The sequence below is a fragment of the Oncorhynchus tshawytscha genome, linkage group LG21 (genome assembly GCF_018296145.1).
Source record: "Oncorhynchus tshawytscha isolate Ot180627B linkage group LG21, Otsh_v2.0, whole genome shotgun sequence".
NCBI lineage: Eukaryota > Metazoa > Chordata > Actinopteri > Salmoniformes > Salmonidae > Oncorhynchus > Oncorhynchus tshawytscha.
Window position 1 is genome coordinate 19777316 of NC_056449.1, and position 136097 is coordinate 19913412.

The following is a 136097-nucleotide window of genomic DNA, read 5'->3' on the forward strand; positions in this document are numbered from 1 at the left end:
GGTGTTTTTGTGTATGTATATCTTTTATCATCATTTTAGCTTTCTAGGAAATAAATACTCAACTAAGATTGGTGTGGTACGAACTCATTGGTGAGACCCGGGTCCGTGCAGATCCCCGGATTATGCGACGTTCAGAATGAGACTGTAGAGGTAACTGGTTAATTAGCGGCTGTTGTAAAATCGATATTCTGATATTCTTTGAGTTAATTTGGGAAATAGAAACTCAATAAAACTAATTTTCCCATGGTGCCCCAGGTTAATGAGTTAATAATTGCTTGATTCAGTTAATCACGCAATTAGAAACCTTTAATCATTCGATGAGCAACAGTCGTCACATTAACTAATACAACGTCACGACAACTTATTCTAATTGGAAAAGGAGATTATATACAAAATATTTAAGCAAGAGACATACTCCAAGACACACAGTACTAAATAAACTGTCACATTACAATGCAGGGTGATCCATTCTGGTTGAATGTATACATGCTTTAATAATGTTGAGGCATATTGGATATGATATAATATTGAGGGACAGTAAGAGGACTAGGGCAACATCCACTTTAGACTCTCTTCCCAGGAATGATGGGTCTGTTCTTGAAGTCCTCACTTTCGAGGTAAGCATGCAGATTGGGTCGGGCACACAACCTCCTCGTGTACTTCTGGAAGGAGGGGAAGGCATCAAAGCAGGGGGGGCTGAGGACTTGGTGGTGGATCAGCAGGAGCATGAGGGCTTAGTCGGCTAAGGACATCTTCAAGAAAGAGGAAGAGACCATGAGAACATGAGAAGTCCCAGTCCAAAACAACCCCTAGTCCCTCCCTACCCACTACCACCATGTACAGTCTATCATAAGTCTATGAAATAACCCCTAGTCCCTCCCTACCCACTACCACCATGTACAGTCTATCAGAAGTCTATGAAACAACCCCTAGTCCCTCCCTACCCACTACCACCATGTACAGTCTATCATAAGTCTATGAAATAACCCCTAGTCCCTTCCTACCCACTACCACCATGTACAGTCTATCAGAAGTCTATGAAACAACCCCTAGTCCCTCCCTACCCACTACCACCATGTACAGTCTATCAGAAGTCTATGAAACAACCCTTAGTCCCTCCCTACCCCCTACCACCATGTACAGTCTATCAGAAGTCTATGAAACAACCCTTAGTCCCTCCCTACCCACTACCACCATGTACAGTCTATCAGAAGTCTATGAAACAACCCTTAGTCCCTCCCTACCCACTACCACCATGTACAGTCTATCAGAAGTCTATGAAACAACCCTTAGTCCCTCCCTACCCCCTACCACCATGTACAGTCTATCAGAAGTCTATGAAACAACCCTTAGTCCCTCCCTACCCCCTACCACCATGTACAGTCTATCAGAAGTCTATGAAACAACCCTTAGTCCCTCCCTACCCACTACCACCATGTACAGTCTATCAGAAGTCTATGAAACAACCCTTAGTCCCTCCCTACCCCCTACCACCATGTACAGTCTATGCCAGTTGACGTCTTTGATGATAATTTGATAACAGAAATACATGTATTTTGTTGTCAACCAGAAAGCTTCTTTTATTTCTGGACCGGGTGTTCTCAAAGGGCATGAGATCTGTTGGCAGTGCCTTAAGGTACCCCTCTTTACCGGAGTCCTAGGGAACCAAATATCATTTTTCATCAATTTAGGGCTCAATTCAATCAAATCTGCATTGTGATTACAGTAGGTAAGTAGCTATGTTTCCTATAGTCAATACTTTAGTCCTACTCTACTACTTCTGTACTAGTACTTTAATTCACTATACTATGATACAGATATTGAGCAAGACATATTACACATAATGGGTGAGTCAAGAGGAATCTCATTATGTTGCAAGCAGGCTTTTATGTTATTCCTCCACCTACCAAGTTTCTGTGCGAGATGTCTCCTTACCACATTGATCTGGTACAGAGTGAGGCCACAGTCTTCAAATTTAGGGAGCTGACCAAAGAACTGAAGTCCCAGTGCAGTCAAAATTATGTTTTCCTGTGTTATGTATCATATTATACAACAGCTGATGAAACTAACACTTAAAGTGTGATAATTTTTTATTGGGTTATTTCATGATTGATGCTGGTTGAAAATGCAATCTACAAAGGACTTTCTAATCAGCCTGTTTGCATGGGCGGGAGTTTCAGTTTGCCTGGTGACAACACCAGGTGGTAAATTGGTTAATAGACTAATAACAAAGAGAGTTCCAAACCTCTCTGCCAATAACAGATAGGCTTAAGTTTTCCCCTCCCCACACAGACAAGTCCTAGACAGTCTCAGCAAAATTCTCACTTGAGAAATTGTTTTTTAATAAAAAAGCTATTGATGGAAAACTATTACAGTAAGGTACTTTAAAAATGTTACCCAGAAATGATTTGATATTGATATATGAAAAAACAGCTGCATTGGGCATTTCACTTCTAATCCCAATTCAAAAATCTAAATTGTGATAAGTCACTTCCTCAATCACCTAGCATCTAAAAGTTCAAATTCATGATTCTGAGAACACCTTCTATGAATACATAAGTGCATTCACAACGCCTTATGTGCATGAGCTATGAGACAGTATTTGTTGTAGCTGTATTTTGTATTGATATGTTTGTCAGGATCCGTTTGGCTGATCTTGCATCCATCTTCTTCCCCCTATGGAGCTTGTTAAGGGCTCTCTGCCTCAGTAAGGCCCACATGGGTGTTGTTGCTTAGAAGCCCGGGATGCCAGTGTCATGTTTGCTAAGTTGCTATCTAAACTGCCTTGTTAGGAGGACATTGTCAAGGATGTTTCAGTAAACATTCAGCCAATGCCCGGATCAGGGCCAGTTGAACAAGCCCTCGGGGGTGTTGCAGCATTTTTGCAAGTAGCTTTGCAGAATTTTTACAGTGAGTAGTGAACCCATAGTGCTAATAAAACTCACTGTCAAAATTACTGTTTTCCAATCAAAAAAAATGTTTTTATTATAAGCTGGTCCTAGAGACCTTGTGTAAAACAGCAGCATTCATTTCAATTGATTGATATTAAGAGCACACATCATCAGGATACACATATATAATGCTTGAAGGTTAACCTTTTTCGAAGGTTACTCCCTTCCCAGATAAAACTGCATTAATGAAGACATTTTTGTTTGCATGTACTGTAAAAGTGAGGTGAAATGCAATAACATGACTTGACTAGGGTACACTGGTTACCTTGGTAGTAGTCAGAGACTCACACAGCTGGCTTTGAGAGTGCCCTCCATTCACATCTCCATGGTGACAATGTTCTTGTCAAACTCTGCCCCTTGGTCTTTGAACATCACTCGGATGACCTCAGCATAACCTGTTATTGCTCAGACAAAAAATCTCTACCAAATTAAAACATAATAGGGCCTACTTCCAGCACACCAGGATGTCTAGTTCTTACAACAAGGTTACAAACAGAGTTTAGGGCAATATAAAAGGTTCTGTTTATTTTCTGTTTAGGCACATCAATAATTGTTTCTGTGTTGTTTCAAAGAAAAGGTTAAAAAGTTACTTCAATAGCCAAGTTTGACATGACACTTCCATAAGGAGTTGGCAAGAGAGCAGAAACAGACTGGCAACCAGGTTAAAGGTTGACTACAGTATTTTTTGACTTCAATAGCTGTCCATTTTCATAACTTAAAAGTTCATTAAATTATAGTGGAACATTGATCAGGTCAACATTCCTCGAACCGGAAGATATGTGAGCGTGAAAGACACTAAAAAGAAAACAAAACCCCCCAGTAATTATCAGGAAGAAATATATATGTTTTGAAGTCTCTTCACACTACATATAGTGGACCACAGTACAAAGTCTATTTTCTTTATTGGCAGTGGCCTACAGCATATCCAGCAGCAACTGCAGAAATCTACGCAATGTGTATGTTTTTTACCCTTTATATACAAATCAACAATAATCTATAACTAAACAGGCAAGACCAGTAGATTAAGTGTTTCTGTGCATTCACTTACTCTCTGTATAGTTATGGCGAGATTTTTTTACTTGTTGGTTTGTTATTTTGACATGCACGTTCAGATTGTGAAAATGCTGGAGAGTTGGTTATGTATTACAATAGACGGTGTCATTTTGTGCAGTGCTATGTTCGCTTCAGTTCATAGAGTGCTTTGCTTAGTGCCAGATATGTTTGTGCTGTCTTGCCAAACTGGTTTGACAAGGACCATAGGCATTGTCTTTACAGCACAAACAGATCTGGGACCAGGCTAGGGAGTCCTAATGACTCATGCTTTGCTGTCTGGGGAGTTGCACAAGCAAAAAGGTGACTGGTCCTTGCGTTGGATGCACGTGATGTTGAACTGGATCCTCTGGCCTACGCCTGCCAGAAAGCAACTGCAGTTATAGTCGTCAACTGTATTACTATTTTGGCTGTGTCATTCACAGGTCGGCTAGGGATATCTTGTAACTGATGATATACAGTACCAGTCAAAGGTTTGGACACACCTACTCATTCAAGGGTTTTTCTTTATTTTTACTATTTTCTATGTTGTATAATAATAGTACATCAAAACTATGAAATAACACATATGGAATCATGTAGTAACCAAAAAAGTGTTAAACAAATCAAAATGTATTTTATATTTAAGATTCTTCAAAGTAGCCACTCTTTTCCTTGATGACAGCTTTGCTCACTCTTGGCATTCTCTCAACCAGCTTCACCTGGAATGCTTTTCTGACAGTCTTGAAGGAGTTCCCACATATTCTGAGCACTTGTTGGCTGCTTTTCCTTCACTCTGCGGTCCAACTTATCCCAAACCATCTCAATTGGGCTGAGGTTGGGTGAATGTGGAGGCCAGGTCATCTGATGCAAGACTCCATCACTCTCCTTCTTAGTCAAATAGCCCTCACACATTCTGGAGGTGTGTTGGGTCACTGTCCTGTTGAAAAACAAATGATAGTCCCACTAAGCGCAATCCAGATGGGATGGCGTATCACTGCAGAATGCTGTGGTAGCCATGCTGGTTAAGTGTGCCTTGAATTCTAAATAAATCACACCCACACCATCACACCTCCTCCTCCATGCTTCATGATGGTAACCATACATGCGGAGATCCTCCGTTCACCTACTCTGCGTCTCACAAAGACACGGCGGTTGGAAGCAGAAATCTCAAATTTGGACATCAGACAAAATAACAGATTTCCACCTGTGTAATGTCCATTGCTCTTTTCTCTTGGCCCAAGTAAGTCTCTTCTTCTTATTGGTGTCCTTTAATAGTGGTTTCTTTGCATAAATTGACCATGAAGGCCTGATTCACGCTGTCTCCTCTGAACAGCTGATGTTGAGATGTGTCTGTTACTTGAACTCTTTGGGCTGCAATTTCTGAGGCTGCTAACTCCAATGAACTTATCCTCTGCGTCCGAGTTAACACTGTGCCTTCATTTCCTGTGGCAGTCCTCATGAGAGCCAGTTTCATCATAGCACTTGATGATTTTTGCGACTGCGCTTGAAGAAACTTTAAAAGTTGACATTTTACGGATTGACTGACCTTCATGTCTTAAACTAATGATGGACTGACGTTTGTCTTTGCTTATTTGAACTATTCTTGCCATAATATGGACTTGGTCTTTTACCAAATAGGGATATCTTCTGTATGCCAACCCTACCTTGTCACAACACAACCGATTGGCTCAAACACATTAAGAAGGAAAGAAATTCCACAAATTAACTTTTAACAATGCACACCTGCTAATTGAAATACATTAATTGAATGGCTCCCTCTTGAAGCTGGTTGAGAGAATGCCAAGAGTGTGCAAAGCTGTCATCAAGGCGAAGGGTGGCTACTTTAAAGAATCTCAAAAATAAAATGCATTTTGATTTGTTTAACACTTTTTTGCTTACTACATGATTCCATATTATGTGTTGTTTCACAGTTTATGTCTTCACTATTATTCTACAATGTAGAAAATAGTAAAAATAAAGAAAAACCCTTGAATGAGTAGGTGTGTCCAAAATTTTGACTCGTACTCTATATCATCAGATACAAGATATCCCTAGCCGACCTGTGAATGACTCAGCCAAAATAGTAATACAGATGATGACTATAACTGCAGTTGCTTTCTGGCAGGTGTAGGCCAGAAGATCCAGTTCAACATCACGTGCATCCAATGCAAGGACCAGTCATGTTTTTGTTAGGTGTGTCCAAACTTTTGACTGGTACTGTATGTACAGGTATCTGATGATATTCTGGAATGCAAGTGACATTTACTGACATACAGCTTTTTCAATTACTTTGGTGAAAGGTCACAGTATGTAAAGGTCGTCGTATGAAGAAGGTGTGGACCAAAGCGCAGCGTAGTACGTGTTCATCTTTCTTATTTGAACTGAACACTGAATAACAAAAACAACAAAGAGAACAAACAAAACAGTTCTGTCTGGCGCAGACACAAAAACAGAAAACAACTACCCACAAAACACAGGTGGGAAAAGGCTACCTAAGTATGGTTCTCAATCAGATACAACGATAGACAGCTGCCTCTGATTGAGAACCACACCCGGCCAAACACACAGAAATAGAAAACATAGAAAACATAGAACACAAAAACATAGAATGCCCACCCCAATTCACGCCCTGACCAAACCAAAATAGAGACATAAAAAGGATCTCTAAGGTCAGGGCGTGACACAGTAATACATTGGTTGAGCAATTATGTCAATTACGTACAATAAGCGAGTGTTAGGCCACAATTCAATCAATTGCAAAAACTGCACTGATGTTTCATTCAAAATGTCTACACTTTAATTTCAGGACAGGTGTGTTTTAGAGTTATTATCTTGCAGATTATGTATGCTGTATTGGACGTGTTAACCAAATTAAACTCCTGAAACTGTTTCACTTCTTCTTCCTCTTCTGCCCTTGCAAACATTGTCTTTGGATATTGACTTGAAACTACAACTACAGAGTTTTTAAATCTACACCACGTGTCTGCACCACATACTCCCACTACTGGTGTCCCCCAGGGCTCGGTTCTAGGCCCTCTCCTCTTCTCTCTATACACCAAATCACTTGGCTCTGTCATATCCTCACAATGTCTCCCAGGTGGCGACATGCATCTCTGCGTGCCTGGCAGATATCTCAGCTTGAATGTGGGCCCACCACCTCAAGCTCATTCTCGACAAGACGGAGCTGCTCTTCCTCCCGGGGGAAGGCCACCCTGTTCAGAGACCTCTCCATCACTGTTGACAACTCCAAGGTGTCCCTCTCCCAGAGTGCAAAGAACCTTGGCGTGAACCTTGACAATGCCCTGTCATTCTCTGCAAACATCAAAGCAGTGACTCGCTCCTGCAAATTCATGCTCTACAACATCTGTAGAATACGATGCTACCTCACACAGGAAGCGGCGCAGTTCCTAATCCAGTCTGGACTACTGAAACTCGCTGTTGGCTGGGCTCCCCACCAAACCACTGCAACTTAACCAGAACGCTTCAGCCCGCCTGGTTTTCAACCTTCCCAAGTTCTCCCATGTCGCTCTGCTCCTCCGCACACTCCATTGGCCTCCAGTCGAACCTCGCATCCACTACAAGACCATGGTGCTTACCTACAGAGCATCAAGAGAAACTGTCCTGCTCAAACAATACACACCACCCCGAGCACTCCGTTCTGCCACCTCTGGTCTCTTGGTCTTTCCACCCCTATGGGAGGGCAACTCCCGGTCAGCCCAGTCCAAGTACTTCTCTGTCCTGGCACCCCAATGGTCGAACTAGATTCCCCCTGAAGCTAGGACAGCAGAGTCCCTGCAAGTCCCTGCAAACCTTCCGAAAACATCTGAAACCCTACCTCTTCACAGAGGATCTTAAATAATCCCAAAACCTCCCCCTCGCGATTCCTCCTCACCCCGACCAATTTATTTTGTTTAAAGATTTTGGTGAACAAACACTTGCACTTCACCCCTTCCTAGCTCTGACTTTACTGATAGCTACTTTATTGAGTAAAAATGTACTTACTACAGTATGATTGTGATATGTGGCTGTCCTACCTAGCCATTTTAAGATTAATGCACTAACTGTAAGTCACTCTGGATAAGAGTGTCTGCTAATGACTAAAATGTAAAAACGTAAATATACAAATATCCTGAAAATACAGCCTAAACAGTCAGAGGGAAGCATCAGTGTTGTTTGCTTTATCTGCAATTGTGACCTAATGCTGCGTTCATAACCAAGTGGGAGGTGGGAATTTACCAGTTAAATCATTACTATTATGCATTGACATGCTTTGAACTTGTTAAGAAACGCAGATTGGCTGCGTTAACTAAAACTACAGCTATCATGCTTGTAAAGAAATGATAGTGTTCAAAAACAATATTAATACATAGCTTTTTATAAATGTTTTATAGTTGCATTTAACTGCTGAAAATGCTGTAATCGGGATCATTTCAGCATGTGGGAGAAGTGGGCGCTCAGGACGAGGACGAGTTTCCCATTAGTAATTATCAATTGGAGGGCCGTTCAACTGGATTTTTCCCAGTCCTATGTGGTAATTTCCTACTTCTCACTTGCTGACAAATGCAGCGTTAGTGTCAGAAATCTTCTATAGCGCACCACTGCCCTCTAGCTGAGAAAAACCAGCTGCTCCTGGATCCGACTGGTTGCCAGGAACATACCGTATGTACAGTAAGTGTTTTTACTTTTCTCCTCATGGTGATGCTCTACTACCAGGTATATACTCTATATAATGGCTTTGCTGCCTAATATCTTAGTATTACATTTACTCATGACAAAACATGATCTTAATACAACATGTATTATGTTGGATTTATATTACACAATGTTTATTTTCTCATAATAATTTGCATTATGTGCCCAAAGAGGAGGAGAGAGTATTTTCACTCCCTACGGTTGTCATTTTATATAGTGCTAATGTTCACCAGACTCTCTATGGAGTACTTGTCTGGTCCCAAATCTGGGGTTTGCTACTTAATACCTTGGTCTTACATTTACTCAAAACATGATTGTTATACAACAAAATCAATCCAACTCTGCATTTTTCCAAAGGCATTTTATATAGAAAACAGGTTAAAAATATGCATCACCATATAGTTTCTAGATCATCTCAATGTACAATTATGTAATTATAGCCATCAACATAAAATCATATATATGGGTATATGAAAATACATAGCTTACATGTGAAGAATATCCTATTGTAACAAAAAAATGATGATGTAAGCTTGTCCCCAAGAAATAGTTGGTGCGTCTATCCAAAATTAGTGGAGAGGTCTCTGATAATATTACATATTGTGTTATGAGATATATTGTATGAGGTTTTCCATTGCTTATCTCAAGCCTTTTTTATTACACAGCAGCTATCGATTTTCATATGCATACAAACATTCGCTTTCAACTATTTCTGTTCTACTCAAAAATAGATCATTAAAAAGAGAAAATTCCACCATGACTGAAATGTTAGTTATTGAGCTAGAATAAACTTTATTTACAGTGTCTAAGAACATCCTATGAAATACAATATATAAATCAAATGCATGTTTCTGTTCCCTAGTATAATTACAATATAGATATCAGACGAAAGGAATGGTATATCCTGCATAGATCATTAAGGAAATCTAAAGCTGTTTATTATACCAATAAATGCTTAAGTGTAAACCAAATCTGGTCCCGAAGAGGCAATTTTCCACTTTCTATCCACAATTTCACATCAGGGCTACACAGAGAAAATAGGTTTACCCACACAAGCACCTCTATCAATGAGTTGGCAATGTATTGGACATAGCCTTGTATGGTGCATTTGGCATAAATGCAGTATGTGTCATTTAAAACTAATGATGAGACCCACATAAAAGTATGTGTTATATCATAGAATATAAGAATGTGTTATATAGAATTCATCACATTTGACCTGAGAGGAATGCTTAACCAAGTCCCATCTAGGATGGAATGACAACTACTGTATATCATAACTCTTTGATAACATTACATGGCTGTTACATGATCTTTGATAATGTCAGATTGCTGTTACATGATCTTTGATCATGTTAGAATTACTTTGTTCTTAACAATCTATTACAAATGCTTACATTGAGTTCAGGTACATTGTTGTACTTTTTTGAAAGGGTATGCTCTAATTACACGCCTAAAACAGTACCTAGTAGGGATAGTACACAATGACAACACTGTGGTTGTTGCCATAAGCATTTCTGAATCTTAATGTACAGCTTATGAAAGTGTTGCAGGCTTTATGTTATGTCCAATGACTCCATCTTGGCACTCCCCCACCATTGTAACAAATATTTTGGAAGGTATAGAAATGCATTTATTAATGTCTACATTTGTTTTTGCCACGTTTATTCTTAATGCATGCTTTCAAATGATAATATGTGAGCTAAAAATAAATATACAAATAAAAATAATTTAAAAAAAGTTTTAAATGTTACTGTCCCCACTACAACAAAAGAAGACTTAAATGCATGTAATTTTGTCCTTGAAACACTTATTTGAAATACTGTAGCATTCCATTCATTCCTCTGGAGGACTGCTTCTACTGGGGAGTACCAATATGGCTGAATGGTGGCTTCAAAGTCTCTTATCATCAGCAATCCAGAGTTTATATACTGTGTATTCGGAAAGTTTTGAGACCTCTTGACTTTTTCCTCATTTTGTTACGTTATAGCCTTATTCTAAAATGGATGAAAGTTTTTCCCCCTCATCAATCTACACAATAATGACAAAGCAAAAACATGTTTTTAGAAACTTTAGCAAAAAAACTGAAATATAACATTTACATAAGTATTCAGACCCTTTACTCAGTACTATGTTGAAGCACCTTTGGCAGCGATTACAGCCTCATGCCTTGTTTGGTATGACACTACAAGCTTGGCACACCTATATTTGGGGAGTTTCTCCCATTATCCTCTGGAGATCCTCTCAAGCTCTGTCAGGTTGGATGGGGAGCGTCGCTGAACAGCCGTTTTCAGGTCTCTCTAGAGATGTTAGATCGGGTTCAAGTCCGGGCTCTGGCTGGAAGCCACTCCTGTCCTGAAGCCACTCCTGTGTTGTTTTGGCTGTGTGCTTAGGGTCATTGTCCTGTTGGAAGGTGAACCTTCGCCCCAGTCTGAGATCCTGAGCACTCTGGAGCAGGTTTTCATCAAGGATCTCTCTGTACTTTGCTTCAGCTTTCCTTCGATCCTGACTAGTCTGCCAGTCCCTGCCACTGAAAAACATCCCCACAGCATGATGCTGCCACCAACATGCTTCACCGTAGGGATGGTGCTAGGTTTCCTCCATTAGTGACACTTGGCAGTCAGGCCAAAGTGCTCAATCTTGGTTTCAACAGGCCAGAGAATCTTGTTTCTCATGGTCTGAGAGCCTTTAGGTGCCTTTTGTCAAACACCAAGCAGGCTGTCATGTGCCTTTTACTGAGGAGTGGCTTCCGTCTGGCCACTTTACCTTTAAGGCCTGATTGGTGGAGTGCTGCAGAAATGGTTGTCCTTCTGGAAGGTTATCCCATCTCCACAGAGGAACCCATCGGGTTCTTGGTTACGTCCCTCACCACGGCCCTTCTCCCCCGATTGCTCAGTTTGGCCCGGGAGCCAGCTCTAGGAAGAGCCTTAGTGGTTCCAAACTTCTTTACAGACTATTCCTTCGACCTTCAACCTTTTTGCTCTGACATGCACTGTCAACTGTGGGACCTTATATAGACAGGTGTGTGCCTTTCCAGATCATGAGCAATCAATTGAATTTACCACAGGTGGACTCCAATCAAGTTGTAGAAACATACCATGAATGTTCAATGGAAACAGGATGTACCTGAGCTCAATGTCGAGTCTCATAGCAAAGGGTGTGAATACTTACAGTACCAGTCAAAAGTTTGGACACACCTACTTATTCCAGCATTTTTCTTTATTGTTACTTTTTCTACATTGTAGAATAATGGTGAAGACATCAAAACTATAAAATAACACATATGCAATCATGTAGGTACCAAATACCAAAAAATTGTTAAACAAATATTTTATTCTTCAAAGTAGCCATCCTTTGCCTTGATGACAGCTTTGCACACTCTTGGTATTCTCTCAAACAGCTTCATGATGTAGTCACCTGGAATGCATTTCAATTAACAGATGTACCTTGTAAAAAGTTAATTTATGGAATTTTTTTCTTAATGCATTTGAGCTAATCAGTTGTGTTGTGACAAGATAGGGCTATCTTCTGTATACCACCCCTATTTGGTAAAAGACCAAGTCCTGCTCAAATAAGCGAAGAGAAATGGCAGTCCATCATTACTTTAAGACATGAAGGTAAGTCATTGTGGAAACTTTAAAGAACTTTGAAAGTTTCTTCAAGTGCAGTCGCAAAAACCATCAAGCGCTATGATGAAACTGGCTCTCAAGAGGACCGCCAGGAAAAGAAGACCCAGAGTTACCTCTGCTGCAGAGGACAAATGAATTAGAGTTAACTGCACCTCCGATTGCAGCCCAAATAAATGCTTCACAGAGTTCAAGTAACAGACACATCTCAACAGCTGGTTTGCGCTTAGTGGGACTATCATTTATTTTCAACAACAAACACCTCCAGGCTGTGTAAGGGCTATTTGACCAAGAAGGAGAGTGATGGAGTCTTGCATCAGATGACCTGGCCTCCACATTCACCAGACCTCAACCCATTTGAGATGATTTGGGATGAGTTGGACTGCAGAGTGAAGGAAAAGCAGTCAACAAGTGCTCAGCATATATGGGAACTCCTTCAAGACTGTTGGAAAAGCATTCCAGGTGAAGCTGGTTGAGAGAATGCCAAGAGTGTGCAAAGCTGTCATCAAGGCAAAGGGTGGCTACTTTGAAGAATCTCAAATATAAAATATTTTGGTTACAACATGATTCCATATGTGTCATTTCATAGTTTTGATGTCTTCGCTATTATTCTACAATGTAGAACATAGTCAAAATGAAGAAAAACTCTTGAATGAGCAGGTTTGTCCATACCTTTAACTGGTACTGTATGTAAAAATATATATACCTGTATATGAGTTTTTTTGCAAAAAAATCCAAAAACCTGTTATTACTTTGTCCTTATGTGGTATTGTTTGTAGATTGATGACGGGTTTTGTCTGAAACGATTTCAGCAATCGTCTGAAACGATTTCAGCAATTTTAGTATTAGGCTGTAACGTAAGAAAATGTGTAAAAAGTCAAGGGCTCTGAATACGTTCCAAATGTACTGTAGATCATTGTTTATCCCCCTATACTGTTTACGGTATTCTGATGTACACTCTCCAGGACCACGGCTGGACACAACTTTAAAACACACAATGTAAGAACCCCAAAGTAGCCATAGCACTAGAGCAACAAGAATAGTGTTTACGTAGAAAATAAAAGGGGCTTTGCAACTAGGTGGATTTCAGGAACAAACATGATAATGACATTAATCAATGACTGATTATCTTATGAGAGAATTTATGAGGAAATATTGTCAAATAATCCTACTGCTTGGTTATAAATCTATAACGAGAGAAAGAAACAGATAAAACCAGTACTAAACAACCATTTACTTAAAAGATGTTAATAAGTAATGATATATAAATATCTATAACAGTAACACCATTTATGTCTTAATGTAAAATAGTGGCTCTGGGGTAAAGTTTCATTTGGGTACAGATCTAGGATCAGCTTCCCCTCTCGCAATCCTAATCTTAACCATTAGTGGGGAAATGCTTAACTGACACAAGATCAGTCTTAGGGCAACTTCTCTGTACACCAAAATAGTGAGGCAACAATCCTTTTTGCTGTTGCCTTCACTTGTGCTGTTCTTGTCTGGTAATACTAACTTCATGCATACCTGTTGGTTAAGGGCTTGTAAGTAAGCATTTCACTGTAAGGTTGTATTTGGCGCATGTGACAAATACCCTTTGATTTGATTTGCAAAGAGAAGACTTTTACAAAACAACCTAGTCAGGGGGTGCTGTGGAGTGTGTGGAGAAATGCTTGGATGTTGGCTGCTTGGTTGTACTGTGGGGTGGCGGTGGGTTCACTCGTAGAAGCGTGTTGTAGGGCCTAGCTTCAGTTTCTCACTCAGTTTCTGGATAAGAAAGGACAGCTCCTCTGTAGCCCGAGACTTGTCTTCCAGGAGTTCGTACCGTAGACTGGAGATGTCCTGCTTGATTTCTTTCAGCTCACCTGCAAAGTAACATGTAGAGAAATAATGTCATTTCTGTTCAAGTGGTTTTATTGAAGAATTCCATTTGTGTTCTCAAATGCAATATTCACTGCATGACAATGTTGAACTGATCTACTCTCCATAATCTTTTTAAGTGCACAATGCAGTTAGCATGGTTTATTTTGCTTCAAACGCCAATGAGAACCCTGTGGAATTCGACCAGTTTGCAGACCTCTTCCTACCCTTGAGAATGGTTTATTATTGGCATTGTGTAACAACACTGCAACAGATTCTCAGAGACAATTTCAGATGAGGTACTTCAGAGTAAAAGTTAAGATGCAAGATTACCTTCATTGACCTCGTCGTTTTCTTTGTCCACTTGTGCTTTCAACACATAGCGTTTTATGAGTCTTTTCATGATTTGCTGCAACAAAGAAACAAAAATGTCAAAAATGTAGGCCTATATGCTATTATGTTAATGTGACATTTTGGCTAAACATGATATTTTAGACTGACGGAGAGGTCACCTTACCTGATAGCGAGTGGGTTGATTCAGGATGCTGTTAAAACTGTGGGACTCTGCTATGCGCAGGTTGGACTGGGTGAAGAGATTGAGCTGCAAAACACAGACATGCACAAACACACACACATATTTGGATATTTTATCTGGATACTCAATCAACCATTATGAAAATAATGACCAATGATTAACGTGAGTCTTTTATTGTTTGATCAACTTTATATCTAGTTTTGTCAATTTTATTTTTCAGATGGGGGGGGGTTACAGGTACAAAAACAAAATAAATGCATATAAAGATGACCCATTCCTCACTCAAACCCCATCCACCTGTCTGCAACCTCACTAGCTTTCTAGCCAGCCACCCAGCTAGCTAAGTCTGGCAGGCCAGATACCTAGGTGCAGGCAGCCAGATAGCTAGGTCCAATATATTTGTCCAGGCCTCAATTGTTCCTTGACTAGCACCATTAATTCTCGCTGTTGATAAATCTACTGTTATAACTTATAATAGTAACTGTCACGATCGTTAGAATGAGTGGACCAAGATGCAGCGTGGTATGTTTCCATCCTTTTATTTAGAAGAGAAACTTAAAGCACAAAAACAATAAAGCGAATAAATGAAAAGTGCCGCTACATGCAGTGCAGAAAGCAACTACACACGAACATAGTCAAGATCCCACAAATCACAATGGGGAAAATGGCTACCTAAAAATGATCCCCAATCAGAGACAACGATAAACAGCTGTCTCTGATTGGGAACCATACCAACATAAATCACTAATCACCTAGATGACCCATCCTAGTCACTATCACGCCCCAACCAACATGGAGAATAAACAGCTCTCTATGGTCAGGGCGTGACAAACTGTATCCACTGATTAAATGGGAGAGAGTGAGGTGATTGCCATCTTAGAGATAACATTTTTATTGCAGCAGTACCCGCAAAACACCAGTCTCAACGTCAACAGTGAAGAGGCGACTCTGGGATGCTGGACTTCTAAGTAGATTTTCTCTGTCCAGTGTCTGTGTTCTTTTGCCCATCTTAATCTTTTTATTGGCCAGTCTGAGATTTGGCTTTTTCTTTGCAACTCTGTCTAAAAGGCCAGCATCCCGGAGTCGCCTCTTCACTGTTGACGTTGAGACTGGTGTTTTGCGGGTGCTATTGATTGAAGCTGCCAGTTGAGGACTTGTGAGGACTTTTAAAATGATAAACTTGGATTAGCTAACACAAGGTGCCATTGGAACACAGGAGTGATGGTTGCTGATAATTGGGCCTCTGTACGCCTATGTAGAAATTCCATAAAAAATCTGCCGTTTCCAGCTACAAAAGCCATTTACAACATTAACATTGTCTACACTGTATTTCAGATCAATTGTATGTTATTTTAGTGGACAAAAAAAAGCTTTTCTTTTAAAAACAAGGACATTTCTAAGTGACCCCAAACCTTTGAACGGTAGTGTATATACAGTTGAAGTCGGAAGTGCCCACAAATGTCTTGTTAACAAACTGTAGTTTTGGCAAGTCGGTTAGGACATCTACTTTGTGCATGACACAAGTACATTTTTCCAACAACTGTTTACAGACAGATTTTTTCACTTATAATTCACTGTATCACAATACCAGTGGGTCAGAAGAGCTCATACACTAAGTTGACTGTGCCTTTAATTTAAACAGCTTGGAAAATTCCAGAACATTATGTTTTGGCTTTAGAAGCTTCTGATAGGCTAATTGACATCATTTGAGTCAATTGGTGGAGTAGATGTGGATGTATTTCAAGCCCTACCTTCAATTTCAGTGCCTCTTTGCTTGACATTATGGGAAAATCAAAATAAATCAGCCAAGACCTCAGAAAACAATTGTAGACCTCCACAAGTCTGGTTCATTCTTGGGAGCAATTTCCAAACGCCTGAAGGTACCACGTTCATCTGTATAAACACCATGGGACCACACCGCCGTCATACCGCTCAGGAAGGAGACAGACGCCTTCTTTCTCCTAGAGATGAACGTACTTTGGTGCGAAAAGTGCAAATCAATCCCAGAACAACAGCAAAGGACCTTGTGAAGATACTGGAGAAAACAGGTACAAAAGTATCGATATCCACAGTAAAACAAATCCTATATCAACATAACCTGAAAGGCCGCTCAGCAAGGAAGAAGCCACTGCTCCAAAACCGCTATAAAAAGCTAGACTACGGTTTGCAACTGCATATGGGGACATAGATCGTACTTTTTGGAGAAATGTCCCAAGAAGGGCCTACAGCAGCACCTAGATCTTCTGCACAGATTCTGTCAGACCTGGGCCCTGACAGTAAATCTCAGTAAAACAAAAATAATGGTGTTCCAAAAAAGGTCCAGTTGCCAGGACCACAAATACAAATTCCATATAGACACTGTTGCCCTAGAGCACATTAAAAAAACTATACGTATCTCGGCCTAAACATCAGCGCCACAGGTAACTTCAACAAAGCTGGGAACGATCTGAGATACAAGGAAAGAAGGGCCTTCTACACCATCAAAAGGAACATAAACTTTGACATACCAATTAGGATCTGGCTAAAAATACTTGAATCAGTTATAGAACCCATTGCTCTTTATTGTTGTGAGGTCTGGGGTCTGCTCACCAACCAAGAATTCACAAAAAGCGATAAACACCAAATTGAGACTCTGCATGCAGAATTCTGCCCAAAAAATAACCTCCAGAAAAGAGACGTTAAATTCTACAACCACCTAAAAGGAAGCGATTCCATAACAACCTTCCATAACAAAGCCATCACCTACAGAGATAAAACAGGAGAAGAGTCCCCTAAGCTAGCTGCTCCTGGGACTCTGTTCACAAACACAAACAGAGCCCCAGGACAGCAACACAATTAGACCCAACCAAATCATGAGAAAACCAAAAGTGAATTACTTGACACATTGGAAAAACAGAGCAAACCTGACCACTGTGACTGACCCAAAATTAAGGAAAGCTTTGACAATGTACAGACTCAGTGAACATAGCCTTGCTATTGAAAGAGGCCGCCGTAGGCAGACCTGGCTCTCAAGAGAAGACAGGCTATGTGTACACTGCCCACAAAATGAGGTGGAAACTGAGATGCACTTCCTAACCTCCTGCCAAATGTATGACCATATTAGAGACACATATTTCCCTCCGATTATAACCACAAAGAATTTGAAAACAAATCCAATTTTGATAAACTCCCATATCTATGAGTGAAATACCACAGTGTGACATCACAGCAGCAACATGTGTGACCTGTTGTCACAAGATAAGGGCAACAAGTGAAGAACATTGTAAATACAACCCATATTTATGTTTATTTATTTTCCCTTTTGTACTTGAATTATTTACAGACCCTTACAACACAGTATACAGTATAGCCATAATACGACATTTGAAATGTCTCTATTCCTTTTCTACCTTTGTGAGTGTAATGTTTACTGTTCATTTTTTGTTTATTTCACTTTCATTTATGATCTATTTCACTTGCTTTGGCAATGTAAATATGTTTCCAGGCCAATAGAGCCCATTGAATTGAGAGAGAGAGAGAGAGAGAGAGAGAGAGAGAGAGAGAGAGAAAGAGAGCTTGAGACAGAGAAAGAGAGAGACCCCAGACACATATGAATCATCTTGATACTATTATTGTGTGCCATGGGGGGCCTGCTGATTCAACAGATGATATCCTCCAAGGATTACATTAGAGACAGGCATCAAACCTGTCTTAAAGGGGATTTCAACACTCCATACATATAAATTGGATGTTATTATCTTTTAAGTAGGGCTTGAATAATATTCCATGTTCTCTTACTAGACGAGTACTCCAGACTCCAATGCATACAAGAGCCTTCTCTTTAGGTGGATAGCGTTCATATTTATTTGTAATTTAAATATGGCGAGCCACAGACATAATGCAAAAGCCATTGATCCTCTCCAGGGTCATTAAGAGGTGAGTGCAAATTATGACCACCCAGAGTCAGTACTGAGAAATCATGGAAGAATATACATTACATCATGCACAAATCATAACCCACATAAACAGAGATCTCCGCATAAAATGTTGTCTCCAGCTAGAGCGAACTTGTGTATTTTTATAATCAAAACAATGAGAGAGAGAGAGAGAGAGAAGAGAGAGAGAGAGAGAGAGAGAGAGAGAGAGAGAGAGAGAGAGAGAGAGAGAGAGAGAGAGAGAGAGAGAGAGAGAGAGAGAGAGAGAGAGAGAAATGGATGAATGAATGGACAAATGAATCAATAGATGATTTGATGAATGAATGAATCCATCCATCCATAAATACACCTATCTATCCATACCCTGGACTTCGAACTGTCCATTCCCAGCTCTACGTCCTTCTTCAGGCTTCGTCGGCGGCAATGCAGCATGCCAACTATCCACCTGATGAGGTGGTAAAAGGACTTGGGAGTTGGAACGATGCTGAAGGGAGGAGGCAGCGTCTTGCCATTGTCAAAGTAGGACAGCCACAGTTTGGAGCGCGCAAACTTCCACTCCACGTCCGCGTCATCCTGAGAGATAAGTAGAGTTATTTCATTCTCTGAGTAAACACCCTCTGGAAGTCGAGAGATTGACTTAGTGAGACTAGCTCAGTAACTGTTACAAACACCATTATCCAAAACCTGTTTGAACTAATGATAACCTGTTCACTTCTGTCTCGCTCATAGGATGTTAGAAATTTATTGTAATGTTTTTTAAATTGTATAACTGCCTTAATTTTGCCGGACGCCAGAAAGACTAGCTGCTGGCTGGGGATCCATAATAAATACAAATACTTCATTTGCTGTTGGCCTAATCTATGAGAGACAACACTATTAGCCTAATACTGCCATTGAAAAGTCACAAGCTGTTGTTGTCTCTGATAGGACATTACAGCAGAGGCCTCATGTCACTTCTTGTATCTTGTGTTGCGGATTATCAAAGGAAATTCCCACAATACATAACATGGATCATCTCCAAATAATTGATGAAAGCAATAATACATGAGGGGGTGTGATTCATTGTGGCTTTAGCACGGCTGTACTGCGGTCATATGAGGCAAGTAGGAAATAGCAACAAATATTCCCATAGCACATAACAAGGATAATCTTGAAATGATTGATTTCAGAGCTATTCATAGCAGAGCCCCTGATGTTTCACAATTAGAGACAACAGAGCATAGTTGCTTAGGGCATACTGTGCTACATACAGCATTATATAAAAACCACAGCAACAACAAACAGATTACCCCAAAATACACTATCCCTATAATTATAACCAAATGAAATGACGGGGTGTACAGATGCCACTGATTCATCCCCAGGGTGAAGTTTTCCCCTAGGTATAGATCTAGGATCTGCTTCCCGTCCCCCAATCCTAACCATTATTGGGGGAAATGCTAAACTGACCCAAGATCAGCGTCTAGGCTGGGGTAACTTCACCCTACACGAGTAACTCACCTCGATCTCTTGATAGGAGCTGTTGATCATGGCGATCAGCATGTTGAGCAACACCACCACCATGGTCACGTTGTAGATTCCGTAGAGCACGTAGCCGATGTTCTCAATGAACTTGTGGTTGTATTTGAGCACCACGGAGGACACCTCTGACAGCCCAAATATAGACCAGAACAGAGTCTTGAAGCTCTCCTCCACCCTGTGGTGACAAGGAAGGAAGGGGATTGTCTCAGGACAGGCGGATTAGTTCTAGGGGTTTCTAGTTTGTGGCTGTGCCCTAGTGAGACCACAAACTACATTTGGCTTAGGCCCAAAGTGACAGGCGATAACAAAGTGCTACTTTAAAAAAAAGTGATGCGATTAAGAAGTCACTTCCTGTGTAGCCTAACCTCAAAGGACAGACATGTAGCTATATGATGTATGGGGAATTAACCAAATATCTTAGCATGTCTTGCTTAATACTATCCTGGTATATAGTCCTCTGGTTGTCAAAGTGACTTTAACAAAAATTAACAACAAGATTGAAGGATAGTTTCATGGGAATTGTTGCATTCAAATGATTATTTTTATTTTCAGGTGATGTCCCTGTATTTGATATTTTGTGTTATATGAATTCCACAGATGTCCTTGGTAAGGGCAGAAATGACCATTGGGACTCTTGGCAATGTTACATGAGTGTGTGTGTGTTCCATTTGTAAGTGTGTGATACATTTATGCCATGCCAGCTTGGCTAATAAAATACAATATGGACACCGAGACAATTGAGGAAAACAATAAACCATAACAATGGAAATGATTTCATTTTCTCACTTTGGAAAGAGTAACCTTGGAGGGAATCCAGTCCAGTGTGAAATTAGTTATTTTTTCTGAGCTGCCACAATTCCGGTTTGAGGCACTCTTAGAAAGGGAGACCAAGTTGGGCCATTTTCTACTTCATACTGCACTACACTGACTGAGTCGATAGACTGAATGAGCTAGCGCTTCTTGATTGGACTCAATAGAGGAAGAAAAGAGCTCTCTACATGAATGGAGAGCGCACTTGTCGATGTTTAAATGTTTTATGAAGGTTCATGGCAGTAGATAGGTTCTTACTTGATAAATGTGTATCAATCTTATTATCTAGTCTCATATTTTAGGAGTGTATTCATTTCAGGGCCTTTGGGGACAAAACAGTAAGGTTGAATGTATACAAAGCCTCCCTACTGACTGTGTACGAAGCAGTTCCTGTCACTGACTCCACACCTCATCAATTAACATTCTCTTTACACAAGTTGACCGAGACTGTCCCCATAAGTGTCTCCCCTTACGTCTGTTCAAGTAAGTGTCCTCATAAAGTGGTCACAGTGTCTGCTATAATCACTCACGTGGTGAATGCTGGGTTGACCTTGGCACCCAAGTAGTAAGAATAGAGGATAAACATGCCAATCATGAATGCCAGGAAGACCATGATGAACAGGACCATGAACTTGAAGATGTCTTTGACAGTGCGGCCCAGGGAGATCTGGAGTGGTCCGAAGCTCTCGTTAGCCGGCAGGATGTAAGCGATGCGTGTGAAGCTCAGCACCACGGCGATGGCGTATAGTCCTTCTGAGATCAGCTGGGGGTCTGACGGTAACCATTTGTCCCTTGCTACGTGGAGGAAGGGGTAACAATCAGTTGTTTTCTTATCACTCATAGCAACATGCACAATGTGTTTAATGCATGGCGGAATAGGATTGTTCTACACAATGGTTGGGTTAGACTTTGCTTTACAGACTCACTAGGTCGTTGCAGGCTTTGAAATAACACAGCAAATGGTAATTACATAATAATTCCCCTATAATGTGCATTTTGTTTCTTTGGGATGCATCAACACAAGCTCCAATAAACCTCCTAATTTCTCAGTAAATATCAGGTCAAACTAAATGAAACAGGACTATAAAATAAAGTGCTTGTCACACCCTGATCTGTTTCACCTGTCTTGTGCTTGTCTCCACCCCCACCAGGTGTCTCCCATTTTCTCCTCTGTGTATTTATACCTGGTTCTCTGTTTGTCTGTTGCCAGTTCGTCTTGTCCCGTCAAGTTGTGCCAGTGTCTTTCTCCAGTTATGACCTGTTTTGCCTGTCCTGACCCTGAGCCTGCCCGCCGTCTACTTCTGCTACCAGGATTACGAACCCCTGCCTGTCCTCGACCTGCCTTTGCCTGCCCTTGAGACTTGAACCATCTGCCTTATGTATCTGCATCTGGTTCTCATCCTGAGTCATGTTAGTACAAACTGGCCATGACTGACGCACCAGACTCAGAAAAGCTCTGCAACACTGTTTCCTCACAAGGAGCCACCATTGGAAGACACGAGGAGTTACTACATAACCTTATGGAAGGATTCCACACCTTGATGGAAAACCATGACCATGCCATCAGTGCATTGTTGGAACAATTCAGCGGACTATCTATTAGGCAGCAAGCCACAACGAAAACCTCCCAGACTCTAAGGAACTCCGCTTCCCGGGGTGCATCTCCCCTGGCTTCCCGAGAACCCCACTTACCTCCTTCAGAGCGCTACACTGGGGATCGCAAAACCTACCGGGCGTTTCTCTCCCAGTGCTCCCTCATTTTCGATTTTTCTGCAGCCCTCTTTGTTTCCGTCGTACTGTTCAAAGATATCGTCTCTTATAACGCTGAGATAGCATCTGGAGGATTTCGTGGCGGAAGTAAGGAAGGTGTTGTCAGGTAGAGAGGCAGCTTGGAAGCTCCTTCAGTCTCATAGCCTTGACCATAAGGACAATACATATCCACCTGTCCAGTAAAAAGCCCAGGCTCATCAGTAGGTATGAGTACGCCGGTGGGCCATACAGGGAGTCTCCCATTACTCATACTTCTCTCCATGCTATCCTGTTGTGGGGTGACCGGTCTAAATCTCTCCGGGTGCTCGTGGACTCTGGGGCCGACGAAAGCTTTATGAACACTACCCTGGTGTCGGAGCTGGGTATCTCCACACAACTTCTCTCCGTTCCCATGGACGCCAGAGCATTGGACGGACGCTCTATTGGCAGTGTCACTCACAGTACGATTCCTATCAACCTGTGTCAGGGAATCACAGTGAGTCCATGCCGTTTCTGCTCATTGAATCTCCTCATGCACCCATGGTATTGGGATTGTCATGGCTCCAGAGGCACAACCCCCTGATCGACTGGGCTACAGGTTCATTCCTGGGTTGGAGCCCATTATGCCACGCGCATTGCCTCAAGGCGATGCAGCCCACCCCTGGACGTCCTCCTGTGGGCTTGGGTAAAGCCTCCGAACTCTCCGCCATTCCCGCGGAGTATTAGTACCTTCGGGAGGTTATCAACAAGGCCAGAGCCATATCTCTTCCTCCGCATCGACCCTATGACTGCGCCATTGACCTCCTCTCTGGCACTACACTGCCTCGGGGTGGCTTTACACCAGTTGTTAGTTCCGGATTCTGCCCGGTCCCGGTCCTGGAACGGGTTTCTTTCTCTGCTCTAACCTGCTATCCCGGCTCCAGACGGACCCTGGCCTTCCTCCAGCAATGTTTTTTGGTGGCCCACTATGGTTTCTGATGTCTCCGCATTCGTCGTCGTATGCACGTTGTGTGCTCAGAATAAGACTGTGGCAAGCTCCGGCCGGCCTCCTTCAACCACTCCCGGTACCTCATCGCCCCTGGTCCCATATATCCCTGGACTTTATCACTGGTCTCCTATCCTTACGGTGTTGGTTAGGTTTTCTAAAGCCACCCATTTCATCCCCCTTTCCAAAGTTACCCTCAGCCAAGGAGACGGCCCAACTCATAGTACAGTACATCTTCCGAATTCATGGATTTCCGGTCGACATAGTCTCTGATCGTGGTCTTCGGTTCTCATCCTGATTCTGGAAAGCGATCTCTTGCCCTTCGAGTGCTCCATGAGTGATCAGCCCCCGCTCTTTCCTGAGCAAGAGTAAGAGGTCAACATACCCTTGGCCCAGATGTTCTTCTGCCGCTGTCGGCTTGCCTGGGAGAGAGCCCGGTTCCCCGTACCCCGGCTACCCGCTATCGTCTCGGGCAGAGGATATTGCTGTCTACACGGGATCTGCCCCTCCGGATTGAGTACTAAAACTTTCCCCCCGTTTCATCGGCCCTTTCCCAATCTCTAAAATCCTTGGCCCCTCTGTTGTTCGTCTTCTGTTGCCCTGCACCCCCCGTATCATCCTAAGTTTCATAAGTCCAATATAAAACCTGTGTCTCATTGTCCTTTGTCTTCTGTTTCTGTGTTTTTTCCTTGTTATGGTTTTTGTTCTTGTCTCCCCGGTTACGACCTGAGGCTGCCTGCCATCTACGTCTCCAGACAATTAACAGGATTACGAACCCCTGTCCTCAACCTGCCTTTTTCCTGCTCCTGTCTATTCACTAAATCTTTCAGACTTGCCTCACGTGTCTGTATATATTTTTTTATTTCACCTTTATTTAACCAGGTAGGCTAGTTGAGAACAAGTTCTCATTTACAACTGCGACCTGGCCAAGATAAAGCATAGCAGTGTAAACAGACAACACAGAGTTACAAATGGAGTAAACAATTAACAAGTCAATAACACAGTAGAAGGAAAAAAAAGAGAGTCTATGTACATTGTGTACAAAAGGCATGAGGAGGTAGGCGAATAATTACAATTTTGCAGATTAACACTGGAGTGATAAATGATCAGATGGTCAGGTACAGATAGAGATACTGGTGTGCAAAAGAGCAGAAAAGTAAATAAATATAAACGGTATGGGGATGAGGTAGGTAAAATTGGGTGGGCTATTTACCGATAGACTATGTACAGCTGCAGCGATCGGTTAGCTGCTCAGATAGCAGATGTTTGAAGTTGGTGAGGGAGATAAAAGTCTCCAACTTCAGCGATTTTTGCAATTCGTTCCAGTCACAGGCAGCAGAGAACTGGAATGAAAGGCGGCCAAATGAGGTGTTGGCTTTAGGGATGATCAGTGAGATACACCTGCTGGAGCGCGTGCTACGGGTGGGTGTTGCCATCGTGACCAGTGAACTGAGATAAGGGGGAGCTTTACCTAGCATGGACTTGTAGATGACCTGGAGCCAGTGGGTCTGGCGACGAATATGTAGCGAGGGCCAGCCGACTAGAGCATACAGGTCGCAGTGGTGGGTGGTATAAGGTGCTTTAGTAACAAAACGGATGGCACTGTAATAAACTGCATCCAGTTTGCTGAGTAGAGTATTGGAAGCTATTTTGTAGATGACATCGCCGAAGTCGAGGATCGGTAGGATAGACAGTTTTACTAGGGTAAGTTTGGCGGCGTGAGTGAAGGAGGCTTTGTTGTGGAATAGAAAGCCAACTCTAGATTTGGTTATAGATTGGAGATGTTTGATATGAGTCTGGAAGGAGAGTTTTGTTACGGTTTTCTTCCGTTGAAGGAGAGTTGGACCAAAATGCAGCGTGGTTAATTCGATACATGTTTAATGAAGACAAAACACGATCAATACAAAACAACAAACGGAACGTGAAAACCTATACAGCCTATCTGGTGAAATACAAAACACTGAGACAGGAACAATCACCCACGAAACACTCAAAGAATATGGCTGCCTAAATATGGTTCCCAATCAGAGACAACGAGAATCACCTGCCTCTGATTGAGAACCGCCCCAGGCAACCATAGACTTTGCTAGAACACCCCACTAAGCCACAATCCCAAGACCTAGGAAAAAAACCCATACATAAACACAACACAAAATAAACCCATGTCACACCCTGGCCTGACCAAATAAATATAGAAAACACAAAATACTAAGACCAGGGCGTGACAAGTTTACAGTCTAGCCAGACACCTTGGTACTTATAGATGTCCACATATTCTAGGTTGGAACCATCCAGGGTGGTGATGCTAGACGGGCGAACGGTTGAAAAGCATGCATTTGGTTTTACTAGCGTTTAAGAGCAGTTGGAGGCCACGGAAGGAGTGTTGTATGGCATTGAAGCTCATTTGGAGGTTAGATAGCACAGTGTCCAAGGAAGGGCCGGAAGTATACAGAATGGTGTCGTCTGAGTAGAGATGGATCAGGGAAACGCCCGCAGCAAGAGCAACATCATTGATATATACAGAGAAAAGAGTCGGCCCGAGAATTGAACCCTGTGGCACCCCATAGAGACTGTCAGAGGACCGGACAACATGCCCTCTGATTTGACACACTGAACTCTGTCTGCAAAGTAGTTGGTGAACCAGGCAAGGCAGTCATTAGAAAAACAGAGGCTACTGAGTCTGCCGATAAGAATATGGTGATTGACAGTCGAAAGCCTTGGCCAGGTCGATGAAGACGGCTGCACAGTACTGTCTTTTATCGATGGCGGTTATGATATCGTTTAGTACCTTGAGCGTGGCTGAGGTGCACCCGTGACCGGCTCAGAAACCAGATTGCACAGCGGAGAAGGTACGGTGGGATTCGAGATGGTCAGTGACCTGTTTGTTGACTTGGCTTTCGAAGACCTTAGATAGGCAGGGCAGGATGGATATAGGTCTGTAACAGTTTGGGTCCGGGGTGTCTCCTCCTTTGAAGAGGGGGATGACTGCGGCAGCTTTCCAATCCTGATAAGTATAATCATCGATAACACCTAACATTATAACATCACCGTTTACATGTCTTACAGGGCATGTGGTTAGGTATTATGAGTGTGTGGTGGTATTTGTAGATGTGTGAAAGATGCCTACTTGTCTTAACTGTATCATGGGTGTATTCATTCTAAATCCTGACATGAGGAACAAAATGAATACAGAAGTTCTTCTCTCACCGTAGGTGAAGTATTTGACCTCTGGGGGTAGGGTCACTAGGGAGAGATCGGTAGCGTGGATCTTTTCGTTGACGTACTGCTGGGCTCTGGTGGCCTGGAGGAAGGCGAAGAACCGGGCAGTGAAAGCGGCGATAAAGATTGAGAGCATGCCGAAGTCCAGAACGTTCCACAGCTGCTGGCTGTACTCCCTTGGCCCCTCAGTCCACAGTTCCTTACACTCAGACCACATCATCCCTGTGGAAAGATGTGGATTGTGTTCATTAGGCACCAAACAGATTAAAATGTTCTGAAACTGAGCGAAACATCCCTGCAGAGGAAACAGCAACAAGAGGACATGGGTTGTGTTTGTTAGTTACGAAACTAAAGGTAAAGAGGGACTTGTCCAATAAGAAACACACATTTTTGTTTTCTGTTGCAAAACATTTTGCTATGTCATGCCCTAATGAACATGACCATAGTGTCATTGAATCGGCTGGCAATAGTGAAACTGAAGTGTGTTGATTCAGTAACCATCTAATGTCTACCTAATGAAACCACCTCCAGGGCCCGAAAATTGGTTAGTTTGTTTATTAAATTAACTGTCTGAATCTAGCTGTACGTTTGAAGCCATTTATTGAATCACTACAGATTAAAACCTCTAACATAGCTTTTAAAAATTAATTCAGAAGATGGAACATGGTTCTAGTCTCTACATCGATTCGTTAACTCAATCTGTCAAAGAGGGAGAGAAAAAGGATGAAATGTTCCCTCCTGAGAGACCATTGATCCTGCATTTAGATGATTGGTGAATGAAGGTCAGAGGACCTCTTGAGTCATGTCAAAAGGCCGGTAGTGACTCACTATAATCGCTTCCTGGTTTCTGCCCTATCCGACCAAATGGGATGCATCTGCAATGCCGTCAAACTTGACCAGGCTCGATATGACGGTCGTGTTCATTAGGGCACGCAACGGAAACCAATTTTAAAACATTTTGTAGCAGAAACTTTTCCTCTCAGTTTCAGTTTATTTTGTTCCATTTGATTCCAGGGTTGGGTTCATTTGATGCCAAATGAACTCAACCCTGGAAACCTCCCCATCCTGAGAACAGAATGGAGACTGTTGTGTAGAGGAGGGGAAAGAGAGGGTCCATTTGCAGATGTGTCACCGTAATTGGTATTTCAATCTTGCGGGAGCCACAGCGGGACTGAAGACTGCTACTCACTAAAATCTCATCTGATTTCCCCCTCTCCAGAGAGTTACCCTATTCTCTCTCTCGCAAGTACGCACTGTCAACTGCTCGTTCAAGTTTAGGTCAGTATGGCTGCTAAACATTAAGTAAAACTGACCAGGGAAGCTATGGAAATTGAACTTAAACCTTTCACTTTTCATTAAAAAAAAAAATTACTGTCTGTAACTCTACAATATACTGTACATCAGTGTTCAAAATGTGAAAAGCACAAAATAGTCTCCTGACTATTGTGCCATACAGCTGCTGTGTTTTAAATGCTAGGTTCTTCAGAGCACATTGAAAAGAGATTACTGTTCTAAATAGAGCACAATACACAAAACAACATATGTTTCATTTCATGTGAATCTAACCAGGACAGTCCACTCAGTGACACTTGAATCTAACCAGGACAGTCCACTCAGTGACACTTGAATCTAACCAGGACAGTCCACTCAGTGACACTTGAATCTAACCAGGACGGTCCACTCAGTGACACTTGAATCTAACCAGGATAGTCCACTCAGTGACACTTGAATCTAACCAGGACAGTCCACTCAGTGACACTTGAATCTAACCTGGACAGTCCACTCAGGGACACTTGAATCTAACCCGGACAGTCCACTCAGTGACACTTGAATCTAACCAGGATAGTCCATTCAGTGACACTTGAATCTAAGCAGGACATGAAACATGACTCTGATGTACGCCCTTGCCTCTGAAGCATGTCCACACCTTTCCAAGCCCTTCTGGTGCCGTCAATCCTCCACAGTACCATAACATGTTAATTAAACAAATAAATCCTCTCTCACCTGTGACCCAGACCATGATGAGGATCTCAGTCCAGCTGAATTCAGTGGTCTTGACCCGGTAGATCTGCATGGGGTGGTCAGTGACGGAAACGTTTGGCATGGTGCGGATTCCCTCGAAGCGGTCCGATGCGTTGAACAACAGCAGGCACAGGAAGATGATGAAGGAAGCGGCATGGGCCACAAACTTCATAAAGGGGCTGCGCAAAGCATTGCCCAGCTGCAGAAAATGAGAAGGATCACATTTGCACCTCAGTCATTTAGCAGATGCTCTCATCCATAGTGACTTACAATCAGTGCATTCAACTTAGGTAGGTTAAATAACCACATCATAGCAAGTAAAACCTTCAGGTGAGATCGGTGGGATGCACAGGGAGAGTTCAGTCAATAAGGAGTCTCTGGAGTAACTATGCTGCAACCACCTCAACCTATACTACAAATCAGGATAGTTAGCCAGCTAATTTGCCTACACATCCTAAAATAATGGATCTTTTTTTTTTAAAGATAAGTTTGAAATGGGCTTGGTCTAATTTTCTCAACAACAAAAAACACATATATGTACGTTTAGCTTTCTTAGTGAACCAGACAATCAACAGTTATTTCTGTTTGTTTATTAAAGTTATCTGGCTAACTCCTTGAACCTGCGTTGTAATATACCTGTCAGATGAAATTAGTTGGTTGTGAAGTATGGAGAAAACTATGCTACAGCCACCTCAACCTGCTTGAAATGAGTTTGTTGTGAAGTCTGGAGTAACTTCACAACAAACACCAATCAGTTCAGTTTAGGTGGTCGAATCAATTGATTTAAACTTTCTTTGGTTTCGTTCATGATCTATACAACTGAGAAGCTACTACTAGTCCTAATCCTATCCTATGCCAAAGCATTCCTGAAAAACAAATCGAAGTGTTTTCAAGGTGCCACCTCTAAATAAACATAGCAATAGTAATGATGCCAACAACCCAAATTGGCATCGCGCCATTAACATGCCCAGCTGTTGCTCTGCTTTTCTCCATTCCTCTTATAGCCCTCAATGATTAAAACACACATTGTTAGTCTTGGCTTTATGAGAGGGTAAACAACGTCCCTAAAGATAGAAAATGTAACACTTACATTTAATTGGAGTGTTGTGAGAGACTCTTGTTATACTACTGAAACTTAAGACCTATCCATAAACCACCTGGGTAGGGCAGGGTAAGTGAATATAAACAAACAAGCACACTACACCCTATTTATTTACCCTCACACTTCAAGACTATTTATTTACCCTCACACCCAAGACTATTTATTTACCCTCACACCCCGAGACTATTTATTTACCTTCACACTCCTAGACTATTTATTTACCTTCACACTCCTAAACTATTTATTTACCCTCACACTCCTAGACTATTTATTTACCCTCACACCCGAGACTATTTATTTACCCTCACACTCCAGACTATTTATTTACCCTCACACTCCTAGACTATTTATTTACCCTCACACCCGAGACTATTTATTTACCCTCACACTCCTAGACTATTTATTTACCCTCACACTCCTAGACTATTTATTTACCCTCACTCCTAGACTATTTATTTACCTTCACACTCCTAGACTATTTATTTACCCTCACACTCCTAGACTATTTATTTACCCTCACACCCAAGACTATTTATTTACCCTCACACCCGAGACTATTTATTTACCCTCACACCCCGAGACTATTTATTTACCCTCACACTCCTAGACTATTTATTTACCCTCACACTCCTAGACTATTTATTTACCATCACACCCCGAGACTATTTATTTACCTTCACACTCCTAGACTATTTATTTACCTTCACACTCCTAAACTATTTATTTACCCTCACACCCCGAGACTATTTATTTACCCTCACACTCCTAGACTATTTATTTACCATCACACCCCGAGACTATTTATTTACCCTCACACCCCGAGACTATTTATTTACCTTCACATTCCTAGACTTTTTATTTACCCTCACAACACTAGACTACTTAGCCTCACACTCCTATACTTATTTACTTTAATCACAGGTGGCTGTAAATTTCTGTTTTACTTTTCAATGGGAAGTTTGGGTAATGGACCCATATATATGTAATTCTATGGGCTAGAAACAATACTCTTCATATACTCTGGTTTGAGTTGAGATAAATGAAGGGAACACAATTGGTGAATTTTGTCCCAAAACTGCCTCCGTATTTCACTTTGAACTCTACAGCCTGGTTATGCACCAGTTGATCTACTTGAGAGGTTCTGAGTGGCAGGAATGATGGCGGTGGATGGCCTTGCATGCCAGATTTCTATCTATACTCTCTTGGCAGACATTACATGTCACATTGCAAAACAATCATCAATCAATCAAAATAAAGCTAGCACATTTAATTTCTAAAGCCTTTTTATATCAGCAGTTGTCACAAAGTGCAATACAGATTCCCAGCCTAAAACCCCAAAGAGCACTGTGCAGAGGCACAGTGGCAGTGAAAAACTCCCTAGAAAGGAATGAACCTAGGAAGAAACCTAGAGTGGAACCAGGCTCTGATGGGTGGCCAGTCCTCTCCTGGCTGTGTTCTGTGGAGATTATAGCGGGGAAACTGCCAGGTCCGTTTGCGATATTACAACAAAGACGTTACGTCAAACAACGAACACCTCTGACATCATTGTACATAATTTCACGCAAGATAGAACAGCAGAGCATGTACTGTGAGTTTTTTCTCCACGATGCTGGAGGCGCATTTTCTCAAAATAAAAACAATAACAAATCTGCCAATTTTGGATTCCAACTACAAGGCCAGATCGTTCTTCAAGACGTCCAAACGTTCATAGATGACCAGCAGGGTCAGATAATAACCAGAGTGGTTAAAGAGGGTACAACAGTTCAACATCTCAGCGTGCATGTGCATACGAGCGTTTGTGCAGTTTTGTAAACAAACATACTCCATCAACATTGCTCTGACTACAACAACAAATGGTAAGCGAGAGTCAGCGGTATGTCAGTGGACGTGGTACTCTTACCCGACTGCAAGGGGCGAACCAGTAACCCACAGCCAGCAGGGGCAGACCCAGGGCCACAGCCACCACCACCAGGCACTTTACAGCGATAGTCTGCTCCCTCAGGCCCGACAGGTTCTCATACCAGATCGTCAGCAGCTGCTGCTGGCAGTTGGGGTGTGCCACGAACTGTGGGGGAGAAGAGAGAAAACAGGAAATGAGATGTAATGTTTAAGTTAATGCAATCGGGAAGCAGCCTGGGGAAGCAGGGATGAGCTATATACTGTCTTTATAATAGAGCTAATAAAATGGGAAAGCAGTCTAGGGAAACAAAGAGGCTGAGTGGCAGACCTGGTTCATCCTCTACACTGCCACTCCGTTTAGTCTGGACAATGAGGATGAAAACCCAGTTCTGAATCTATTCTGTAGGCACCAGTCATTGTTTTAAGTCGGCCTATAGTGTGTGTCTATGTGTGTGTGTGTGTGTGGGTGGGTGGGTGGGTGGGTGGGGGAGTCTCATTTAATCACATTAACAGGCTTGATCAAATCTGGGGAAATACATTACGCTCTCGTCAGCGGTGGCTGCTCTGGGAAAATTTGGGTAGGTGGTGTTCCCTGTCTGAGTAATGGAAGTTTTCAATCAAAAGCTACTGAGCCATTAATGAACTGAACAGTTCTCTTTGTGGGTTTTCTTGACACCGTCTGCCAGCCCAGTCAATCCATAACCATTTTATAATAGCAAACGTTTTGTTATTTGCTTTGTAAAGACCTAATACTACAAGATAAGAACATTAACCAGTATCAAGGGGATGTAAAAAGTTTGAGTTCCCATGTTCATTCTAATATGGGTACAAACAGACATGCAATTCCAATGGAGTGGTGGCCATTTCTTCGGATTTAAATGGGATTGACCCTCAAACTGTTGCTCCCAGGTACTTCTAGAAAATCTTTGAGATACAGACAAAATTAATTCTGGGTCAGAGAGAGGTGCATTGCCACCTGTAGCAAGAAACAAGCTCCATCCTCAAGTGTGCAATGTGTTCTGAATGGAACCCACTAGGTTAATGAATAACAAACATCTGTGCCTTTGGCTTTTTAATGTCATGGTTGTGCTACATCGGCTCCCCCTTTTTGCTGCAAGGTTAGCAATGACTGAATTGGAAAATATGGCCAATTAATTATGCTATTGAATGAGGAATCGAGGCAAAGCCAGAACGGCTATGAATAAGGAGCAGTGAGTCTATTATTATTGATTCTTTGGAGAGGGAGAGCCGTGTGGCATTGGGATTTGTCAGTGTACAAAAATCATGGGACAAGAACAAGATGCAGAAGAGTTGAGGTGAACATTAACCTGCCAGTAACAGGATAAGGACATTTTAAAACACTTCATGTGAGAAAACCTGGGCAAAAATCAATAGGTAGAAACTCAATGTCTGTCAGGGGTAGCAAGCTACAATAGATGTTCAAAAGCTCTAATGGTGGTTTGAGTCATCCTGAAAGATGTCACTTTGCCTTACAGTTTTTCAAAAGCTTTTAAAAGTTTTTATCATGATGGAATGGTATTTTATACAATTTTATACAGTGCCAACTAATGATTCAACTTGCTATGCAACTTCCTTATGATTTAATTAATTTTATGCATTATCTAACCTTTCAAATCCCATTTTACAAGCTAACTGTAATGGCATGTTTTTTGTTTCAGTTGTCTGAAGTACCAACTAAAGATTCAACTTGCTGTACAACTCCGTTTTCAGTTAATCCTTTTATTTTTTTATGATTCATTTAACCTTGTGAGTCACACTGACATGCAAATCTGTTTTTCAAGGGCGCCCTGGGCAACAGGCAGCAACATAAACACACGTACAAATAAACTATAATGACAATATAACAGGGTTGGGGAGTAACGGATTACATGTAATCAGTTACATAAGGGATTTTTTTTTAAACAGTTAATGTAATCCGTTACGTTACCAGCAAAAATATTGTAATCAGATTACAGATACTTTTGAAAAACTAGATGATTACTTCGAGGATTACTTTTAAATAGAGAAAGGATGTTTAACATGTCTCTGTTTTCTCAATGACATTCAAATCAGCATTGAAAAACAGCGCAGGTTTAAGGTGGTTCCACTTGAGCGAGTCTGAACACAAGTCAGAGACCAGTATGATGACATACCAAATGTGTTTGATGGATCGTGTGAAAAGAGCAGGAATAGGCTTTTGTAGGCTACAGTCCAACCTATGTCTTCCAATGTTGCAACTACTGTCAGCATTCAAAGATGATCCAATTTGAATAAACGCTAAGGTTTAGGATGACAGCAGTGTCTACGGTGATACGGATATCACTTATTATTGATATCTACCATAGCGCATCACACTGCTGCTCTCTCCCTTAGCTATTTGCGCCTTACAGATTGTGGTTGTTGAGGATGGCTGTTCACAAATCTTAATGTGTATTTGAACACAATAATGGTTGAATTCAAGAAGTTTAAGCTGCCTATCAAACATTGTTTCTGAAACCAGTGGACAGCCAGTGAAAAACACACTCCTGCAACATCTAACTGACACATGCTCAAACTCGCACACTTCTGATAGACTTAAAGGGGCTATCTGTAGTTGCTACATCCATTTTTGGACATAATTTAACCATATTATTATATGTAGTAGAAAGCGATAGGTTAGAAGAAGCCTACATAACCAACCCATAAAGTAAAATGGAACATCCATATATGGCCAGTTATGTAAACTTTAACATTGATTTAACCTGCAATAGATGTCTTCAATTGGTAACATACAATTTTGTCTTCTTCTAATGCCTCTTAAGGTGAAAGTAATCTAAAAGTAACTGCATTTAATCAGATTACATTACCGAGTTTGGGTAATCCAAAAGTTACGTTATGGATTACAATTTTGGACAGATAACTAGTACCTGTAATGGATTACATTTAGAAAGTAACCTACAAGCCTGACAACAAAAACCATAAAACCGCAAGTCACAGTGATGACACCAAACACTCAGCATCATTAACATAGCAAGTGCACACAGAGCCGGATGAAATATTGACTATTTGGAAAAGTTGCAATTAACAAAACTTGGCACTGGTCTTTCCACTTTAACCAATTATATGCATTAACCCTAGAAAATTATTTGTTTGAAGCCACCGCGCAGCCATCTTGGTACTCCTACTCCAGTGTAAAAAAGAATATTTTGGACGATATAGAAATTCATTTATTAATGTCTACATTTGTTTTCCTTATATTCCTTAAAATATATATTTTTAGAGAGAAATAATGTTACTGTAATACATACCATCTTGTCCTTGAAAGATTACATTGAAAGACTGTAGAATTCCATTAATTCCTATGGAGGACTGCTCCTTCTGCGGAGTACCAATATGGCTGACCGGTGGCTTCAAAGCCTTTCACTGGCCAATACATAGCATAAGCAATCCAGGGTTTATACACATCGTTTGATTTTAAATGCGCCCACCAGAGGGCAATGCCGTCCCTATTTCGATATAATTTTTGTTTAGGTTCCACCTCCGAAGAATGATGCAGGCTACATATACATATTCACAAATTGGGGGAGGGAAATAATGTTGTAATGACTTCCACCTCGAGTGATCGAGAAACATCAACAAATAGGCAATTGACAGCTGTCAGTGTAGCTAGGTAGCATGCTAACCTTAGCTAGCCATCTTATTAATCTTATCTAACTAGCTAACGTTATCTGTTGTTGCGGTCTTTTTTCAAACTACTCTGTATTCAAAGGATTAGCCAGCTGGCTAAACTGGTTCTACTGGAGTTTTCATTAGCATAACAGGGAAAACTTCACCACAGATGGAAACCAGTATCTTTGACTTCACAATCTATTGTTATCTCCAAAGTTTTGGCATCTTCCATAAGAGACTGTTTTTCTACATTATAATGGACATGGTGAAACTGGCAGGCTTCAGCTGTGGTACACCAAAGCCAAGTCAGCCGTGCTCATGGTTCTCACAGGGGAAGTGAAATGATAGGCTACAATTACTTTGCTCATGATGCATTTCGCAAATTACATGTAACAACACCCTGACTGCATCAGACACAAAACTCCAATACAAATGTTACAACAGAACAGCAAAAATAGATAAACAAGTTCCTTGAATGTTATTTTGCAGGTGCCTGTTCTTTAAGCAATAAGGCATGGGGGGGGGTGGTATATGGCCAATATACCACAGCTAAGAGGTGTTCTTACGCACAATGCAACACGGAGTGCCTGGACACTGCCCTTAGCCTTGGTATATTGGTTGTATATTGGCCATATACCACAAACCCTGAGGTGCCTTATTGATATTTTATAAACAGGTTATCAACGTAATTAGAGCAGTGAAAATAAATGTTTTTTCAAACCCGTGGTACATGGTTGGATATACCACAGCTGTCAGCCAATCAGCATTCAGGGCTCAAACTAACCAGTTTATAATATAGGATAGATGCTGGCTGCACCAATCAAAGCAATGAAGCATTCATGTTGGGGTGATGGGGGAGCATGGATGCAAAGTGCAATCATACCATTTATGAAATGTATATATTTATATATATTTTAATACAGACTAGCTAAAAAAAAGTAGGTTGAAATGTATAAATGATCCATGTTAAATTTCTGTAAAAAAAAGTAGAGGTGAAAAAAAAAACATACGTTTGCACCCCCTATTTTAATTTGCTCCACGGCTCAGGCGGCCAAGTGTTGGCTACGGCGAAAAGCTGCTTGGTTCAGTTGAGACTTGCAAAGAGGAAGGACTTTGCAGGTGTTTCTGATTCATAAACAGGGCCATGCTGGTGGGTGGTAACATTCAAATAAAACCCAGCCCTGGAAAGAAACGTAGACTGACAAGTATTAGCCATCATATCATATGGGAAACATACGGCATTGCCACAGAAAAAAGTCCCCACTTCAAGCCCAAATATATCATACTCAGTGGTGGAAAAAGTACCCAATTGTCATACTTCAGTCAAAGTAAAGATAACTTAATTGAAAATGACTGAAGTAAAAGTCACCAGTAAAATTCTACTTGAGTAAATGTATTTTTTTTTATATGGTTTTAAATGTACTTAAGTATCAAAAGTAAATGTAATTGCTAAAATATACTTAAGTATCAAAAGTAAAAGTATAAATCATTTCACATTCCTGTCACGTCTACTCCCACTCCCACTCCCTCTCTCCGGCGCTCGACATCGCCGGTCTACTGCACCCTATTCAGTAGATGACTGCGCGAGGAGGTCCTAATGCAATCGACGTGCGGGAAAACAACCTTTCCTTAGACATGCTCATCGCGATAGCCATCCATCTGGACAACCTTCTTCGGGAGCGCCGGCACCTCACTCTCCTCGCCCTCCTCCTTTGTTCGTTCTGAGGCAGATCCTGAACCCTTGGAGGTAGGGGCCACACACCTCTCTGTGGCAGAGCAGCATCACCAGAGACAGCTGGGGCTGTGTCCAGATGGCGGCCAGAAGGGGCACCAGCTTCAGCTGTGTCTGGTGCCTTTCCAACACAGGGTCCACTGGAGCGGAGAGGCGGCCCCGTGATCACCCATCTCCCAAGGTAGGCATGAGTATTCCATCATCATAGTTTTCTGCCAAACCCTTCCTAGGTTCCATGTCAGTTGAGAGTCTTGTAAGTGCCCTCCAACCTATCATTCCGTCCCCCTGTATCATTGGCCCCGTGTTTTGGGATGTATATGTGGACATCCGCCAGGCTCTGGAGAGGGAACCCTTGCCTGCTACCTGCCCTCTTGAGCACATCTACGTCCCCACAGGGGTAAGAGACTGACTGTTGACCTGGGCACACACATCCCTCACCGCTGGACACCCAGGTAACACCTGCACCGTTAAATCCATCTCTGCAAAGTACTGATGGTCCACCTTTGCGCAGGACGTCGCCCGCTTTGTCAACTCCTGCTTCATAGATTCTTTGACTGATCTCCCTCTGTCTGATGGTTTCACCACTATTATGGTTGCTGTGGACAGATTCTCTAAATCCTACCATTTTTATCCCCCTCTCTGGTCTCCCTACCCACCCTACAGGTTGCTGAGGCACACTTCCAGCAGGTCTTCAGGCACTATGGCCTTCCAGAGGACATCGTCTACGACCGTGGCCCCTAATTCACATCGCGGTTATGAAGAGCTTTCATGGAGAAGATGGGGGCCGTGGCCAGCCACACATCCAGGTACCGGCTTCAGTCCAACGGGCAGGTGGAGAGGACCAACCAGAGGAAGGGGAGGTTCCTTAGGAGTCACTGCCAGGACCGGCAGGGGGAGTAGGCCTGGTTCCTTCCCTGGGCTGAGTACGCCCAGAACTCACTTTGTCACTCCTCCACTTGGCAGACTCCCTTCTAGTGCGTCCTGGGATATCAGCCGGCCCTGGCCCCGTGGAGTCCTTTTGGGTGTCAGGGGAAATGAATGGAGTAAAAATAACATTATTTTCCATAGGAATGTAGTGGAGTAAAAGTAAGAGTTGTCAAAAATACAGTGTAAATAGTAAAGTATATTAAAGATACCCCCACCTCCCTGGCCATGACCCTTCTCCCCCGATTGTCCGGGCGGCCAGTTCTAGGAAGAGTCTTGGTGTTTCCAAACTTCTTCCATTTAAGAATGATGAAGGTGGCCACTGTTCTTGGGGACCTTCAATGCTGCAGAAATGTTTTGGTAACCTTCCCCAGATCTGTGCCTCGTCACAATCCTGTCTCGGAGCTCTATGGACAATTCCTTCAACATCATGGCTTAGTTTTTGCTCTGACATGCACTGTCAATTGTGGGACCTTATATAGACAGGCTTTTAACATATGGAGCAAATGGTCATTTGGCAAATAAATAGACTGACTTGTCAAAAAACAGCTTCACCTTAACATCAGTAAGGAGGTGATTGTGGACTATAGGAGAAAGAGAGGAGAATAAGCCCCCATCCACATCGACAGGGTTGTTGTGGAGCGGGTCGAGAGCTTCAAGTTCATTTGCGTCTACATCTCTAAGGACTTAACATGGTCCACACACACCCGCACAGTCGGGAAGAAAGCAGCGTCCCTTCCCTCTCAAAAGGCTGAAAAATTTGTCATGGCCCCTCGGACCCTCAAAATGTTCTACAGCAGCAACTTCGAGAGCATCTCGACTGGCTGCATCACTGCTTGCTATGGAAATTGCACTGCCCTCAACCGCAAAGCACTACAGAGGGTGGTGCGGACGGCCCAGAACATCACTAGGGCCGAGCTCTCTGTCATCCAGGACCTCTATATCAGGCATCAGAGGAAGGCCCAAAAAATTGCCAAAGACTTCAACCACCCAAGCAATAGACTGTTCACTTTGCTACTGTCCAGCAAATGGTATGGCATTGGCTCTCGGACCAACAGGCTCAGAGATAGCTTCTACCTCCAAGCCATAAGACATCTAAATAGTTAAATGAATGGTTACCCGGACTATCGGCATTGACACTATGTTACACTGACTATGCACACTCACAAGACTGTATATACACTCACTCACACACACTACACTGACACAAAAGATTGTTGTAGAACTGTTGTATTCGGTGTGACAAATATGTGACAAATACAAATACAATTTCATTTGATTAAGCCGAAAATCACAGTGGCGGTGCCAAGGCATCTGTCACAGAGATTTGTATTACATCATCTGTAGTCTGCAACAACATTTTGCTGGATAAAATAGATCTTTATGTGTTCAGTCAATCAGGGCATTCTATCTGTGATCCTGGCACAGCTAGGTCACATCTTGACGATGTCAATCATGGCATTCTATCTGTGGTCATGGCACAGCTAAGTCACATTCTGGGGAGCTGGATCCAGATGACTCAATGTTCCTGAGGGGAAACATGGCACACACAATCAGGATTCCCCTCCATGTGTCCATGTGTTAGAGTGTGAAGAGCGCCAGCTCCAGTTTGCATCTCTGCTGCAGATTAGGAAAATGTAATTTGGGGCCTTGCGAAATAGCAAAGTGCTCCCTCAGGCTGGATCCATTGACAATAGGGAGAGAGGATGTTGCTTGCAAATGTATTTCTCAAGTGGGAGCCTGAGGCTGAGAAATGCTGTAAACGCACTACACTGCTTATGGGATTTGGCACTACCTCAAATGTCTCCTTATCATTCTGATGTGGTGTTAAGAATTCCACCTGGTTGCTTAAAGAGATTCTCTGGTACTTCTGCATGCTTTTTAGCCAGTAGTTCTTAAAGTAGCATACTATGTCACATACACTATATACACAAAAGTATGTAGACACCCCTTCAAATTAGTGGATTCGGCTATTACAGCCACACCCGTTGCTGTCATGTGTATAAAATCGAGCACACAGCCATCCAATCTCCACAGACAAAAATTGGCAGTAGAATGGCTTTACTGAAGAGCTCAATAACTTTCAATGTGGCACCGTCATAGGTTGCCACCATTCTAACAAGTCAATTCATCAAATTTATGCACTGCTAGAGCTGCCCCGGTCAACTGTAAGTGCTGTTATTGTGAAGTGGAAACGTCTAGGAGCAACAACGGCACAGTCGTGAAGTTGTAGGCCACACAAGGAGTGCTGATGTGTGTGCCCCGTAAAAATCCTCTGTCCTCAGTTGAAACACTCACTACCAAGTTCCAAACTGCCTCTGGAAGCAACGTCAACACAGAAAGTGTGCGTCGGGAGCTTCATGAAATGGGTTTCCATTGCCGAGCAGCTGCACACAAGTCTAAGACCAACATGTGCAATGCCAAGGATCGGCTGGAGAGGTGTAAAGCTCACCACCATTGGACTCTAGAGCAGTGGAAATGTATTCTCTAGAGTGATGAATCATGCTTCACCAACTAGCAGTCCAATGGACGAATCTGGGTTTGGTGGATCACGGGAGAACCCTACCTGCCCCAATGCATAGTGCCTATAAAGTTAATGTTAAAGTTAAGTTAACCCATAAAGTTAATGGTCTGGGGCTGTTATTCATGGTTCGGGATAGGCCCCTTAGTTCCAGTAAAGAGAAATATTAACGCTCCAGCATAGAATGACATTTTAGACGATTCTGTGCTTCCAACTTTGTGGTAACAGTTGGGAAAGGCCCTTTCCTGTTTCAGCATGACAATGACCCTTGCACAAAGCGAGGTCCATACAGAAATGGTTTGTTGAGATCGGTGTGGAAGAGCTTGACTGGCCTGCAGAGAGCCCTGACCTCGACCCCATCGAACACCTTTGGGATGAATTGGGATGAATTGGAATGCCGACTGCGAGCCAGGCCTAATCACCCAACATCAGTGCTCGACCTCGCTAATTCTGGTGGCTGAATAGATGCAAGTCCCCACAGCAATGTTCCAACATCTAGTGGAAAGCCTTCCCAGAAGAGTGGAGGCTGTTCTAGCAGCAAAGGGGGGATCACCTCCATAGTAATGCCCATGATTTTGGAATGAGATGTTCGACGAGCAGGTGTCTACATACTTTTGGTCATGTAGAGTATGTGCAGATATGTGCACCACGTGATTGCGCTCACTCGCTCGGCTGTGTGTGCATCTTGCTAGCTGTCACTCAAATGGCAAGGGGCTGAAGCTCATTGGCTAGAACTCAAATTGCTACAGGGCTGGCCCACGTGGGGGAAAATGTAGGGAAAATGGCTTAGCACAGCTTCCAGAAAAAGACTCACTTTTAAACTAGGGATTTTGTGGCTAATTTAGGGAAGACATTAATTCTGTGTGAGGTGTAAAAATACTTAGTAGTTGCCAAAGTTCTGGAGCAAGTCTTTAATAAATGGTGCTTTCTTGGCCAGGGCCCTTATGTACCAAGCCTTTCAGAATAGGAGTGCTGATTCACGGTCAGTTTTGAATAAGATTACATGGTGTAACAATGACGCTGTGAAGCAGGTGCAACGTTTAATAAAACAACAAACATGAAATGAGACAGCGTAACAGTGGCGATATAGCATGAACACAGGAATGATACCGACTGAGGAATGAACGTAAGAGAGGGACAGATAAAGGGGAGGTAATGATGAAGGTAATGGAATCCAGGTGTGAATCATAATGATCTGCAGGTGCGCGTAATGATGGATGCCAGGTGTGCGTACTGATGAATCCCAGGACCGGTGGTTAGTACTGTGGCAACGTCAATGCCGGAGGGGAGGAGCAGGAGTAGACGTGACACATGGACAGGGGGGCCTGATCCTAGATCAGCACTCTTACTCTGAGACACTTAAACCATATGGCCCTAGGCTTACTTGAAAGGGAAATGTCAATCTCAATGGGACTTCCCTGGTTTAATAAAGGATACAAAACAATAATATAAAAAATCCCTCAATCATATTAATATGTTATTATCCTTTTCTTCTTCATAAAACAACAGTACAGAGCCAAATCAGATTGAGGCCTCCTCTGAGTTTCATACCATGACATCTGAACCATCACCTGGTGGCAAGGAGACAACATCCTTTAACATGGTGGAGGAGGAGACAACGTCCTTTACCATGGTGGAGGAGGAGACAACGTCCTTTACCATGGTGGAGGAGGAGACAACGTCCTTTACCATGGTGGAGGAGGAGACAACGTCCTTTACCATGGTGGAGGAGGAGACAACGTCCTTTACCATGGTGGAGAAGGAGACAACGTCCTTTACCATGGTGGAGGAGGAGACAACGTCCTTTACCATGGTGGAGAAGGAGACAACGTCCTTTACCATGGTGGAGGAGTAGACAATGCCCTTTACCAAGGTGGAAGAGGAGACAACACCCTTTACCATGGTGGAGGAGGAGACAATGTCCTTTACCATGGTCGAGGAGGAGACAACATCCTTTACCATGGAAGAGGAGACAACACCCTTTACCATTGTGGCCACGGCTGCTAATTAATCAATCACGTTAATGTCGGTTACAATTCCATCATGCATTTATACCTCAATGAACCTCACACATTATGGCAAGAAGAAGGCCTTAGTGAGGTATTAGTTATTGTCAAAATCTAATCTTTTAAAATTGCAGTGTATGATGGCCCCTTTATGCAGGGAGTGCAGCACTTTTATCCATGCCATTTAACTGTTAGCTTGATTAACATCACATCACCGGACGACCTTGAGCGCAGGAAATCCCACAGAGTAGGCAAAGCTCACCCAGTCCTATGATTAATAATACTGTACTAAGACGTTTGCTGGCTGGCTGGCAGCATACATGTGCCTGGCTGCCTCCAATTCATGGTAATTTTGCTGCACTAAAAATCTGACTGTCTGACTGACTGGCTGGCTGGCACATAACATACATGTGACTGGCTCAGCTGACTGGCACGTAACATACATGTGACTGGCTCAGCTGACTGGCACGTAACATACATGTGCCTGGCTGCCTCCAATTCATGGTAATTTTGCTGCACTAAAAATCTGACTGTCTGACTGACTGACTGGCTGGCTGGCTGGCACATAACATACATGTGACTGGCTCAGCTGACTGGCACGTAACATACATGTGACTGGCTCAGCTGACTGGCACGTAACATACATGTGACTGGCTGGCTGACTGACTGGCACATAACACACATGTGACTGGCTGGTTGGCTGACTGGCATATACCATACATGTGACTGGCTGACTGGCTGACTGGCATATACCATACATGTGACTGGCTGACTGGCATATACCATACATGTGACTGGCTGGTTGGCTGACTGGCATATACCATACATGTGACTGGCTGACTGGCATATACCATACATGTGACTGGCTGACTGGCATATACCATACATGTGACTGGCTGACTGGCATATACCATACATGTGACTGGGTGGCTGGCTAACTGGCACATACCATACATGTGACTGGCTGACTGGCATATACCATACATGTGACTGGCTGGTTGGCTGACTGGCATATACCATACATGTGACTGGCTGGCTGGCTAACTGGCACATACCATACATGTGACTGGCTGGTTGGCTGACTGGCATATACCATACATGTAACTGGCTGGTTGGCTGACTGGCATATACCATACATGTGACTGGCTGACTGGCATATACCATACATGTGACTGGGTGACTGGCATATACCATACATGTGACTGGCTGACTGGCATATACCATACATGTTACTGGCTGGCTGGCATATAACATACATGTTACTGGCTGGCTGGCTAACTGGCACATACCATACATGTGACTGGCTGGTTGGCTGACTGGCATATACCATACATGTGACTGGCTGACTGGCATATACCATACATGTGACTGGGTGACTGGCATATACCATACATGTGACTGGCTGACTGGCATATACCATACATGTGACTGGCTGACTGGCATATACCATACATGTGACTGGCTGACTGGCATATACCATACATGTTACTGGGTGGCTGGCTAACTGGCACATACCATACATGTGACTGGCTGACTGGCATATACCATACATGTGACTGGCTGACTGGCATATACCATACATGTGACTGGCTGGCTGGCTAACTGGCACATACCATACATGTGACTGGCTGGTTGGCTGACTGGCATATACCATACATGTGACTGGCTGGTTGGCTGACTGGCATATACCATACATGTGACTGGCTGACTGGCATATACCATACATGTGACTGGGTGACTGGCATATACCATACATGTGACTGGCTAACTGGCATATACCATACATGTTACTGGCTGGCTGGCATATAACATACATGTTACTGGCTGGCTGGCTAACTGGCACATACCATACATGTGACTGGCTGGTTGGCTGACTGGCATATACCATACATGTGACTGGCTGACTGGCATATACCATACATGTGACTGGCTGACTGGCATATACCATACATGTGACTGGCTGACTGGCATATACCATACATGTGACTGGCTGGCTGGCTAACTGGCACATACCATACATGTGACTGGCTGGTTGGCTGACTGGCATATACCATACATGTGACTGGCTGGTTGGCTGACTGGCATATACCATACATGTTACTGGCTGACTGGCATATACCATACATGTTACTGGGTGACTGGCGTATACCATACATGTGACTGGCTGACTGGCATATACCATACATGTGACTGGGTGACTGGCATATACCATACATGTTACTGGGTGACTGGCATATACCATACATGTTACTGGGTGACTGGCATATACCATACATGTTACTGGGTGACTGGCGTATACCATACATGTGACTGGGTGACTGGCGTATACCATACATGTTACTGGGTGACTGGCATATACCATACATGTGACTGGGTGACTGGCATATACCATACATGTTACTGGGTGACTGGCGTATACCATACATGTGACTGGCTGACTGGCATATACCATACATGTGACTGGGTGACTGGCATATACCATACATGTTACTGGGTGACAGGCATATACCATACATGTGACTGGGTGACTGGCGTATACCATACATGTGACTGGCTGACTGGCATATACCATACATGTTACTGGCTGGCTGGCATATAACATACATGTTACTGGCTGGCTGGCCGGCAGACTGGCACATAACACATGTGATTGGCTGGCTGGCTGACTGGCACATAACACACATGTGATTGACTGGCTGGCTGTCTGACTGGGACATAACACACATGTGATTGGCTGGCTGGCTGTCTGACTGGCACATAATACACATGTGATTGGCTGGTTGACTAGCACATAACATATAAGTTACTGGCTTGCTGGTTGGCTAACTGGCACATAACATATATGTGACTGGCTGGCTGGTTGGCTAACTGGCACATAACATACATGTGACTGGCTGGATGGCTGACTGGTTCATACATGTGACTGACTGGCTGGTTGACTGGCACATAACATACATGTGACTGGCTGGCTGGCACATAACATACATGTGACTGGCTGGCTGGCACATAACATATATGTGACTGGCTGGCTGGCACATAACATACATGTGACTGGCTGGCTGGCACATAACATACATGTGACTGGCTGACTGGCATATACCATACATGTGACTGGCTGGCTGGCTAACTGGCACATACCATACATGTGACTGGCTGACTGGCATATACCATACATGTGACTGGCTGGTTGGCTGACTGGCATATACCATACATGTGACTGGCTGGCTGGCTAACTGGCACATACCATACATGTGACTGGCTGGTTGGCTGACTGGCATATACCATACATGTGACTGGCTGGTTGGCTGACTGGCATATACCATACATGTGACTGGCTGACTGGCATATACCATACATGTGACTGGGTGACTGGCATATACCATACATGTGACTGGCTGACTGGCATATACCATACATGTTACTGGCTGGCTGGCATATAACATACATGTTACTGGCTGGCTGGCTAACTGGCACATACCATACATGTGACTGGCTGGTTGGCTGACTGGCATATACCATACATGTGACTGGCTGACTGGCATATACCATACATGTGACTGGGTGACTGGCATATACCATACATGTGACTGGCTGACTGGCATATACCATACATGTGACTGGCTGACTGGCATATACCATACATGTGACTGGCTGACTGGCATATACCATACATGTTACTGGGTGGCTGGCTAACTGGCACATACCATACATGTGACTGGCTGACTGGCATATACCATACATGTGACTGGCTGACTGGCATATACCATACATGTGACTGGCTGGCTGGCTAACTGGCACATACCATACATGTGACTGGCTGGTTGGCTGACTGGCATATACCATACATGTGACTGGCTGGTTGGCTGACTGGCATATACCATACATGTGACTGGCTGACTGGCATATACCATACATGTGACTGGGTGACTGGCATATACCATACATGTGACTGGCTAACTGGCATATACCATACATGTTACTGGCTGGCTGGCATATAACATACATGTTACTGGCTGGCTGGCTAACTGGCACATACCATACATGTGACTGGCTGGTTGGCTGACTGGCATATACCATACATGTGACTGGCTGACTGGCATATACCATACATGTGACTGGCTGACTGGCATATACCATACATGTGACTGGCTGACTGGCATATACCATACATGTGACTGGCTGGCTGGCTAACTGGCACATACCATACATGTGACTGGCTGGTTGGCTGACTGGCATATACCATACATGTGACTGGCTGGTTGGCTGACTGGCATATACCATACATGTTACTGGCTGACTGGCATATACCATACATGTTACTGGGTGACTGGCGTATACCATACATGTGACTGGCTGACTGGCATATACCATACATGTGACTGGGTGACTGGCATATACCATACATGTTACTGGGTGACTGGCATATACCATACATGTTACTGGGTGACTGGCATATACCATACATGTTACTGGGTGACTGGCGTATACCATACATGTGACTGGGTGACTGGCGTATACCATACATGTTACTGGGTGACTGGCATATACCATACATGTGACTGGGTGACTGGCATATACCATACATGTTACTGGGTGACTGGCATATACCATACATGTGACTGGCTGACTGGCGTATACCATACATGTGACTGGCTGACTGGCATATACCATACATGTGACTGGGTGACTGGCATATACCATACATGTGACTGGGTGACTGGCGTATACCATACATGTGACTGGCTGACTGGCATATACCATACATGTTACTGGCTGGCTGGCATATAACATACATGTTACTGGCTGGCTGGCCGGCAGACTGGCACATAACACATGTGATTGGCTGGCTGGCTGACTGGCACATAACACACATGTGATTGACTGGCTGGCTGTCTGACTGGGACATAACACACATGTGATTGGCTGGCTGGCTGTCTGACTGGCACATAATACACATGTGATTGGCTGGTTGACTAGCACATAACATATAAGTTACTGGCTTGCTGGTTGGCTAACTGGCACATAACATATATGTGACTGGCTGGCTGGCTGGCTAACTGGCACATAACATACATGTGACTGGCTGGATGGCTGACTGGTTCATACATGTGACTGACTGGCTGGTTGACTGGCACATAACATACATGTGACTGGCTGGCTGGCACATAACATACATGTGACTGGCTGGCTGGCACATAACATATATGTGACTGGCTGGCTGGCACATAACATACATGTGACTGGCTGGCTGGCACATAACATACATGAGACTGGCTGGCTGGCACATAACATACATGTGACTGGCTGGCTGGCACATAACATACATGTGACTGGCTGGCTGGCACATAACATACATGTGACTGGCTGGCTGGCTGGTGCTTTACTTGTATTTTTTTGTTGGTTCTTTATTACTTCATTTTTATTTTATATTTTGGATAATTGGTGCTGTCATACACTGGATTTACTTGTAACTATAATCATATACATTCAATACCTTGATTTTGACTTGGTTGACATATTGCTGTGTTACTTCTAGACACTCTGAACAGGAAGGTTATGTTTAGTCATTAGTTGAACTTTGAGATACAGCACAGTGGTTTCCACTACAACATAAAGTCGTTCTGGCAAAAAAAAGCTAAAGCAAGCAGCATTGAATCAATGAAAATGTCTGACTGTTGCAAAAAGTGTAGTACCAAAATGTTGATGCTAAATGGATAGATACTGTAGATAGTGTCACAAAAGAAGCCCTGTTGAGAGGAAAGGGGTGATCGCAAGTGAATTTTGTAGGCAGGGCCAGTGAAGAGGGGTAGAAGAGGTATGGATGCAGGTCTGGTACACAGGCAAGTAGCAATGGAGGCACTTTGATGTAAAGTGGCGTGTCCTGTGAATCATTTTGAATGAACTACAGTATATTCTAAATTCTAGAAATAACTTACAAGATCGAGAGATAAGAGAGCGTTGCAGTGCTGTTGTGCAGCTAGAAAATAAGGTGTGATGTGAGTCCAACCAAATGGATAGTTTTTGTTTGCTTCACTTCTACAGGACACACTGGATATGTTCAGCATTCAACCAATAAGAGATCACCGGTCAGAGAGAGTTTACATGGGAAGAGTTAATGCCTGTTGAAGTATTGAGAAGTCAACTACAGGTCTAGACCTGAGGATAGATAAAGGAAACTGTTAGATACTTACCTTTTTCACCTCGTACTTGATGGCCAGTTTGACCCTGCTCAGGAGAGAGCGAAGGCCCTGCCCCGACTCCTTCTCAGCAGTAACATCTCCATTCAAAATCGCTTCCACTTCCTCTGTGTCCCGACAGAGGTCCAGCACTCCCACTACAAAGTCCTTACACTGCATAGACAGCTTGCGATAGTCATTCTGGACAGAGAGAAAAACAGGTTAGAGTCAAGTCAGCTACTGGAGACAGGGAAAGGCAAACTCGTTGGCGTAAATCTCAATTACAAAGGTAACGTGACGCGAACAGAATATAAACTTAGTGATATTTTTCCAGCAAACATTATGTTATAGAAAGATATACAGTAATAGTGAGAGAAAAAAATACTTATGCTTCTCTGAAAACACTTTTAGTATTTCTGAATAAGTAATGGGTCCAATAGTGGTGACACAATGGGGATATCTGTGTGTAATGATCTCGACATTAGCTGAACTCAAGAAAGGGTTGTATATCCACATGACATAGAATTGTATTATTAAGTAGGAGAATCTGAAATGCATTTACATCTTAATACTGTGCAGGATAATAAAATGAATAATAAGGATTACGATAGCTCGGAAATGAATCTCCAAAAATAAAACGTTCATAGAAATGTGGTGTTAATGCTACAATGTGAAATGTATTTTAACCTCTATTTTCACAGGATTACTGTCACTATAGGAGGAGGTAAGGTAATGGAATTGTTATCTGAATGCATCCGCAATTTTATTCTCGTGGAAGCAGTTAAATTGGTAATTTCAGCATTCCTTAAATAGGCCTACATAATACTAGTCTAGTCCTTTGCGAAAAGACATCTCAGTGTTTTGATAAAATGAACGTGCTTGCCAGGTGACAAGATTGACTGTACTCAGCACAGTATTATAAAATGATTTAATATAATTTTCTCCCTATTTATAGAAAGTATACAGTCGATATTGATGATACTGGCCTCAGTATTACTTAGTATCATATTTAAGCTGTTAATTGAACTTCTGGTCAACCATCCCTAGCTTAGATCACTCTACTTGTTGGAAAGCAATCCAACATTAATGTAATAAATACTTTGTCTACAAGGGAGGAAGAGGCCATGCATGTTTCATTGGTATAATTCAAATATCAAGAAGAAGCAGTTTTGCAAATTAGGGGACACAGATGATATGTTTACACAAATGATATGTTTACACAGATGATATGTTTACACAAATGATACATAACCAGTTATGCATATTGGCAATGCATTTGAAATGCATGCAGTCTCATGATGAAACAGTAGTCTGAAATGCTCTTGGTACAGCTGACTTTGTCCTTATAGCACACTGCCAAGCTGTAGCCTGTCCCTTTTACCTATGGTCATACTTCCATAGTGAATCATTCCAGAGTCACCACTTTTACTCACATTGTTGTTTAAACCTTGCTCTAAGAACACAATTAAAGGCGCATTAAGCTAAAGGATTATCTTTTGCTTTTAAATGTGTTGTTTGTCCTTTATACTGAGAGTAATTTAGTCTGGATTTCATTTCCAAGGAACAACTAGACTTTGCTCAGCATGCGTCTGTCACTTTGTTCATGTCTAGTGCTTTATTCTTTCTAATTGTGATGGATTGTCATAAACCATCTGTTCAAAAATACTGTCAAATACTGTGTTTGACAAGCCCAAACACTACATTTTCAGGCACTCAGAACTGAACATTGTGATCCAACTCTCAAGTGAAGTGTTGCACCGTGTGAGCAATTTACTGCCTTTCATTCACTAGAACTTGTTCCGATATACTTCTATCATCTCACTGCATCTCTCAGAGGGAGGCAAAAGGACAATTCAGAGAACAGATTGAAGAAAACAGGTATAAGGACAAAACAAGCCCTGTATGAGGGCCCATATTGAGAGCTATGTGACGTGTTCTCTACGGAAATAGCTTTTCAGTTTCTTCTGTGTTAAGTGTTGTATCAGACAAACCTGAAAATCCCAACAGGAGAAAGTTTTGATTTATGAGACAGGGTCAAACAAGCGTCCTCTTCTAAAATGTTAATTTACAAACACATTCAGTGTAGCTTGTTGCATCATACCAAGCTTGAAATGGTTGTTAATGTGTCATATGTTTAACAGCATGAAGCACTCTAGTAAATGTGGGTAACTTAATAACAAGCTTTTGCGGCAATATAGTTCAGTGAACTCATTTTTACAATCAATTCAAATGAGACAAATAATTCAATAATGTATTCTTAAAGGAGAGGGCAGGTTTGTTTTTTGAAACACCACTGGTTTCTCTCTTTCCCATTAACAGCTCTGGAAATCACATCTGTCACAATGTTTATCTGCAGGCAGTGGCTAAAATGCAACTGTAGTCCCAAGTGGCGCAGCGGTCTAAGGCACTGCATCTCATTGCAAGAGCTGTCACTACAGTCCCTGGTTTGAATCCAGGCTGTATCACAGCCAGCTGTGATTGGGAGTCCCATAGGGCGGTGCACAATTGGCCCAGCGTCGTCCAGGTTTGACTGGGGTAGGTCACCTATGTAAATAAGAATTTGTTCTTAACTGACTTGCCTGGTTAAATAAAAAATCAAAATAATGCACAATCTGACAGGCAGCCAGATATGCTAACAGACAGATTACCCTTGAAGTAACAGCAAGTAATTATCCAGTGTGCAGCTAGGCACATTTTTAATCAATCTCAATGAATTTATGTAGTTAAACATATTTACCAGGGAGAAGCAATTGTGCTGCGTGGTCTCTTTTTTATGGCTCTTTTTATCCTGGTGGCGACATCAGCATAACACACATACAGGTTGAAGATTCATTACATTACACAACATCGGTTTTAAATAAAAACATGAGGCTGAAATTAATGGAGTTGTTAATTAAGCAGAATCAACACATCGCTATTGTACACGACTTTACCTGATAACAATCCTCAATTTAGTTAGTACTATTCCATGTCAGAATTCCAAAGCATTCAAAATGATGACACATTACACCTTCAAGCTAAATAAAGGAAAACAAACATGTCCTTGAAACTAAATGCAGAAAAAACAACAGTCAGCAAGCAGTTAGCTTCTGAGTAGGAGAAGGTCAGCAGAATTCTGTGAAATTTCCCCAAATTCCTAGGATTTCTGTAAAACCTAAGAATTCAGAAATAGATTTCTGAAAAACCTACTCATTTGGGAAAGTTTCAGAAAGTTTGCAACCCTGAGTGCAGTAGTGTCCTACCTTGAACTCCTTCTCGATGTTGGCCAACTTGGTCAGTTCGTTGCTGAGCTCCAATGCGGTGAGCACTGGGTCCTCGCTAGACAGTGACAGGTAAGCCGGGCTGGCCAGGCCCCGGTAGGCATTGATGCGTGAGCGTGAGTGGCTGAAAGCGTCTTTGCCCTGTTTCTCGGCACATTCTACACACTTGCAGAAGTAGTCGTGCGGCCGCTCGATGCGCGCGCCCTTCAGCAGCAGCATGTGCACCACCTCGTACTTCTGGCAGTGCGCAGACAGAATGATGGGGGTGATGTCGGGCGAGAAGCGCGTGCCATCCTCATCGTATGAGTAGAAGTCATCGTCCTGCAGCTCGCACGGACTCCGTGTCAGTCGCTCGCTAGCCTGGAAGGATGGATGGGCCAAGATGGTTTCCACTATCCTGACGTAGCCTTTCGAGATAGCCAAGAGCAGGGCGTCACCGATGCGCGCCAGGTTATCCCTCCGCAGGAGCAGTTCCGTCACCTCCAGGTGCTCGTTGCCCACCGCCAGCTGCAATGCGTTCTGGCCCATGTAGTCCACGCAGTTGACATTGAGCGTGGTAGAGTCCTCCAGCATCTTGCGGACCACAGGGATGTTGCCGTACTCTGCCGAGTCCAGAAAGCGCTCTTCCTCGGCGGTCATGCTTGTGGTGCGGTCGTTGAACATGAAGGCCGGCCCGCGCATCTGTGGTCGACGACCCTTCTCCCGCGCCGCTATCATCCGCCGGTGGGCGGGGAGCTCAAGTTCCGCTGCCGCTTTCCTTGCAGAGATGGAGAAAACGACATTATGGTTACTTCCTCTGTGAAGAGCTCTGACTTTTGCAAACATACTTACCACCAAGTTGTATTGAATACCAGCTATAAAGAACATTACCCATCCAGGATAATAAAGATGACCTACTCTACCAGTCAAAACCAGTCAACTTTAAATGGACTCAACTTCAGTTGTAGACCTGTTTTACAAAGTCTACAAAACCACCCTTCACCATTCAAAGAGACCAGTGCTATAAGAGCAGAGATTGCAAGGCATGCTTGCATTTTGAATTATGTTGCGTTTTGGCATAAGGGTGTATCTAGAGCATCATGTTTGGTGTCTGCACAGTTTGTTGTTCCTTGATCCATAGCCATGTCATCCCACCGCCCCATGCCTTCCTTACGTTCACAACAGAGTGGAGAGCGGCAGCAGTGTATTCATTAGAGCCCAGCACCAAGCCACCCCAGCAGTCTCAGTGAAAAGTGCAGTGACAGAGTGCCCCACAGACTGTGGAAGAAATCCTTCTGGCGTTAATAGCATTTTAATGAAACACAACAGATGCCTGGGTGATACAACTACAGGTTGCACTAACATATCAGGGGTTTCTGTGCCAGGTTTCAAACCAAGCAAGTGCTCCTGCCAGAGATGAGAGCCATAGTCATTAAGCACATGTTGGTATACTTGTTTCTGATAGTGGATTAATAATACCCAGGGTGTTTGGGAAGTATTTGACAACAATTGGTAATTGAGTAATAGTAGTTGGTCCATAAAATTGGAATGAACTTGACATTTATTGTTTAACATTTATCAAATTAAATTAGTAGACGATTAATAGACAATTCCACTAATTCAATTCGGTTCCATTCCCTCTCCCTTTATAGCCGACCAATTCAATTAAACTCAAGTCCAGTTTTGATTTAAAACATCAAACCCAATTTCAAGTCAATTACAGCTGCTATTGCTACTTCTCTATAGATAAGAGCACTGTCATTCCACTGTCCTTGGTTGACGGATGGATAGTGCTAGTCAGTTTGGCACACAAGGTAGGCTCCCTATCTCCCCCTCTCCATACCTCTTCTGAAGGAATAGTACTGAAACTAATTTCCACCATTTCCCCTCTAAACACAGAAAGGAAATGTCAAACATTGTATAAACGATTTCATCTTCATCAGAATCCTCCTCAAGCAGGGCATTTTATTTGAGTGTGGTCTCCACGAGACCTGTTACACTTTTATTTTATTTTCCTTGAAGAAGTGTGTCACCTGAAGGTAAAGTATGTCACCTTATGTCACGCCCTGTCCATTGAGAGCCCTTGTTTCTCTATGTTGTAGTAGGTCAGGGCGTGACTATTCTAGTTTATAATTTCTATGTTGTGTTCTAGTTTATATTTTCAATGTTGGTGTTGTGTATGATTCCCAATTAGAGGCAGCTGGTAATCGTTGTCTCTAATTGGGGATCATATTTAAGTAGCTATTTTTCCCACCTGTGTTTGTGGGATATTGTTTTGTGTTTGTGCATGTGCACCACGTAGTCATGTTTAGTTGTTCGTTTATTGGTATATTTTTGTTTTGCTGATGTTCCTCTTGGAAATAAATATGTGGAACTCAACATCCGCTGCGCCTTGGTCCCGTTCTTATGACAACCGTGACAGAATATCCCTCCAAACAAGGACCAAGCAGCGTGCAACGATGGGAAAAATAAGTTGGATCTGGAAAGAAATCATGGAAGAACAGTAGACCCTTCCTTGGCAGGAGTTGCAGAGGATGCAAGAAGGAGGGCGACGACGCCGGGGACTGCGGCCACAGAAACCCCAAGATTTTTTGGGGGGGGAGGCACATGGAGCTGGCGGCTGAGCAGAGGGAAGTGCCAGAGACCATCTGGGAGGTGATAGAGAGGTGGTCAGTCGACCTAAGGAGAGTACCATAGCCCGCCTGGGAGTCGATGGAACAGTGTGAGGAGGGATACCGGAGAATGGAGTTGGCTAGGAATATGCGGCAAGAGGAGCGTGTCATCCGTCCGGTGGAACCTGTGCCGGCTCCATGCATCTGGCATCCAGTGCGCCTCCCCAGTCCGGTACGTCCTGTGTCTCCTCCTCGCACTCTCCCTGAAGTGCGTGTCCACATATTCATTTCCAAGAGAAACTTCAGCAAAACAAAATTATACCAATAAACGAACAACTAAATGTGACTACGTGGTGCACATGTGGACTGTTGACCGTTGCAGGAGGTTCCAGACTGTGGACCATCGCAGGAGGTTCCAGACTGTGGACCGTCGCAGGAGGTTCCGGACTGTGGACCATCGCAGGAGGTTCCGGACTGTGGACCATCGCAGGAGGTTCCGGACTGTGGACCATCGCAGGAGGTTCCGGACTGTGGACCATCGCAGGAGGTTCCGGACTGTGGACCGTCGCAGGAGGTTCCAGATTGTGGACCGTCGCCGGAAACTCTGGACTGTGAACCATTGCCGGAGGCTCTGGACTGGGGACCGTCGCCGGAAGCTCTGGAATTGGGACCGTGGCCGGAAGCTCTGGACCTCGGACCATCGCCGTCCCTTAACACCCATTGTTTTGCTGTGGGTAAGTAAATACGGTCAAACTGTGGGTTTGCTGACACGCAGGATCTATATCTCGTCCGGCTTGATAATTATCCATGAAAGGAAGTTCATTTGTAATTTGGGTGACTATCCGTTATAATCAAACCGGCATCAAATGAAGTGCCAGCATACTGTACAATACATGGGCAAACAAAGTGTAAATCAATAGAGAGAAACAAGTGATGGGAATTCAGTTAACCTTGCATTGGTGACCTTTGTCAATAGCCTGAAAAAGCAATCAATGCAATGCCTCGCTTCCCATATCAAACCGCACACTCATTTGTTCATATTTGTTTGATGAGTAATGCCAGGCAAGGAAAAGTCATCAAAGGAGAAACATTTTTAGTTGAGTAAATTAAAGAGAAAAATGGACTCAGCTTATGAAATAGGCTACCAATGAGAATGTACTGTGAACAAAAATGTATTCCTTGGTTAACTATTCTATTCCCCAAATAAAATAAAAAGGGTTCATTTAATAACATCACATAGGGACGTCACTCGGAGCAACATTTCTCCTCCCATAATGGTCCTTGAGCAGGAAATTCATTTTACAGGCATGAACAGCTGAAGACCCTTAGGACTTGCTACCCCAATGACTTGCTGGCAGGCTTGAGGGGACACTGCATCCTCCATATATAGCCAAGTGCTTCAGACACCCAAGGGATGACCTAGAATTAACATGACTATTTCCCCTTTGCCTCGATAGAACAACGGCTGCCAGAAATTGATTGGGTTAATAGGCTAACTTGTCATCTTAATTAGAGTAAGAATATGGTTAGATTTTCACTCTGACATTAGATTTCTTCCACATTGGAGAATATTGGAGGATCATGCATTCAAATAATGCCCTGTGATAGACAAGCAGGGTATCCAGGGGTTGTACTTGGGCGGCAGGTAGCCTAGTGGTTAGAGTGTTGGGTCAGTAACCAGAAGGTTGCTAGTTTGAATCCCAGAAGAATCTCTCACTTCTGCCCGTGAGCAAGGCACTTAACTCTAATTGCTCCGAGTCACCGTCAATAATGTCTGATCACCTGGCTGTGACCACACTCTCCACGGGTGTCTCCTGGGATGTGGGATATGCAAAAAACACATTTCCAATTCACACTCACACTTGTACAGATTACCCACATGTACATGCTCCAAGGTGGCATAGCAGTTCAGACGTCTTTTGTCCTCGTCTTGTCGTGTCCTGTATATATATATTTACAACTTTTTTCACATACATTTTATTTTTATTTTCCATCAACTCATCTTCAAAACACTCTCCTGCAACCCGCCTCACCAATTTATATTTATAAAAAAGTATTATTTACCTCAAATCTGTAATCCTCCAAGAAGCTAGCCTGAAACTAGCCAGAAGCTAATCCAGAAGCTAATCAGAAGCTAGTTCAGAAGCTAGTTAGCTTCTTTACTGGCAAATCGTTAGTATTCAGCTAACCACGGTTTGTGGTCATCAGCTATCCTTTAGCTCGAAAATCTATCGCCAGTTCTGTACGGCGCAGCGCGGCTCGGAACGGAACATACCGGACCAATTTTTCTCTCCATGTCCCTGGATTTCGACTGCTCTCTGGACATTCATACCCGGATCTCACAGCTAGCTAGCTGCTATCCGTGTGACTATCGGCCTTCGTCGATTCCGGAGCAAACATCAATTATTCCGGAGCTAGCCAGCTCCGTCAATCACTCCAGAGTTCCATCAATCACTCCTGGGCTGCAATCACCTATCCGGACCCGTTTTACTGCCTACGCGGAGCCCCACCGGGCCTTCACAACTGGACTGCCGACATTATCTACCCGAAGGAGATCCGGCTGGCTCCTCCGTCGCGACGTTACCTGAACGCCCATCTGTGGCCTGCTAACCGTTAGCTGTCTTACCGGCTGCTATCTGAATAGACAATCGGACAATTTATTTATTTTTATTATTATTATGTTTTCTTCTTGGGCCTCTATAACTATATCTATTGTTTTTATTTTTGTTGTTGTTGTGTGATTTGGATTAATCCCCTTAATCCCTCTACCACACGGAACCCCACTAATCTACTGACGGAACGCAAGAGGTGGCTAACAACAGACCTCCATCCTATGCTAGCTTGCTACCGATGGCCTGGCTAGCTGTCTAAATCGCCGTGACCCCCAACCAACCCCTCCACTCACTGGACCCTTTTGATCACTCGACTAAGCATGCCTCTCCTTAATGTCAATATGTCTTGTCCATTGCTGTTCTGGTTAGTGTTTATTGGCTTATTTCACTGTAGAGCCTCTAGTCCTGCTCACTATACCTTATCCAACCTATTAGTTCCACCACCCACACATGCAATGACATCTCCTGGTTTCAATGATGTTTCTAGAGACAATATCTCTCTCTTCATCACTCAATACCCAGGTTTACCTCCACTGTATTCACATACTACCATACCTTTGTCTGTACATTATACCTTGATGCTATTTTACCGCCCCCAGAAACCTCCTTTTACTCTATGTTCCAGACGTTCTAGACGACCAATTCTCATAGCTTTTAGCTGTACCCTTATTCTACTCCTCCTATGTTCCTCTGGCGATGTAGAGGTGAATCCAGGCCCTGCAGTGCCTAGCTCCACTCCTATTCCCCAGGCGCTCTCTTTTGACGACTTCTGTAACCGTAATAGCCTTGGTTTCATGCATGTTAACATTAGAAGCCTCCTCCCTAAGTTTGTTCTATTCACTGCTTTAGCACACTCTGCCAACCCGGATGTTCTAGCTGTGTCTGAATCCTGGCTTAGGAAGACCACCAAAAATGCAGAAATTTTAATTCCAAACTACAACATTTTCAGACAAGATAGAACTGCCAAAGGGGGCGGTGTTGCAATCTACTGCAAAGATAGCCTGCAGAGTTCTGTCCTACTATCCAGGTCTGTACCCAAACAATTTGAACTTCTACTTTTAAAAATCCACCTCTCTAAAAACAAGTCTCTCACCGTTGCCGCCTGCTATAGACCACCCTCTGCCCCAGCTGTGCTCTGGACACCATATGTGAACTGATTGCCCCCCATCTATCTTCAGAGTTCGTGCTGCTAGGCGACCTAAACTGGAACATGCTTAACACCCCAGCCATCCTACAATCTAAACTTGATGCCCTCTATCTCACATAAATTATCAATGAACCTACCAGGTACCTCCCCAAAGCCTTAAACACGGGCACCCTCATAGATATCATCCTAACCAACTTCCCCTCTAAATACACCTCTGCTGTCTTCAACCAAGATCTCAGCGATCACTGCCTCATTGCCTGCATCTGTAATGGCCGGGGTATCCTGGAAGGATATTGATCTCATCCCGTCAGTAGAGGATGCCTGGATATTTTTTTTAAATGCCTTCCTAACCATCTTAAATAAACATGCCCCATTCAAGAAATTTAGAACCAGGAACAGATATAGCCCTTGGTTCTCCCCAGACCTGACTGCCCTTAACCAACACAAAAACATCCTATGGCGTTCTGCATTAGCATCGAACAGCCCCCGTGATATGCAGCTGTTCAGGGAAGCTAGAAACCATTATACACAGGCAGTTAGAAAAGCCAAGGCTAGCTTTTTCAAGCAGAAATTTGCTTCCTGCAACACTAACTCAAAAAGTTCTGGGACACTGTAAAGTCCATGGAGAATAAGAACACCTCCTCCCAGCTGCCCACTGCACTGAAGATAGGAAACACTGTCACCACTGATAAATCCACCATAATTGAGAATTTCAATAAGCATTTTTCTACGGCTGGCCATGCTTTCCACCTGGCTACTCCTACCCCGGTCAACAGCACTGCACCCCCAACAGCAACTCGCCCAAGCCTTCCCCATTTCTCCTTCTCCCAAATCCATTCAGCTGATGTTCTGAAAGAGCTGCAAAATCTGGACCCCTACAAATCAGCCGGGCTAGACAATCTGGACCCTTTCTTTCTAAAATTATCTGCCGAAATTGTTGCCACCCCTATTACTAGCCTGTTCAACCTCTCTTTCGTGTCGTCTGAGATTCCCAAAGATTGGAAAGCAGCTGCGGTCATCCCCCTCTTCAAAGGGGGACACTCTTGACCCAAACTGCTACAGACCTATATCTATCCTACCGTGCCTTTCTAAGGTCTTCGAAAGCCAAGTCAACAAACAGATTACCGACCATTTCGAATCTCACCATACCTTCTCTGCTATGCAATCTGGTTTCAGAGCTGGTCATGGGTGCACCTCAGCCACGCTCAAGGTCCTAAACGATATCTTAACCGCCATCGATAAGAAACATTACTGTGCAGCCGTATTCATTGATCTGGCCAAGGCTTTCGACTCTGTCAATCACCACATCCTCATCGGCAGACTCGACAGCCTTGGTTTCTCAAATGATTGCCTCGCCTGGTTCACCAACTACTTCTCTGATAGAGTTCAGTGTGTCAAATCGGAGGGTCTGCTGTCCGGACCTCTGGCAGTCTCTATGGGGGTGCCACAGGGTTCAATTCTTGGACCGACTCTCTTCTCTGTATACATCAATGAGGTCGCTCTTGCTGCTGGTGAGTCTCTGATCCACCTCTACGCAGACGACACCATTCTGTATACTTCCGGCCCTTCTTTGCACACTGTGTTAACAACCCTCCAGGCAAGCTTCAATGCCATACAACTCTCCTTCCGTGGCCTCCAATTGCTCTTAAATACAAGTAAAACTAAATGCATGCTCTTCAACCGATTGCTACCTGCACCTACCCGCCTGTCCAACATCACTACTCTGGACGGCTCTGACTTAGAATACGTGGACAACTACAAATACTTAGGTGTCTGGTTAGACTGTAAACTCTCCTTCCAGACCCATATCAAACATCTCCAATCCAAAGTTAAATCTAGAATTGGCTTCCTATTTCGCAACAAAGCATCCTTCACTCATGCTGCCAAACATACCCTTGTAAAACTGACCATCCTACCAATCCTCGACTTTGGCGATGTCATTTACAAAATAGCCTCCAATACCCTACTCAACAAATTGGATGCAGTCTATCACAGTGCAATCCGTTTTGTCACCAAAGCCCCATATACTACCCACCATTGCGACCTGTACGCTCTCGTTGGCTGGCCCTCGCTTCATACTCGTCGCCAAACCCACTGGCTCCATGTCATCTACAAGACCCTGCTAGGTAAAGTCCCCCCTTATCTCAGCTCGCTGGTCACCATAGCATCTCCCACCTGTAGCACACACTCCAGCAGGTATATCTCTCTAGTCACCCCCAAAATCAATTCTTTCTTTGGCCGCCTCTCCTTCCAGTTCTCTGCTGCCAATGACTGGAACGAACTACAAAAATCTCTGAAACTGGAAACACTTATCTCCCTCACTAGCTTTAAGCACCAACTGTCAGAGCAGCTCACAGATTACTGCACCTGTACATAGCCCACCTATAATTTAGCCCAAACAACTACCTCTTTCCCAACTGTATTTAATTTTAATTAATTTATTTATTTTGCTCCTTTGCACCCCATTATTTTTATTTCTACTTTGCACATTCTTCCATTGCAAAACTACCATTCCAGTGTTTTACTTGCTATATTGTATTTACTTTGCCACCATGGCCTTTTTTGCCTTTACCTCCCTTCTCACCTCATTTGCTCACATTGTATATAGACTTGTTTATACTGTATTATTGACTGTATGTTTGTTTTACTCCATGTGTAACTCTGTGTCGTTGTATCTGTCGAACTGCTTTGCTTTATCTTGGCCAGGTCGCAATTGTAAATGATAACTTGTTCTCAACTTGCCTACCTGGTTAAATAAAGGTAAAATTTTAAAAAATGCAGTGAAACAGGACAAATATAGGCACCCCTATTTGTCTTGTACATCAAGCTGCCTCATGCTACAGAAAAGGGGGATAGCCAGAATGGCCCACAGGGCAGAAGCCTAGGACAAGGCTGATTTACGCATTCAAATATTATAATAAAGTTATTTACTCCAAAGGGACATCTTTTAAATTTGAATACATTTCCGGAAAATACAACATTAAGGAGAATTGTGTTAAAATTTTACACATAATTACCCTTATGGCTAACTCTTATAAGTATTACCCTTATGGCTAATGCTTATAGACATTATCCTTATGGCTAATTCTTATAAACATTACCCGTATGGCTAACTCTTATAGATATTACCCTTATGGCTAACTCTTATAGATATTACCCTTATGGCTAACTCTTATAGACATTAGCCTCATGGCTAACTCTTATAGACATTAGCCTCATGGCTAACTCTTATAGACATTAGCCTCATGGCTAACTCTTATAGATATTGCCCTTATGGATAACTCTTATAGACATTCCCCTTATGGATAACTCTTATAGACATTCCCCTTATGGATAACTCTTATAGACATTCCCCTTATGGATAACTCTTATAGACATTCCTCTTATGGCTAACTCTTATAGACATTCCTCTTATGGCTAACTCTTATAGATATTACCCTTATGGCTAACTCTTATAGATATTCCCCTTATGGCTCATTGTTATAGACATTACCAAATCAATGTACTGTATTCATGTAGCACACCAGACTTTTGGTTAACAAAATAGAGGAGGAGAAGAATCTAGTAATAGACAGGACATAATAGTGTGGAATGCATTCCCAGTGCATCCATTTGAGGCAAAGGCTAAGTGGCAGCAAAAATTGACTTGAGGGTGTAAGTCCAAAAGTCCTATGCGAATTGGGTCCTAATGGTGGTTATTGGTCCATTAGCAATAATGATGGTGCAATAGTAGACATATGTTCACAACCCTTGACCCGAAATTTGGCAGGCATGCAAGGGCTAAGGCAGTTAGTAGCTCAACCAAGAGGTATATGCCAGTTTGGTCTGATGGTAATGCTATAATGCAAGCAAACGCATTCTCATTTATCCTACTCCAAGCTGTAGTGTGGGTTTGGGGAAGTACTGACCAGCTCTATTCATCACAAGCTAGCGAGAAGCCAGTCAGATGCTATCTAAATGAAATCCATTTTCTCAACACAAAGACTCCTGGCCTGCCTGGTTAGCTGCACAAAATATAGTTTCCAAAATGAATTTCAAGCCCAAACTGGAAAAAATAATGCTTAAAAAGCCCAATTCAGCCATTTTTTTCAATATCAAATCCTTTCTGGGTAATAATTAAGTACCTTACTGTAATAGTTCCATTAAAACTGAATTTGGACTGCAATGGGCCTTAAATAAAATGTCTAATTATCAATAGCCCCTGAGCACCAGTCAATACTCTTCACTCCTCATTTAGCTAGTTACTGAGAACTGCTCAATGTTTAATGTCCTCAGAAAGGAAAGAAGCTAGACACCGAACCTCTTATCCGATTCACTACTTCAAAACATGCCACCGTCTCCATAGAAAGTATCGATTGGACAACGTTACAATCAAAGGTGCTGGAACCCACGCACCGTATCTTCTCAGATACACATGCTAGATTAGAGAGGCCACACAAAACAACCATGAACTGACAGGAACCCCTTTTATCCTGGTTGAATCAATAGACTATCCCAATGTGGAATTGGAACCTCAGTCTAATGATGGATGATACTTCTAAACTCTGTCCTCTTCCTCCCAAACTCTCCGCCCACTCATCCCAGGGCAACACTTTCCCATTCAGCAGGTTAATAACAGGCTATATAAAACAACCACATCTGTGGGCTGTGACTGTGAGTAACCTAAGCTGTTAGGAACAGCACTGTGGGGATAATATAAATACTTCTTCTCCTTCTCATAACCATTCTATACTATAGATGGGCCTGTACACACAAAGAGTCCCATAGTAGGTGAGCTGATCTACTGTAGGATCAGTGTTGCCATTTAGATCTTAATGAATAAGATGATATGGATGGACAGGGAGGACTTCATCCTAGATACAGCACTGATACTCTGAGATGCGTTGTGAATACAGGCCTTGATCTTTATAAGCCACGCATACTCCTCCTCAGCAATATTTATCCTTCCTGCCCTTCCCCGAGCTGACAAGGTAAAAATCTGTCGTTCTGCCCCTGAGCAAGGCAGTTAACCCACTGTTCCCCAGGCGACGAAGATGTGGATGTCGATTAAGGCAGCCCCCCGCACCTCTCTGATTCAGAGGGGTTGGGTTAAATGCGGAAGACACATTTCAATTGAAGGCATTCTCCCCCTTTCCCTTTCTAACTCGCACTGTCTCCTTTTTCCCCTTCACTGTCCTATCTGATTAATAAAACCACAAAAAATACAAAATTCCCACTTATATTAATAGAAACACCATTATGTACCATAGCTGAGCTTCACAAGCTACTCATCCACCACCATACATCATCCTTTTCATCCACCACCACACATCATCCTCCTCTTCCACCACCATGCATCCTTCTCCTCCTCCACCACCATACATCATCCTCATCCACCATCATACATCATCCTCCTCCTCCACCTTAGCCCTAACTCTGGTTGCAGACATTTTTCATGACTTTCCCCCACACTCGGTTACAGGCTGCACTCCAGGTGCAGTTGTTTACCATCAAATCAGAAGCAAACTGCCAGAGCGGTCAGTCACACAGTCAAAAGGTAAAAGTCAGGATTCTACCCATTCCGCTACTGATACTGCCAAGACAACAGGATGGCGGGCCATTTCAACTGATCAAGGACAGCAAGCGAAAGCACCATCCAACAACATGAAAATGTCTTGGCTCCTGCTGGTACAGCAGCCCAAACAGAACAAGTGATCAAGTACATTTGAACCCGAGCCGTACACTGACAGGAAAGAGGAAGAGCATCATACACCATGTTACTTTTGTCAAGTTAGGGATTTGGCCACAGCCGGTGAAGACACTGACTGGGCAGAGCCGGACACACTGCCTTAGAAAGTGCCTGGTCCATAGAGCAGGAGCCTGTCTCCTGATTCTGTAGCGTGAGGCAGCTTAATGTACACGACATGTACACCCCCTGAACAGGACAAAAGTCTACTGCAGGGCTTTATTATTGTACTGATTACTATTGTATGCCTGCCATACACTATTTCCATGCCACTCCAGAGGATGTTGGTACAGGTAAAACAGGTACAAGTGTCATAATAACAATTAACAGTGCAGAGGATATTGTGGTCATCTGCAATTGGACTTCGAGTGACATTCGGTCACATGATCAGGACTCAAGGAACTCATTTCGCTCACGTCTGTTAATTACATTCATTAGCAAATCACTGATGCTGTAGCTTGTCTGACATGCCTTCAAAAGAAAGAGTATGACAGGTCAGAATTTGGACAATTTTGAAAGGAAAGGGCAATGGAACAAACTACCAAAACAATTTGGTTTGACAATACAGTTGCTATGCACCATAATTAGAACCCCAATCCAATGTGTAATATTTGCAGTAGGACATGGTCTTCAGGTCTTGTTTTTGTCTTTCTTAAAGAACATACGATAAAGGTAGCTCTTGGAAGGGAAATAGGACGAATCAGAGGACGAATTTCACTGCCTGGAGGAGTTCATGACCTTTACTTCCTGGGTGGTCGAGGTGGAACAAGACTTTCTTATGCTCTGTCAGTGGGAATCTTTTGCTGAAAATACAGTGCCTCTCCAACTATTCTACACATGCAAGGCACTACTGAGTTGCCATAATGGGTGGACCACTAAAACGATCCCATGGACTGAAGAAATATATATCTATTCTACTCATTTGAATTCTATGGAGTCTCCATAGCCTGAGTGCCAGTCTGTTTGTGCTATCATTCACATTCATTATCATACAAACATGTTTGCTTTGACAATGAGCAATGAAGTTGGAAAGAGCGCAAACAGATCTGGGACCAGTCTAGGGTCTCTACACCTAGGGAGAACATCACATGTCGGCAAGGCATAACATTGGCAAGGCATAAAATGGCATTGGTATTTTAAATGCAAGATATCCACTTTTCTCATATTCACAAACTCAACATACACCTAAGGAATATCTAAGTAAATATTAAAATGGCATCACACAAGACCTGAGCTATTACTTTACCCAACACAGCAGGGAAGTCGTACTGCCTACTGTTTGAAGGGTTAATTTTAAAGTATTTCGACTGACTTTTCAAATGTTAAATATACATCTCAGCTTCGTCTGACAATGTTGTTCCATAGTTAGGATGTTAAACACTGCACCGCTTACCATAAGCCCTGTGCTACATTTGATGTATTAGCCCAAAGCAAGTATCACCAGGATAAGATAGTATAAAGCAGAGCAATCACCCATATCAGCCCACTTTACGTCACCATGTGTGACACATGATAACGTGTTAATTAATGGGTACGATATGGAGAACCTCTGAAGACTGGAGTGGATTTATACACTCAGCAGTGTGTATTAGATTGACATACTCCTGTCTAGATGATCATCTCTGATGTATGGCCATAACAAAATAGAGTTGAGAGCTAGTGCCTGCAAATGAGCGATGCCTGCAAATGAGCGAAACATTGATATCAGCAATGCCTAAGAAATCATGCTGTCTCAGAGTCGTTGTACTTTCTCAAATGTGATCTGTGTGTGTGGAATGGATTAAGTAAATGGGATTTGAAAACAGGAAAGGCACATAATACAACCTGAATCATGTGAGTTATGTAGTAGCCTGCATATGAACATGAGATTAATTAGAACATCTGCTGTTTCAGCATTTTTACATGCTGAGTGAGTCTCAACATGATACAAAAAGTAGGAGACATGTAGGCTACCTGTAGGTTTATGCATTATCCAACCAAAAAGAGTGAACAGTAGCATCATGGTCTCTTGTCTGCACTCTCTCTCTATGACCACGGACTGAATTATCCACAAGGTGGCGCAAGTATAGTCACAAACACTGCCAATGTCCAAAGATGCAGCTACATTTTATATGAATAAAATTCTAATTTTGGTATGGCCCAAAACAACATCATTGCACTAGGCTTCCAGTTGAAGGCTTCGTATTGGATGACTTTATATGACATATCAGTGCAACAGATATGAATAAACGTGATTTTCAAAAAATACATGAGAAAATAAGATTTTATTCGGACCAAAGGCAGAAAGAAAACAGTCCCTTTAAGTGGCAGGTGTCTTAAAATAATGATTCATTCAATATCAACAGTTTTAAGGAAAGTTTTTAACCCACACAAATATTCAGTAGCATATCTAAATTCACCTGCCCACTTTATTTAGCCTTCAATGAGTTCTACAGCTTAAGTGGCGCCGATAATAGGTTTGTCTACTCACATATTATAAGCATAATATCCAGACGAATCCCGGATTGTTTGGACGGATTTTAGGTAATGTACATCCATACAGCCGTTTTCCTCTTTCCAACACTGTTCATCCTCCTCTTCGGAGAACGATACTCTCTCGTGATACTTTCTGCCCTTCGTTGACATATGGCCAGTAGTCACTCTTTCTGCACACTCTTTCTGCTGTCTCCTTTTTTTGCGGCAAAGCTTCGAAGTCAGCACGTCCGTTTGGGTTTAGGAATGGAGCCGGACGCACGCTTGCGTTCTCCGCAGGTAGCCTACCGTTGGCTATTTCCCCGGGCCGGTGTACAACAGTGGGCTAGTTTGCATAAGTGAATTGAAAGGGATGTTGTAGTGGCCCGCCCATTCCCATCAAATGAAAGCTCATCAAGAACTGTCTTCATAATTACCACTGCCACCACTAGACTACATAAGAGAGGAAGTGCTTGCCTTGAGGAAATCACCCAAACCTTGGAACTGAAAGATGTTTGCTTGCTTTCCATTATTGCTTTATTTGGATTATAAATCACAGAGACAGCTGAATGAATACTAGTGCAGCACTCTAACAGCAATCTTATCTGCTTGAATAACATCTAGAGTGGTTTGAATTGCTTATGAAAGTATGAATGCATTTAAACCTACTAGGCTATTGCTAGCTACATACTGTATAATGGCCAATATGTGCTACAACACATCAAAATGTCCATGCAGCTGTGAATACAGAATTCCCAAAAATGAGATGACACCATATATCCCCCAAGGTACCTTTACACAAATTAACCATTTGGCATACTGTACATGAAATATGCACAAAGTAAACACTAGATGTAAGACCCAATTACTGGACACTTTTTTTTTTATCTCTCTCTCTCAACCAGCCCCAACCCGTACTCACATTGATCTCAAGTGTGTGTGTATGTGTGTGTCTATGTGTGCTTGTGCGTATATAGGAGAGGTTTTTTATGTGAATATCAGACCATACCTTTACACCAACGGTATACATTGACTGTACAAAACATTAGAAACACACAGAAACTGTTGAGCGTGAAAAACCCAGCAGTGTTGCAGTTCCTGACTCAAACCGGTGTGCCTGGCACCTACTATCATACCCTATTCAAAGGCACTTAAATCTTTTGTCTTGCCCATTCACCCTCTGAACGGTACACACACACAATCCATGTCTCAATTGTCTCAAGGCCTAAAAATCCTTCTTTAACTAGTCTCCTCCCCTTCATCTATACCGATTGAAGAGGATTTAACAAGTGACATCAATAAGGGATCATAGCTTTCACCTGGATTCACCTGGTCAGTCTATGTCATGGATAGAGCAGGTGATTCTAATGTTATGTACACCCAGTGTATATTAAACAATTAAGGGTGAAAGAAACGTTTTTATATGGCACTGTAAAACTGAACATGACAGGGATGTGTGAAATGATTGGGTTAAATGACAGTGCCGGTCTGTTCAGATCCGGGGACAGCCCCAATAAATGTCAGATGGCCATTTCAGCACCATGGACAGCGAATGCCACATTGGACAATTTAAGAACCCTGGACAGCTCCGCTCACCACATTGGTCAATTCAGAACCCTGGACAGCTTTGTTCACCACATTTCGTCATTTCAGAACATTCTGCCCACCACAGCAGCATGCTCACCAAGGACAGCACTGCAGCATTGCTCACTCAGCACACCTGTACACCTGAGCAGAATTTGTCTGCCCATTCAGACCATATGGTACAAATCGACCATAGCTATTTATTTTACTCCAATTGTACCCCAAGGGGCAACAAGTGTCTGTCTTGGGAAACATCAACTTTTCCAGTTTTGCAGCAGAGTGCAGATGGTATCTCTGCTAAAAGATGTCGGGGATTAAAATCAATGTACTGGGTTTGAATTAATATGCAACCGCATGCCCCATTGATATACCAATGCCAGGTAATCAGTTGGAGAGCTCCAACTCCCAGATCAACCTCTATGTTGTTTCTTCTGATGAGGACAAAGAACTCAACGGGGCACCGGAGGAATCCAGGGAGTTGCATGGCAGGAATAGGAAGATCGACATCCTGTCCTCCATAGCAGAGAGGATTTTTAATTGTTTTATTTATTTATATCACCTTTATTTAACCAGGTAGGCCAGTTGAGAACAAGTTCTCATTTACAACTGCGACCTGGCCAAGATAAAGCAAAGCAGTGCAACAAAAACAACAACACAGAGTTACACAATGATTTAGGGTATTCCTGGCCACACATTTGGCACAATGCCAAGTTGGCATTCTCATTCAAATCTTTCAACCCATGCTGCCAACTGGATTGAAGTTTGTGGACAATATGAATGGATGTATCAGATGGTGCTTTGGTACCGGAAGACTGGAGACTAGCTATAGGTTCAGACAGATGATGATGTTGTACGGTATCAGTTAGCTCACTGCAGTTTGTGGAAAGCATTTTCTTTCTACCCTCAGCTTTCATTTCCTGTGGGGCGGCTGGTAAAAATGCACCAGCAATAATTATCTATCAATCATATGAGCTATAGTAGCCTAAATCAAAATATCACTTCTCACATGTACATGTATGCTCCTTAGGTCTCCAGTGTGTGTGATAACTCAAGGTTTGTCCAGACCATGTGAACACTAAAAAACTGATGTTGCCATCCATCCAATTACCAGGCTGTCCTTTGGGTTTTAGTTACCATTAACATGATTAGCACACATCCCTCTGTGCTCACTCTAGCAATAGGGGCTGTTAGCCAATAAACAGAGAGACCGCCTGCAGCATAACCAGACCTCTATTGAGTGATGACCCGAGGCAATTGAATGGTACAGCTACTCTATCAATACCCATCGCTGTGTGTGGCCCACATGGCACAAGAAGCTCTGTGCATCTGTGCTTGAAGTACGGAAGATGTCTCGGTCAGAAAGAACAATCTGTATTTGGGGCTCCACAATGTGGTGGGAGTGCTTGGTCTTCAACCATTGAAGACTCGTGCTCGATATGACAGAGTTGGTGGAGTTTTGATGGCCTCAAAAGAAGTTCTCATGGAGAACAGGTGAACTGTAGAGAGGGGTGCAAAGCAGGAGCCAAATTTGTAGCAGAAAGTTCAAAGGTGGTGAGTGATATCAAAATGAGCTTGAATGAGATTGACAAATCCTAAATCAACTGCCAACTCCCTCCGTTCAGATGAGTCAATGCAGTGCCTATTTCACCATTGGCTGGAATTGCTTGATGAGATTTTATACTACCAGTGTGACGCACCGGGTTTCTAACCCTGGTCTCCTTTATACCACAAGGCTATGTTAGCGTGCTGAGCTAAAGCCTAAACATTCGTTTGGTTAGCTAATGCAAGTCTTCAGGTCTCAAGCAAGGTCAATCATCAATCAAGCCTGGTTCACTAAAGAAGAAGAAAAACAAGAAGAGGAATACTGTCCATTATCTTGCAGAGAAGGCTCATTTGTATTTTTGCTCACAACCACCTCTGTTACACAGACAGGCGATGCGATCGGTCGATACAACTTGATAATTTCCAAGTCATTATTCACTCTATGGCATGGCCCAGGCAGATTCACGAAAGCCATCTGCTTGCACCTGGCAGCTTCAAACAGGTTAGGACAGCTCTTAATAAGGTCTTCCTAATGGTTTATTGAAAGGACTAAAGGTCTTAAGAAGTTTTAGGCATAACTTTTATTCTTACCCATAAAAGTAGAAATACATTTTCTCAGCGCTCAGCACTTTGAGAGGTGTTACACATACGGGACTGGAGAGAGTGAGGCGTGACCTGACTCTGTAGCTCGAATTAGATTTCTCCAGTTGTCTTGTAGCTAGCTGAGTTTAAAAAATTTGCCCATTGGTGAAAACCTATTGGCTGCATGTGGTGTTGACCTACAGATAACTTCTGAAAAGCTGTTATGATATACACTACCGTTCAAAAGATTGGGGTCACTTAGAAATGTACTTGGTTTTGAAAGAAAAGCATGTTTTTTGTCCATTACAATAATATCAAATTGATCAGAAATACAGTGTAGACATTGTTAATGTTGTAAATGACTATTGTAGCTGGAAACGGCAGATTTTTAATGGAATATCTACATGGGCGTACAGAGGCCCATTATCAGCAACCATCACTCCTGTGTTCCAATGGCACGTTGTGTTAGCTAATCCAAGTTTGTCATTTTAAAAGGCTACTTGATCATTAGAAAACCCTTTTGCAATGTTGTTAGCACAGCAGAAAACTGTTGTTCTGATTAAAGAAGCAATAAAACGGGCCTTCTTTAGACTAGTTGAGTATCCGTGAGGCGTTTGTTTCTCAAGCTAGATACTCGAATGTACTTGTCGTCTTGCTCAGTTGTGCACTGGGGCCTACCACTCCCCTTTCTATTCTGGTTAGGGCCAGTTTGCACTGTTCTGTGAAGGGAGTAGTACACAGCGTTGTACGAGATCTTCAGTTTCTTGGCAATTTCTCTCATGGAATAGCCTTCATTTCTCAGAACAAGAATAGACTGATGAGTTTCAGAAGAAAGTACTTTGTTTCTGGCCATTTTGAGCCTGTAATCGAACCCACAAATGCTGATGCACTAGTCTAAAGAGGGACAGTTGTATAGCTTCTTTAATCAGAACAGTTTTCTGCTGTGCTAACATAATTTTGTGGTCGGAGTCCCCCAAAGGTACAGACTCCGACCGCAAAACCTGAAACAAAAAGGGAGGGTTAGGGGGGGTGTCTAGTGTCGGTGGCAGCTCTGGTGCGGGACGAAGTACTCGCTCATCCTGCGGATCCAGCCATGGACCCAGGTTGAACACTGTGCCTTCACTGGACCTAGGCACAGGGGAAATCTCCCGCCATGGAGCGGGATGCTATGCCTGGACTTGGCACCAATGCCGAAGAAGACTCAGGCCTTGGAGCTGGACTGGACGCCGTGCTTAGACTGGGCATCGGCGCAGGGGGGTTCTGGACCGTTGACCATCGCAGGAGGTTCCGGACCGTGGACTGTCGCAGGAGGTTCCGGACTGGGGATTGTCGCAGGAAGCCTGGTGCGTGGGGCCGGCACTGGTGGTACCGGGCTGGTGACACACACCTCTGGGCGAGCGCGAGGAGCAGGCACAGAACGTACTGGACTGGGGAGGCACACTGGAGGCCTAGTGTGTGGAGCCGGGACAGGTGGCGCCAGACTGGTGACACGCACTTCAGGGCGAGTGCTGGGAGCAGACACAGGACATACCTGACTGGGGACACGCACTTGAGGGAGAGTACGAGGAGCAGGCACAGGACATACTGGGCTGTTAAGGTGCCCTGGAGACCTGGTGTGTATAGCCGGTATCAATTATTCCGGAACGTTAACACACTTCTCAGGACGAGTACGGGGAGCTGACTGTGGCACCAAACTGACAACACATTCCTTAGGGCAAATACCATGCATCCTCCACCAACTCAACAACTCTCCCATTTCTCTCTCCTCCAAACTCTCCCAGACTGGCTCTGGTTCACTCCTCGGCCCCGCCGACTGCTGTATGTGTCCCCCAAAAATGTTTTTCTTGGGGTTTCTGTGACCTTCCTCCCCGACTTTGTCGCTGTCCCTCCTTCGCTGCTTCCGCCTGCTTCCATGGAAGGCTCTTGTCTCCTGCCATTATTTCCTCCCAAGTCCAGAATATTCTCTCCCTGATCTCCTCCAAAGACCAGGATGTCATCTCCTCCCGAGCACGCTGCTTGGTCCCGTTGTGAGGGGATATACGGTCACGTTGTTCGTAATAATGATGATTGGACCAAGGCGCAGCGTATGTTGAGTTCCACATATTTTAATGAAAGTGAAACTAAGCATTGACAAAAACAAATAAACAATAAACTAACAACAAACTGTGACTACAGATATGCTATGTGCCCTAACTCAAACACATACATACAAACAATATCCCATAACCCACAGGTGGACAAAATGTAACTTAAGTATTAATTAGAGACAACGATTACCAGCTGCCTCTAATTGGGAAGCATACACAAACACCAACATAGAAAATAAACCTAGAACCCCACATAGAAATTATAAACTAGACTAAAACCCCTAGTCACATCCTGACCTACTCTACCATAGAAAATATAGGCTTTCTATGGTCAGGCCGTGACACTGACAAGGTAAAAATCTGGCATTCTGCCCTGAACAAGTAAGTTAACCCACTGTTCCTAGGCTGCCATTGAAAACAAGAATTTATTCTTAACTGACTTGCCTAGTGAAATAAAAAATAAAAAATTGTTATCACATGTTGGGGAAAAAGGCAATCGATTGACCTTGTTCAGGGCTGTCTAAATATCTGACATGATCGTTAAGGAAGCAATAGACACAGAAATGCATGGGAATCATATTTTAGCAATATAAGTGTTTAGCATTATAGCATTCAATTTATATCAGTACATTTAATAGCATTTATTTGTATTCTTATGATCGAGACAGGTTTTGACAGTGTTAGAAGAAGACAGCCTCTCTATGGCCTAGCAGCTGTGAGCTCAAGAGATAAATATAGTTCATGCTGACAGTATTGTACACTTGGGTGTCTGAGTGTCTATACCGTTTTATTAACCAGATCTGTCACTCTTCAAGTGGTCGGTCATTCTCCCTTGGGAAAGAGGTCTTCTGACCTCGGTGGGACTACCTACTGTAGTTAAAGGAGCAGTTGCTACATCCATTTTTTTGACTTACAAATTAATTATATGGACCTATTGTTTCCCAAAGAATGCACTTAGTTCAACTGTCATAAACCATCATAAACCAAAATATAAGCTTGTTAAAGTCAAATGTTTAAGTTTAAACAAGCACTATAGCCTCAAAACATGGTTAAAACAAATGTTGATATCATGAATGGTCAGTCCTTGCATCCATATCTCTTTCTATGAATTTGAAAATGGTTACATTTCTCCAGCCCCATCCCTCAGCTTTTTACCGAAACTGGGGTGTGATTGGCTTTGATATTGTTTCAACCGCTGATTGCAGCTTTAAGTAAAAATGACTCTTCCAAGGACAAAAAGAGAATTAGACATTAGAAAGACAAAGATTTTAACTAGAGTAGATTGACAGACAGAGATATTTTTGTTGTTGTTACATGGGCTGCGTCTCATTCCACTGCATCCGCTTATGTCGGCCTTCCGCATCTGAGGTGGAAAGAGGCAGAGCTACAGGGCTGTTTGTCAGACCAGGAGAAATCCCTAAAATCGGTCTTCTCATGGAAACGTCTGTAGCATCCGAATGGTTTAGCCTACAACCCCATAAGCCCCACGGGACTTGTCTGAAGTCGGTACCGTCGATGTGCCAACTTCTGTCTGTAGCATCCGAACTGTCTGGGCTACAAACTAATATGACCCCACTGTGGAAAGGGGAGACTCTCACGAAGCCTAGTCAATGTGTTGAGTGTGGTATAACGGCTGAATAGGTTGTGAGAAATGGGTGGTATTATAAACTGGTAAAATGTTACAGCCATTGACTTTCACCTAAGGTCTTACCCCCCCCGCCCGTCCTTTCAAATTGAAAACCTGTCACTGTACAGTGAGTTATGACAACCATTTATGTTTTCTGTGAACGGAGGGAGTGAAAAATGGGTGGAGCTATTAACTGGTACATGTTTATGGTATTGACTTTTCAAGGTCCCCCCCCCCATATGGCCTAATCTCTAGGTCCAATAACTATGCCCATGGCATTTGTTACTGTCAGAAAGTGTCAGTGTAACTGCTTGTGGGCATTTTACATTGTCCACACACACACAGACGAACGCACACTCACACTACTTCCCCATAGGGGTCTGGTCAAAAGTAATGCACTATAAAGGGGAAAGGGGTGACATTTGGTACGCAGGCAGAGCCTCAGAACGCAGCTGTAGATTATACCACGTGGGCTGTGTTATTCATGTAAATAGGTTTATTAATGGCTTGGCCTCTGTCTGTTGCAGTCCTGTCTTCTAAGGCTCTGGGAGCAATACTCTATGCTTAGTGCTTATATTATACTATGATAGCAAGGTGGTCAGCGAAGCAACACATTGGCTCTGACGTGACTAAGCTTAACACCATGGTCAATTCCTTTTTTGAATTTGGAGGGGATCAACTAACGAACCGCTATGCAAATAGTGCAGACAGGCAACTAAACATAGACAAGATCCCACAACTAACAATGGGGAAATGGCTACCTAAGTATGATCCCCAATCAGAGACAATGATAAACAGCTGTCTCTGATTGGGAACCATATCAGGTCAACATAGACATACAAAAACCCTAGATGACAAAAACTCTAGACATACAACAACTAGAGTACCCACCCTAGTCACACCCTGACCTAACCAAAATATATAGAAAAACAGAGAATCTAAGGTCAGGGCGTGACAGTTGGTTATCTACCGGTATGACTAGCATTTAGCCTAGTCAATTTTAAAGTATTTGTGTTACTGAGCTACACTCTATGGTAAATATAGATAGTTTGTGGTGAGTTTCGAAATAACGTTCTATTATAAAAAAAATTCACAGGACTTCCGTGAAAGCTTATTCCAAATTAAACCAACACCCTCCAATTTAACCATTCTCCTATTTGTAATGCAATTTTGTCCTGCTACAGTGGTACATAGGAAAATAGAAGCTTATTCCAAATTAAACCATCACCCCCACTTCTCTGTCATTGTTCAAACCAGTGACAGTTGGTTCAGGTTGTTTCAACCACATTCATCTCTATACTACGCCTGTGGGTCCAGCCAGCCTCACAGTTTCCCACGCCGCTGAGCTCGAGACAGACGCAGCTGTAGGCTATTTCCATCAAGTATTTCAGCCCCCTTTCAGGTTTCCTGACTTTTCAATTTACAAAAATGGCCAATTTGTCAGCAAGACACATCAATTAATTCAGGCGACAAGAGTGTAAACCTAATGACAATCGCCAAATGTTTTGTAACAGATGTCTCTTTTCCTTCATCAAATGTCAGGTGCACAGTGCACTGTTTGGATGCTGGAATTATTGGAGTGGACGAAAGTGTGCAGGTAGACTACTTTTGACTGGTTGTGTTCACGCCACATTAAAATACATGACTTTACTATTAGGCCCAATAAAACAAAGTAGGACCATTAAAAAATAGGTCGTCCCGTGAAAAAAATAGAGATCCCCTGAATGTCATGGTAAAATTCACGCACTGGGGGTAGTGATGAGAGCACAGGGCTGGATAGTTAATCATCATGCATAGTCCATATGCACAGAACAGAACAGAGATATCCAGCTAACCAGTTCTGGAGACACACACACAAGACCTCATACACACACACACAGCTCCAGTGAACTCTTTCTGGACACGCAAATAGGTTCTCCAGACTTCCATTTGCCTGGGTAATGGTAATATTACTTTCAGATAATGATATCCCTGGGTCTAGTTCCATACTATATGTTCTCTGATTGGTTAGAGTGTGTGTTGTCAAGTTTGATAAGTCAGATCCCTCTATCTGGCGGAATCAGAGCTGATAGTTAGAGAGGGAGATGGGCAGTCTCAGATGTTTGAAGCCCTGTATATTTGAATGTGCGTCTGTGTGTGTGCGGCTACCTCATTACAGATGCAAAGACACGCAGTCACATATTTAATAAGCCTGAAAGCTAAGGGGTGGTTCTCAATTCAATTATGCAAACTGTCCAACGCAAGACCTTTGATATCATAATGTAGTAATACCATTAACATGTTAAGTTCTTGAGAGGGAATTCTACCACTGCATGCAGGTAACTGCCAAAATAAAGGAAACACCAACATAAATTGTCTTAATAGGGCGTTGGGCACCACGAGCCAGAACAACTTCAATGCACTGTGGCATAGATTCTACAAGTGTCTTGAACTCTATTGGAGGGATGTGACACCATTCTTCCACGATAAATTCCATCATTTGGTGTTTTGTTGATGGTGGTGGCAAACGGCGTATCAGGTGCCGCTCCAGAATATCCCATTAGTGTTCAAATGGGTTGAAATATGGTGGCAGACAGCCATGGCATTTGGTTTACATATTTTTCATGCTCATCAAACCATTAAATGACCACTGTGGATGGGGGTTTAGTCATCCTATGTGGGAAAAGCCATGATAGCTCAAATAATGGCCTGCCCAGCATTTTTATGCATGATCCTAAGCATGATGGGATGTTTATTGCTTAATTAACTCAGGAACCACACTTGAGTGGATGCATCTGCTTTCAATATACTTTGTATCCCTCATTTACTCAAGTGTTTCCTTTATTTGGGCAGTTACCTGTACATGCACTTATCTAGTCCATCATGTATGATGCATGTAATGACAAAATGTTGCTTATGCTACCTAAAGGCTAGCTAAAAAGATTGCAAACTCCATTATTGGTTTATATGAAGAAATCTAAATCTGACAGAATAACCCTCATTCAGCCACTGTATATCAGACATCGACCCTTGAAGGTACAATCTGTGTCACGCCCTGACCTTGGAGATCCTTTTTATGTCTCTATTTGGTTTGGTCAGGGTGTGATTTGGGGTGGGTATTCTATGTTCTATTATTTGTATTTCTATGTTTGGCCGGGTAGGGTTCTCAATCAGGGACAGCTGTCTATCGTTGTCTCTGAGAACCATACTTAGGTAGCCCTTTTCCCTACCTGTCTTTATGGGAAGTTGTCTTTGTTTGTTGGCACTATAGCCTTTAGCTTCACAGTTGTTTTGGATTGCTTTTGTCGGTGTCATATGAAATAAAGGAATATGTACGCTCACCACGGTGCACCTTGGTCCAGTTCTTTCAACGGCCGTGACAATCTGATATTAACAGCTATTTTTTGTCATTTAAAAATAATGTATTGATTCTTGAGGAAAATCACTTCTACAATGCTTCATTAGCTCAATGCTACTGTCTTATCTACAGTACATAACCCAAGCTATAGAATAAGGATGTTTCACACCAGTATTAGTAAACAACGTCTTTGTAATCAAACTATGTATAGATAGCTTCAACATACAGGTACAAAACATGAAGAACACCTCCCTAATATTGAGTTTAACCCCCCCATTTTGCCCTCAGAACAGCCTCAATTCTTTAGGGCATGGACTCTACAAGGTGTCGAAAGCTTTCCACAGGGATGCTGGCTCATGTTGAATCCAATGTTTCCCACAGTTTTCAAGTTGGCTGGAGTTCTTGACACACACTTGATACACAAACTGAGTGTGAAAACTCTGTAGTGTTGCAGTTCTTGAGACAAACCGGTGCACCTACTACCATATCCTGTTCAAAAGCACTTAAATATGTATGTCTTGCCCATTCACCCTCTGTGGCACACACACACAATCCATGTCTCAATTGTCTCAAGGCTTAAAAATTCTTCTTTAGCCTCTCTCCTACCCTTCATCTACACTGATTGAAGTGGATTTAACATCAATAAGGGATAATAGCTTTCACCTGGTCAGTATGTCATGGAAAGAGCAGGTGTTCCTAATATTTTGTACACTCAGTGTATAATCAAACCATGTGTTACTAAACTATACAGTTTCTCCATCTATGATTGAAGAGTGGTAACAATTCTCCTGCACCATCCTTTAGCTTTATAGCAAACCGTGTAATGGGGCTGCCATTTAGCTGAAAAACATATTAAGGATTGTGGCATTAAGGTCCTCGGTCTGAAATGAACCAATCAAGCTGCAAGGTTAAATTATCTGGCCCCCTCTAGTGGGCTCATTCAGTAATGATGGAATCTTAAACCCAGTAGTGTGTACAGTTAAATTACAGGTAAAACTAAGTGCATGCTCTTCAACCGATCGCTGCCTGCACCTGCCCGCCCGTCCAGCATCACTATTCTGGATGGTTCTGTCACGACTTCCGCCGAAGTTGGCTCTCCTGGGTCGTCGTCACCGGCCTACTAGCCGCCACCGATACCTTTTTCGTTTGTCTGTTTGTTTTGTCTTATTATTTTCACCTGTGTCCTGTTGTATGTGCTTAATGAGCTTCCTTATTTAAAGTACGTGTATGCGCCCTTGTTTTGTGTGGTATTGTCTTTGTGTTACGTGTGTGCGTTTAGGTAGAGGTGTATCATTTTCTGGACTTGGTACCCTGTGTTTTGGGTAGTCACATTTACGGTCCGTGCCCTGTGTTGTTGGACTTGTCTATTAAAGAGCACTTTTTCCCAGTGGAACTCTCTGTGCCTGATTACTTCCTCACCCACCTAGTCCCGCGTGACAGGTTCTGACTTAGAATATGTGGACAATAACAAATACCTAGGTGTCTGGTTAGACTCTAAACTCTCCTTCCAGACTCACATCAAACATTTCCAATCCAAAGTTAAATCTAGAATTTGCTTCCTATTTCGCAACAAAGCATCCTTCACTCATGCTACCAAACATACCCTCGTAAAACTGACCATCCTACCGATCCTCGACTTCGGCGATGTCATTTACAAAATAGCCTCCAATACCCTACTCAATAAATTGGATGCAGTCTATCACAGTGCCATCCGTTTTGTCACCAAAGCCCCATATACTACCCACCACGACGACCTGTATGCTCTCGTTGGCTGGCCCTCGCTTCATACTCGTCGCCAAACCCACTGGCTCCAGGTCATCTACAAGACCCTGCTAGGTAAAGTCCCCCCTTACTGGTCACCATAGCAGCACCCACCTATAGCACGCGCTCCAGCAGGAATATCTCTCTGGTCACCCCCAAAACCAATTCTTCCTTTGGCCGCCTCTCCTTCCAATTCTCTGCTGCCAATGACTGGAACGAACTACAAAAATCTCTGAAACTGGAAACACCTATCTCCCTCACTACCTTTAAGCACCAGCTGTCAGAGCAGCTCACAGATTACTGCACCTGTACATAGCCCATCTATAATTTAGCCCAAACAACTACCTCTCCCCCTACTGTATTTATTTATTTTTCTCCTTTGCACCCCATTATTTATATTTCTACATTGCACATTCTTCCACTGCAAATCTACCATTCCAGTGTTTTACTTGCTATATCGTATTTACTTCGCCACCATGGCCTTTTTTTTTGCCTTTACCTCCCTTATCTCACCTCATTTACTCAGATCGTATATAGACTTATTTTTCTACTGTATTATTGACTGTATGTTTGTTTTACTCCATGTGTAACTCTGTGTTGTTGTATGTGTCGATCTGCTTTGCTTTATCTTGGCCAGGTCGCAATTGTAAATGAGAACTTGTTCTCAATTTGCCTACCTGGTTAAATAAAGGTGAAATAAAACATTTATAGTAGTGTACAGTGTTTGACAGTGTGTGTCTGTCAGTGAGGAGCGAGTGAAAGTTCTGCTTCTCCTTTGATGGCCGTATGTTTGACAGAGTACCCCCCCAAGTAGCCTTGGTAGAAACAAGGAGACCACACATAGCCTTGGTAGAAACAAGGAGCCCATACATAGCCTTGGTAGAAACAAGGAGCCCACACATAGCCTTGGTAGAACAAGGAGCCCACACATAGCCTTGGTAGAACAAGGAGCCCACACATAGCCTTGGTAGAACAAGGAGCCCATACATAGCCTTGGTAGAAACAAGAGGTTTAGAGGTGCCATTCATGACAACAACGCAAAATAGCTTTGTCAAAGAGTCAAAGCTACAATGACTAGTGCACCTCTCTTATGAGGTATCATATTGTTTTCCACTCAACAGGGAGGTCTCATTACAGCCCTTTGTTGGTAGACAACACCACCACGATAATGATACATGAATTCAAGTACAGGGAGAGTTAGTAGAAACTGTCAAGGATGTAGTGGGGCTTTAACAAACAAACTTTTCAGTATTCCCACCCCAGTGAGTATAAGGCTTATTAGGGGTTACTGTACACAGTTATGTAAGAACAGTTTGGGAATCACTGCTAGGCCCCTATAGCTGAGTCAAAAGTGCTGAATTGTGATTGTCGACATGTGGAGAGCTTATGTGCCTGACTGGCTGCCTCGTGCCTTGACGGTCTTATCGCACATCAGCCCTGGCAGCCCCGGCTGGTTGGGTGTACAATCAGTCTTGGCTCTTTGTCAGCCTTGACAGACGCTACTCTGATGCAGATAGATGCAGGAGATGAGAGGAAACCAGCAGAGCACCACTTACTACAGAGCAAGGTGGAGGAGACAGACATCTTTCTCAAGGACTGGGGTGGAAGATAAGGCTGATTACTATTATATTGCTTTGTCTATATGAGGTGTTCAGCCAATTACAATTTATGATTGTATTTAATGATCTATACAACCTGCAGTTCTCTACACTTCCAGAGTAAAATATAAAATATAAATATATAAATATTCACAATATGAATACAAACAAAAATATCTTTATTGCTTAAAGATGGAATCTGCATTCGGGGGAAACGGCACCACTGGCCACCTCACCATCATTGTTATAGTTTTTGCTGCTGAGCAAATATACATTTGGGTGTATACATTCATACAAATATACATTTGGGTGTATACATTTATACAAATATACATTTGGGTGTATACATTTATACAAATATACATTTGGGTGTACACATTTATACAAATATACATTTGGGTGTATACATTTATACAAATAAACATTTGCTAAGTTAGTACAAGTCAATTAGTAAGTCACTCAATAACCTGAATGGACACCATGTACAATAATAATGGTTCACAAGATTTCTAAATAAATACTTCTGTCGCTGCGTGGCCCTTCAATAAACATTCCTATTCTGAGTCTGAGCCTGCCAGGCTAGAACCAGCACTGTAAGTGGGTTTATGTTTCAAGGCTGTCAAACTGACCTTTAAATCAACATTGTGCTGTGTTCTTTAGGGATAGCAACAGCAGAGCACTGAATCACCTGCCCCTAGAAACAAGTCTGTTGTGCTGTGCTAATAAGAACATGTGAAGCTAGAGGTTCCTTTTTTGTGGCTTTAACATAAATGCTGCGAGGACATACACTATTAATGGTCTTACACTAATAATTCAATATTTCATGATATTTCAGGCAGCGCTAGTATTGTCCCACATGAAACAGAACTTTGTCCGGACCATAACTGGAAAATCAAAAGCTATCGAGCTAAAATCTAATTGGTTGAAGAATCGTTCTGACTTCAAAAGCATTTGAACACGGGGTGTCGTGAAAAGACCTTTTGAGGGGCATGTGCTCACGCTGAAAAAGGATATTTCAGGCAGCGCTAGTATTGTCCCACATGAAACATTTGTCTAGACCATAATGAGAAATTCCTCCTAGAATGATATAAACCAAACAAAGAAACAAAAGGAGAACAGCTAGTTAATCTACATCTGCCCCACATCTCCAACAGTTTGTTCCTCACTGTCTATGACTCATGCATTTTCAAATCTGGAACAGCATCCCAAATGGTACCCTATTCCCTATATAGTGTATTACTTTTGACCAGAGCCCTATGGGTTCTGTACAGTGTACAACATTGTGTATAGCATTGCATACATAGGCTGCTGCTAATCTCAAAATAGTAATGCACAGTGTCAGAGTTCAGGCAGTGGCCTGAATGCAAAATGGATTGTTTGGTTAGGACATACATTTATATTCCCACAAAGCTTTGGAACGTTTCGCGACACACAAAGCTGTTGCCTTGTCCTATTGTCCTATGGTGCCTTGAAATGCTCCTCGGAAGTAGGAAATACAAGGTTCCGACAAAATAACCAGTTGAACAACCCCACCAGGTCAGATTTGGAGATGATACCACAGTTTCTGAATTGTGATGTTTCATCACTGACCGTTCACCTTTTCAAGTAAAAGATGATTAAGCAAAATCAATGTTGACATCGTCAAATGTATCAATGCGGATAATGTAGCTAGTTTGGCCATATTGTCAATGTTGAACAAGCTCGCTAACTTTATTATTAGCAAGCAACGTTTTAGCTATCTAGCTAGCTAAAATCTAATTGGTTGAAGAATCGTTCTGACTTCAAAAGCACTTTGAACACAGGTCCGTCCACAGGCTTTTTGAGAGGTAGGTGCTCAAACTGAAAAAGGGACAGCCCCCCACCCCCCACCTCTCAAAAGAAAAGGCCACTTTAGAAACTGGAAGGGCAAAGGGGCATGTGTTCTGCACAGGTAGAGCCTTATCTGTGCACGTGCCTGCTTGAACACAATCATGTTGGACGACTTCACAACTGAAACATTTCCCAGTTCCGATGAGCAAGTGAAGGCAGCATAGTTTGAGATAATTCTCTGTAATCTGAATTGAGTCAGGTACAGGATTCCTCTGTCACTCACAAGATACATGCCAAAATTATGGTTAGTTTAGATAGCAATATTGCTATATGCCAGAGGTACAGTATATAACACCATAAATATTATTTGATGGTCTTCATACACACACTACCGTTCTGAATTTGTATTCATCCTGCCAAAGAAAAGGTTATTTTAATGAAGGCCAGTTAAATTGCTGTGGAAATCCTCTCGACACCATTCTGCTAGGGAATGGCTAAATGGATCGTTACTCCTGGCTGATCGGTCTAACACTGCTTTAGCCACATGTATGAAATGTACCTGTCCAGAGTCCGAGACGGTAACATGATAGGTTGATAGGTAAGGTCAATATGATAGGTTGATTGTAATGTTGGCTTCCAACTCACACTCTCAAACACATAGATCCCCTGAACGCAGCTCACTCTCCAGATCCCAATCACCTGAATTCTGATCAACTGTTCGCTCACCTGTACGTCATTTAGACACACTATTTAGTTCAGTTCTTTGCACCCCATCATTGTGAGGTATTGTTTGTTTCGATACATGGTCTAGTTGGAGTGCTGGTTATGTCCATATTAGTCCTCCTGTATCATGGTGTTTGGCCATCCTCACCAACGACGTCTTTTTGCCTATTCCATGCCTGTACTTTTGCTTATCAGATTTCATGTCATCAACCACTTGCCTGATCTCCTAGACTACGTTATTAGCCTTTTCCCAGCCTGTACTGTTACATTTTTGGAGTCCCTGTGTATGACCTTCTGCCTGTCCCTGAACCCAGCTACCTGCCTCCTCCTGTGGTCCTTTACTAATAAACACCTGCTATGCCCTGCACTTGAAACCAGCACACTGTTTCCCATTGTACTCATTATATTGATAGGTAAAGTCAAGGTGGAGGCTCATTTGGTGGAGCTCTAGAATCATCATGCACATTAGAAGGATCACATCGATGAATACTAGTTTCCATTGCTTTAATGTGTCATCCTCTACGGAGCTATGCACTTTTAAATAGTTAACTGTACAAATTGTTAACACAAAAATCAATCAAAAAAACACTGTACTTATACAGTACAGTGTATCACCCAAACTACTGTAACCTAATTGGCAGTCATGTTCAGATTTGAAATGAGAATGTCAGAGTGTTGCGCATTGTTTCGAGACAACATGTTGGTTCGTTTGTTTGTAGTGGCTCAACACATTTAGCAATCTGAAAGAGTCCATCATGATGAAATAGATATAACCATTAGCATAAATTATCATGCTGTCAGTGTGGGCTAAAGGGAAGATGTTGTACTGGCGTGCCCTCGATAAAAGCTCTCAACCTGTCTTGCCTTAGTGAAATCCACCAATATGCCGAGTCAGCTCAACAGCATGAAGTCTCCTTCATGGAACCTCTAAGATTGAATTAGGAAGCATAATTAACATTAGCAACACCTTTTACTTTTTAAGTCCCCAGTCAGGAAAGCTGTTTTTCTAATGAGCTTGAGTGAGTAGCTCTTACCATACTCTGGGAGAAAGATAGCCCAGGTAAATGCGTTATCGACTACATCTTGAGGAGGCCATTTTGGAGAGCAAGTTGTTTGTTTACTGTATGCTGAATTGTGCTCATATCAACTGGAGAGAAAACTCTGTGGTATGTTCGCTGCTGTTTGGTGAGCAAGGCAGGGTGAAGATTTGGGTTCAAATACTATTTGAAATCTTTCAACTGCATTGAGAGTTTGCTCCGGCCTGCCTGGAGTGCCAGATAGGCGGGTTTGAGGTTGTGGGACTATTGTATTGGTACATTAAGACAAGCAAGCTCAATTAATCACAGATAATGTACTTCAAATGTGCATTTTTTATAATAGTATTTGAACCCAGGTCTGGCAGTGTGTGACCTGAAACTGTGTGTGGCGAATATCTCTCAAAATTCCTGAAACAGCACACTATACACCAGAGGTATCAAACTCATTCCATGGAGGGCCTAGTGTCTGCAAGTTTTTGGTTCTTTGTAGACAACCAGGTGTGGGGAGTTGTAAAGTGTTGGTCCCATGTTTCATGAGGTGTAATAACAGATCTGGTAAACAAATTTGTGCACACAATTGGAGAGAAATAAGCTTTTTGTGTGCATGGAAAATTTGGGGGGATATTTTATTTCAGTATGGTTTGGGTTGGCAAAATATTGTGAAAAGGGTTCAACAAAGATGCCGCCATGCATATTCTCAGGTCTCTGGAGAATGACCAATATCTATGATCGAAATCAGGAGCAGATATCATTGCATGCAGAGGTCACCAGACTGTGTGCGGCTCAGCTTATACTCCCTTCTTTAGCGTAAAGCACCTTCTGTAAAGCAAAATGTGTACAGTACAATGGATGAGTGACCTCTGAACTGAACTGGTGGATTACTGTGGAGAACTGTGAAGGGTTTATCAGTGAAGTTGGGAGTTTGTAAAGCATGCGCCGGGGCTCTGTCTCAAAACACAAAACCCTGGATCACACTCCGGGTCTCTCTCCAGTGAATAAGGTGAATGCAGCATCCGCGGGAGAATACTGATGTTCGTTTCTCAGCTTTAAAGCAGCTTTGTACTAGCTTCTTGTTCCTGGTCTCATCAAAAGGCTGGCTACAAAGTTAATTGTTAATGCTATCCTTACCTAGCAACACAGTCTGCGAGGGAAAAGAGCCACTGTGAGGAAACACTGGCAGTAAATGATGGTGATAATGATGAAGGTATCCCAAAGGGACGATATCTTGTTTTTCTTTTAATTGAACAGACACAGTGGAGAGTGACAAGAAAGGAGGTGTACATCTGCGTTGCGGTGGATGGTGGGGACAGACCTGGCAGACAGGTGTGCTAGAGGCACCAGGCCAGCCCAGACCAGCCCAGACCATCCCAGACCAGCCCAGGCCACCAAAGGGACCATAGTCATAGTTGTCAATCAAATGTATTATGTGTGTTGTTTTCAGTTATTTTAAACAGGCAGCTGGTGTCTGTTTATATCATAGTAAGTTAACTAAATCAAGAAAAACTGTTTTCACTCGTTATCTCAGAGCCTAGGATTTTGAATGAACTAAGGAATTTTTGTTCAGTGATCGACAAAATCTACTCCTAGCTTATGCAGAAGATATCTTGTTTGGGTCTGTGGGTTTCAAAAGGTTGGATATGGTTGGATCTGGTTCTCTAGAGGTTGGTTCTGGTTTTCTAGAGGTTGGGTCTGGTTCTCTAAAGGTTGGGTCTGGTTCTATAAAGGCTGGGTCTGGTTCTCTAAAGATTGGGTATGGTTCTCTAGAGGTTGGGTCTGGTTCTCTAAAGGTTGGGTCTGGTTCTCTAAAGGTTGGGTCTGGTTCTCTAGAGGTTGGGTCTGGTTCTCTAGAGGTTGAGTCTGGTTCTCTAAAGGTTGGGTTTGGTTCTCTAAGGTTGGGTTTGGTTCTCTAAGGGTTGGGTCTGGTTCTCTAGAGGTTGGGGTGTTCACAACATCTCTTCTTTTCGTAAACACCAGCATACGACTGGGAAAATCCACTTGAACGCCCCTCCAACTGGTAATTACTAGTGGGAAATTCCTCTACCATCCTGTCAACAAAACAGACAGCAAGCATGGTGGCATCTTCAGCAGTTGTTTATGGTAAGAAGTAAATCCAAATTGTTGATCCAAAATGTAATCTGTTCATCTTTCTTTTGATTTAGAAAGTGAAAGCAGATCTGGATATACTTTTAATGGGCAAAAAATAACAAGACAATCATAAGCCTTCTAATAACCTCCATGTTGGATGGTATTTCCCAGTTGAATGTACCCAATTCGTTTTTACGACTTCACAACTGGTAATTTTCACCTTCCCACTTGGTTATAAACACAGCATATATCTCTGTCCATTGAACCCTAAATAAGTGTATTATGAACTTAGTTCGTGACATGTAGTGTCACTTAGTTCGTAACTCGTGACATGTAGTGAGTGACATGCTACAAATGATTTGCTGCCGTTGGCAATCATTACTTTTCTGTGTCCACCCTTCACTGATACAATCTGACAAGCCTTTACAGATGCAATCCATTACTATAATGCCTATCTCTGAAACTCAAGGGAACTGGCGTTCAAAAAAATATGAATGTTGAGGTTTTGAGAGAAATGTGGAGAGCAAGAGTGTAGCGGTCTGACACTGTTGCAAAAGTACTTTGACAAAGGAGCTTGCTCTGAAACGTGTCAGCAATAAATGATGATTAAGCTACCGTCCTGAACCGTCTTTTACTTAAGGTGAAATAGATGTTGAGAGTTTCTACACAGTTAGTCATAGTCAGGTGGCCAGGAAGCAGGAAGGAATAAAAGGGAGGGGAGATGTTGACCAGGAAACAGAGTGGGGTAGGACTGAGGGGAGATGTTGATCATAATATCATTCAGCTTCTGTCATCGCCACCGGAAAACACCCAGAGGCCACAGGAGACACAAGCTGCGATGGCACACAGAGACGTTCTGTCTGTAACTCACAATTCACTTACCAGCCACCATCCTGCCTTGAATTACCTTGGTAACTTTAGACTGCTGCCTATTCATAGGTTGCACTTCCGTCACTTGGTCGTCATGCCATTGTTATGAACGTTCTCAAGCCGCCCTCTACCGGCGGCGCCATAGTGGCACCCTACTGTTTCACCTAAATTATACTATTGTGCCTGGAAATACGATGACATTGCTAAAGTAGTCAAATATATAGTAGGAAACAACTTTGCTAGTATTCCCCAAAGCCCTTCTACGAGACACCTAATCATGTCGTCAAATGTATTTTAGACAGATGGCAATGTTGCCATTAGCTAGCAAAGTTTGTCAAAGATAGCTAGCAATGCTAACATTCGCTAGCTAGCTAAAAATGATAGTGCTTGGGTTGGTCTTAAAACAGACTTGGGAGCAAGCCCCCTACCATCTATGTAAAGTGTCTTGATTTAAAATGTGATCTTCAGAGGATGCTCTTATAAACCTGTAGCTACCTCTAAGCTCTGTGAATCCATACTTGGTGATACTATCACAATACCTCCTTGTTCACCTGTCCATTTGTATCTGTTTTTACTGACCCATTGTTTTGCCAGGGAATCAAAGCAGTCTGGCTTCAATAAAAGCCCCCTCACTCTCTTCTGATCTTCAGAAGCTGCCGGCGTCATACTTCAAAGCCAAAACAGACGCAGAAGTGCTGGCCATAATCATATTAGCATAGCATGTGATACAAGACAGACATTGTGGATGAAATGTTTGTTTTGTCTCTGAGGTGTGGGGGGTTCTTATTCAGAGAAGGGCAAAAACGACTACAAATCTTCCAAATCATGAAGATGATAGGTCAAAACATGAGCCAAGAGAAAGAAATCATAAGAATATACAAAAAGGCGAGCATATCTCTTGCTTAAAGAATTTTATCAAGGCATCACCCTGTCGCTTGGTTTTGGCTAATAACTAAGACATGTTGTTCTTCAAAGAGTCTAATGCTGCAGGATAGAAAGATCTGGTGCTGCTGTATGTTTACATGTAATATCTTCAAATGACTTTAAATTATGCCCATCGCTCCTGAGGAAGCATAAACAGAGATCAGTAAGCCAGAGTAGTGGGGCAAAGGTACAGGACAACAGGCAAGCTCAGGGTCAGGTCAGGCAGAGATCAGTAAGCCAGAGTAGTGGGGAAAAGGCTCAGGGTGGGGAGAAAGGAAACCAGGAACAATGACGCGCCAGGACCAGAGGGAAAACCGCTGGTAGGCTTGATGAAACAAAACTAACTGGCAACAGACAAACAGAGAACACATGTATAAATACACATGGGATAATGGGGAAGATGGGTGACACCTGGAGGGAGGTGGAGACAAGCACAAAGACAGGTGAAACAGATCAGGGCATGACAAGCACAACATGGTGCATGTAAAATGTTATTTATCATTTGCTACCACATTTCTTATTACTTGTGTTCATTCACATAAGTCTTAATTGCAAACAATAAAATCACAATAATTAATGAGTTGATTAGCTGATCTTGTGTGTCAGTTAAGTTTAATATTAAACAAAGGGAACTTCCCTGTTCTTTATTAACCTTCCCAATAACCCATTAGATTTAGAAACAACCAAATCATACTGAAAATGAATTAAAAATAAGTATGATGTCTATTAATTCAGAAGGGGGACTGAGGAATTTCTCCAAATCAGTATGCTCTTTAATTATGTTAATATAGCAGTAAAGTACATTTAATCCAACTGCGTTTTATTTTTTCTCTTTCTTCACTGAGACATCCGATTTGACCTACAACCGCTAATCCCTCGATAGACCTCACAACCTCTGAAATCCAGGGACTCAGGGAACCAGGGACCCAGTTCTGAGTTGCTCCCTGGAAAACAAGCATTAGTCTCCCAACGTGCTTGCTTGCTTGAGTTAGTCCTAAAATGATCGATTAGTCCTTTGTTCCTCCCTACCGTGTGAATATTGTATGGACTCTCCTTTGTCATATCTCCTCCTTTTGAAAGAGACTCCCTTTCCCCTCCCCTCTCTCATCTGTATATGAATGACGAGTGAAGCGATGGGTCTGGCCTGCTGTGTGTGTGTTCATCTCCAGTGCTTCATAACGGCAGTAAATTGGAGAGTTTTGTGGGATGAGGGTGAGTGGAGGGGAGGTGGGATATAAAAGGCTAAGAGAATTTAAAGCTTTGGCAAGCTTTGTGCTAGGTAGTCAGTGTCTGTGTGAGTGCATGAGTGTGTTTGTTTTAGAGTTAATGAATACAATACATCGACAGTGCACTCACTGATTATTATGTCCTGTTAGGAAACCGATTAGCAACCCCATCTAAAATCCCACTCTGGCTCAATCTATGGAAGCGAGGATAAGCTTAAGCCTGTAACTTCTCAGAGTGTGAATTTAATGTGAAAAGTCAGGTAAGGGAATGGGGTGTTGTATGTATATGGCCAAGCAGACAACTAGAATACCCAACAGGGCCCAGGACTAGCTACATGTAGCCTGAGACACTGTAGTCACCCATACAAGCAGTTCAGCAGGTCACTCCAAAAAAGACAAAAAGCCAAACTAAAAGGATTCGAAGAAACACCAGGAACACTATGCTGAGTAGGAAACACCAGGAACACTATGCTGAGTAGGAAACACCAGGAACACTGTGCTGAGTAGGAAACACCAGGAACACTGTGCTGAGAAGGAAACACCAGGAACACTACATCTATACCTAATCTACACCTAATTCCCCAGAATGACAAAGTGAAAATGTTTCGACATTTTTGGAAATGTATTGAAAAGGAATTACAGAAATATGTCACACACCTGGCCATTTAGGCTCTTTGTGGATGGGATGTGTATAGTGTCTTACAACTAAAATATCTCTATACCTACCACTGTAGGCTATATTGAATGAGGTCTAATCTTTGATTGATGACAAAGCCCATCACCTGTCACACGACACCTGCTCCAATGGTTTCCCTTCTCTATTTTATCAGAATGGCTTGATAGATGGCTGTGAGCATTTAATCACTATAATCTTACCTTAATTAGATCCATCTTTAGCAGCCAGTGAAGGAGTTTGCTGACTGTAGACAGTGAGGTCTCTGATCTTCTACATTTACATGTATATTTTAGTAATTTAGCAGACGCTCTTATCCAGAGTGACTTACTGGAGGAATTAGGATAATGAGTCATCGAGAATTAAGACACCTGAATGCTAATGAAGAGAAGTGCTTCTCCTAGCACCAAAAAATGACCTTCCATGTCCAGGATATCTCTAGGATGTAGATTCAATTCTCTCATGTTTTTTATTTTACTCCTGATGACATTTATTAAAGATTGAAATATTTTCTGTTTCCCCCTGTTTCAATTCATGATTGTTTACTGAATGTGTTCAAGGGTCTTGTCCTCCATGGCACCTGCAGTGTGTTTAGTGTCAGTATGTTAGTACTCATCTGATGGGGTGTTCCGTATCTCCTATTTGAGAAGTCTCAGCTCCTGGATCTCTGGTTTAAAAACATTTGTGTGAGCCTTCAGCCAGCTTCCCCAAAGTATTATTCAATGTTTTTACCTGGGCTCATAAAATGCATTTTCAATTTGGGTCCCCACTCTGATGCTAAGATGACAGATGCTTCAATATCCTGAGAGGGTTGCAAACAAGGCTGAATGTAGCTCGAGGTCACACAACAGCATCACATTCACAACAGATATAGATAACCATCATTATAGGACAGTGTGTGTGTGTGTGTGTGTGTGTGTGTGTGTGTGTGTGTGTGTGTGTGTGTGTGTGTGTGTGTGTGTGTGTGTGTGTGTGTGTGTGTGTGTGTGTGTGTGTGTCTGTGTCAGTGTCTGTGTCTGTGTCTGTGTTTCTCTCTCTGCGTCACATCATTTATGCTGCGGCCTGACACAATGATACCTGAATAGCAAGCAGCGTCCTTTATGTCTGAGTTGTGGAGGGAAACATGTCATTAAGATCAAGGCATCTTGTCAAGCCTCTTAGCGTGTCTCAGATATTTTCCATAAAGCACCAGCCAGGTGTGTGTTATACAGTGTGTCTGACATTGTTTCTGACATTCTGTACTTCTGTACATTGGAGTTCTGTACTTTGGATGATGAGCCTCCTCTTTCCTTGAGTTATCGTAGTCTCCCGAGTGTAGAAAGGGCTCGAGAAATTGAGAAAGAGTTGTTGAACGTTTATGGCTATGATATCTAGCTTTTGAAAGTATTATTCACACATCAAGGGTGGAAGTGGGTGACTTACTGTAATTAGTCGGGTGTCCAGGGTGTCCACAATGGCTTCTTATGGGAGTAGAGGGTGTCCACCATGGCTCCTCTTGGGAGTACAGGGTGTCCACCATGGCTCCTCTTGGGAGTACAGGGTGTCCACCATGGCACCTCTGGGAGTAGAGGGTGTCCATGGCTCTCCACCTCACCCTCTTCCATGAGAGGACTTTTGCCTCTAGCCAGGAAATCCCCAAAGTTTTGTATTTTGGTATTTTTATTTCACCTTTATTTAACCAGGTAGGCCAGTTGAGAACAAGTTCTCATTTACAACTGCGACCTGGCCAAGATAAAGCAAAGCAGTGAGGCATAAATACAACACAGGGTTACACATGGAATAAACAAAAGTACAGTCAATAACACAATAGAAAAAGTCTATATACAGTGTGTGCAAATGAGGTAAGATTAGGGAGGCAAGGCAATAAATAGGCCGTAGTGGCGAAGTAATTACAATTTAGCAATTAAACACTGGAGTAATAGATGTGCAGAAGATGAATGTGCAAGTAGAGATACTGAGGTGCAAAGGAGCAAAAAAACAATAATAACAATATGGGGATGAGGTAGTTGGATGGGCTATTTACAGGTGGGCTATGTACAGGTGCAATGATCTGTATGCTGCTCTGACAGCTGATGGTTAGTGAGGGAGATATGAGTCTCCAACTTCAGTGATTTTTGCAATTCCTTCCAGTCATTGGCAGCAGAGAACTGGAAGGAAAGATGGCCAAAAGAGGAATTGACTTTGGGGGTGACCAGTGAAATATACCTGCTGGAGCTCGTGCTAGGAGTGGGTGCTGATATGGTGACCAGTGAGCTGAGATAAAGTGGGGCTTTACCTAGCAAATACTTATAGATGACCTAGAGCCAGTGGGTTTGGCGACGAATATGAAGCGAGGGCCAGTCAACGAGAGCATACAGGTCACAGTGGTGGGTGGTATATGGGGCTTTGTTGACAAAACAGATGGCACTGTGATAGACTGCATCCAATTTGCTGAGTAGTGTTGGAGGCTATTTTGTAAATGACATCGCCATAGTCAAGGCTCGGTAGGATGGTAAATTTTACGAGGGTATGTTTGGCAGCATGAGTGAAGGATGCTTTGTTTTGCGAAATAGGAAGCCAATTCTAGATTTAATTTTGGATTGGAGATGCTTAATGTGAGTCTGGAAGGAGAGTTTACAGTCTAACCAGACACCTAGGTATTTGTAGTTGTCCACACATTCTAAGTCAGAACCGTCCAGAGTAGTGATGCTAGACAGGCGGGCAGGTGCAGGAAGCAATCGGTTGAAGAGCATGCATTTAGTTTTACTTGCATTTAAGAGCAGTCAGGCGAGGCAGTCATTTGAGAAACCAATGCTGTTGAGTCTGCCGATAAGCATGTGGTGATTGACAGAGTTGAAAGCCTTGGCCAGGTCGATGAATACGGCTGCACAGTATTGTCTTTTATCGATGGCGGTTATGATATCGTTTAGGGCCTTGAGCGTGGCTGAAGTGTACCCACGACCAGCTCGGAAACCAGATTGCATAGCGGAGAAGGTACGGTGTGATTCGAAATGGTCGGTGATCTGTTCGTTAACTTGGCTGTCGAAGACCTTAGAAAGGCAGGGTAGGATGGATATAGGTCTGTAACAGTTTGGGTCCAGGGTGTCTCCCCCTTTGAAGAGGGGGATGATCGCGGCAGCTTTCCAATCTTTGGGGATCTCAGACGATACAAAAGAGAGGTTGAACAGGCTAGTAATAAGGGTTGCAACAATGGCGACAGATAATTTTAGAAAGAGAGATTCCAGATTGTCTAGCCCAGCTGATTTGTTGGGGTCCAGATTTTGCAGCTCTTTCAGAACATCAGCTATCTGGATTTGGGTGAAGGAGAAATGGGGGAGGATTGGGCAAGTTGCTGTGGGGATGCAGAGCTGTTGACCAGGGTAGGGGTAGTCAGGTGGAAAGCACGGCCAGCCGTAGAAAAATGCTTCTTGAAATTCTCAATTATCGTGGATTTATCGGTGGTGACTGTGTTTCCTATCCTCAGTGCAGTGGACAGCTGCGAGGTGGTGCTCTTATTCTCCATGGACTTTACAATGTCCCAGAACTTTTTGGAGTTTGTGCTACAGGAAACAAATTTCTGTTTGAAAAAGCTAGCCTTTGCTTTCCTAACTGCCTGTGTATATTGGTTCCTAACTTCCCTGAAAAATGAACCAAGGGCTATATCTGTTCCTGGTTCTACATTTTTTGAATGGGGCATGCTTGTTTAAGATTGTGAGGAAAGCACTTTTAAAGAATAACCGCGCATCCTCTACTGATGGAATGAGATCAATGTCCTTCCAGGATACCCGGGCCAGGCTGATTAGAAAGGCCTGCTCACTGAAGTATTTTAGGGGGCATTTGACAGTGATGAGGGGTGGTCGTTTGACCGCAGACCCATTACGGATGCAGGCAATGAGGTAGTGATTGCTGAGATCCTGGTTGAAGACAGCAGAGGTGTATTTAGAAGGCAGGTTGGTCAGGATGATATCTTTGAGGGTGCCTGTGTTTACGGATTTGGGGTTGTACCTGCTGGGTTCATTGATAATTTGTATTAGATTGAGGGCATCTAGCTTAGATTGTAGGACGGCCAGGGTGTTAAGCATGTCCCAGTTTAGGTCACCTAACAGTACGAGTCCTGGAGATAGATGGGGGTAAATAAATTCACATATGGTATCCAGGGCACAGCTGGGGGCTGAAGGTGGTCTTTTACAAGCAGCAACAGTGAGAGACTTGGAAAGAGAGACTCACGGTGGATTTTTAAAAAGTAGTAGAAGCTTGAATTCTTTGGGCACAGACCTGGATAGTATGACAGAACTCTGCAGGCTATCTCTGCAGTAGATTGCAACTCCGCCCCCTTTGGCAGTTCTATCTTTTCGGAAAATGTTATAGATAGGGATGGAACTTTCAGTATTTTTGGTGGCCTTCCTAAGCCAGGATTCAGACACAGCTAGGACATCTGGGTTGGCAGAGTGTGCTAAAGCAGTGAATAAAACAAACTTAGGGAGGAGGCTTCTAATGTTAACATGCATGAAACCAATGCTTTTACGGTTACAGAAGTCGAGAAATGAGAGCGCCTGGGGAATGGGAATGGAGCTAGGTGCTACAGGGCCCGGATTAACCTCTACATCACCAGAGGAACAGGGGAGGAGTAGGATAAGGGCACGGCTAAAGGCTATAAGAACTGATCGTCTTGTGCGTTCGGAACAGAGAGTAAAAGGAGCAGGTTTCTGGGCGCGGAAGAATAGAGTCAAGGCATAATGTACAAACAAGGGCATGGTAAGATGTGAATACAGTGGAGGTAAACCTAGGTATTGAGTGACGATGAGAGAGGTTTTGTCTCTAGAGACACCATTGAAACCAGGTTAGGTCACCGCATGTGTGGGAGGTGGAACAAAAGGGCTAGCTGAGGCATATTGAGCAGGGCTGGAGGCTCTACAGTGAAATAAGACAATAATCACTGACCAAAACAGCCATGGACAAGGCATATTGACAATAGGGAGAGGCATGCGTAGCCGAGTGATCATAGGGTCCAGTGATAGCCAGGCGAGCTGGAGACACGCCGATTCAGACAGCTAGCGGGCCGGGGCTAACAGGCTAGCAGAAGGGCATTAGTGGACGTCGCGGCGGAAGAGTCTGTTGAAGCCCCCTCGGACGGTTTCTTCGGCAGACCAGCCGCGATGGATCGGTAGGGCTCTGTGTAGGCAGTAAAAGGGTCCAGGCCAATTTGCAAAATTGGTATTGTAGCCCAAGAAATTAGCTGATGGACCTCTTCAGCTAGCCGGAAGGTGGGCCTAGCTCAGGGCTAGCTCCAGGCTAACTGGTGCTTGCTTCGGGACAGAGACTTTAGCCAGGAGTTGCCACTCGGATAGGAGCTAGCTAGCTGCGATGATCCGGTGTAAAGGTTCAGAGCTTGCGATAGGAATCCGAAGATGTGGGGATGTGGTAGAGAAGAAAAAAACAGTCTGATATGCTCTAGAGGGGGACATCGCAACGGAGGAGCCTGTTGAAAGCCCTTCGGGCTGTTTACGTCGGTAGACCAGTCGTGATGGAACGGCGGGGCTCCGTGTTGGCAGTAAAAGGGGTCCAGGCCAATTGGCAAAATAGGTATTGTATCCCAAGAAGTGGCTGATGGAACTCTTCAGCTAGCTGGGAGATGGGCCTAGCACGAGGCTAGCTCCAGGCTAACTGGTGCTTGCTTCGGGACAGAGACGTTAGCCAGGAGTAGCCACTCGGATAGCAGCTAGCTAGCTGTGATGATCCAGGTGAAAAGGTTCAGAGCTTGCGGTAGGAATCTGGAGTTGTGGTAGAGAAAAAGCAATCCGATATGCTCTGGGTTGAATCTCGCTGTGCATACTGGCCGGAGTTGTCCAGGCTGAGGTTAGCTGATGACCGCTAGCAGTGGCTAACTGACTACTAGCTAGTAGCTAGTTAGCTGGCTAGCTTCTTTTGGGGGTTCCGGTTCTAAAATATAGAAAATAGCAGATCCATACCATGTTGGGTGAGGCGGGTTGCAGGAGAGAGAGTATGTTGAAATTGAAGTTAAAAATAATAAAAATAGATACAAAATATATACGAAGAAAAATATATATATATACAGTACATGGGTCACCACAAGACAAAGACAAAGACGTCTGACTGCTACGCCATCTTGGAAGTATAAGGAGTGAAAGAAAGTGGAGTCTGGTTGTTTTTTGGCCTTCCCTGCTTTATTTTCCCTTGTGGGTTTTAGTCCAGTGCTTGTCTTGTTTGATGTCTTTCCTGAGTGTGTCCCATCCATTACGCTGCTGATGGCCTCCCATTGTATTTTCTTCCACAGGCCATGATTTAGTTTTGTCACCAAGTCCTCAGAATGTAATATGTGGAGTTGTTGATGAAGACTTGTAGTTTATTGATTAGGGGTTGTGTGGATTTCCATGTTTTGCAGATACTGTATAAAGAACTGATTTTACATTTGTGTTGAAGTTGTGAAAGTGGCTAAATATTATCAGGAAATCTTTTATAACATATTTATGTAAGAAGTGAGACAGGATTTCCCTTAAAAAACACAATTTAGAATGAAACAAGATAACCATCATGTAGAAATATGACCTCGTAGAGAATGTCACTGTATGTTAGGACTTTACAAACGTCATTTGTTTTCCGTGTCATACCTCATAAGAATTTTTGGTTCATAGGTCTTATCAAATTCTCAAATTGGTAGTGATAGTTCTAGACAATGATTAATCTCTCTGTGTGTGTGTGTGTGTGTGTGTGTGTCTCTCAGTATGGCACAGGCCAGGGGCTCTGAACACACGTCCCTTCTCTCTTTCCCTCACAGCCTTGTCAGCGATGTCATGGCTGCCAATCCAAATGCCTCTCTCCTGCATCAGAGCGGTGGGATATCACTCATCAGCGTCAATGTGTGTTGGCAGACAGACTGCTTGCAAGAGACCCTGGTCACAGCAGGAAAAAGGGAGGAGGAGTGGAGAGAGGCGATGGATTGGTGGAGCAGAAAAGAGCTAAAATGAAGGGATGAAGTGGTGAAGAGGTGGAGGAGAGGGATGGAGGAGTGGAGGGAGGGAGGGATGGAGGAGTGGAGAGATGGAGGGTAGAGGGATGAGGAGTGGGGAGGTGGAGTAGAGGGATGGAGGGAAGGGATGGATGGAGGGTAGAGGGATGAGGAGTGGAGAGGTGGAGTAGAGGGATGTAGAGGTGGAGGGGTGAAGGAAAGGGAGGAGGGGTAGAGGGATGGAGGAGTGGAGAGGTGGAATAGAGAGGTGGAGGAAAGGGATGGAGGGGTGGAGGGGTGGAGTGGTAGAGGGTTGAGGAGTAGGGAGGTGGAGTAGAGAGGTGGAGGAAAGGGATGGAGGGGTGGAGTGGTAGCGGGATGGAGGAGTGGAGAGGTGGAGTAGAAGGATGGAGGGGTGGAGAGGTGGAGTGGTAGAGTGATGGAGGAGTGGAGAGGTGGAAGAAAGTGTTGGAGGAGTGGAGAGATAGAGGAAAGGGTGGGAAGGGTAGAGGGATCGAGGAGTGGAGAGGTGGAGTAGAGAGGTGGAGGAAAGGGATGAGGGGTAGAGGGATGGAGGAGAGGAGTGATGGAGGGGTAGAGAGGCTAATGGACTCCTGACAGGGCAGGATTATTGGAAAGTGGAGGTGGGTGACGACCTTCCACTAGGTGGGAGATCTATAGCCACGTGACCTCTTCATCTCCAGTCTTTAATTAAGCATGATTTAATCTACAGTACATGTATGTGGTCCATTTTAGCTATATGCATGAATATGCCAACTTAAAATAATTATGTAAAGCCTATTCCTAGTACATACATTAGGCTACACAATTAGAGTGAGCTACTCATAAAAGTAAACTGTTTTGACCAACAGTTTAGTAACAATGGTAATTGTATTTCCTAGAATGTCAACCCTTCAAGAGGAATGGTTATGGTTATCGGTTAGTAAAAGCCATGTCCCATACTACTCATTCACTGAGTATAAATATTCTACAACATGTAAAGTGTTGGTCCCATGTTTCATAAGCTGAAGTAAAAATCCCAGAAATGTTCCATATGCATAAAAAGCTTATTTCTCCCCTTTAGTGAGCATTTCTCCTTTGCCAAGATAATCCATCCACTGGTTGGTCGGGCCAATTTAGGTAGTATGTACATGAATGTATAGTTAAAGTGACTATGCATATAAGATAAACAAAGAGTAGCAGCAGCATAAAAGAGGGGTTGGGGGCGGCACACAATGCAAATAGTCCGGGTAGCCATTTGGTTACCTGTTCAGGATGGCTTGGGGGTAAAAACTGTTGAGAAGCCTTTTTGTCCTAGACTTGGTACTCCGGTACCGCTTGCCATGCGGTAGTAGAGAGAACAGTCCATGACTGGGGTGGCTGGGGTCTTTGACAATTTTTAGGGCCTTCCTCTGACACCGCCTGGTGTAGAGGTCCTGGATGGCAGGCAGCTTAGCCCCAGTGATGTACTGGGCCGTACGCACTACCCTCTGTAGTGCCTTGCGGTCGGAGGCCGAGCAATTGCCATACAGGGCAGTGATGGAACCAGTCAGGATGCTCTCGATGTTGCAGCTGTCCTTTTGAGGATCTCAGGACCCATGCCAAATCTTTTTAGTTTCCTGAGGGGGAATAGGCTTTGTCGTGCCATCTTCATGACTGTCTTGGTGTGTTTGGACCAATCTAGTTTGTTGTTGATGTGGACACCAAGGAATTTGAAGCTCTCAACCTGCTCCACTACAGCCCAGTCGATGAGAATGGGGACGTGCTCGGTGCTCCTTTTCCTGTAGTCCACAATCATCTCCTTAGTCTTGGTTACGTTGAGGGACAGGTTGTTATTCTGGCACCACCCGGCCAGATCTCGGACCTCCTCCCTATAGGCTGTCTCGCCGTTGTCGGTCATCAGGCCGACCACTGTTGTGTCATCAGCAAACTTAATGATGGTGTTGGAGTCGTGCCTGGCCATGCAGTCGTGGGGGAACAGGGAGTACAGGAGGGGACTGAGCACGCACCCCTGGGGAGCTCCAGTGTTGAGGATCAGCAAGGCAGATGTGTTGCTATCTACACCCACCACCTGTCGGGAAGCCTGTCAGGAAGTCCAGGATCCAGTTGCAGAGGGAAGTGTTTAGTCCCAGGATCCTTAGCTTGGTGATGAGCTTTGAGGGTTCTATGGTGTTGAACGCTGAGCTGTAGTCAATGAACAGCATTCTCACATAGGTATTCCTTTTGTCCAGGTGGGAAAGGGCAGTGTGGAGTGCAATAGAGATTGCATCATCTGTGGATCTGTTTGGGTGGTATGCAAATTGGAGTTGGTCTAGGGTTTCTGGGATAATGGTGTTGATGTGAGTCATTACCAGCCTTTCAAAGCACTTCATGGCTACGGACGTGACTGCTACGGGTCTGTAGTCACTTAGGCAGGTTGCCTTTGTGTTCTTGGGCACAGGGACTATGGTGGTCTGCTTGAAGCATGTTGGTATTACAGACTCAATCAGGGACATATTGAAAATCTCAGTGAAGACACCTGCCAGTTGGTCAGCACATGCCCAGAGCACATGTCCTGGTAATCCGTCTGGCCCCGCAGCCTTGTGTATGTTGACCGGTTTAAAGGTCTTACTCACGTCGGCTACGGAGACCGTGATCACACAGTCGTCCGGAACAGCTGATGCTCTCATGCATGCCTCTCATGCATGTACGCGTCTCTGTGTGTGGAGTACAGGTGATCTAGCATTAAAGTCTCCAGCCACTAGGAGCGCCGCCTCTGGGTGAGTGGTTTCCTGTTTTCTTATTTCCTTATACAGCTGACTGAGTGCGGTCTTAGTGCCAGCATCTGTCTGTGGTGGTAAATAAACAGCCACGAAAAGTATAGCTGAGAACTCTCTAGGCAAGTAGTGTGGCCTGCAGTTCAACACAATATACTCTACTTCAGGCGAGCAAAATCTAGAGACTTCCTTAGATTTTGTGCACCAGCTGTTGTTTACAAATATGCACAGACCGCTCCCCCTCGTCTTACCGGAGTGTGCTGTTGTATCCTGCCAGTGCAGCGTGCATCCCGTTGATGTCCCGTTGGTAGGATATTCGTGATCGTACCTCGTCTAGTTTATTGTCCAATGATTGCATGTTGGCGAGTAATATTGACGGTAACGGCAGCTTTCCCTGTTGCCTGCTGTGGGTCCGGATGAGGCATCCGGCTCTTTGTCCTCTGAGTCGCTTCCTTTTGCGAACAATTGGGATGTCTGCCCTGTGGGGTCTTTGGAGAATATCGTGTGAGTCCTGCTTGTTGTTGTTGTTGTTGTTGAAGAAATCTTCATCTAATCCGAGGTGAGTGACTGCTGTCCTGATATCCAGAAGCTCTTTTCTTCCGTAAGATACAGTTGCAGAAACATTATGTACAAAATCATTTACAAATATCGCGCAAAAAAATAACACATAATAGCACAATTGGTTAGGAGACCGTAAAACGGCGGCCATCTCCTCCGGTGTCATTTGGTATGGGCAAGCTTTTAAGCTACAGACAACAAACACAACTACATTAAATCGATGGGAATTTGAATGAACAGATACCGTAACGGGATCCTGAGGCCGACTGTCGGGCTATTCATCCATCGCTGTCACTTTGTGTTTCAGCACCATGTTGCAAGGATCTGTACACACTTCCTGGAAACTGAAAATATCCCTGTTCTTCCATGGCCTGCATACTCACCACACATGTCAACCATTGAGCATGTTTGGGATGCTCTGGATCAACATATACAACAGCATGTTCCAGTTCCAGCCACTACCTAGCAATTTCGCACACCCCATCTACAGACCACAATCAACCAGCCCGATGCAAAGGAAATGTGTCACGCTGCATGAGGCAAATGGTGGTCACACTAGATACTGACTGGTTTTCTAATCCACTCCACTACCTTTTTTTGTTAAGGTATCTGTGACCAACAGATGCATATCTGTATTCCCAGTCAAGTGAAATCCATAGATTAGGGCCTAATGAAAGTAAATTGACTGATTTCCTCATGAGAACCGTAACTAAGTAAAATCTTTGAAATTGTTGCATGTTGCATTTATATTTTTGTTCAGTATATATATATATATATATATATATATATATATATATATACACTGTCGCTGCAGTTTGTGTTCATCTGTTTCACACCATCTGTTCCTTCCTGCCTTTATTGCAGGTCATTGAGGGATACCATTGAATTTGAACTCGATTTTTATCCACTGTGACCTAACTGCGATCTCGGCACACTGACTCAGTCATAATAAACATTCTAAAACATGGTTGTCAAACATGGCTGTTTGTTGAACGCGGTTATTAGAGTGGACAGGACTAGGCTATACAACTTTGCTGCACTGATCCAACAGGCTGCATCGCAAATGGCACCCTATTCCCTATGGCCCATGGTCAACCAAGGTATCATCATGCTGTATGGTTGTGTGCAAGGACACACTGGGTGATTTAAAATGCTTATAGCTGCGATCCAGAAACAGCAAACCATTCATCAGCTACATCAGCATTTCTCATGCTGTTTTTACATTGGGTAATTACACTATCGATCGCCTGATAACATCAGGCTGTACATTATTTCCATAAAACCTCATCAACTATAGATGGTCTTTAAATTAAATTCATTATGAGGTGATGGGAGAGACTATTTAGTGCTGGTAGTCTTTATGATTTTTAACTCGTTGTGCTCTTTTCTTAATGAAAGTTATTTTTCCAAGCTTGTGTCTGAGTTTGTGAGGCACCTTCTTGTGTGTGGAAGCACAGGCTTGCATTCATCAGGTGAGCAGTATCAGGGATGCTTTCATTAGCCACCAAACGGACGAAAACTGACTGAAAAAAATGGAGGGACTACCTGGACTTTCCAATAAGAAACGGTCATTTTCGTTTTCCGTGGCAAAATATTTTGCTACAGTGTTCCCTAATGAACATGACCCAGATGTGCCTCTGCATAACATAAAGAGAGTGCAGAGGGAGTAGACACAAGCCTGTCATCTAAAATTGACAGGACAATCACACACATTGACAAGACAATTGGAAAAATATGACTGAAGAACTAAAGCAATGGACAGGGTATGAGGCTATTAACGGCATAAGCCACAGAGATGATGCTTGTCTGTTGCTCTCACCTCTTTGCCATAAGGATACAAAAGGAGTGTCAAGAGACATCTAGTGGCCAACGTGAAGCGTGTTTCCAGAATTCATTGCACTAATGCCAGAGGTGTATTAGGATGAGGAAAGGCCCTTTGCATTGTCAATACATACAATCAAATATTACTTATGTTCTCCTACTACTACTTTGGGATCTTGAGCTGATGACTATCAACAGAGATGTTAAAAAACACTGTCTGAAGATAGTGAGTTCTGCGGACAAGAGACAAACAGGGGAGAGCAGTACGATCGGGTTCAAGTTCACTTTTGCATGAATAGACTGTTCTCTCTGCTTCCGCACGGCAATCGGTGCCGGTGCATCAAGTCTGACAACAACAGGCACCTGAACAGCTTCTATTCCCAAGCCATAAGACTGCTAAATTGCTAACCGAATGGCTACACAGACAGTGTAGCCTTGTATTTAATTTTTGCGCTGTCTATATGCACACTCACAGGACTCTACACAAACACGTACACTGACACTCCATCACACACAAATATTTATACTGACTCTACATACAAGTATACACTCACACTATCATCATTTATGCTGCTGCTACTGTGTTGTATTTCCTAGTCACCTTACCGCTATACATATCTACCTCCGTCACTCCAGTAACCCTGCCCATTTTAAATATGATAGTGACCATGTATATAGCTTCTGACTTACCTATGTTTAAAAAAAAGATTTTTTTTTTGCTGTTCTAACTTGTATTATTGTTAGTACTACATCGATATAACGGCATTGTTGGGTCTGGAGCTGGAAATAAAGGCATTTCACTGTACTTGTGCACGTGACATTTAAACTTGAAACTTGAATTAATGATAGATTACTCATTCATGTATTAATCTTTCCATGGATCAATGATCCAAAGAGCCATGTGCCCATTAATCAACATAATTTTTTGTCCACTGTCAGTAAACAGATATGTACAGAAAAAGCATAGCCGCGTTTGTTGCAATATATTTTTCAGAGTGATCTGTTGTTTTCTTTCATTTGGTCATTAGTAGACTCCAGGGAGAGCTGTAGCAGTAGACACTAGGGAGGGCTGTAGCAGTAGACACTAGGGAGGGCTGTAGCAGTAGACTCCAGGGAGGGCTGTAGCATTAGACTCCAGGGAGAGCTGTAGCAGTAGACTCCAGGGATGGCTGTAGCATTAGACTCCAGGGAGGACTGTAGCATTAGACTCCAGGGAGGTCTGTAGCAGTAGACTCCAGGGAGGACTGTAGCAGTAGACTCCAGGGAGGACTGTAGCATTAGACTCCAGGGAGGACTGTAGCATTAGACTCCATGGAGGTCTGTAGCAGTAGACTCCAGGGAGGACTGTAGCAGTAGACTCCAGGGAGGACTGTAGCAGTAGACACCAGGGAGGACTGTAGCATTAGACTCCAGGGAGGTCTGTAGCAGTAGACTCCAGGGAGGACTGTAGCATTAGACTCCAGGGAGGGCTGTAGCAGTAGACTCCAGAGAGGGCTGTAGCATTAGACTCCAGGGAGGGCTGTAGCAGTAGACTCCAGGGAGGTCTGTAGCAGTAGACTCCAGGGAGGACTGTAGCATTAGACTCCAGGGAGGACTGTAGCATTAGACTCCAGGGAGGACTGTAGCATTAGACTCCATGGAGGGCTGTAGCATTAGACTCCAGGGAGGACTGTAGCATTAGACTCCAGGGAGGACTGTAGCATTAGACTCCAGGGAGGACTGTAGCAGTAGACTCCAGGGAGGACTGTAGCAGTAGACTCCAGGGAGGACTGTAGCATTAGACTCCAGGGAGGTCTGTAGCAGTAGACTCCAGGGAGGACTGTAGCATTAGACTCCAGGGAGGGCTGTAGCAGTTGAGTCCAGGGAGGTCTGTAGCAGTAGACTCCAGGGAGGACTGTAGCATTAGACTCCAGAGAGGGCTGTAGCAGTAGACTCCAGGGAGGTCTGTAGCAGTAGACTCCAGGGAGGACTGTAGCATTAGACTCCAGGGAGGGCTGTAGCATTAGACTCCAGGGAGGACTGTAGCATTAGACTCCAGGGAGGACTGTAGCAGTAGACTCCAGGGAGGACTGTAGCATTAGACTCCAGGGAGGGCTGTAGCAGTGAACTCCAGTGAGGGTTGTAGCATTAGACTCCAGGGAGGGCTGTAGCATTAGACTCCAGGGAGGGCTGTAGCATTAGACTCCAGGGAGGACTGTAGCGGTAGACTCCAGGGAGGGCTGTAGCATTAGACTCCAGGGAGGGCTGTAGCAGTAGACTCCAGGGAGGACTGTAGCGGTAGACTCCAGGGAGGGCTGTAGCATTAGACTCCAGGGAGGACTGTAGCGGTAGACTCCAGGGAGGACTGTAGCATTAGACTCCAGGGAGGGCTGTAGCAGTAGACTCCAGAGAGGGCTGTAGCATTAGACTCCAGGGAGGGCTGTAGCAGTAGACTCCAGAGAGGGCTGTAGCAGTAGACTCCAGGGAGGTCTGTAGCAGTAGACTCCAGGGAGGACTGTAGCATTAGACTCCAGGGAGGACTGTAGCATTAGACTCCAGGGAGGACTGTAGCATTAGACTCCATGGAGGGCTGTAGCAGTAGACTCCAGGGAGGACTGTAGCATTAGACTCCAGGGAGGGCTGTAGCAGTGAACTCCAGTGAGGGTTGTAGCATTAGACTCCAGGGAGGGCTGTAGCATTAGACTCCAGGGAGGGCTGTAGCATTAGACTCCAGGGAGGACTGTAGCGGTAGACTCCAGGGAGGGCTGTAGCAGTAAACTCCAGTGAGGGTTGTAGCATTAGACTCCAGGGAGGGCTGTAGCATTAGACTCCAGGGAGGGCTGTAGCATTAGACTCCAGGGAGGACTGTAGCGGTAGACTCCAGGAAGGGCTGTAGCAGTAGACTCCAGGGAGGGCTGTAGCATTAGACTCCAGGGAGGGCTGTAGCAGTAAACGCCATGGAGGGCTGTAGGAGTAGACTCCAGGGAGGGCTGTAGCATTAGACTCCAGGGAGGGCTGTAGCAGTAAACGCCATGGAGGGCTGTAGCAGTAGACTCCAGGGAGGGCTGTAGCATTAGACTCCAGGGAGGGCTGTAGCAGTAGACTCCATGGAGGGCTGTAGCAGTAGACTCCAGGGAGGGCTGTAGCAGTAGACTCCATGGAGGGCTGTAGGAGTAGACTCCAGGGAGGGCTGTAGCAGTAGACTCCAGGGAGGGCTGTAGCATTAGACTCCAGGGAGGGCTGTAGCAGTAAACGCCATGGAGGGCTGTAGGAGTAGACTCCAGGGAGGGCTGTAGCATTAGACTCCAGGGAGGGCTGTAGCAGTAAACGCCATGGAGGGCTGTAGCAGTAGACTCCAGGGAGGGCTGTAGCATTAGACTCCAGGGAGGGCTGTAGCAGTAGACTCCATGGAGGGCTGTAGCAGTAGACTCCAGGGAGGGCTGTAGCAGTAGACTCCATGGAGGGCTGTAGGAGTAGACTCCAGGGAGGGCTGTAGCAGTAGACTCCATGGAGGGCTGTAGCAGTAGACTCCAGGGAGGGCTGTAGGAGTAGACTCCAGGAGGGCTCTAGCAGTAGACTCCATGCAGGGCTGTAGCAGTAGACTCCAGGGAGGGCTGTAGCAGTAGACTCCATGGAGGGCTGTAGGAGTAGACTCCAGGGAGGGCTGTAGCAGTAGACTCCAGGGAGGGCTGTAGCAGTAGACTCCATGGAGGGCTGTAGCAGTAGACTCCAGGGAGGGCTCTAGCAGTAGACTCCATGCAGGGCTGTAGCAGTAGACTCCAGGGAGGGCTGTAGCAGTAGACTCCGTGGAGGGCTGTAGGAGTAGACTCCAGGGAGGGCTGTAGCAGTAGACTCCAGGGAGGGCTGTAGCATTAGACTCCAGGGAGGGCTGTAGCAGTAGACTCCATGGAGGGCTGTAGCAGTAGACTCCAGGGAGGGCTGTAGCAGTAGACTCCAGGGAGGACTGTAGCATTAGAGTCCATGGAGGGCTGTAGCAGTAGACTCCAAGGAGGGCTGTAGCAGTAGACTCCATGGAGGGCTGTAGCATTAGACTCCAGGGAGGGCTGTAGCAGTAAACGCCATGGAGGGCTGTAGGAGTAGACTCCAGGGAGGGCTGTAGCATTAGACTCCAGGGAGGACTGTAGCAGTAGACTCCATGGAGGGCTGTAGCAGTAGACTCCAGGGAGGGCTCTAGCAGTAGACTCCATGCAGGGCTGTAGCAGTAGACTCCAGGGAGGGCTGTAGCAGTAGACTCCGTGGAGGGCTGTAGGAGTAGACTCCAGGGAGGGCTGTAGCAGTAGACTCCAGGGAGGGCTGTAGCATTAGACTCCAGGGAGGGCTGTAGCAGTAGACTCCATGGAGGGCTGTAGCAGTAGACTCCAGGGAGGGCTGTAGCAGTAGACTCCAGGGAGGACTGTAGCATTAGAGTCCATGGAGGGCTGTAGCAGTAGACTCCAAGGAGGGCTGTAGCAGTAGACTCCATGGAGGGCTGTAGCATTAGACTCCAGGGAGGGCTGTAGCAGTAAACGCCATGGAGGGCTGTAGGAGTAGACTCAGGGAGGGCTGTAGCATTAGACTCCAGGGAGGACTGTAGCAGTAGACTCCAGGGAGGACTGAAGCATTAGACTCCAGGGAGGACTGTAGCGGTAGACTCCAGGGAGGGCTGTAGCAGTAGACTCCAGGGAGGGCTGTAGCATTAGACTCCAGGGAGGGCTGTAGCAGTAAACGCCATGGAGGGCTGTAGGAGTAGACTCCAGGGAGGGCTGTAGCATTAGACTCCAGGGAGGGCTGTAGCAGTAAACGCCATGGAGGGCTGTAGCAGTAGACTCCAGGGAGGGCTGTAGCATTAGACTCCAGGGAGGGCTGTAGCAGTAGACTCCATGGAGGGCTGTAGCAGTAGACTCCAGGGAGGTCTGTAGCAGTAGACTCCAGGGAGGACTGTAGCATTAGACTCCAGGGAGGACTGTAGCATTAGACTCCAGGGAGGACTGTAGCATTAGACTCCATGGAGGGCTGTAGCAGTAGACTCCAGGGAGGACTGTAGCATTAGACTCCAGGGAGGGCTGTAGCAGTGAACTCCAGTGAGGGTTGTAGCATTAGACTCCAGGGAGGGCTGTAGCATTAGACTCCAGGGAGGGCTGTAGCATTAGACTCCAGGGAGGACTGTAGCGGTAGACTCCAGGGAGGGCTGTAGCAGTAAACTCCAGTGAGGGTTGTAGCATTAGACTCCAGGGAGGGCTGTAGCATTAGACTCCAGGGAGGGCTGTAGCATTAGACTCCAGGGAGGACTGTAGCGGTAGACTCCAGGGAGGGCTGTAGCAGTAGACTCCAGGGAGGGCTGTAGCATTAGACTCCAGGGAGGGCTGTAGCAGTAAACGCCATGGAGGGCTGTAGGAGTAGACTCCAGGGAGGGCTGTAGCATTAGACTCCAGGGAGGGCTGTAGCAGTAAACGCCATGGAGGGCTGTAGCAGTAGACTCCAGGGAGGGCTGTAGCATTAGACTCCAGGGAGGGCTGTAGCAGTAGACTCCATGGAGGGCTGTAGCAGTAGACTCCAGGGAGGGCTGTAGCAGTAGACTCCATGGAGGGCTGTAGGAGTAGACTCCAGGGAGGGCTGTAGCAGTAGACTCCAGGGAGGGCTGTAGCATTAGACTCCAGGGAGGGCTGTAGCAGTAAACGCCATGGAGGGCTGTAGGAGTAGACTCCAGGGAGGGCTGTAGCATTAGACTCCAGGGAGGGCTGTAGCAGTAAACGCCATGGAGGGCTGTAGCAGTAGACTCCAGGGAGGGCTGTAGCATTAGACTCCAGGGAGGGCTGTAGCAGTAGACTCCATGGAGGGCTGTAGCAGTAGACTCCAGGGAGGGCTGTAGCAGTAGACTCCATGGAGGGCTGTAGGAGTAGACTCCAGGGAGGGCTGTAGCAGTAGACTCCATGGAGGGCTGTAGCAGTAGACTCCAGGGAGGGCTGTAGGAGTAGACTCCAGGGAGGGCTCTAGCAGTAGACTCCATGCAGGGCTGTAGCAGTAGACTCCAGGGAGGGCTGTAGCAGTAGACTCCATGGAGGGCTGTAGGAGTAGACTCCAGGGAGGGCTGTAGCAGTAGACTCCAGGGAGGGCTGTAGCAGTAGACTCCATGGAGGGCTGTAGCAGTAGACTCCAGGGAGGGCTCTAGCAGTAGACTCCATGCAGGGCTGTAGCAGTAGACTCCAGGGAGGGCTGTAGCAGTAGACTCCGTGGAGGGCTGTAGGAGTAGACTCCAGGGAGGGCTGTAGCAGAAGACTCCAGGGAGGGCTGTAGCATTAGACTCCAGGGAGGGCTGTAGCAGTAGACTCCATGGAGGGCTGTAGCAGTAGACTCCAGGGAGGGCTGTAGCAGTAGACTCCAGGGAGGACTGTAGCATTAGAGTCCATGGAGGGCTGTAGCAGTAGACTCCAAGGAGGGCTGTAGCAGTAGACTCCATGGAGGGCTGTAGCATTAGACTCCAGGGAGGGCTGTAGCAGTAAACGCCATGGAGGGCTGTAGGAGTAGACTCCAGGCAGGGCTGTAGCATTAGACTCCAGGGAGGACTGTAGCAGTAGACTCCATGGAGGGCTGTAGCAGTAGACTCCAGGGAGGGCTCTAGCAGTAGACTCCATGCAGGGCTGTAGCAGTAGACTCCAGGGAGGGCTGTAGCAGTAGACTCCGTGGAGGGCTGTAGGAGTAGACTCCAGGGAGGGCTGTAGCAGTAGACTCCAGGGAGGGCTGTAGCATTAGACTCCAGGGAGGGCTGTAGCAGTAGACTCCATGGAGGGCTGTAGCAGTAGACTCCAGGGAGGGCTGTAGCAGTAGACTCCAGGGAGGACTGTAGCATTAGAGTCCATGGAGGGCTGTAGCAGTAGACTCCAAGGAGGGCTGTAGCAGTAGACTCCATGGAGGGCTGTAGCATTAGACTCCAGGGAGGGCTGTAGCAGTAAACGCCATGGAGGGCTGTAGGAGTAGACTCCAGGGAGGGCTGTAGCATTAGACTCCAGGGAGGACTGTAGCAGTAGACTCCAGGGAGGACTGAAGCATTAGACTCCAGGGAGGACTGTAGCGGTAGACTCCAGGGAGGGCTGTAGCAGTAGACTCCAGGGAGGGCTGTAGCATTAGACTCCAGGGAGGGCTGTAGCAGTAAACGCCATGGAGGGCTGTAGGAGTAGACTCCAGGGAGGGCTGTAGCATTAGACTCCAGGGAGGGCTGTAGCAGTAAACGCCATGGAGGGCTGTAGCAGTAGACTCCAGGGAGGGCTGTAGCATTAGACTCCAGGGAGGGCTGTAGCAGTAGACTCCATGGAGGGCTGTAGCAGTAGACTCCAGGGAGGGCTGTAGCAGTAGACTCCATGGAGGGCTGTAGCAGTAGACTCCAGGGAGGGCTGTAGCAGTAGACTCCATGGAGGGCTGTAGCAGTAGACTCCAGGGAGGGCTGTAGGAGTAGACTCCAGGGAGGGCTCTAGCAGTAGACTCCATGCAGGGCTGTAGCAGTAGACTCCAGGGAGGGCTGTAGCAGTAGACTCCATGGAGGGCTGTAGGAGTAGACTCCAGGGAGGGCTGTAGCAGTAGACTCCAGGGAGGGCTGTAGCAGTAGACTCCATGGAGGGCTGTAGGAGTAGACTCCAGGGAGGGCTGTAGCAGTAGACTCCATGGAGGGCTGTAGCAGTAGACTCCAGGGAGGGCTCTAGCAGTAGACTCCATGCAGGGCTGTAGCAGTAGACTCCAGGGAGGGCTGTAGCAGTAGACTCCGTGGAGGGCTTTAGGAGTAGACTCCAGGGAGGGCTGTAGCAGTAGACTCCAGGGAGGGCTGTAGCATTAGACTCCAGGGAGGGCTGTAGCAGTAGACTCCATGGAGGGCTGTAGCAGTAGACTCCAGGGAGGGCTGTAGCAGTAGACTCCAGGGAGGACTGTAGCATTAGAGTCCATGGAGGGCTGTAGCAGTAGACTCCAAGGAGGGCTGTAGCAGTAGACTCCATGGAGGGCTGTAGCATTAGACTCCAGGGAGGGCTGTAGCAGTAAACGCCATGGAGGGCTGTAGGAGTAGACTCCAGGGAGGGCTGTAGCATTAGACTCCAGGGAGGACTGTAGCAGTAGACTCCAGGGAGGACTGTAGCATTAGACTCCATGGAGGGCTATAGCAGTAGACTCCAGGGAGGACTGTAGCATTAGACTCCAGGGAGGGCTGTAGCAGTAGACTCCAGGGAGGGCTGTAGCAGTAGACTCCATGGAGGGCTGTAGGAGTAGACTCCAGGGAGGGCTGTAGCAGTAGACTCCAGGGAGGGCTGTAGCAGTAGACTCCATGGAGGGCTGTAGGAGTAGACTCCATGGAGGGCTGTAGCAGTAGACTCCAGGGAGGGCTGTAGCAGTAGACTCCATGGAGGGCTGTAGCAGTAGACTCCAGGGAGGACTGCAGGAGTAGACTCCAGGGAGGGCTGTAGCAGTAGACTCCAGGGAGGGCTGTAGGAGTAGACTCCAGGGAGGGCTGTAGCAGTAGACTCCAGGGAGGGCTGTAGGAGTAGACTCCAGGGAGGACTGTAGCATTAGACTCCAGGGAGGGCTGTAGCAGTAGACTCCAGGGAGGACTGTATCATTAGACTCCAGGGAGGGCTGTAGCAGTAGACTCCAGGGAGGGCTGTAGCATTAGAATCCAGGGAGGACTGTAGCAGTAGACTCCAGGGAGGGCTGTAGCAGTAGACTCCAGGGAGGGCTGTAGCATTAGACTCCAGGGACGGCTGTAGCAGTAGACTCCATGGAGGGCTGTAGCAGTAGACTCCAGGGAGGGCTGTAGCAGTAGACTCCATGGAGGGCTGTAGGAGTAGACTCCAGGGAGGGCTGTAGCATTAGACTCCAGGGAGGGCTGTAGGAGTACACAACAGGGAGGGCTGTAGCATTAGACTCCATGGAGGGCTGTAGCAGTAGACTCCAGGGAGGGCTGTAGCAGTAGACTCCATGGAGGGCTGTAGCATTCGACTCCATGGAGGGCTGTAGCAGTAGACTCCATGGAGGGCTGTAGCATTAGACTCCAGGGACGGCTGTAGCATTAGACTCCAGGGAGGACTGTAGCAGTAGACTCCATGGAGGGCTGTAGCATTAGACTCCAGGGAGGGCTGTAGCAGTAAACACCATGGAGGGCTGTAGGAGTAGACTCCAGGGAGGGCTGTAGCATTAGACTCCAGGGAGGACTGTAGCATTAGACTCCAGGGAGGGCTGTAGCAGTAGACTCCATGGAGGGCTGTAGGAGTCGACTCCAGGGAGGGCTGTAGCAGTAGACTCCAGGGAGGGCTGTAGCAGTAGACTCCAGGGAGGGCTGTAGCAGTAGACCCCAGGGAGGGCTGTAGCATTAGACTCCAGGGAGGGCTGTAGCAGTAGACTCCATGGAGGGCTGTAGCAGTAGACTCCAGGGAGGGCTGTAGGAGTAGACTCCAGGGAGGGCTGTAGCAGTAGACTCCATGGAGGGCTGTAGCAGTAGACTCCAGGGAGGGCTGTAGCAGTAGACTCCATGGAGGGCTGTAGGAGTAGACTCCAGGGAGGGCTGTAGCAGTAGACTCCAGGGAGGGCTGTAGGAGTAGACTCCAGGGAGGGCTGTAGCAGTAGCCTCCAGGGAGGCCTGTAGGAGTAGACTCCAGGGAGGGCTGTACTAGTAGACTCCAGGGAGGGCTGTTGCAGTAGACTCCAGGGAGGGCTGTAAGCAGTAGACTCCATGGAGGGCTGTAGCAGTAGACTCCATGGAGGGCTGTAGCAGTAAACTCCAGGGAGGGCTGTAGCAGTAGACTCCAGGGAGGGCTGTTGCATTAGACTCCAGGGAGGGCTGTAGTAGTAGACTCCAGGGAGGGCTGTAGCAGTAGACTCCAGGGAGGACTGTCGCATTAGACTCCAGGGAGGACTGTAGCAGTAGACTCCAGGGAGGGCTGTAGGAGTAGACTCCAGGGAGGGCTGTAGCAGTAGACTCCAGGGAGGCCTGTAGGAGTAGACTCCAGGGAGGGCTGTACTAGTAGACTCCAGGGAGGGCTGTTGCAGTAGACTCCTGGGAGGGCTGTAAGCAGTAGACTCCATGGAGGGCTGCAGCAGTAGACTCCAAGGAGGGCTGTAGCAGTAAACTCCAGGAATGCCTGTAGGAGTAGACTCCAGGGAGGGCTGTACTAGTAGACTCCAGGGAGGGCTGTTGCAGTAGACTCCAGGGAGGGCTGTAAGCAGTAGACTCCATGGAGGGCTGTAGCAGTAGACTCCAGGGAGGACTGTAGCAGTAGACTCCAGGGAGGGCTGTTGCATTAGACTCCAGGGAGGGCTGTAGCAGTAGACTCCAGGGAGGGCTGTAGCAGTAGACTCCAGGGAGGACTGTAGCATTAGACTCCAGGGAGGACTGTAGCAGTAAACTCCAGGGAGGGCTGTAGCAGTAGACTCCATGGAGGGCTGTAGGAGTAGACTCCAGGGAGGGCTGTAGCAGTAGACTCCAGGGAGGACTGTAGCATTCGTCTCCAGGGAGGGCTGTAGCAGTAGACTCCATGGAGGGCTGTAGGAGTAGACTCCAGGGAGGGCTCTAGCAGTAGACTCCATGCAGGGCTGTAGCAGTAGACTCCATGGAGGGCTGTAGGAGTCGACTCCAGGGAGGGCTGTAGCAGTAGACTCCAGGGAGGGCTGTAGCAGTAGACTCCAGGGAGGGCTGTAGCAGTAGACCCCAGGGAGGGCTGTAGCATTAGACTCCAGGGAGGGCTGTAGCAGTAGACTCCATGGAGGGCTGTAGCAGTAGACTCCAGGGAGGGCTGTAGGAGTAGACTCCAGGGAGGGCTGTAGCAGTAGACTCCATGGAGGGCTGTAGCAGTAGACTCCAGGGAGGGCTGTAGCAGTAGACTCCATGGAGGGCTGTAGGAGTAGACTCCAGGGAGGGCTGTAGCAGTAGACTCCAGGGAGGGCTGTAGGAGTAGACTCCAGGGAGGGCTGTAGCAGTAGCCTCCAGGGAGGCCTGTAGGAGTAGACTCCAGGGAGGGCTGTACTAGTAGACTCCAGGGAGGGCTGTTGCAGTAGACTCCAGGGAGGGCTGTAAGCAGTAGACTCCATGGAGCGCTGTAGCAGTAGACTCCATGGAGGGCTGTAGCAGTAAACTCCAGGGAGGGCTGTAGCAGTAGACTCCAGGGAGGGCTGTTGCATTAGACTCCAGGGAGGGCTGTAGCAGTAGACTCCAGGGAGGGCTGTAGCAGTAGACTCCAGGGAGGACTGTAGCATTAGACTCCAGGGAGGACTGTAGCAGTAGACTCCAGGGAGGGCTGTAGGAGTAGACTCCAGGGAGGGCTGTAGCAGTAGACTCCAGGGAGGCCTGTAGGAGTAGACTCCAGGGAGGGCTGTACTAGTAGACTCCAGGGAGGGCTGTTGCAGTAGACTCCTGGGAGGGCTGTAAGCAGTAGACTCCATGGAGGGCTGTAGCAGTAGACTCCAAGGAGGGCTGTAGCAGTAAACTCCAGGAAGGGCTGTAGCAGTAGACTCCAGGGAGGACTGTAGCATTAGACTCCATGCAGGGCTGTAGCATTAGACTCCAGGGAGGGCTGTAGCATTAGACTCCAGGGAGGGCTGTAGCAGTAGACTCCAGGGAGGACTGTAGCAGTAGACTCCAGGGAGGGCTGTTGCATTAGACTCCAGGGAGGGCTGTAGCAGTAGACTCCAGGGAGGGCTGTAGCAGTAGACTCCAGGGAGGACTGTAGCATTAGACTCCAGGGAGGACTGTAGCAGTAAACTCCAGGGAGGGCTGTAGCAGTAGACTGCATGGAGGGCTGTAGGAGTAGACTCCAGGGAGGGCTGTAGCAGTAGACTCCAGGGAGGACTGTAGCATTCGTCTCCAGGGAGGGCTGTAGCAGTAGACTCCATGGAGGGCTGTAGGAGTAGACTCCAGGGAGGGCTCTAGCAGTAGACTCCATGCAGGGCTGTAGCAGTAGACTCCAGGGAGGGCTGTAGCAGTAGACTCCATGGAGGGCTGTAGGAGTAGACTCCAGGGAGGGCTGTAGCAGTAGACTCCAGGGAGGGCTGTAGCATTAGACTCCAGGGAGGGCTGTAGCAGTAGACTCCATGGAGGGCTGTAGCAGTAGACTCCAGGGAGGGCTGTAGCAGTAGACTCCAGGGAGGCCTGTAGGAGTAGACTCCAGGGAGGGCTGTACTAGTAGACTCCAGGGAGGGCTGTTGCAGTAGACTCCAGGGAGGGCTGTTGCAGTAGACTCCAGGGAGGGCTGTAGCATTAGACTCCAGGGAGGGCTGTAGCAGTAGACTCCATGGAGGGCTGTAGCAGTAGACTCCAGGGAGGGCTGTAGGAGTAGACTCCAGGGAGGGCTGTAGCAGTAGACTCCATGGAGGGCTGTAGCAGTAGACTCCAGGGAGGGCTGTAGCAGTAGACTCCATGGAGGGCTGTAGGAGTAGACTCCAGGGAGGGCTGTAGCAGTAGACTCCAGGGAGGGCTGTAGGAGTAGACTCCAGGGAGGGCTGTAGCAGTAGCCTCCAGGGAGGCCTGTAGGAGTAGACTCCAGGGAGGGCTGTACTAGTAGACTCCAGGGAGGGCTGTTGCAGTAGACTCCAGGGAGGGCTGTAAGCAGTAGACTCCATGGAGCGCTGTAGCAGTAGACTCCATGGAGGGCTGTAGCAGTAAACTCCAGGGAGGGCTGTAGCAGTAGACTCCAGGGAGGGCTGTTGCATTAGACTCCAGGGAGGGCTGTAGCAGTAGACTCCAGGGAGGGCTGTAGCAGTAGACTCCAGGGAGGACTGTAGCATTAGACTCCAGGGAGGACTGTAGCAGTAGACTCCAGGGAGGGCTGTAGGAGTAGACTCCAGGGAGGGCTGTAGCAGTAGACTCCAGGGAGGCCTGTAGGAGTAGACTCCAGGGAGGGCTGTACTAGTAGACTCCAGGGAGGGCTGTTGCAGTAGACTCCTGGGAGGGCTGTAAGCAGTAGACTCCATGGAGGGCTGTAGCAGTAGACTCCAAGGAGGGCTGTAGCAGTAAACTCCAGGAAGGGCTGTAGCAGTAGACTCCAGGGAGGACTGTAGCATTAGACTCCATGCAGGGCTGTAGCATTAGACTCCAGGGAGGGCTGTAGCATTAGACTCCAGGGAGGGCTGTAGCAGTAGACTCCAGGGAGGACTGTAGCAGTAGACTCCAGGGAGGGCTGTTGCATTAGACTCCAGGGAGGGCTGTAGCAGTAGACTCCAGGGAGGGCTGTAGCAGTAGACTCCAGGGAGGACTGTAGCATTAGACTCCAGGGAGGACTGTAGCAGTAAACTCCAGGGAGGGCTGTAGCAGTAGACTGCATGGAGGGCTGTAGGAGTAGACTCCAGGGAGGGCTGTAGCAGTAGACTCCAGGGAGGACTGTAGCATTCGTCTCCAGGGAGGGCTGTAGCAGTAGACTCCATGGAGGGCTGTAGGAGTAGACTCCAGGGAGGGCTCTAGCAGTAGACTCCATGCAGGGCTGTAGCAGTAGACTCCAGGGAGGGCTGTAGCAGTAGACTCCATGGAGGGCTGTAGGAGTAGACTCCAGGGAGGGCTGTAGCAGTAGACTCCAGGGAGGGCTGTAGCATTAGACTCCAGGGAGGGCTGTAGCAGTAGACTCCATGGAGGGCTGTAGCAGTAGACTCCAGGGAGGGCTGTAGCAGTAGACTCCAGGGAGGCCTGTAGGAGTAGACTCCAGGGAGGGCTGTACTAGTAGACTCCAGGGAGGGCTGTTGCAGTAGACTCCAGGGAGGGCTGTAAGCAGTAGACTCCATGGAGGGCTGTAGCAGTAGACTCCATGGAGGGCTGTAGCAGTAAACTCCAGGGAGGGCTGTAGCAGTAGACTCCAGGGAGGACTGTAGCATTAGACTCCATGCAGGGCTGTAGCATTAGACTCCATGGAGGGGTGTAGCATTAGACTCGAGGGAGGGCTGTAGCAGTAGACTCCAGGGAGGACTGTAGCAGTAGACTCCAGGGAGGGCTGTTGCATTAGACTCCAGGGAGGGCTGTAGCAGTAGACTCCAGGGAGGGCTGTAGCAGTAGACTCCAGGGAGGACTGTAGCATTAGACTCCAGGGAGGACTGTAGCAGTAGACTCCAGGGAGGGCTGTAGGAGTAGACTCCAGGGAGGGCTGTAGCAGTAGACTCCAGGGAGGCCTGTAGGAGTAGACTCCAGGGAGGGCTGTACTAGTAGACTCCAGGGAGGGCTGTTGCAGTAGACTCCAGGGAGGGCTGTAAGCAGTAGACTCCATGGAGGGCTGTAGCAGTAGACTCCATGGAGGGCTGTAGCAGTAAACTCCAGGAAGGGCTGTAACAGTAGACTCCAGGGAGGACTGTAGCATTAGACTCCATGAAGGGCTGTAGCATTAGACTCCAGGGAGGGCTGTAGCATTAGACTCCAGGGAGGGCTGTAGCAGTAGACTCGAGGGAGGACTGTAGCAGTAGACTCCAGGGAGTGCTGTTGCATTAGACTCCAGGGAGGGCTGTAGCAGTAGACTCCAGGGAGGGCTGTAGCAGTAGACTCCAGGGAGGACTGTAGCATTAGACTCCAGGGAGGACTGTAGCAGTAAACTCCAGGGAGGGCTGTAGCAGTAGACTCCATGGAGGGCTGTAGGAGTAGCCTCCAGGGAGGGCTGTAGCAGTAGACTCCAGGGAGGACTGTAGCATTCGTCTCCAGGGAGGGCTGTAGCAGTAGACTCCATGGAGGGCTGTAGCAGTAGACTCCAGGGAGGGCTGTAGGAGTAGACTCCAGGGAGGGCTCTAGCAGTAGACTCCATGCAGGGCTGTAGCAGTAGACTCCAGGGAGGGCTGTAAGTAGTAGACTCCATGGAGGGCTGTAGCAGTAGACTCCATGGAGGGCTGTAGCAGTAAACTCCAGGGAGGGCTGTAGCAGTAGACTCCAGGGAGGACTGTAGCATTAGACTCCATGCAGGGCTGTAGCATTAGACTCCATGGAGGGCTGTAGCATTAGACTCCAGGGAGGGCTGTAGCAGTAGACTCCAGGGAGGACTGTAGCAGTAGACTCCAGGGAGGGCTGTTGCATTAGACTCCAGGGAGGGCTGTAGCAGTAGACTCCAGGGAGGGCTGTAGCAGTAGACTCCAGGGAGGACTGTAGCATTAGACTCCAGCGAGGACTGTAGCAGTAGACTCCAGGGAGGGCTGTAGGAGTAGACTCCAGGGAGGGCTGTAGCAGTAGACTCCAGGGAGGCCTGTAGGAGTAGACTCCAGGGAGGGCTGTACTAGCAGACTCCAGGGAGGGCTGTTGCAGTAGACTCCTGGGAGGGCTGTAAGCAGTAGACTCCAGGGAGGGCTGTAGCAGTAGACTCCAGGGAGGACTGTAGCATTAGACTCCAGGGAGGACTGTAGCAGTAAACTCCAGGGAGGGCTGTTGCATTAGACTCCAGGGAGGGCTGTAGCAGTAGACTCCAGGGAGGGCTGTAGCAGTAGACTCCAGGGAGGACTGTAGCATTAGACTCCAGGGAGGACTGTAGCAGTAAACTCCAGGGAGGGCTGTAGCAGTAGACTCCATGGAGGGCTGTAGGAGTAGACTCCAGGGAGGGCTGTAGCAGTAGACTCCAGGGAGGACTGTAGCATTCGTCTCCAGGGAGGGCTGTAGCAGTAGACTCCATGGAGGGCTGTAGCAGTAGACTCCAGGGAGGGCTGTAGCAGTAGACTCCATGGAGGGCTGTAGGAGTAGACTCCAGGGAGGGCTCTAGCAGTAGACTCCATGAGGGCTGTAGCAGTAGACTCCAGGGAGGGCTGTAGCAGTAGACTCCATGGAGGGCTGTAGAAGTAGACTCCAGGGAGGGCTGTAGCATTAGACTCCAGGGAGGGCTGTAGCATTAGACTCCAGGGACGGCTGTAGCATTATACTCCAGGGAGGACTGTAGCAGTAGACTCCAGGGAGGGCTGTAGCATTAGACTCCAGGGAGGACTGTAGTATTCGACTCCAGGGAGGGCTGTAGCAGTAGACTCCATGGAGGGCTGTAGCAGTAGACTCCAGGGAGGGCTGTAGGAGTAGACTCCAGGGAGGGCTGTAGCAGTAGCCTCCATGGAGGGCTGTAGCAGTAGACTCCAGGGAGGGCTGTAGGAGTAGACTCCAGGGAGGGCTGTAGGAGTAGACTCCAGGGAGGGCTGTAGCAGTAGACTCCATGGAGGACTGTCGCAGTAGACTCCAGGGAGGGCTGTAACAGTAGACTCCATGGAGGGCTGTAGGAGTAGACTCCAGGGAGGGCTGTAGCAGTAGACTCCAGGGAGGGCTGTAGCAGTAGACTCCAGGGAGGGCTGTAGCATTAGACTCCAGGGAGGACTGTAGCATTAGACTCCAGGGAGGACTGTAGCAGTAGACTCCAGGGAGGGCTGTAGGAGTAGACTCCAGGGAGGGCTGTAGCAGTAGACTCCAGGGAGGCCTGTAGGAGTAGACTCCAGGGAGGGCTGTACTAGTAGACTCCAGGGAGGGCTGTTGCAGTAGACTCCAGGGAGGGCTGTAAGCAGTAGACTCCATGGAGGGCTGTAGCAGTAGACTCCATGGAGGGCTGTAGCAGTAAACTCCAGGAAGGGCAGTAACAGTAGACTCCAGGGAGGACTGTAGCATTAGACTCCATGAAGGGCTGTAGCATTAGACTCCAGGGAGGGCTGTAGCATTAGACTCCAGGGAGGGCTGTAGCAGTAGACTCGAGGGAGGACTGTAGCAGTAGACTCCAGGGAGTGCTGTTGCATTAGACTCCAGGGATGGCTGTAGCAGTAGACTCCAGGGAGGACTGTAGCATTAGACTCCAGGGAGGACTGTAGCAGTAAACTCCAGGGAGGGCTGTAGCAGTAGACTCCATGGAGGGCTGTAGCAGTAGACTCCATGGAGGGCTGTAGGAGTAGACTCCAGGGAGGGCTGTAGCAGTAGACTCCAGGGAGGACTGTAGCATTCGTCTCCAGGGAGGGCTGTAGCAGTAGACTCCATGGAGGGCTGTAGCAGTAGACTCCAGGGATGGCTGTAGGAGTAGACTCCAGGGAGGTCTCTAGCAGTAGACTCCATGCAGGGCTGTAGCAGTAGACTCCAGGGAGGGCTGTAGCAGTAGACTCCATGGAGGGCTGTAGGAGTAGACTCCAGGGAGGGCTGTAGCAGTAGACTCCAGGGAGGGCTGTAGCATTAGACTCCAGGGAGGGCTGTAGCAGTAGACTCCATGGAGGGCTGTAGCAGTAGACTCCAGGGAGGGCTGTAGCAGTAGACTCCAGGGAGGCCTGTAGGAGTAGACTCCAGGGAGGGCTGTACTAGTAGACTCCAGGGAGGGCTGTTGCAGTAGACTCCAGGGAGGGCTGTAAGCAGTAGACTCCATGGAGGGCTGTAGCAGTAGACTCCATGGAGGGCTGTAGCAGTAAACTCCAGGGAGGGCTGTAGCAGTAGACTCCAGGGAGGACTGTAGCATTAGACTCCATGCAGGGCTGTAGCATTAGACTCCATGGAGGGGTGTAGCATTAGACTCCAGGGAGGGCTGTAGCAGTAGACTCCAGGGAGGACTGTAGCAGTAGACTCCAGGGAGGGCTGTTGCATTAGACTCCAGGGAGGGCTGTAGCAGTAGACTCCAGGGAGGGCTGTAGCAGTAGACTCCAGGGAGGACTGTAGCATTAGACTCCAGGGAGGACTGTAGCAGTAGACTCCAGGGAGGGCTGTAGGAGTAGACTCCAGGGAGGGCTGTAGCAGTAGACTCCAGGGAGGCCTGTAGGAGTAGACTCCAGGGAGGGCTGTACTAGTAGACTCCAGGGAGGGCTGTTGCAGTAGACTCCAGGGAGGGCTGTAAGCAGTAGACTCCATGGAGGGCTGTAGCAGTAGACTCCATGGAGGGCTGTAGCAGTAAACTCCAGGAAGGGCTGTAACAGTAGACTCCAGGGAGGACTGTAGCATTAGACTCCATGAAGGGCTGTAGCATTAGACTCCAGGGAGGGCTGTAGCATTAGACTCCAGGGAGGGCTGTAGCAGTAGACTCGAGGGAGGACTGTAGCAGTAGACTCCAGGGAGTGCTGTTGCATTAGACTCCAGGGAGGGCTGTAGCAGTAGACTCCAGGGAGGGCTGTAGCAGTAGACTCCAGGGAGGACTGTAGCATTAGACTCCAGGGAGGACTGTAGCAGTAAACTCCAGGGAGGGCTGTAGCAGTAGACTCCATGGAGGGCTGTAGGAGTAGACTCCAGGGAGGGCTGTAGCAGTAGACTCCAGGGAGGACTGTAGCATTCGTCTCCAGGGAGGGCTGTAGCAGTAGACTCCATGGAGGGCTGTAGCAGTAGACTCCAGGGAGGGCTGTAGGAGTAGACTCCAGGGAGGGCTCTAGCAGTAGACTCCATGCAGGGCTGTAGCAGTAGACTCCAGGGAGGGCTGTAAGCAGTAGACTCCATGGAGGGCTGTAGCAGTAGACTCCATGGAGGGCTGTAGCAGTAAACTCCAGGGAGGGCTGTAGCAGTAGACTCCAGGGAGGACTGTAGCATTAGACTCCATGCAGGGCTGTAGCATTAGACTCCATGGAGGGCTGTAGCATTAGACTCCAGGGAGGGCTGTAGCAGTAGACTCCAGGGAGGACTGTAGCAGTAGACTCCAGGGAGGGCTGTTGCAGTAGACTCCAGGGAGGGCTGTAAGCAGTAGACTCCAGGGAGGGCTGTAGCAGTAGACTCCAGGGAGGACTGTAGCATTAGACTCCAGGGAGGACTGTAGCAGTAGACTCCAGGGAGGGCTGTAGGAGTAGACTCCAGGGAGGGCTGTAGCAGTAGACTCCAGGGAGGCCTGTAGGAGTAGACTCCAGGGAGGGCTGTACTAGCAGACTCCAGGGAGGGCTGTTGCAGTAGACTCCTGGGAGGGCTGTAAGCAGTAGACTCCAGGGAGGGCTGTAGCAGTAGACTCCAGGGAGGACTGTAGCATTAGACTCCAGGGAGGACTGTAGCAGTAAACTCCAGGGAGGGCTGTTGCATTAGACTCCAGGGAGGGCTGTAGCAGTAGACTCCAGGGAGGGCTGTAGCAGTAGACTCCAGGGAGGACTGTAGCATTAGACTCCAGGGAGGACTGTAGCAGTAAACTCCAGGGAGGGCTGTAGCAGTAGACTCCATGGAGGGCTGTAGGAGTAGACTCCAGGAGGGCTGTAGCAGTAGACTCCAGGGAGGACTGTAGCATTCGTCTCCAGGGAGGGCTGTAGCAGTAGACTCCATGGAGGGCTGTAGCAGTAGACTCCAGGGAGGGCTCTAGCAGTAGACTCCATGAGGGCTGTAGCAGTAGACTCCAGGGAGGGCTGTAGCAGTAGACTCCAGGGAGGGCTGTAGAAGTAGACTCCAGGGAGGGCTGTAGCATTAGACTCCAGGGAGGGCTGTAGCATTAGACTCCAGGGACGGCTGTAGCATTAGACTCCAGGGAGGACTGTAGCAGTAGACTCCAGGGAGGGCTGTAGCATTAGACTCCAGGGAGGACTGTAGTATTCGACTCCAGGGAGGGCTGTAGCAGTAGACTCCATGGAGGGCTGTAGCAGTAGACTCCAGGGAGGGCTGTAGGAGTAGACTCCAGGGAGGGCTGTAGCAGTAGACTCCATGGAGGGCTGTAGCAGTAGACTCCAGGGAGGGCTGTAGGAGTAGACTCCAGGGAGGGCTGTAGGAGTAGACTCCAGGGAGGGCTGTAGCAGTAGACTCCATGGAGGACTGTCGCAGTAGACTCCAGGGAGGGCTGTAACAGTAGACTCCATGGAGGGCTGTAGGAGTAGACTCCAGGGAGGGCTGTAGCAGTAGACTCCAGGGAGGGCTGTAGCAGTAGACTCCAGGGAGGGCTGTAGCATTAGACTCCAGGGAGGACTGTAGCATTAGACTCCAGGGAGGACTGTAGCAGTAGACTCCAGGGAGGGCTGTAGGAGTAGACTCCAGGGAGGGCTGTAGCAGTAGACTCCAGGGAGGCCTGTAGGAGTAGACTCCAGGGAGGGCTGTACAAGTAGACTCCAGGGAGGGCTGTTGCAGTAGACTCCAGGGAGGGCTGTAAGCAGTAGACTCCATGGAGGGCTGTAGCAGTAGACTCCATGGAGGGCTGTAGCAGTAAACTCCAGGAAGGGCTGTAACAGTAGACTCCAGGGAGGACTGTAGCATTAGACTCCATGAAGGGCTGTAGCATTAGACTCCAGGGAGGGCTGTAGCATTAGACTCCAGGGAGGGCTGTAGCAGTAGACTCGAGGGAGGACTGTAGCAGTAGACTCCAGGGAGTGCTGTTGCATTAGACTCCAGGGAGGGCTGTAGCAGTAGACTCCAGGGAGGGCTGTAGCAGTAGACTCCAGGGAGGACTGTAGCATTAGACTCCAGGGAGGACTGTAGCAGTAAACTCCAGGGAGGGCTGTAGCAGTAGACTCCATGGAGGGCTGTAGGAGTAGACTCCAGGGAGGGCTGTAGCAGTAAACTGCAGGGAGGACTGTAGCATTCGTCTCCAGGGAGGGCTGTAGCAGTAGACTCCATGGAGGGCTGTAGCAGTAGACTCCAGGGAGGGCTGTAGGAGTAGACTCCAGGGAGGGCTCTAGCAGTAGACTCCATGCAGGGCTGTAGCAGTAGACTCCAGGGAGGGCTGTAGCAGTAGACTCCATGGAGGGCTGTAGGAGTAGACTCCAGGGAGGGCTGTAGCAGTAGACTCCAGGGAGGGCTGTAGCATTAGACTCCAGGGAGGGCTGTAGCAGTAGACTCCAGGGAGGGCTGTAGCATTAGACTCCAGGGAGGGCGGTAGCATTAGAGTCCATGGAGGGCTGTAGCAGTAGACTCCAAGGAGGGCTGTAGCATTAGCCTCCATGGAGGGCTGTTGCAGTAGACTCCAGGGAGGGCTGTAGCAGTAGACTCCAGGGAGGGCTGTAGCAGTAGACTCCAGGGAGGACTGTAGCATTAGACTCCATGGAGGGCTGTAGCAGTAGACTCCCGGGAGGGCTGTAGCAGTAGACCCCATGGAGGGCTGTAGCATTCGACTCCATGGAGGGCTGTAGCAGTAGACTCCATGGAGGGCTGTAGCATTAGACTCCAGGGATGGCTGTAGCATTAGACTCCAGGGAGGACTGTAGCAGTAGACTCCATGGAGGGCTGTAGCATTAGACTCCAGGGAGGGCTGTAGCAGTAAACTCCAGTGAGGGTTGTAGCATTAGACTCCAGGGAGGGCTGTAGCAGTAGACTCCAGGGAGGACTTTAGCGGTAGATTCCAGGGAGGGCTGTAGCAGTAGACTCCAGGGAGGGCTGTAGCATTAGACTCCAGAGACGGCTGTAGCATTAGACTCCAGGGAGGACTGTAGCAGTAGACTCCATGGAGGGCTGTAGCATTAGACTCCAGGGAGGACTGTAGCATTAGACTCCAGGGAGGACTGTAGCATTAGACTCCAGGGAGGGCTGTAGCAGTAGACTCCATGGAGGGCTGTAGCAGTAGACTCCAGGGAGGGCTGTAGCAGTAGACTCCATGGAGGGCTGTAGGAGTAGACTCCATGGAGGGCTGTAGCAGTAGACTCCATGGAGGGCTGTAGCAGTAGACTCCATGGAGGGCTGTAGGAGTAGACTCCAGGGAGGGCTGTAGCAGTAGACTCCAGGGAGGGCTGTAGCAGTAGACTCCATGGAGGGCTGTAGCAGTAGACTCCAGGGAGGGCTGTAGCAGTAGACTCCAGGGAGGGCTGTAGCAGTAGACTCCATGGAGGGCTGTAGCAGTAGACTCCAGGGAGGGCTGTAGGAGTAGACTCCAGGGAGGGCTGTAGGAGTAGACTCCAGGGAGGGCTGTAGCAGTAGACTCCATGGAGGACTGTAGCAGTAGACTCCAGGGAGGGCTGTAGCAGTAGACTCCAGGGAGGGCTGTAGCAGTAGACTCCAGGGACGGCTGTAGCAGTAGACTCCAGGGAGGGCTGTAGCAGTAGACTCCATGGAGGGCTGTAGGAGTAGACTCCAGGGAGGGCTGTAGCAGTAGACTCCAGGGAGGGCTGTAGCAGTAGACTCCAGGGAGGGCTGTAGCAGTAGATTCCATGGAGGGCTGTAGCAGTAGACTCTAGGGAGGGCTGTAGGAGTAGACTCCATGGAGGGCTGTAGCAGTAGACTCCAGGGAGGGCTGTAGCAGTAGACTCCAGGGAGGGCTGTAGCATTTGACTCCAGGGAGGACTGTAGCAGTAGACTCCAGGGAGGGCTGTAGCAGTAGACTCCATGGAGGGCTGTAGGAGTAGACTCCAGGGAGGGCTGTAGCAGTAGACTCCAGGGAGGGCTGTAGCAGTAGACTCCATGGAGGGCTGTAGGAGTAGACTCCATGGAGGGCTGTAGCAGTAGACTCCATGGAGGGCTGTAGCAGTAGACTCCAGGGAGGACTGCAGGAGTAGACTCCAGGGAGGGCTTTAGCAGTAGACTCCATGGAGGGCTGAAGCAGTAGACTCCAGGGAGGGCTGTAGCAGTAGACTCCAGGGAGGGCTGTAGAAGTAGACTCCAGGGAGGGCTGTAGCATTAGACTCCAGGGAGGGCTGTAGCATTAGACTCCAGGGAGGACTGTAGCAGTAGACTCCAGGGAGGGCTGTAGCATTAGACTCCAGGGAGGACTGTAGTATTCGACTCCAGGGAGGGCTGTAGCAGTAGACTCCATGGAGGGCTGTAGCAGTAGACTCCAGGGAGGGCTGTAGGAGTAGACTCCAGGGAGGGCTGTAGCAGTAGACTCCATGGAGGGCTGTAGCAGTAGACTCCAGGGAGGGCTGTAGGAGTAGACTCCAGGGAGGGCTGTAGGAGTAGACTCCAGGGAGGGCTGTAGCAGTAGACTCCATGGAGGACTGTCGCAGTAGACTCCAGGGAGGGCTGTAACAGTAGACTCCAGGGAGGGCTGTAGCAGTAGACTCCAGGGAGGACTGTAGCATTAGACTCCATGGAGGGCTGTAGCAGTAGACTCCCGGGAGGGCTGTAGCAGTAGACCCCATGGAGGGCTGTAGCATTCGACTCCATGGAGGGCTGTAGCAGTAGACTCCATGGAGGGCTGTAGCATTAGACTCCAGGGATGGCTGTAGCATTAGACTCCAGGGAGGACTGTAGCAGTAGACTCCATGGAGGGCTGTAGCATTAGACTCCAGGGAGGGCTGTAGCAGTAAACTCCAGTGAGGGTTGTAGCATTAGACTCCAGGGAGGGCTGTAGCAGTAGACTCCAGGGAGGACTTTAGCGGTAGATTCCAGGGAGGGCTGTAGCAGTAGACTCCAGGGAGGGCTGTAGCATTAGACTCCAGAGACGGCTGTAGCATTAGACTCCAGGGAGGACTGTAGCAGTAGACTCCATGGAGGGCTGTAGCATTAGACTCCAGGGAGGACTGTAGCATTAGACTCCAGGGAGGACTGTAGCATTAGACTCCAGGGAGGGCTGTAGCAGTAGACTCCATGGAGGGCTGTAGCAGTAGACTCCAGGGAGGGCTGTAGCAGTAGACTCCAGGGAGGGCTGTAGCAGTAGACTCCAGGGAGGGCTGTAGGAGTAGACTCCAGGGAGGGCTGTAGCATTAGACTCCAGGGAGGACTGTAGCAGTAGACTCCATGGAGGGCTGTAGCATTAGACTCCAGGGAGGACTGTAGCATTAGACTCCAGGGAGGACTGTAGCATTAGACTCCAGGGAGGGCTGTAGCAGTAGACTCCATGGAGGGCTGTAGCAGTAGACTCCAGGGAGGGCTGTAGCAGTAGACTCCAGGGAGGGCTGTAGGAGTAGACTCCAGGGAGGGCTGTAGGAGTAGACTCCAGGGAGGGCTGTAGCAGTAGACTCCATGGAGGACTGTAGCAGTAGACTCCAGGGAGGGCTGTAGCAGTAGACTCCAGGGAGGGCTGTAGCAGTAGACTCCAGGGAGGGCTGTAGCAGTAGACTCCAGGGAGGGCTGTAGGAGTAGACTCCAGGGAGGGCTGTAGCAGTAGATTCCATGGAGGGCTGTAGTAGTAGACTCCAGGGAGGGCTGTAGCAGTAGACTCCAGGGAGGGCTGTAGCAGTAGATTCCATGGAGGGCTGTAGCAGTAGACTCCATGGAGGGCTGTAGGAGTAGACTCCAGGGAGGGCTGTAGCAGTAGACTCCAGGGAGGGCTGTAGCAGTAGACTCCAGGGAGGGCTGTAGCAGTAGACTCCATGGAGGGCTGTAGGAGTAGACTCCATGGAGGGCTGTAGCAGTAGACTCCAGGGAGGGCTGTAGCAGTAGACTCCATGGAGGGCTGTAGGAGTAGACTCCATGGAGGGCTGTAGCAGTAGACTCCATGGAGGGCTGTAGCAGTAGACTCCATGGAGGGCTGTAGGAGTAGACTCCAGGGAGGGCTGTAGCAGTAGACTCCAGGGAGGGCTGTAGCAGTAGACTCCATGGAGGGCTGTAGCAGTAGACTCCAGGGAGGGCTGTAGCAGTAGACTCCAGGGAGGGCTGTAGCAGTAGACTCCATGGAGGGCTGTAGCAGTAGACTCCAGGGAGGGCTGTAGGAGTAGACTCCAGGGAGGGCTGTAGGAGTAGACTCCAGGGAGGGCTGTAGCAGTAGACTCCATGGAGGACTGTAGCAGTAGACTCCAGGGAGGGCTGTAGCAGTAGACTCCAGGGAGGGCTGTAGCAGTAGACTCCAGGGACGGCTGTAGCAGTAGACTCCAGGGAGGGCTGTAGCAGTAGACTCCATGGAGGGCTGTAGGAGTAGACTCCAGGGAGGGCTGTAGCAGTAGACTCCAGGGAGGGCTGTAGCAGTAGACTCCAGGGAGGGCTGTAGCAGTAGATTCCATGGAGGGCTGTAGCAGTAGACTCCAGGGAGGGCTGTAGGAGTAGACTCCATGGAGGGCTGTAGCAGTAGACTCCAGGGAGGGCTGTAGCAGTAGACTCCAGGGAGGGCTGTAGCATTTGACTCCAGGGAGGACTGTAGCAGTAGACTCCAGGGAGGGCTGTAGCAGTAGACTCCATGGAGGGCTGTAGGAGTAGACTCCAGGGAGGGCTGTAGCAGTAGACTCCAGGGAGGGCTGTAGCAGTAGACTCCATGGAGGGCTGTAGGAGTAGACTCCATGGAGGGCTGTAGCAGTAGACTCCAGGGAGGGCTGTAGCAGTAGACTCCATGGAGGGCTGAAGCAGTAGACTCCAGGGAGGGCTGTAGCAGTAGACTCCAGGGAGGGCTGTAGAAGTAGACTCCAGGGAGGGCTGTAGCATTAGACTCCAGGGACGGCTGTAGCATTAGACTCCAGGGAGGACTGTAGCAGTAGACTCCAGGGAGGGCTGTAGCATTAGACTCCAGGGAGGACTGTAGTATTCGACTCCAGGGAGGGCTGTAGCAGTAGACTCCATGGAGGGCTGTAGCAGTAGACTCCAGGGAGGGCTGTAGGAGTAGACTCCAGGGAGGGCTGTAGCAGTAGACTCCATGGAGGGCTGTAGCAGTAGACTCCAGGGAGGGCTGTAGGAGTAGACTCCAGGGAGGGCTGTAGGAGTAGACTCCAGGGAGGGCTGTAGCAGTAGACTCCATGGAGGACTGTCGCAGTAGACTCCAGGGAGGGCTGTAACAGTAGACTCCATGGAGGGCTGTAGGAGTAGACTCCAGGGAGGGCTGTAGCAGTAGACTCCAGGGAGGGCTGTAGCAGTAGACTCCAGGGAGGGCTGTAGCAGTAGACTCCAGGGACGGCTGTAGCATTAGACTCCAGGGAGGGCTGTAGCAGTAGACTCCATGGAGGGCTGTAGCATTAGACTCCATGGAGGGCTGTAGCAGTAGACTCCAGGGAGGGCTGTAGGAGTAGACACCAGGGAGGGCTGTAGCAGTAGACTCCAGGGAGGGCTGTAGCAGTAGACTCCAGGGAGGGCTGTAGCAGTACACTCCATGGAGGGCTGTAGCAGTAGACTCCAGGGAGGGCTGTAGCATTAGACTCCAGGGAGGGCTGTAGCAGTAGACTCCAGGGAGCGCTGTAGCATTAGACTCCAGGTAGGGCTGTAGCATTAGACTCCAGGGAGGGCGGTAGCATTAGACTCCAGGGAGGGCTGTAGCATTAGACTCCAGGGAGGGCGGTAGCATTAGACTCCAGGGAGGGCTGTAGCATTAGACTCCAGGGAGGGCTGTAGCAGTAGACCTTTTTATTTTTTTTATTTCACCTTTATTTAACCAGGTAGGCCAGTTGAGAACAAGTTCTCATTTACAACTGCGACCTGGCCAAGATAAAGCAAAGCAGTGAGACACAAACTATAACACAGAGTTACACATGGAATAAACAAACGTACAGTCAATAACACAATAGAAAAAGTCTATATACAGTATGTACAAATGAGGTAAGATTGGGGAGGTAAGGCAATAAATAGGCCGTAGTGGTGAAGTAATTACAATTTAGCAATTAAACACTGGAGTGATAGATGTGCAGAAGATGAATGTGCAAGTAGAGATACTGGGGTGTAAAGGAGCAAAAAATAAAAAATAACAACATGGCGGTGAGGTAGTTGGATGGGCTATTTACAGGAGGCCTATGTATTGGTGCAATGATATGTAAGCTGCTCTGACAGCTGCTGCTTAAAGCTAGTGAGGGAGATATGTGTCTCCAGCTTCAGTGATTTTTGCAGTTCATTCCAGACATTGGCAGCAGAGAACTGGAAGGAAAGGCGGCCAAAAGGAAATTGTCTTTGGGGGTGACCAGTGAGATATACCTGCTGGAGCTCGTGCTACGGGTGGGTGCTGCTATGGTGACCAGTGAGCTGACATAAAGCGGGGCATTACCAAGCAAAGACTTGTAGATGACCTGGAGCCAGTGGGTTTGTCGACAAGTATGAAGCGAGAGCCAGCCAATGAGACCATACAGGTCACAGTGGTGGGTAGTATATGGGGCTTTGGTGACAAAACGGATGACACTGTGATAGACTGCATCCAATTTGTTGAGTAGAGTGTTGGAGGCTATTTTGTAAATGACATCGCAGAAGTCGAGGATCAGTAGGATGGTCAGTTTTACGAGGGTATGTTTGGCAGCATGAGTGAAGGAAGCTTTGTTGCAAAATCGGAAGCCGATTCTAGATTTAATTTTGGATTGGAGATGCTTAATGTGAGTCTGGAAGGAGAGTTTAGAGTCTAACCAGACACCTAGGTATTTGTAGTTGTCCACATATTATAAGTCAGAACCGTCCAGAGTAGTGATGCTGGACGGGCGGGCGGGCAGGTGCGCACAGCATTCGGCTGATTAGCTAGGACAAACTGGTGTGAAACAGACAGGTGTGCACACAGGAAGAAAGGAGTGAAGTTGAAGAAGTAATGGTAGTAGGAGTAGAGACACAAGATGATGTTCCTTGTCAGAGGGATCCTGACGTGCTGTAGGTTAAGAAGGTGGACTTTCTAGCATTTATTACTTTGGTTAACTGCACAGAGCAAACAAAGAAGAAATTGAGAAAATAGGCAACGTTGTGAGTACGGCTGAGCGTTTTCTGTGACTCAGGAACTTTTCTGCAGATGTCTTACAAGGAATCCTGTCGATGAATGCTCCGTCCTCACAGGCACCTGATCCTGTGTAGGGACGTGATTTGAACTGTGACTGAAGGAGTGGGATGTTTGATTTATTTTAGTATTTTGTATTTTCCCCCTTCCCGCAATGAAATGTATTATTTTTGTTTTGTTTCAAAAACGTTGGTCCGCTTACATGCTAAAAACAGACATTGAGGTTAGCCTACATACCAGTCAGGCAGCCCTCGGACCCACAGACAGTGAGATTAGGTTCATCAGTAGGCTGGACAGTTAGATTTGTATTGAACTGTGATCAAATTGAACTCGATGTGCAGATTGATACTGTGACACAGAGATCAATCGTATTTTGGTCAGCATGCCTTCACAATTTGTCTTGCTGTTAGCAATACGTCAAAACAATTCTAACCTATCATTAGGTTATTTGAAGCAATTACAAAATTGCCTGAATACTCTCCGATCTACAGTAGTTGCCTTTATGACGTAATATGAAGTTAATTAGAATTGATTGTCCTTATGTGTAGTGCGTATTGTCATGTGTACATACAGTTAATTCGGAAAGTATTCAGACCCCTTGACCTTAACCTCATTTTGATACATTAGCCTTAATTCTAAAATGGATTAAGAAAAAATTATCCTCATCTACACACAATACCCCATAATGACAAAGCAAAAACAGGTTTTTCAATTTCTTGCAAAACTATATATTTTTTTTATAGAAATGTAACATTTACATATAGTACCAGTCAAAACTTTGGACACCTTTCAGGACACAAGGCGAGACCCAGATGCAGACACATGAGGCAGATGGTTGGAGTCTTAGATGTGTATTGATCCAAAAAGGAGTAGAGCGACATCATTGATATATACAGAGAAAAGAGTCGGCCCGAGAATTGAGCCCTGTGGCACCCCCATAGAGACTGCCAGAGGTCCCGGACAACAGGCCCTCCGATTTGAAACACTGAACGCTATCTGAGAAGTAGTTGGTGAACGAGGCGAGGCAGTCATTTGAGAAGCCAAGGCTATTGAGTCTGCCGATAAGAATGGGTGATTGACAGAGTCGAAAGCCTTGGCCAGGTCGATGATGACGGCGGCACAGAAATGTATTTTATCGATGGAGGTTATGATATCGTTCCGGACCTTGAGCGTGGCTGAGGTGCACCCATGACCATCTCGCAAACCAGATTGCATAGTGGAGAAGGTACGGTGGGATTCTAAATGGTCTGAGTTCTGTTTATTAACTTGGCTTTCGAAGAGTGTCTCCCCCTTTGAAGAGGGGGGATGACCGCAGCAGCTTTCCAATCTTTGGGGATCTCTGACGATACAAAAGAGAGGATGAATAGGCTAGTAATAGGGGAGGCCCTCTGCAATCTTCCTCTGCTCTTCAGAAATGCATTTAATCAAAATTAGATCATTCCCGAGTCACTCTGACTCCACTTTTCCAAACGCATACTTCACCATTTTCAACACCTCAAGCGGGTGTCCCACATTTCCATCCTTACTCAACAAACGAATCCCAACCAGAAGCGATTCAGTATCATTCACACACTTATCCTCCACTCCAATTTTAGTGGAGGATACGTCCTCTGCCCTCTCTCTCTCTCCCCTGTCCTCCGTGACCCAGAAACCTGTAGGTGGTCGAGTGGTCGAGGAGAGTATGGCCTTTTCTCAACTGGATTTGCTCAACTCCTGCGTACTCTCCCCTCCGTTATCTCCGAACCAACTTTTTGAAAAAGGTCAAAAGTAATCGAAGAGAGAAGATGAGGAGAGGGGAAGTGGATTAAAATGCGCTTGTCTGAAATGAGGCCTTTTCTCATTTGGGCAAAAGCATGTCCTCCGTCCTTTCTCCTCTGTCCTCCATGACCCGGAAACTGATAAGTGGTCGAGGAGTGTGTCAATTCGTTAATAGGCAAATCAAAGACGGTCTTCCCCTCTGCCACACCCCCTTTGAATCAGATGTTGTATTGTCAGTTGAGAAAAGCACACACACATTTAAAAACAATATGCTACTTATCCTTTTATCTATAAAATGTCTTGCACAACTAACTTAATTTAAAAATATATATATTTTACACATTTATTTTGGGATCCACCCCTGTAAAGGTTACCATATGCTTTCCGGTTGAAACACTTTGCACATATATTTATGACAAAAATGTGTGACGTTTTGGTTTGTCTTGTGTTTGGCAACGTTCTGCAGTTTTTATTCCGGCTGTTTGCGCACAGGACATAATTCTATTGAGACCTGTCGAAGTTCAGTAGCCGAAGTCTACGCCCCTTCATTGTGATTGGTCAACAGTAGGGATTCTTCATTTAAGTGTTTGTTGTCATTCAACAACAGACAACTAGTTTTCATGCACAGCTAGATGTAAAATAAGGCCTCCTCTGCAAAAACTTCACAAATAATTACACATTTCTTGAGTTGTCTGAGATTAATATAGACTATTTTGAGGTACTTATCATGGCGCCAGAGAAGATGGCTGACGTTTTACGTGCTCCTAACCGAATGTGTTTTTGTTTGTTTTTTTGCGTTGTTTGTAACTTGTTTTTTTTACTTATTCTGTACATAATGTTGCTGCTACTGTCTCTAATGACCGAAAATTGCTTCTGGACATCAGAACAGCGATTACTCACCACAAACTGGCAGAAGCTTTTTTTTCCTTTAACAAATCTTATGAGCCCGACATGAAGGACATACTGCTTTCCCAGGAACAGGCCCAAATCCCCGTAATTTGCGTGAAGAGAAGACGGAGAAAAAAAGGACGGAGGTCGGGCTGCATTCTGAGAATTCTAAGGCGATCCCCACCCACTGCCTTCCGTTATACTATCTAACATGCAATCATTGGACAATAAAATCAACGACCAACGAGGAAGATTAAACTACCAAATGGACAATAAAAACTGCAATATCTTATGCTTCAAGGAGTCGTGGCTGAACGACAACATTATCAACATACAGCTGACTGGTTATATGCAGCATCGGCAGGATAGAACAGCGGCGTCTGATAAGACAAGGGGGGCGGAATAGGTATATTTGTAAACAACAGCTGGTGCACGATATCTAAGGAAGTCTCGAGATTTTTCTCCCCTGAGGTAGAGTATCTCACGATAAGCTGTAGACCACACTAACTACCAAGAGAGTTTTCATCTGCATTTTTTTGTAGCTGTCTACATACCACCACAAACCGATGCTGGCACTAAGACTGCACTCAATGAGCTGTATTCCGCCATAAGCAAACAGGAAAATGTTCATCCAGAGGCGGCACTCCTAGTGGCCGGGGACTTTAATTCAAGGAAACTTAAATCTGTTTTTCTACATTTCTATCAGCATGTTAAATGTGCAACCGGAGGGAAAAAACTCTAGACCACCTTTACTCCACACACAGAGACGCCTACAAAGCTCTCCCTCGCCGGAAGCACCAGTGACCCGGTCAATAAAAAAGTGCATCGATGATGTCGTCCCCACAGTGACCGTATGTACATACCTCAACCAGAGGCCATGGATTACAGGCAACATCTTGACTGAGCTATAGGCTAGAGCTGCCACTTTCAAGGAGCGGGACTCTAACCTGGAAGCTTATAAGAAATCCCGATATGCCCTCCGATGAACCATCAAACAGGCAAAGCGTCAATACAGGACTAAGATCGAATCGTACTACACTGGCTCCGACACTCGTCGGATGTGGCAAGTCTTGCAAACCATTACAGACGACAAAGGGAAGCACAGCCGAGAGCTGCCCAGTGACACAAGCCTACCAGATGAGCTAAAGTACCTCTATGCTCGCTTTGAGGCAAATAACACTGAAACATGCATGAGAGCACCATCTGTTCCGGAAGACTGTGTGATCATGCTCTCCGCAGACTATGTGAGTAAGACCTTTAAATAGGTCAACATACCCAAGGTCGCAGGGCCAGACGTATTACTAGGACGTGTACTGCAGTGCCTTCACTGACATTTTCAACCTCTCCCTGTCCGAGTCTGTAACACCAACACATTTTAAGCAGACCACCATAGTCCCTGTGCCCAAGATCACTAAGGTAACCTGCCTAAATGACTACCGACCCATAGCACTCATGTCTGTAACCATGAAGTGCTTTGGAAGGCTGGTCATGGCTAACATCAACACCATTATCCCAGAAAACCTAGACCCACTCCAATTTGCATTACGCCAAAACAGATCGACAGATGATGCCAACTCTATTGCACTCCACACGGCCCTTTCCCACCTGGACAAAAGGAACACCTACATGAGAATGCTATTCATTGACTACAGCTCAGCATTCAACACCATAGTGCCTTCAAAGCTCATCAATAAGCTAAGGACCCTGGGACTAAACACCTCCCTCTGCAGCCGAATACTGGACTTCCTGATGCCCCGCCCCCAGGGGGTAAGGGTAGGCAACAACACATCCGCCACACTGATCCTCAACACAGGGACCCCTCAGGGGTGTGTGCTCCCTGTTCACTCATGACTGCACGGCCAGGCACGACTCCATCACCATCATTAAGTTTCCCACAACAGTGTTAGACCTGATCACCGACAATGACGAGACAATCTATAGGGTGGAGGTCAGAGACCTGGTCGTGTGGTGCCAGGACAACAACCTCTCCCTCAACGTGATCAAGACAAAGGAGATGATTGTGGACTACAGGAAAAGGAGAATCTAGCACGCCCCCATTCTCATCGACAGGGCTATAGTGGAGCAGGTTGAGAGCTTCAAGTTCCTTGGTGTCCACATCACCAACAAACTAACATGGTCCAAGCACACCAAGACAGTCGTGAAGAGGGCATGACAAAACCTATTCCCCCGCAGGATACTAAAAAGATTTGACATGGGTCCTCAGATCCTCAAAAGGTTCTACAGCTGCACCATCGAGAGCATCCTGGCTGGTTGCATCACTGCCTGGTATACCAACTGCTCGGCCTCCGATCGCAAGACACTACAGGTGGTTGTGCGTACGGCCCAGTACATCACTGGGGCCAAGCTTCCTGCCATCCAGGACCTCTATTCCAGGCGGTGTCAGAGGAAGGCCCTAAAAATTGTCAAAGACTCCAGCCACCTTAGTCATAGACTGTTCTCTCTGCTACCGCACGGAAAGTGATACCGGAGCCCCAAGTCTAGGTCCAAGAGGCTTCGAAACAGCTTCTACCCCAATGCCATAAGATTCTTGAACATCTAATCAAATGGCTACCCAGACTATTTGTATTGCCCCCCCCCCCTCTTTGACGCCGCTGCTACTCTCTGTTATTATCTATGCATAGTCACTTTAATAACTCTACCTACATGTGCATATTACCTCAATTACCTCAACTAACCGGTGCCCCTGCACATTGACTCTGTACCGTTACCCGCTGTATATAGTCTCGCTATTGTTATTTTACTGCTGCTCTTTAATTACTTGTTCCTTTTATTACTTATTCTTAATCAGATTTTTTGAACTGCATTGTTGGTTAGGGGCTTGTAAGTTAACAATACCTGTTGTATTTGGCGCATGTGACTAATACAATTTGATTAGATTTGATTTGTTGCTATGCCGTTTCAAGAGGCACAAACTGTTATATTGCTGTATTTTGGAGAAGAAGCTTCTCATTTCATTTGAGCGCATTTTCTGCCACAATCACTCTTCTCGCTGCCTCTCTTCGATTACCTTTGACCTTTTTCAAAAGGAGGCAAGAGAGGATGGAGGAGAGGATGCAGTTGAGCAAAACTTATTGAGAAAAGAACTGAGTTGTTTGTTTTCTGAATTGTCATGATTATATCTAACCACTAGGTGGAGGCACCTGACACAGCCACACAATACTCAACGCTTTTAGACAAATTACCACCACTCAAATTTCAAAACGGGAAACCCACATCCTCAGATCCCAGTCTCACACCCACACACATAGTTAGAGACAGTACAATGGTACATCCAAGGGTGAAAGGTTCTACCTGGAACTTAAAAGGGCTCTCCTACAGGGACAGTCGAATAACCTGTTGGTTCTAGGTAGTCTAAAGTGTAGCCTTTGATGACATCATTGTTGTTACAAGGCTCTACCCAATTAAGCATTATTACAGCCTGCTGTATCTGGTCTCAGCTATTAACTGATTAGAAACTCAGAAATTATGTAAGTCTATAAATGGTTATCAACCCCTGTCCCTGGGACTCTTTATTGACATAGAGATAACAGATGATCAAACAATGAGACAATTATTATATTTCCAGTTAAATAAAAGAACATTGGAACATCAAACATTTGCTGAGGATGTCAGGGACATGAATGCTATCAGTTGTTGACAGTCGTTGTGAATTCACGAGACTTTGTTAATGGCTACATCCTGCTCTGCATCTCTTCTGTGTGTGGGCAATAACTTACGTAAGTGTCATTGATGTGGAAAAGTGAGCAAACAAGGGAACAAACATGGGCAATTGAATGTCTGTCTTTAGAACATCTGGTTTTATAATGGAGGTTTATATAACTGGAAGGATATCTTGGCATTCTATGTGATTCTGCATGTTCAAATTA

General features: G+C 45.7%; 1 protein-coding gene and 1 pseudogene across 1 annotated transcript; both read right to left on the minus strand.

Annotated features, from left to right (window-relative positions):
• Nucleotides 1-563: 563 nt before the first annotated feature.
• Nucleotides 564-7215, minus strand: LOC121840320 (annotated as a pseudogene).
• A 5752-nt stretch (nt 7216-12967) lies between these two features.
• Nucleotides 12968-67027, minus strand: trpc3 (transient receptor potential cation channel, subfamily C, member 3). Its single transcript, XM_042303179.1, has 13 exons — nt 66727-67027; nt 52164-52938; nt 51659-51709; nt 48937-49122; nt 31916-32080; nt 28896-29112; nt 26880-27113; nt 21469-21733; nt 20108-20303; nt 18971-19180; nt 14676-14759; nt 14492-14567; nt 12968-14163 (listed from the first exon to the last, which is right to left on the minus strand). The coding sequence occupies exons 1-13, from the start codon at nt 66879-66881 to the stop codon at nt 14015-14017; spliced, it is 2763 nt and encodes a 920-aa protein (XP_042159113.1). The 5' UTR covers nt 66882-67027; the 3' UTR covers nt 12968-14014.
• Between the last annotated feature and the right edge of the window lie 69070 nt (nt 67028-136097).

Coding starts and splice junctions, on each gene's coding strand:
- trpc3 (XM_042303179.1), bottom strand. CDS start 66,881: ATGTCAACGAAGGGCAGAAAGTATCACGAGAGAGTATCGTTCTCCGAA. Junction 29,113..31,915: donor GGTTCGCCCCTTGCAGTCGG/GTAAGAGTACCA, acceptor CATTTTCTGCAG/CTGGGCAATGCTTTGCGCAG. Junction 20,304..21,468: donor GTCAACCCAGCATTCACCAC/GTGAGTGATTAT, acceptor TTGTCACCACAG/GGTGGAGGAGAGCTTCAAGA.